The sequence below is a fragment of the Salarias fasciatus genome, chromosome 9 (assembly GCF_902148845.1).
Source record: "Salarias fasciatus chromosome 9, fSalaFa1.1, whole genome shotgun sequence".
NCBI lineage: Eukaryota > Metazoa > Chordata > Actinopteri > Blenniiformes > Blenniidae > Salarias > Salarias fasciatus.
Window position 1 is genome coordinate 2035822 of NC_043753.1, and position 144179 is coordinate 2180000.

At 43.7% G+C, this 144179-nt stretch overlaps 1 protein-coding gene across 1 annotated transcript; it reads left to right on the forward strand.

The window, feature by feature from the left end:
- Positions 1 to 3481: 3481 nt before the first annotated feature.
- On the forward strand, positions 3482 to 103537 carry vstm2a (V-set and transmembrane domain containing 2A). Its single transcript, XM_030099513.1, has 5 exons — positions 3482 to 3801; positions 4841 to 5007; positions 76406 to 76456; positions 79866 to 80199; positions 103349 to 103537. The coding sequence occupies exons 1-5, from the start codon at positions 3723 to 3725 to the stop codon at positions 103423 to 103425; spliced, it is 708 nt and encodes a 235-aa protein (XP_029955373.1). The 5' UTR covers positions 3482 to 3722; the 3' UTR covers positions 103426 to 103537.
- Positions 103538 to 144179: the final 40642 nt, after the last annotated feature.

A 144179-nucleotide genomic window follows, 5' to 3' on the forward strand; every position in this document is an offset into this window, starting at 1 on the left:
AATTAAGTAAACAGCGCAACTCACCTTTGGAGGCTCATAACTGATCACAGACGATCCATAATCCAGATAATCCAGCAAAAACTGCCACAGTACAAGCGTATGCATCCAGGCAAAGCTAGAAAGTATAGCCTTTTGTCCAAAACATGTCTTGAAATAAGCAAATAATCCAGAATTAGACGCGCCACCGCGCGTGCACGCGGCGCGTCTCTCCGCGTGCGCGTCCGATAATAATCCATTTTTTTATCAGATAAAAACATCCAGACGTCTCTCCCTCACTCTGAGGATATCCAATATGGCGACTGATCGGTTTCCGTTGCTTATTCGTCATTTTTCAACCAATCAAGTGACTCATCCCTCCCTCCGATGGCTAACCAGCCAACCGCTGCCGAAAATGATGGACCACGTCATCGGTCGTCATCACTCGTAATCAACGTATTCTGAGCCAATCACGTCGGTAGAAACGTTTGACTGACAGGGCTGGTAGCCAATGAGCTTGCTGAATGGCTTGCTGGCCCGCTGGCGGGGTTTTGGGACTTCTCAGACATCTGCTGAGTGATGCACCTGCTGTCTGTCCCTGCTCCTCTCAATCTGAGGGCCTTATCCCACACTGAAGCCTCTCTGAAGTGATTTTTTGAGTACTTTATGAGTTTTTAGAGTGAAAATAATGTAAAAACGGGCCAAAAACCAACATATACCATTGTACAGAGGGCATCCAGGGGGTATACAGAGGATGTCCAAAATTGACCCCGCCGGGGCATAGCAGTACAAATACATGTGTGAAACACTCATTTCTTGTATTACTGCTCTGACATTTTGACCTGAACTATGTAAGACCCCAGGCTTTAGCAAAATTGTGTTTTCAAGCTCGCACAGTGCTTCCAGACTTATTTCCAGGTGTTTTAAGAGGGAAAAAATTCAGGCGAGAATGAAATTCATCCTAATTCAGTGTGCTGCAACATAAATAAATCTGTGGCAGTAGCACCTAGAGTAATTCTGACTGCACTGGGTGAAAATACAGGTTGTCAGCTTTCAAATGAGACCCCAACCATGCATGTACTCCAAACAGTTCAAGAACAGCATTCAGTTTACTTTGGGTATGTCTTTAGTTGAACTTTTAGGCGAAAATGGCCCCGAGCTTAAAGGGTTAAAAAACTGTTTGTAAAAAGTGTTTTATAATAAAGAGACACATGATTTTAACATTTAACAGTGTTCCGTTTCTGTGAAGCTCTGACTTCTTCAGCGACGCGGCTCTGAACGACGATCGCTTCATATTTATGCATTTTCAAGGCTGCCTGGCTCATTTCTCCTCATGCGCTGCTTTCCGGTCGCTTCAAACTGTGGTTTCCTGCGAAACAGAAAATCCAATAAAGTCATAACATCTCAGGATGATTCGATCTTTTTATCTCATCAGAGATAAATAATCCTTTCAGACCCAAATATCCTGGGTTATTAGGTTTATTTAAGGCAGCAGGTCTGGAGTCGTGTGAATGAGGTGTTCGGTGGAGTCGGAGCTGAAGAGGAAGGAGTGAGAGAAGTGTGCTTCTCCTGTGGAGTGTTTGCTTCTGAGCCCAGTGTGAGTGTGAAGCTCACTTCCTCAATCTGGAGGCTGGCTTTCACAAAACTCTGCTTTTCTCTTCAAATCCGACTCTTCCGGCTCACGAACAGCAGCTCCTGTTGACGGATTGATGCTAATTTCCAGGTTTTCCCTTCTGACAAACGTTTAAGCCCATAGTGTCAAACATGAGGCCCATGGGCCAAAACTGGACCGCAAGAGGCTTCAATCTGGTCCATCAAACGTGAACGTTTTCTGAAACGGCAATGCAGAGGCGACACGTTTTCACTTCAGACTTGGTGTAAACAAAGCCTCAGACAAAAAGTAAAGAAACAGGAAAGTAAAGTCAGCTTTCATCATGTGTCTTTATCAAAGTGAGCCGAGTATTAATGGATAAAAGTGAAGAATTGTCTTTTAATTAACACAAACACAAAGTTAGGAGAAAATAGACGTGACTCCATGTTTACCACTGAAGACTGTCGATGAAAGAACTTGAATTCTGTCTCAGTTTAATCTTTAAATATGATGAGGATAAACTCTTGCAAAGGTAAATTATCTGATGTAATAAAAAGATAAGCCGATTATAGAAAATGTTTACTTTCATTATCATTCAACTCAAAGTATTCTCATTAGAATTATGTGCATTAACACTCACTTTGTTTGGTTTACATTTTGCTCTTTCATATTGATCACATTTTGGATGTTTCAGATTGATTCATTAAATCTTATGAGTTTTTCCTATTATTAATATTAGAAGTAGCACATAACATTACTACTAGTAGTTTTTAGTAGTTTTAGTGGTATGCTGAAAACTGTTTAGGACTGAAACCACACGTGTACAGTTTACACCCATATTTACAGTTTTCTGTGTATTTACACAGAAAAGGGAGAAACACTAAATGATTCAGTCAGCATGCCAGACCACTAGTGGGCGCTGTTGTTAGTTTTTGTAATGACATCACACACACATGCTGCAGAGAACGACACACTCTAAACAAAGGGAGGAAACTTGTGTTTTCCTCCGTTTTCATGGAAATGGAATTGGAGCTTTTTGAAAAAGTTGCATTTTCTGGCTCCACGCTGTTATTCTGTAAATGCACGTGAGAGAGGCCTGGAAATTCTCCTCTCTGATTGGCTTGTGATCCAATTAAGTACAAACCAGCAGGATTTGTCCCCCTTTGCCTGAAGAGATCAGGGTTCTGTCTGGAGAAACTAAGTCTAATGATCTAATGATCCCATCCAGCAGGATCTCTCCTGGTTTAATGACTCGGAACGCGCTGCGCGGCCCCTGCACTCTCCGGTCGCCTCTCTCTCTCTCTCTCTCTCTCTCTCTCTCTCTCTCTCTCTCTCTCTCTCTCTCTCTCTCTCTCTCTCTCTCTCTCTGATTGTTTTGTGGACTCTCGGCTGCACTCGCGGACGCGCCACCACTCCGGAGTCTGACACACCCACGCCTCACGCGTGCGCATCAATTTTAATAACTTTTCCTCTTTCTTTTTTCAAATATATATTTATTTAATATTTGAAATTTAAAAAAAGGACTAAAGCAACAAAGGAAACTCCAGCACAGACATTTCAAAATAAACCCCCTCCTCATTAGGAAGCTGTTTTTTTTTGGCTCCGGCGCGCGCGGACGCAGCGAGGACGCAGCCTCTTTCTCCGTCTGTCGTCTTCCTTTTCTTCTTTTTCTTGAAATCAAGCGGTCAAGGTGACAGCGGCGGGTCGGATGAGCAGTGGATTTGCAGAGCTGCGGCGTGCGTGCGGATGCCACAGTGATCCAGCGGACTGACGTGTCTCCGGTTTAGCGCAGAAGAGGAAGACCGCAGCCCGGTGATCGCACTGACTCCAGCAGAGCCAAGCCAGTCGACACTTTCTCCCGCAGAGAGAGAGAGAGAGGGAGAGCGAGAGAGCGAGAGAGAGAGAGACACACACACACACACACGCAGAAAATAACTTCAGCATACGACGACGCTGTAGTTTTTCTTTCCCCAGCATGTTCAACCTTTGGAAATCTCCGTTTCAACGCCCAGCAACTGTTTGATTTCTTGCTGGTGTGTGCGCGCGCGCGTGTGTATATGGGATTTTTTTTCGTGGTTTTCTTTCGGGAAGATCTGTCTGTGTTTCTGCTTCGGCGGATGTAAAACATAAAAAAGCAACCCTCTCTAATCCTGGAATGATGTGGACCTCTCATGATACTGTGGGATTTGTTTTCTTAGCTGGATTTTGCGTCCAATTTGGATTCTCCTTTGAAGGTAAGCATCTCTTTCTTTCTTTTTTTTCCTCCCCCTTTCCGATGCCCTGTTCGGTCGGAGAAAGTGTTAAAAGTGCGCAACCCTTCCTGGAGCTGGATGAAAAGGCGAAATGGGGGGATGTTTTAAGTGATCTGGGTGATAATGAGGAAGGAGAAAAGGAGAGAAACGTTGCGTTTTCTTCTTCTTTCCCTCCAATACTGGAGACAAAACGCAACTGGTGATTGTTGAGAGATGAAGCGGCTTCACCTCCGTTTTGTGCAGAATGAGGTCGCTCTGCAAACACGGCGAACACGCAGGAGCGCAACTTGCTCTGCGTGAAAAGTGGAGCGTTGTTGCTGATTTTTTTGGGTGTTTTTTTGTGCTTTCAGCACCGCGGACAGCTCCGTGCCCGCGCCTCTCTGCTGCATGCGGCGCGGGTCTCTGTCCGCGGTGCTGGAGGGAAGCAGAGCGCAGCTCCGCACCCCCCCCGTCTGCTCCCAGACCTCCTCTTCCCCCAACATCTGCACCCACGCTCCCACACTCCCCAGTAGAGTTTCTTTTATGAATGCAAATCAGGAACTTTCCCATCCCAGACACTCTCTCGGGTCATTTCTATCCTAGAATCTTTCCATTTCCAAATGTGCTTGTTGCAGCGTAGTTTATTTGGAGGGTACGGACATCTGACAGAACCCGAGAAGGGTAAAAGGAGAGAAAAGCTCTCGCGAAGTGTCTGGAATAACGTGGTCACGGCGCGGCCGTGCGTTATGTAAATTCCTGATGAAGACGCGTCAGTATCCGTGACACCGGGGAAAGGGGGAGGAAGAAGAGAAGGAGGTGGAGAGGACGATGGAGTGGTGTTGGGGGTGTTTTTGGAGGGAGGCGGGGGTATCTTCTTCATTTACAATGAGCGCACATCTTCATCAAATCGTGTCGCAACTGCGCGTTTTTTATTTCTGGCACGCGCTTCTTTTCCTTGTTGCGCGTCAAAATGACACCAAACTGCCCCCCTCCTCCCTGATTGCCCCCTGTATCCCCCCCCCCCCTTTCCTCTCGTCTCCAGGTCGCTTCACGGACCTGCCCTCCAACATGACGGTTAAAGAGGGACAGAACATAGAAATGGCGTGCGCCTTTCAGAGCGGGACCGTGTCCGTGTATCTGGAGATCCAGTGGTGGTTCGTGAAAGCACCGGAGCCCACTGACAGTGACGAGGACGTGGACCCCCAAGAGGTACAAGAGAGTCCCCCCCAAACTCACTCTCGTTTTAATTCACCCTCATCATCACCATCATCATCATCATCATCATCATCATCATCATCATTGGCAGGTGCCAATTAAGTTCAAAGCGTCCAATGTGAATCCGCACTATTACGCACAGAGCTTCATGTCTTTGACGTCGCGCCCTGTGCAGCAGCTGCCTCCTCTGCTGGGCAGAGAGGAAGCAACTTGGGGAGTTGCAACTTTTTTTTTCTTCTTATTTAGTGACCCATTTTCTGACAAGGAACAGCATGTTGACCTTCATACATCTGCAGCCTCCTGCCTTCAGTCAGCCCCCCCCCCCCCCCCCATAATAAAACTCTATGCAGCGGAACTCCTCTTTAAAGGTTACGCGAGCTAAAGCAACTCTGTGGATCCAGATCTTCAAGTTTTTCTTTAAATCTTTCAGTTAGAAAGTCAGTCTCATCAAGAGAGGAAAAAAAATACATAAGAGCATTAATCACTGGTGAAAGGAGAAAAAATGTGCCTGTTCTGGGTATTAATTACATGAAAAATGAAGTAAATGAGTCTGGTTATTCATGAATGGGCAGAAAATAAAAATGGATCAATACAGCCAAAGCATACAGTACATCCCTGCATATTGCCTCATTAAACCGAGCGCTGGAAGACATTTTTTGTTATGTATTCGCTGCTGCATCGCTGCCCATCCTGACAGCTCCCACCCCCTCACTATCCACCCCCCCCCTTCATATAATGATGGCCTGCTTCAGTTGCTTAGTGGATGAGAAATGTCTAAAATGCTGTTTGCTGTGGCTCTGAAAGGGGGGCGGGACTCTGTGGGGGCAGGTATACAGCCGGGCACGTCAAAGATTTGGAGAGAGGCTGCTGTATTGTCATGACAGACATCAAACGATGCTCTTTCTATTCCTGTGACAAAAGGAGACCACAGAGATGTGTGTGTGTGTGTGTGTGTGAGCGAGTGTGTGTCAGCCGATATCCATGCAGCTTTAATTATTGTTCCATTGTTGCCCGGCTCTCACTTTGATGTGGGTTTGATCCCACGTGACTCCCGGTTGTTGGGTTGAAGTGCTCTATTGATGCAAGACGTCACATTGTCACCCATATTTCTTATCAGAGCTGTTTGAAATGAAAGCCGCCGCTTTTCCTTTCTTTCTGTTCCCCTTTCTGCTGCATGTGTTTGTCCTGCAGTGTTGCAGTGTGCATGGAGTCAAGGCTGTGTGTGTGTGTGTGTGTGTGTGTGTGTGTGAGGCTGCATGAAAAAGCAGCTGGAATTTCTTTTCTTTTCCAGAAGAAATGTCTAAAGATGCGAATGCCTCACAGCGTGAGGTGTGGGACGTTTGACACGGGGGTGGCGTGCGACGAGGTGGGGTCTCAGGAAAAGTTCGGGGCAGGGTGGACGGACGGAGACCTCCAGACGACCCGGGTTCACTCCGCAGCTCTGCACAAACACAGCGTGTCCCTGGAATATACATCTAGATCATTCTGGAGCGCTGCATGCGCCACACAAAAAGCCGCTCTTCGCTTTGCTGCATGTGCACAGAGGAAAAAAACAAGAGAAGGCTCGTCCCACACAGTCACTGTAATTGCTGCTTACATTGCAGTGGAAGGAAGAATCTGAATGCAGAGAGGAAATATTGAGAACAGTCACGAGCAGGTCCACATCAGCAAAATCAGATTTTATTACCTATTTTCTCATGTAGTGGTTTCGAACCACATGATCCACATAAACAGATTAAATTCTCTATTTTATTCTCCAGTTTTCTCAATATAAACCATCACCTTATGTCTGCAGCCTCTTCATCACACAGAAACTCTCAAGATTACAGCATTTTTTAAATTTGTGATAAATATTATGACACATCTCATGATTTTGAGACATTTTACGTATATTTTTGATATCTGTGACTCATGAGGCAAAACAAATTCATTTCTTTAGCACCATTCAGATGCAAGGCTTTACACAGAACTACATTAAAATAAGACCATTAAGAAATACATAAAAAAGGGAATAATGAAATGGGATGGCGTGAAATGTAAAATTATGGAGAAAATAAACTTTTCAGACAACATTATATTCCTTTACATTCATACATTTACTGTTGTGTTGAGACTTGGCGTATTTCTCGCTGTTGAACATTTGACACGGGTGTTGTCTCTTCCTGTATTCAAGAAATAATTTAAACACAAATTTGTCATTCCAAAGGGTTTAAATTAATCTGAAAAACCTTTTTGGTAGCCAAGAAGCATCATCAAAACCAAAATGTCTGGTGATATTTAGATGCTGCACACAGGAAGTGAAAATAAGTGGACAGAGGATCTCATCAAAAAACGAATCAGCATGTTTATCGTCGTCTCTCTGAGTTCAACTGTAGTTCATGAACAGTTCTGGTGAAACCAGATCCAATCCCTAAAATGTAACCTTACACTGAAAATTGAGTTTTTGATAAAAAGTTTCCCAGCGAGGCCACGGGAGGAAGGAGGTGGTGGATCTCGGTTGCGATTACCTGCAGTTCCAGTATTTCGTTCATCATCTTTTTAATGTCGCCCTTATCTGATCGGCGAAGCCTCGCCGCAGCCCTGATCTCTGAAAGAATGAGCGGAACAATCAGAGCGGGGCTCGGCAGAATACACTACCACCATTTATTCAACCAGTTCAAGGTCACAGAGTCCCCGTCTCTGTCCATTCTTTCAGAAATATGATATTTATGGATCTGATCTGACAGCTATTGATGAACTGGTTTGCTTGAGGGAGTGTTGATCATTTCGCACATTGATTATTGAACATTATGCATCCAACGCTGGATGGATTTTCCTTACATTCGGACAGATGGTGGATGCTGGTGGTGGATGCTGTGAGGATTCGAGAGTTCAGAACCGTCTCTAACTGTAATGCTTTGTGAAGAAATCTTACATAAATTCAGCTGCATCGTAATGCCAACTGCATGAATGCCAGCATGTGTCAAAACATCCATTGTCTGGATTTGATACTCTGACATTTATACAAACGTCGACTTCGAAATAAAACTGAAAAATAGAACAAAGTCAGTTTACAGGAATCACTATGCCGAGTAAAGGCGACTTGTTTCTGTGTTGTATGCATGAATAGTTGTTGCAACCCAGGAGTTGATTACATACAAACGTATAATAAAGAGCTTGATATCACACTTGAGTTGAGAAAAGAAACACATTCCACCATCTTTCGTTCAGGATCAATAGCTGCTCATTTTGTTTTGTTTTCTATCTCAGTTTACATCCTTCCACTTCATGTTGTGCTACAAGCACGGCTTCAGTTGATTTTTTTTCCTCCACATAAAGATCCAGTTCAGAATTAGATCAGATTTACAATCAGTTTGAGCTTCGGATCAGGAATACATTTCCTCAGGAGGAGGTCAATGGATGAGTTCAAGCAAAGGTTAAATCTAAGATTACCTGATAATTCGGGTCACTGATTCAGCCCAGAAAGAAGTGCAGGTTAGTGGTTGAGTTACGTTTTGTTGATTATAGCGCGACTCAAACTCATCACATCACGCTGCCCAGCATGCAGCAGAAACAAAGAACAAAGTAATATGATTTTAACATGTTTTTCCTTCTATATTTCTTGTTGTTACTCTCCATAGTCCAAACATTTCCATCATTTCTGTTGAATTCTGGATCGATCACGTCCTCATACGGTTCTTTAAAATGTTTCTGCCCTAAAAGTTGAATGGCTTCTGCAAAGAGACTTGTTACTTGGCACCTTTATTACTGCTAAATTTTGTAGACGATGTTTTACCTGTAGAATATCTCTCCACTAATCACATTGTGTCAGCACTTGAATGTGATGAACTCCAACTGATTGATTTGTTTGTCCGACAAAGAATCAAAACAGTATAAAAGAATAAAGTAACTCGCATGAGAATGGAGACCAGAACTGAGACAGAGGGAATGTCTTTCTGTGTCAACGCCAAGAAATGAAACATTAAATCAACACAAACTCTGTTAGTCATCAATCCGTAATCAGCGATCTTTGAAAATACATTTTTCTCTTGAAGAAATCCAATAAAGAAGCCCTGTTCAGAGAAAATATCTTAACCTCTCGAATGTCGAAGCGCTGGCCTTGACTCTGCGTACATGAAGCAGAAAACGCAGGATCCATTCAGACAGCAGCACCTGATGGAACTCAGATTTTCTCAAGTGTCGTTCAGGAAATGGTTCCATGTATCTCAGAAACAAGGGTTCCTACGTACTTCTGGTCTTCACCTCTTGTGTTACGCAACAAAGGTCACACCCTGGAATGGACTCGTCTCTCCAAGGGTTTGGCCTAAGCAGGACACTGAGGCTTCAGGACCGCTGGACTGGCTTTATGGGATTTAAAAAGTCCTGGCATCGGTCCTTGGTAGCTGAAGGTTCGTACTCGTCCTCTAAAAACGCGTTATCGGTGCCTGCCTTGCTACAAATGCACGTCCTTGCCGTTTCTTCGCCCCCACGTCCTGAAGCGTGACATCTGTTTTGCTGCAGTTTGAGAGCTCAGCCACAATCATTCCGCATTGAAACTTTGTCAAAACACTGGTGATCAACGTGTCCTTGAACTGCTCTTGAGTAGGTGGAGGATCCTTCTCCTGCGGCTCTGCTGAATTTACTGCTCAGAAAGACACGGAGACTCACAACAGACTTTCCATTCATCCAGCCAAAGCATCTTAATGAATGCTTAAAGATAAACTGTTTCTTTCAGATTGCTGTAACGTTGATTTCTACCCGTCCTGGATCTGCATGTCATGGATGAACTGCTCCTCTGCAGACGTTCCATTATGGCTGTCATTGCAGCTGTATTAAAGTATTCCTGTATTTTTGTGATGATGCAACGCGGAGCCATCCAAAAGCTTGGTCACAGTTGTTTCAGAGGAATAATAGCACGTTTATGAACCCCATCCAGCTCCGGGGTCCCTGCACCCTGATCAGGCTGTATCTGTTGTTAAAAGGCCACCTGCTGCCATTTTTCTTACTAGGTTGCTACGCGAGGCACATCCACTGAAAAGGCCACCTGGTGCCGCAGTGACTAACACTAGATGCAGCCCTTTGTTGCATGAGATCTGGTGGAGAATTTTCCGAGCAGGTTCAATAACATTAGTGTCAGTGAGTCACTGTAGCGAGGTCGTGATGCTCTCTAATTTAGTGTTTAGGTGGGAAAATGCTCCTCAGATCTCTCTCTGGCCTTTTCCTCCGGGGCCACGATTGCTCATTTCGGCCAGACAATTGTGGAACTGCAGACTGAATTTAGGGATGTTTATTTTTCTTTTCTGTTTTCCCCCAGCTGACATTTGAGTTGAAAACTACGGGGGCTACTGAGACTAGAATGCGTGTTAAATAAATTATAAAAGAGGCCTTTGGTGTTGATCACACGCCAAAATGCAGAACTTCACATGTCTGAAAGAGGAGAATTAACACTTATAGTCCACATGATGGCTTTTGTGATTTCACCATTACATGGTCTGACAACTCACTTTTATATTGAACTCACACAACCCACGCAGTGTTCCATTTCAGAAAGCAAGAATTGCAGCCCTCAGCACAACACATTGCTTCTGGTGTTGACAGACACCCTCCCTGTCCTCCCAGCGCGCCTCTGTCCGGGTCAGTCCGATCTTTCTCCAGACTCAGCAAATGATACACATCAGATAAATGTACAAGGACTTCATATGACAGACGGCCAAGTCGGACTGGGAGGTCGTGACACTCGTGAGGAAAACATTGTTCTACTGAGACGTGCAGAAGAACTAATTACTGCCTCCGTGATGTGAAGCAGCAGCGTTTCAGGAAAGTTGCATTTTCTGCTGTTTCCATGGCGACACATTTGGAGGGATTTCACAAAGTTGCGTTTTGACGGGCTTCCACAGAGATGGAGTATTTTCGAAAAGTTGTACCTTTGGAGCCGTTTTTCAAAACTTGTGCTTTCAGAAGCTTTTGCACCGCTGTCGGTCAAACAGACCCCCGAACTGCAAAGAACGCTTTGCTTTTTCTCTTGGAAATGTTGGGGATGGAGCTTTGATCCACAGTTTTTTTCATCTCGATCTGCAGCTGCTAGCTAAACACACATGGATCTGTTTTTAAAACGATCATTACGGCCTTGTCCCGTTGAGTCGCTTATCCTGTGTTGGACTGAACATGTTGCCTCTTTCGTTGGCTCTTCTGGTTTCTGGAAGCTAAGCGAAGCAGCGTCTTGTAGAACAGAAGACAAATGGGCGGACTGAGGCCTTAAACAAACCTGTGGGAAGCTGTATACCACAATAAAGATTGTAGGATTGCTGTAATTACAGTATACTCTGGAGTCTGCGGTGACACATCCCAGGAACAATAGGGTGGGAACACCCACTCCTTATTTCTGACACAAATTGCACCCGGGAGATCGGTGGACACTTCCTAATCTTTTTCTGTGAAGATGATAACAAACCCGGCTATTCAAGTATTACAAAGACAGCCCCAGTTCAACAGTTTGGCTCAGCCTCATTATATTTTGAAAAATTTCAGATATTTGCGTCCCTTCAGACCTTCATGGAGAATATCTGCAATACTCTGGATTACTCCTGTCTGCAGTGATTATTTAAAAAAAACTTCTACGTTGTCAGTGAGAGGGTGGCAGGATCATAATCCAAATTTATGTCTGAGCTGCAAGAATAAAGAGGAATGTATTAGATATTAATGTATAAATCATCCATACTCGCAGCCCCCTGTCCCTTCTATAATAAGAAGGCGCTGAACTGCATCAAATATTAACCCCTGGAAGCAGGTCGGAGGCTGCAGAGCCGTGTGTTCGCGGGAACCGTGTGACGGCACGGCGCACGCCCTGTCACAGCTCGTTACACAAACTCTGCATACACACAGGGGCTTAGATAACGGCGGCGACACCGGCGGCGTCCACGCTGGATTTAAAACATCTCCCAACGCCCACGCCGCGCATTTAAGGCTCGCAGCGCTGCGTGGCAGCGCGGACCCGGCACCCATCTACATACCGGCGTGGATATACATTACCTGCTGCGTCTTATGTAACCCTGTTTGTCTGCACAGTCTGCGGAAAGCAACAAGCACATCAAACCAACAGGAGACGGTTACACAATCAGTCCTGCAGACATCTTTTTTTAATGTCGATTCGGGGATCTTCAATCTTTTACTCTGTTGAGGTAATTTCCAGGAGTCGTTTCCAACAGCTGCATTGTTGTTTATGGGGAAACAGCAAGACACACACATGTTAAAATATACACACAGATCGACAGAGAGATGCTTGATTTGTCTCCTAGAGGGGAAACTGAAGATTTCCAGCAGCTCACAATATTATAATCATAATAAAAATTAACAACTGAATAATGACAATAAATGAATCCTTATCCCAAAATTTAAAATTTCAGTTTCATTTTCAATGTCTCTGAGCACCGTTGTCATGGAAACAGACACCCTAAATAAAGCGGAAGTTTTTCGTTTTCACATGAACAAATTGTTGTGTAAACAGGAAACTTAATCCAGGTTTACTTCCTGTCTCCTTCAATGATTGGCTGACAGGCCACCTAGTGGCCAAAACGGAAAGTTTTCTTGATGAAGGCAGTTTTTCTTGTTTTAATTGATTAAACTATGATACTATTGAATCAAAATAATAAAGTGGTGCTGTTGCTGTTAGTATTACTCCCGAAATTCACCAACTACACTGCAGCATAAGAAAATTTGGAGACATATTCAGCTGTATTGGCAATAATATTAATAATAATAACAGTAGGAATCATAACACAATGGAAGTTTTTGCACTTAATTGACACGTTTTTGAGAATAATTAAGGTTTAGATCAAATGAACTTCAGATAGTTTCATCTTTCACAGCCATTGTCTTTCTTCTTCTAGCGTTTTCCCGATGTAAAATGCATTCACAGCCACTCGCAATGAAATATCTTTTTGATTAAATATAGAAATTGCAAAGCGCTGCACATCGTCAGAACAACTGGTTAATTAGCTCCCATTTAAACTTTCTATCCTGATTCTGCGTGTCTTCACGGTCGGCCGAGGTTTGGTAAAGATCATTAAGTGTTTTTAGCTAAATGTCGGGAAACGCTGCAGTTGAGATAAAGGAGTCTGGTGTTGTCTATCGGATGGAAACGGGAGGAAATGGCGCATTTGATGAGGCCTATTTACAGCTGTTAATCTACATTTACTGCTCCACAGAGTGTTTCCGTCCTTATACGTCGATGACCTTAAGTTTTCTTTCTTAAAGATTTCAGCTCGGCGATGCAGAAAGAAAATGTCTTTCCTCTCTTCTCACTGACTTCTGTGTTGAAGGAGAGTAAATGTTCACAACGCGCTCATTTCCTGAGCCTCCACGAGTCCGACCTGCACGCAGATGAGAGAAAAGAGGGGAAGCAAACAAACACGTCGATACACAACAAGTGGCAAACGATTCTCCTCTCCGATTGCAGGCGACACGCCGCCGAATTGGTAATTATGCACAAACACAGGCAGACGGAAGCGGAACGTTCACACCTCTGTGACAAAGAGGAGTCACGCCGCTGACGGGATTTGCTACACTTGCGATGCTGTTGATTCAAGTCGCGGGGCTAAGAAGGTACACAGAGGGAAGGAGAGCGATGGCGGCGCCGGGGTGTGAGCTAAACATTTGCTGTTACAGAACGCGAGCAGATTGCAGCAGAAACGCAGGGTCATCAGTCTGTGTGGCATCTTGGCTGCGGCTTTTCCAACTGCACAGCGAGGCTGCGTGGGCTGCAGCAGACCCTGTGCTGTGCAGCATCGCTCAATCCGGCCTGATTACAATCTGGAGAGTCTGGGACTTCATGCACGCTTCTGTGCATTTTCTTAAAAACGAAGTAACTGGGAGAAGACGCAGCGCAGGATTCGGGGAGTGGTGCATCATCCAGTCTGTGGGTGAGCAGGTCAAGTGCGCAGTGCACAAGGTTATATAGAAAGATAAGGTAAACCTTACTGAGCCAACACCGGGAAAATTTACATTTCAGAGCAGTTCAAGCTGTACAGACAGAAAAATGAGCAAATAAATACATACAGCAGTGAATTCTGCAGAATTTAGATTGTTAAAGAGACATATGCAATTTATACTTCATGCACATATCAGGGGTGTCAAACGTTTTCTAGTTTCACATTCTGTACAAATTCATCTTGAGTGGGCTGAAAACATTCTGCCATTAAAGGTGCATTAAGGAGTTTTACAACCTTAAAAATACTTATTTTCCACCATAAATATGTTACACATTTTTAATGATGTGTACAATGTGCCCTGACATATTCATTACCAGTACCTCTAACAGCGCTAAACTGTCACTTGAAATTCACAGTGCCGGTCAGGCTCCAGAATTTTTTTGGGGGAGAATTTGAAAGGAATGACGTAATGCGCGCTCCGGCTGGATGGGTTTCGTTTTGTCCGCCATTACTCCGCCAGATGCTTAGTGAGCAACAACTGAGCAGGAGCTTCCAGAAAGTAAGAACAGACTGGCTTCTAGCACTGCCACAGCTCCACACAGACTCCACCAGGTGAAAGAAACTTACATTTTACTGGAGCGCTTCTAAAAGAGCGAGGAAGGAGTTCCCCTCTTCCGTGCACGTAAGCCACAGCCACGAGTGTTTCACTAAGCTGCATTACGCCCAAGGCCTGCAGGGGGCGCTGTTTCGCATAAAACGTTCAAACTCCTTAATGCGCCTTTAAATTTCAACTTTAAAGTTTTCTTTTACGCAGAAAATAAAATGTCTACAGTTTCACAAAACCAAGGAATTAAGACTGACTAATGACTACAATCTCAAGATAAAGCAAATTTTAATGACACATAATACAATGGAATGTAAAAAAAAAAAAAAAAAAAAACCTCTCCAGTCGATGTTGTGTTATGCCGGTTTTTACTGACTCTGAGGATCAAATTAGCTTTCATGGTGAACTCTCAGCTCGGGCCTCAGTGGTGTGTCTGTTGCTCTGGATTGTTACGCTGGATTGGAGAATCTTGCAGGCCGGTTTTAAATTTGACTCCACTGATCTCCTTGACCAGACACCGATAGCTGCATCGCTTCATTCCCTCTTCTATTCTTGTGAATTTATTGTGTCTGTTGTGGCTGTAGATACTGATCACTATGAAATTGTTAACAGCGGCATGTTTTCGCTGATGTTTTCGCTTTTCTTTTGCTGCATGTGTGAATGGTTGGGGAGCTGCAGAGCTTCAGCTGCTATCTTTCTAAACTCCTGTTCTCTGGATGTAGAGCGTTTCATTAATCCCAGACTAAATCAGTGTTTCTGACAACTGTCCCTTCGGAAGAGCTGCGTTGCAAACTACAATATTTTTTGTTGTCATGGAAACAGGCACCCAAAAAACTGAAAATTTCCCGCCAGAAATGCTATTTTTATTCTAAGATTCAATTTAGTTTGCATTGCATTTTATATTAATTCATTAGAATCTCCTAATTTTTGTATTGATATTACAAACTTTATTATTAATAGTCAAATGTTCAATTTTGAATACAGTTGAACTTGCACACAGTTATTTACATCCTAATTGACAGAATAATAGTCTTGGTAGCAGCTCCAGTGTGTACTCAGCGACTGAGTGGAATAACCTCAGGCTTCATTTGCATCTTCCAACATGTTTTCCCGTTGTTGCTGGCTGACAGTGTTACTCATCTCTTTCACAGGCCCACATATCAGTGCAGACCCCTCCGCAAACAAGAGAACAACAAGGTCCGCTTCTTTCACACTCTAATAATGTAACACTACAAAGCAGGGGGGAATAGCAGCCTGAAGAGCAGCAAACAGAAAATGTGGCGATAACAACCCCGAGCTGCACTTCATCACTGCGTTCTCCTGCTTTTTGCACAACAAAACAGGAAGTGATGTGCGCCTCTCACTTTCATGTGCGGCGTACTGCAGCGGTCGCGATCGACTGCGAAAGCCACGCTCCACGCTTTGATTAAAGGGACGAGCGAAGAACCTCTGCGACCGTGAAGTGAGGAGTCGGAGAGTCGTCAGAAGCGGTTTAGCTGGAGCGACAGGTAGCGTGGGAGGCAGCTCGTGACCCATGACCCTCCTGAACCCGAGGCGCGCTTCACACCAGTCTGCCTTAATACTCAGACCGCTCCAGTTTAAAGTGACGACATTTGAACCAAAGTCTGAGAGCATTCAGATATTTTCACGTCACGTTGCACTCAGCGCTGATGTTGCTCCCGTAACTGCTGTAAGTTGTGTGTGAAACAGCCTCAGAGCTGCAGAGCTGTCGCTCTGCTACCAGGGCTACTATTTCACCAAACTGCTGTTTACTGGAGAAAGACTGCATCATGACCTTGAGTGAACACAGGCCCTGTTTACACGACAGAGTTTCAAATGAAAACACATCATTTTTGTGTTTTTTGCTTCAGAAAATTTAAGAACTGTAAGAAAGGCTGTAAACGACAGAGGCCAGGAGACGAGTCCACCAAGCTGTATTGTTTCTTACGGTGACTGTCAACTTTAAAACTACCAGGACCAGGAGAATCTGGACTGGGAGTCGCGACACTCTGGAGGGAAACACTGTTCTTATTCTGCACCTGACCAGTACCAGTGTTTCAAAAAGCATTTAAAAAAAAAAAAAAAAGCATTTTTTTTACCCATGTACTCAGAAACAGTCGGAGCATTTCAGAAGGTTGTGCACTGCAAAAACTGCAAAAACTCAAAATATAGTCAAGTTCAAAAGTCTTGTTTTCAGTCAGAAAGTCTCATCTCACTTGATCCAAGATATATTTAAGATACAGAGACTTATTTATTGATTTGATATTCTTATATCACGATCTCTTTTGAAGTAAAATTCACTTGCTGCATGGACAGACAATTTCTCTAGTTTTAAGAGTAATTTTCTTTAATTTAGTGTTGATATCTTGTATTTAGGTTATCCTTTTTTGCAGTGTGTTTTCAGTGTGTCAGAGTGCCGTTGTTGTTTAAACAGACCCCCAATAGGCGAGCAAAGTTTTCCTTTTTCACCTGAGTTCTGTCTGCAGGCTGAACGGTTATCTGATTTTACTGCAGCTCGTTCTCGTTGTCATCAGTTCAACGGTACGAAGAATTTAAGACGATGACTAAAAATTCTTTTCCTCTTCAGCGACTCTCACTGAAACTATCAAAGTGTAATAATGACTGCTTAATGAAAACCAAAGGCACCAACATGTCCTGCATAGGGTCCGTTTGGTTCACAGCAGTCGGAACGTTAGCCCGTGTACGCCAACATTCAGATCATGAAGCATTTCCCCCTCTGCAGCTTATCAAGTAAACATTTCTGGTCAAACTTAGCAGACTGGCTTCACATTGCAGGGATCCGAGCTGCTTCCGCCCAGTCGCCACTGTCATGTGTCTGAGCTTCTTTCCAGGCTGGAGGTAATAAATGCAGCAACAGTAAAGAAGTATATCCCGAGGTTGTGGCTTTTTCTGCTCTGCTGCTTTGACCTCCTACTACATTAAGGAGAGCTCAGAGAGATGAGAGCCTCCTGGGCTTTAGCGGTAAGACCTGCAGGGTATGTCACAGTGTGGCGGACGGCGCCTCATTTCCATCTATTTCACTCGGAGGAGACATTAGTGAATTTCCCTTTTGGTTTTAGAGCCTAAATCCCTCTCAGCCTGAAGAGGTGGATTGGAATCTTCTCGGGGTTTGATCTCTCTCTCTCTTTTGTATCCGGATAATCCGGCCGCTGTTGTTTGCCATAAGATCAATTTATTGAGCAAATCTTCCCCACTCTGTCCACTGGTAATTCTATTTGGCGTGGGATTATGTCTGGATTGGGAAAATAAAAAGGAAATGGAGGGGACGGAGAGCGGCTGGGATTTATCTGTGGACATAACTGTTGTGATCCAAGTTTTAAGGACTTGTTAGCCTTGCAGAAATACACTTTTTTTAAAAAAAGAATACAGCTTGGGATCGATTTAATCTTTTCTGCTAGCGGGGGAGGAAGAAAAAAAATCTTTGCATAACAGGAATATCTGAAAGAATACACCTTGACAGTGTGAGTTTTAAAGATGGATGAAACTGAGGCACAAATAATCAGGGATGAGTCTGCGGCAGCTAAAAATTCATCTCTTTCCTCAAATACGGGAGTGGTGGAGAGACCTGGGTTTACCCGACCTGGGAGGCTTTTTAAAGAGGTGCCGTGTTGCGTTTGAGAGGGAAAACAAAGGGGGAGGCGGGCGCAGCGCACGGACGCCGTCGGCCAGGCGCCGCCAGAGAAAATCGGGATCATCCAGCGGGAGGCCCGCGGTCAGACGTTACATAAAACACCGGCACTGTCACGGGACGGCGCTGCGGCCGCGGCCGGCTTTACCTCTTAACAGGCGAGTTCATAAATCCACTGGGTGCAGCGGCACGGAAGCAGGAAATCCATGGGCGGTCCCCGGATCCTGCGTGACCTCGCCGTCTGCCCGTCCGCCCTGAGCCCTCCCCCAGCTGCCGCACGCACCGGCACGTCCGCCCGTCCCTAATGATCTCTGATGGCTGCCGAGCGACTCGTTCGGCCGACGCGGGCTCTCAGTGGGGGGTCGCCGCTGACGTAGCGAGCGTGCGGCGGTTCATGAAACGAGCCCGCGGCTTTCTTTTCCCCGAGGTGGACTGTGGAGAGCGGACTTCCTGTCAGGCTCCACGAAGCAGCCAGACAGGGAAGGAAGGCTGCTGCTTTTTACCTGCAGGCTGGATGCCGGTGGTGCACCAGCTAAACCGGGATCAGCTCAGAAAGCAGAAGAGTCGAAAAATACTTTATTCATCTCCCAGAGGGGGAAAAATTCAAGATGTCCAGCAGCTCGAGAGTGCAGCGCTCGAAATTCAGTCATCCACTCGTTTTAACGGGTAAAATCTCCCCCAGGACGAGCTGAAAGCTGCCACTCCTCACCCAAGATAGAAGCAGTGTCTAAACTTCAGCTAAAACCGAAAACAACCGAGATGAACAGAGATTCATCCGAGGTTCACGGAGGCGGCCATTTTGAATCATGTCATGATTCTCGGTTCCTTACTTTGGAGCGTTATATGGTGCAAATTGACTTTGATTATATATATATATATGTATATATATATATATATATATATATATATATATATATATATATATATATATGTATATATACATATATTATAAAATTTTAAATTCATGAAAAACATTCTCTTTTGCAATGACATGAACCTACAGAACAAAAAATGTCCAACTGTTGCCTGATAACTGCAGAAAAATTTAAAGTAAAAGCTACTTGCAGGCTTTTACGTTTGGATGATTGATGATTGAATAATTGAACAATTAAAATCTCATCATACCAGTATCGGCTTTGTTTAAGAGCTGGTTAGTTCACAAGAAACAGGACTGCAAAAATCCAGGAAAAACCAGGAAGGCGTTTGGTGTTTTTTCTTAAATTGTCCTTTTTTTTTTTTTTTTTTTTGGCAGGGTGAAAAAATAAATGTGCTGACAGCGCTTCCTCTACTGGGACTTCAGTCTTTGTTTGATTTTCAATTTTTGAGAGTTAGAAATTAAAGGTTTTGACGGGACGGTGTTAATGGTTCGTGGTCAGAACTAGTCAAGATGAAATTGTGTTGTAATATTTCAGTAAGTCACACATTCGCTCGCGTTGGAACACAGGAAATCTATTAAAAGTTGAAAACCACAGCATAAAAGCCCAACTTCAAGTATTAAAAAGTTGAACTAGCATCAGACTAGCGCTTTTTCTTTCCTTTTTTTTTGAAGCCTAAACAGCCATTTGCAAAAATATGTAATTATTTAAAAGCTCTATAATAAGATGCAAACTGGGAAATGTAACTTTTCTCGCCTCACATGCTCACTGCTCCCGTAGTAAATGGTTGTTCTGCTCATGGTCAGTAGATGGACGATGCTATTGTTAATGTTTACAGCGTATTGTTCTTTACGTGTGGGAAGATTAATTACAAAACACAGCTACCAGCATCGTTTTCTGAATTTCTGCCATTTCCATGTAAACGGGCATTGTTTCCAAATCGTTGCAGTGTATAAAAAAACGGAAGTTAGTTAAACGTTAGCAGATTCCAGAAGTAATGGAAACCCTCAGCTACGAAAGGATCCAAACCAAAAAACATGTGCCTCTCTCCAGCTCTTAAATGTTCTCAGTGACAGCTCTTCTCTTCTGACAATCAAATAGCCTTTTATTTATTTTAATGACTGAAAGCGAGAAAAAAAAAGAGATCGGAAACAAAAGATCGATCAAAAACTCTCCTGTTTGACTGACAGATACCGGAGGAGTGACAGGACTGCTTAAAATACAATAGAAGCTGGGAACAAATAAACACCTGAACAGGTAATTAACGTCACCGCCGACGATCGGATGTAACAAACTCACATGTTCCCGCATGCGTTGAGTAATTTAGCTCAATTAGAAGAGAAGTGAGTGGGCTGTGGTTTAAACACTGTGACTCTTGTTAAGAAGCACACTGGTGTGATTGTCAGTCAGAGCACAGAACATTACGGAACCTCGGCTATATAAAGATCTTAATGAGCTGCCTCCCCGGTACATGCATGACACGCTGTCAGCGCGCTCTCCTTATAGTCGCCTCGGGTCACAGTTTGCCTCCTCCAGCAGCAGCCAGAGCAGCTCGGGACGTATAGATGTCGTGTTTTATTTTTTCCTTCTAACAAACATATTTATAGGGTGAAACATTTCTACATCAAGGCATGCGAGCTTTGAACACAGCTGGTTTTATGAATTACGATCAGTATGCATGCAGAAAAACAAACATTTAAAAGCCACACTGGTGTTTGTTTTTCATGTCACTGTTCAGTCCTGGTCCATCAGCTGCTGTTCAAGAACCTTCTGTGAATTCGTTCCTCAGCTCTGGCCGTGCATTTCGCCCACGGTTAGCTTCGGAAGTTCCACTGTAGCAGCATTCAGTCACCATATAGTGACATCTAGTGGTCACGGATGGTATTTATTTACTTTTACTCTGTTTTACATATATACAGTAAGTCTAACAAAATTCACATGACCAACCAAACTACTGCAATGGGTGTGACTTACACTGAGAATTTTAAGTGAATGTAGCATGAATTCCCCTCGTGTTGTAAAGGTACGGCAGTATTTCCCAGAATATAAGGTGCATGTGTCCAAAAACGTCTCATGCAGAGGAAACTATGTTAAACACATTTTTTTTTGTGAAAGTTGACAATCGTGTTCCAACAGCTTCTCTGAATTTGTTCCTCTGCTTTTAGCCCATCATTACATTTCTTTGCCGTCTTCATCACTGTGACGGTTTGCTCAGTGTTCTCCAGTTCCTCACACTCTGGACTCTTGCTGAAGCTGTTTCTGCTCTCGCATTTCTCTTGCTTTGCCAGTCAAACACAGTCGTCATGGAGGGTTTTCTGTGGTGCTATAGCAGCATTCTCTCTTCAAACAGTGAAATCTGGCGGTTTCAGGTCAAAAAGATCAACATTTTGAAATCATATTGTAATAAATCTAACTTCAGAAGATGAGTCTCATGAGCAGCGAAACAACGTAAAACAGTATGTCACTGTCCTAACGGAATCAGTTTTATATTAATTAAAGAAAATGAACTCATTGAATGATTGAGTTCATTTTAGAAGCCAAATACAAACATTTAACTGGGTGACTTCAGTTAATTGTTGAGATTTGCTCAGAGGAGGAGTCGAATTGCCAAAAACTTCCACGAGGAAGGAGCTGTTTTTATTTCAGAAACGGGAAACCAAAAAGTCCAAAACTTCAAAAAGCCAAAGTCCAGATCACGGGAGAGTTCAGCACATGAAACACAGAGTGAACGACGAGCAGAGGACAGGGACGACGCCCAGTATGAACCAGAGCCGCCAGGTGAAGACAATCACACAACCAGAGACACCGGTGAAACACATCAGGACAATCAGGCACGAGGAGGCGGAGCCAAGGAGCCCGAAACCAGAGGCAGTCACAGCCTCACTAAAGACAATGTCATCGTCTTTCCAGAGTAAATAAATAGAGCCAAAAAGGAAAACCTTCCCTTAAAAGTAAATAATTAATGAAGATTCTTTTAAGTAAACAAAAAAGAAATAAGCAAATAATCAGTAAAAGTAAATAAATAAATACTACAAACCCAGAATAAATCATTTAAACAAATTAAAAAGCTAATAATTAAAAGTAGCAGACAGGAACCTGACCCCCCTGTTTTTTGTAATAAAATTGGAAAGAATAAATAGGGACCATTACCTGGAACAGAAATGAATGAATGTGTGTCTCTAAATACATAAATAAGCCAACAAAAATAATAAAAATACATACATGCATACGTACAACAAATCTGAATGAAGCCATTTTGGAAATTAATCAGCAAACTAATTAGTGGACTAAGTTTTTTCAATAAAATAGAAAAAATCAGAAAAGCACATTAATAAATATTGCTGACAAACATAAATACATATATATATGACTAAAAGGAAATTTTTTAAAATGAATTGAGAAGAAAGTAATATCTGCTGGCTACCTAACCAAAAACAACTGGACAAAAGACGGAAAAAAAAAAGATACACATCGGTCAACGAAAGAAAAAAAAATAATTTCCCCATAAAACTGCTAATTGTTGTAGATTTTGTGTAATCTTTCTTGAACAGGAGGAAATCGTTTCGAAGTGGTCTGGGCCCGTTTCCAGGGCTGAATTCATCCTCATTTGTTTCCGCAGTGGCGTTTTTCAGGCTCGCCGAGGTGTTTTTTCTCTTGTTTTTTGAAACAGTGGAGCCCGGCGGCACAGAGGAATAAGCAACATCAGGCTCTGATACACACACTGCGCTTGTTAGTGGGGAACTATAATGGTGAACGAGTGCGAGATGAGACTCATCCTTTAAAATATGGATGAACCGACTGGTTAAAAGCACATAATTCCTGAGTAAACGGTGAGCGCAGTGCAGCAGCGCGGGGAGGCTCCGCCAAGTTCCTCCCAGTTAGCGGGCACTGATTCTTTCATGATGGCACCGGAGCGAGCGTTATGGAATATGATTGACTGTCGTGGTGTCGCGGAGACGGAGAGGAGCGGCTCTGTAATATCTCAAGAAAAGCCGAAGACGCCGGGGCACTCCCCCTCCTCCGGATTGATAAATCAGAGTCTGATGCCTGTCTGCTTTTCTCCTCCCGGAGAATCAAAGGGCTGGAGTGACTCATTGGGACTGTCACGCAATACAAGCATAATGTGTTTTGAAATTTCAAGGTCACACGGAAGATTTTCTTTTCTTTCTCCCTCTCTCTCTTTGAAAAGGGGTGTTTAACTGCGCTCGGATTTTCACATTTTTTAATGTGGTCTGCCTTTCATGGTATTATGATGCTGCGATTTTCCCCATTCCCTCTCCTCTGCTTATGCTTCCCGACTGTCAGATAGGTATATGAAAAGCACACAGGCCCGCATTCAAAACAGTAAATAAGGTTAATAGAAAAAGGCACTCTCTCTTTTTTTTTTTTCAGTTTTTCGTTTGTGTCACTCTCCGTGGTTGAATCCTGCCCTCCAACGTGCCAGGAAAACCCTGATGCGGAACTTTAAATGGCCCTGTTGTTCGAGCCAGGGCGGCCTCGGCCATGTCGACTCCATTCATGTGCCGCAGAGGAAAGGGGACGACGGAGAGAGAGAGAGGGGGATGAAAGAAAAAAAAAAGAGAAAAGGGCAGGCAGATGGATAAAACATATGGGAGGCGTGATGCAATAAGGATACACAAAGCCTCCGGGGAAATATGTGGAAGGGGTTCATACGTGCATGCAAAACCGAATCCTGGTCTGCCGTGCCGGTCCCGGGTGGATCCGGAAGACTCAGAGCGCCGGCGAGTCGCGGAGCGTGCGATCAAAGCGGCGAGCTGTCGATGAGGGTAGAGGAGCGAACGGAGCCCCGTTCGCCAGCGTGGCTCGTTAGAAACACGGAGCGAGGAGTGTAAACCGGCCCGCGCATCAGTCGACCGACAACAGACCGCGGCGTGCTGACGAGCAGCGATCATTTGCAGGCGGTCTGTGATCCCGTTTGCTCCCGTCTCACAGTTCTCTCAGTCAGAGACACGCAAACGGGAGAATCGGTGCAATTTTCAGTTGGAATCAAACCGAATGGTTACTTCGCAATGAATGTCGCACAAATTTCCAGCAGTTCAAAAGTCAAAGTCAAATGACTCTCTTCAGACTTCAAGTTTACACATTTTTTTGCCTCTTCCAACACAAATGCACAAATATCCTTCAACTGTGGAAACAAAATTGACAATTCGTGACCGTATAAACGCGGGTTTCTCCCCAGTCCAGCAATCATTTTGTCATCAGGCGTCAAGAAAAACGGAAGGCACAGAAGAAGAGAATCTGTTGGGTGACACGCTCAGGGCTGTTTTCTCATTTCCTGCTCTTTCAGAGTTGTTGAAAACAAATTTAGACACTTTTGAGAAATCGGCAAGGACTTGACATTTTTAGAGGGAAATTACGACCCTCCTTGGAATTTTCTGAGCTGTTTTTTTTTTTTTTTTTTGGTTGGTTCGGAGCGAGATGTTAAGGCCCTGTTCACTTGACGTTTTCAGATGGAAACTCCACACTTCTGTTGCATTTTGTGAGTTCGTGTACATGGTGACAGTTTTTGAAAACGCTGTTTTCACTTGAAACGTTGCCGTGTAAAACGCTGTATTAGTGAGGAGACGATTCTGTCTTGGTTTGAAGCTGCTTTGGCTCCGTGGTCCATCTCCATCTTTATGAGCCACCCTCCTGCCCTGAACAGACTCGCTCTTTTTAAAAATAAAGGGGTTCATCATGCTCACATCTCAAAAACAGTCCATTTAAATCATTCACGTTGCTCCTCATCCATCACGGCGGCGTCTGATCAGCCATTCCTCAGCCTGACAGTGACTTCCAGCCGGAGTCTTGGGGAGCTATCTTTAGCTCGGAGCCTGGATCTCCACAGCGAGGCGTCAGTCTGACGGTCCGTGATGAGGCAGCGGACACAGAACCGGGTCTCCGAAGTGCTTCAAACAACCGTCGGGGAAAACAACTCGATCCCATTTACACTTTATATAGAGACGGACCTGGAATGTTCACTGCTTCTCGTGTGAATTTAGGCTTGAGAATATCAAAGCCCGGTGTGTTTCCCACCTGTTGGTGTAAATGTTGGAGTAGCACTTCTGTCAATGAGTCCAAACAGTGAGTTCTGGGCTTTAATGCCCCCCTTTGGACAAGTTTTTCAAGTGTAACAGAAGCAATACCGTGCAGATTGCACCATTTGAGTTTTTATTTCCACCCTCTCTGGCTGCTGATGTGAAACGTACCTGTGTGAGCATTGCAGACATGAGTGTGAATATCCTGAGATTAGATCAGGGGTGTCAAACACACCTCAGTCCATTTCCCACATACGGTCCAATTCCATCTCGAATGGGCCGGACCAGTAAAATACTGCCATAATAAAAGATTTACACTTTGGAGATTATCTTGGTTTTGCAGCAGAGCATACGTCATGAAGATGTTTACATTTTCCGAATCTGAACACTGAGTAAAAAAAAAAAAAAGACTGCAATGTCAACATAATTTTATTGATGCAAAATACAGTGAAATGTCCAAAAACCGTCAATACTTGTTTTTTACAAACTCCCTGTGACAGCATGGCTTTGAGGCTGGTTTGATAGCAGCAAGGCAGCTAACGTTCATGGTCTCGGTGCTGTGTTGTGTCTGCAACTCTCTGGGGAAAAAACAAAAAGTCCTTGTGTTCTTTTTGCGATTTACTTGGTGGTTTTGGTGGACTGCACTGAAGCCTCTTGTGGGCCAGTTTTTGCATCAGGGGTCTTATGTTTGACACCCCTAATCCAGCCCGGACGGACTCTGCTGTTTGAGGCTTCATTATCAAAGTCGATCTGATGAGATGTTTCAGTTTGATGGAAGTCGCGGAGATTTCTGTGCCAATTGTTCCTGTCCTGCTCCACTTCTTCCGAGCGCCTCGATGCAGTTTCTGAAAAAAAATAGACCGCCTGAAAAACAGCTTTAAGGGCAAAAGTGAGGCTGCTGTTTCATCAATCACACAGAGATCCGCGTGGACAGGTTTATCCTAAACATTTAAAGTTCAGCCTCCCCTTTGCCTTTCGGAGGAATCGGTTCCACCTCATGCTATCGATTCAGAAACGCCGTCCAAACTCAGCGGCGCTCACGTCAATCAGCGCCAGGATACTGTTATTTACTAACAGCCTCCCCTTAATCCACCATATTCCTTTTGGTGCTTTAATCAGTGGCAGATAATGACCAGTGATGGCAGGGAAAAAAAAGGGCTTAGGCACATCACAGTGGGGCAGGAAATTAAACAGGGATTAGGGAGATGGTTTATCCTCGCTGTTTGATAGCACGGGCAGATTATAAAACATGGGTAATGATGGAGGTGTTAAGGTTGGCTGTGGAAATCAGCTTATACACACTGACTATTTTCTATCACACACACGCGCTCGGTACTATATCGCTCGGTGCTGATACGGCAGCGAGGATTACATTGAAAATAGGACCTGCTGCTGCAGCGGCTGCCTCATCTGTTGCCCGCATTCCTTCAGAATATCAATTCTTCTCTTATTTTTGTTTGGGAATTTGGGATAATCTGTGAAAGTCCACCTTCATCAGCAGTAACAGTGATCGTCTGAAAGGACAAAAACAGAAACGGCTTCATGGTGAAGGAACTCTGAGCATCCGCAGCTGCATTTGTTTAGTTGAGTTTTTTTCGTTTTTATGGCTCTGACACGGACCTGTTATTTTCCATCTGAAGAGCGACATTACGTTTGTTGTTATCATACACAGGGGTGGCGGATCCACTGTTGCAGATACACAGTCGTAAACAGCAAACTGGCTTTATTGCTTTTGGTGTCGGGGGGAGAGGAGGAGGAGGAGGAGGAGGAGGAGGAGGAGGAGGAGGAGGAGGAGGGCTGGAAGCGCCTTTTTCTCACAGCCGTCTGCGGATAATTCAATCAGCCGATCCTTTGCTGTCACTGGTCTGCTTGACCCCTCTGTTACACTGTCACCAAAAGAAAACCGAATCCATTTGGTGTCCAAACAGCTGTTGTCAGACGCCAAGAAGTACTTTTTTAAATTAAATCCGACATTTCTCTAAATGCCCTCAGACGACATCTCTGATGTCTGCTCTGCTGGAAAGCTCTTTTCTTACCCAGATGTAGTCTTGTTTTACACGTCTGTTTTCACAGGTTTTTTTTTTTTCTTCTTTTCTCTTCCATCTTTGAAGCGCTACAGTGGGAAGGTAAAGTTCATTAAATCACTGTTTTATTTAAACTGACAGTCTTTTGTGGAAAACTCTGCCGCCGCGCTTCTTCCGGAGGAGGCGTTCTGCTGTTCCAGGATTGAAGAAGATCAGACAGATAGTGGGGAGGGACTCAGACACTGGTTGGGGTCGGGGGGGGTAGAGATTCTGTCTGAACACACTGTTGGGAAGCTGGAAATTATTAGTGAAAATGGTGAAACCGATAGTGTTTGACCGAAACGGCAATAATCTGAAAATATGAGGGAAGTCACAGTGCAGGTCATTTAATAAAACATACAGTCTCGATCACAAGTGGGAACTGAAAACATGCCGCTTTGCAAATTCGAAGTGTTCCTGATTGATCATCCACCTCAACCGTCTCCCCATGTGCTGCAGTCAGAACTCGCCGGCTCCGCCACATGGCCCAGTGTTTGACTTCTGCAGTACGTCGGATTCAAACAGAGACGTTAGAAAGGACGAACTTCTTTAGCATTTCTGCTGGCAGCCAAACAGCAGTGGCCTCACGTGCTGACGGCAACGTTTTCAGTGTTTCTGCCGTTTTCCACACGGTGACGAGCCTCGGATGAAGAACGTGAATAGCTGCCACCGCGCTGTCTTCTCCGCCCTCAGAATGTGATCTGAATACGCAAATTCAAGGAGAACGTCACCGCCGCCGATGTGACTGAGACACAATCGGATGTGATCCCGCTCACAGACTCGGGAGTTCATGCGATTTGAGTTTCCTTCATTATATTTCGAGGATTTATTCAGAAAATATCCCGAGAACGATGTCTGCTGTCAGCGAGCGTTCCAGCAGGTACCTCTCACTGTCAGCCGGCGCCGTCGCCTCCCCTAAATTAGTCATGAGGTTTTCTGATGCCGCCGGCGTGTTCGACGACGGCGCTTCACGTCGCGCCGCCTCGCAGACGCCATGCAGATCTCAGGAAGCGGCGCCGAGGCTGGACAGGTTGCTCGCTGACAGAGAGAGAGAGAGAGAGAGAGAGAGAGAGAGATCATTCCGATTATGTCGTCGATGTCAAACACGAGGCCGCCTCCTCTCTGCTTTGTCTTTCCCAAAACAGAAATTCTCACGCAGGACACGTCCTCGTGGCCGTGATTGTCTCTTGGCTGCAGATTAAAACTCCGGAGCGATTGGCGCTCGTGGCCACGCCTCACTTGGCACTGTAAATAACCGGCGTGGCTAACGACTGAGCGGCGCTGGTGGCTGTTTTCACAAATGTCACAACGTAATGGGTCTGAAATGCTCCTCCGGAACGAGCGCCGATCCAGGAGTCCGTTAGTCTCCGCTCTGATCACACCCAGGAGGTCGTCTTCAAGGTCGGCGGCCGTCCCTCGTTTGCCAACCAGCTTACATGTGTGCATTTAATAAGACCTTTCCTGATGTCGTCATCGACGTCAGAAAACGAGACGAATGAATGAGATTCTTCACAGTTAACAGACTCCTGATATGCGTCTGGATTAGGATGTAATCCATCAGAATGAATGTTCATTTTCATAATTATCACTGCGTGCTTAGGCGTTGCTGCGTTTTCAAAGCAAGTCTGAAAAAAAAAAAAAAAGACTTCCGCGACGTGATACTGAAAACTTAATGTTTGATGTGATAATTACACAAGTGGGGAATGTTCAGAGGCTGCTAATCGGCTGGAATGAATCAGCACTGAGTGTATTTCTTGTTTTATTTTGTTTTATTGAGGCTGAAATCTGCACGTGTCTCGCATGTGGCGGATATTATCTCTCCAGCTGGAAAGACGCTCATGTTCAGCTGATCTGCATCACTGTGATGTGGTTTTCAAGAGAAATCGGAGAGCTGGTTAGTTGAAAAAGTCCCTGGATGTTTGTTTTAGCTGCAACGAGATTCTGTATTTGTTCCAAAACCAGAATCTTGACTGGGTTCATCACATGAGGCTGAAGAAGGTGCAGCAGTGTGAGTCTGGAGATGTTGAGCTGGACGACTTTTTGACTTCATTTATCAGGGGTGTCAAACATGAGGCCCGTGGGCTGAAAGTGGCCCACCAGAGTGTGCTTTACCTAAAAATGGGAAACCCACACATTTCTCCTTGCCAGCATTCAGTTCATTCCCAAAGTTTTGGAAAGTGGACGTTTGGAAGCTGAGCAGACAAAGACCTCCTGCGACCACTGATTTTAGTTTTCTTTTTTTTGTTCCCATCAGTGGCAGCTCGTAGCCAGAGGACGAGCGGTGGATGATTTGTTTCATCTTCCAGGACTCATGGCCCGTAATGCCTTCCCTGAGGAGCTTAGATCTAACATAGTGGACTTTTATTGGCCATCATGATTAATTTCTCTAATGGCCGCGGGTCTTCTTATTCACCCACCTTCACTGAAATATAGATAATTACAAGCCAGCTGCCAGACTTGAGATTTTCCTCCGTATTGTTCATTATTTAGTAGCAAAATAATTGCTTTTAACCATTTGTGGGCAATCCATATTGTGGAATGCAGTGAGGCAGAAGCGCTGCGTCTGCTGAATCACGGTGGAAACAGACATAAACAAGGCCCTGGCAGGGAAGGTAACGGCTTCTGGAGGGAGGTTTGAATTCTCTGTCCAACTCAAACAAAAATCTACCTAATTATCTTTGTCTTGAGACGCTGCGGAGCCAAAGACGAGAAATGAAACGGTTCCAACATCAAAGCAGCGATTTTCCCTCCTCTCCAGATATCTTGAGGTGACTCGGTGGAACCCGGAGAGACGCCAAGAATAGTGCGCAGTCATTTTCAATAATTAACAGCGGTGGAGCGGGATTAACCCGCTCGGAGGGGGGCGGGGCCGCCGGCCCCTGCTGACCAGCAGGTCTCTGCCCCTCTGTGTGAATCGCACAGCTGGAACTCAACAGGAAGGCATTAGTGAGATAATGTGCCCTCGACGCTTTTCTGAATGTCTGCATTTAGATTTTATTTTCCAGTTCCTCCCCACTTCCCAAAGTCGGAGGGAAGGACGGAGATGTTAACACTGCTCGCTCCGCCAGCCACAGGAACGCAGCCTCGCATTTACTGAGCACACAGTGCAGCGAAGCGCTCTCCTGCACACTCGCGTCAGTTGACTTTTCACAAGTAAACACAGAACTCATGTCTCACACATGTTCAGCAGAGTTCAGACGTGAGGCATATTTACGTCTAAAGGCTAACGGCGCTCGCCTCGCTGCTCGATACGCCTGGAAACCTCCAAGCATTGCTTCTCTTTCTCGAAAACAGTGAAAAGTTAGTGAAAATCTAAGCTCCGGCGAGAACATACGGGAGGATATGTGATGAAAATGTCAAGATTTTGGCAAAAACCAGACAATTACTATGGAAAATGATTACAATCTTAAAATGAAGCCAATTTTAATGGAACCTTCTGGTGCAAAATACAGTGAAATATCCAGAAAAATTCTGCTCCAGCTGTTGCACCGTGCAGGATTTATTTTTATTTATTTATTTTTATTTTTTACAAACGTCCCCTGACAGCATGGTTTTGAGGCTAATGCTAGTTAGCTGGCTTTCACGGCAGCGTGACTGATGTCTCAGCTCAGGTCTCAGTGTTGTGTTGTGTCCTCTACTCGTTGTCCTTAAAAATGACTGTTTTGCTTCGTGGCTTGGCGGGCCAGATCAGAGCATCTTGCCGGCCTTTTTTTTGGCCCACCAGCCTTATGTTAGATACACCTGGTCTGGAGAACAGCTACTGCCAGAAAACAGCAGTCACTGAACTGAGCAGAACTGAGGTTGACATGTTGAGGCCTTTTAAATGCGACTCAGTCCGAGCAGAACAGTAATTGAAAAGAGGGACTGAATTTGATCACTTCAGGTCTTTTTTTAGCAAAGCATGAACTATCGCACAATTACGGCCTTGGGCTGAAACATTCAATTTCCAAGCGCTTTATTTAGGGTTAAACTAGAAGGCTGGAAAAAAAAAAAAGGATAACAAACTAACAAACAAAAAAAACTTGTGTGCTGCTGTTGAATTGCTTTATGTTAAAATAACACAGACAATATGTTTTTTTCTAAATTAGACAATACAGCCGAGACTTCCTCTTATTTCCACACTTTAAACAGCCTCCTTTTATTACCGCGTCCGCTCCTTAAAGGAAACGAAAATGCAATATCCCCCCGTGTGCCGTGGCAGTGTGTTTTCTCCCCTGCCGAGGCTGTCCACTTCGATTACCGCTGCTGATTCCTCACACAGCCACACACAACGTTCTCACCAACGCCGAGAGTCCCCGCGCTAATTAGTCATTTTGCTTCTGTTGAGTTGAAGAACAAACACATTTCTGAGGCGAGTATCAGGGAGGCACTGACACCACGTTCTACAGAACAAGTAGGAGTGCTGACCTTTAGCTGCTCGCTGACAGAGCGCAGATACGAGTATTTATTAAATCCATAAAGCCTAATTTATACGCATGTGATATGTGAAGGCTGTGCATTGCTCTGAACAACCTCCAGCCTTAAAGTCATCAGTACGCATGGAACTGTAGATCATTATTCGAGTGATTTTTAGCATGTATTTTTAGCATGTTTTTAACTCTTTAGCATGTAGCATGTAGCATGGCTCAGAGTAAAATCCTGCTGGACCCACTGAGCAGTCAAACTAATGAGCAACGTCTAAATGTCTCTGCAGGTTACGTTTCTGGTGTTTCTCCAACCACCTTTCTCGTGACAGAACATAATTTACAATCTGTCTCACTTTGTTCATCCTCATTAATATTAAAGAATCTCCAAACAGCAGAAGTATCTGGTCCTCTCTCGTCTACCTGTTGCTGACGTTGTTGGCGCAAGACATGATGTGATGCTCACCGTGTTGCGTCGGGGGTGATGCAGTATGGAATCTGATGCCCGACACTGGTGTCAGTATCGGTGTAACCCGAATAGCTTCCGTACATCACATGAAACCTTTCAGATCGCAAAGAGGTCACAGAACCAAAAAAACGGAAGTGTTTAGATAATTTACCATTTTTATCATACTCCTCCGGTGCTATCATCATCCGGTGGTGAGAAGCTACAAAAAGCGAGTGAAACTGAGTGGAGCGTCTCGAGCGCTGCCAGGCAGGCTGTCTGAACCGCCGCCATCTTGGACACGACATCAACAGCGAGAACAGACTCGTGAAAATACAGCCCCACAGCACAGAGAGGAAAGAAGCATTAATTTAGCTCATCTCAGACTGTTCTCCGGTAGCTGAGGATTTTTTAGGTAAAAGAAGAGTTTTTGAGCGTGATCGTATAATTATCCTGTGACGGAGGTTAGTTTGTAATCATTGGGTTATGGTCTGGTTTCATAGTGTGTAGATTCAGTTTTAAAGAAAAATAAGTCTTTGCATATTTGACTTGTGACGCCTTACTGGTGTCACTTTTGGTCACCTTATTAGTTGAAGGACTTCTGTCACCATGGAAACTGTGCTAATGTGACTTTTAGGGCGGATTTCTTAGCTTTGGATTGACGGCGCGGTGGAAGGGCGGAATGCCCAGCCAATTATTTCCTGTCACACCCTTCACATGTGTGACTGCAGCCTGAAGGTGGCACCGGTACAACGGCCGACGGCCAAAATAAGCCATTGTGTTTAAAAAAAAAAAAAAAAAAAAGCAACAACAGTGACTTTGATTCCCTAATCATGGCCGTGAAAAGTTCATTGCCACATGAAGGCAACAAAACTCCGCTCGGCGAGGCTGACCTTGTAGACTGATGCTTTATTTACATGGCCGTCTTCACACAGGCCCACCTGCTCTGGACTCTTTTTCACTGTCTGGACGGTCTTGTCACGTGGCAACGGCAGTTTTTCCAGAGCAACGTCTGGAGTTTAACATTTTCAAATTGCATCTGCGGCTCCATATCTGTGTAAACAGCTTTACTTTCTTCTGCGTTCATTTCCAATGAAGGATGCATTTACTCCACTCTACTGCAGCAGCATCTGTGTATGTGGAGACATATTTCCAGTATAAGTCAGTGGGATTACTGAAGCAAAGACATCTACATTGTTATTGTTGACTCCATTCATGGACATATAAGGAAACAAAGAAATAAATAGAAACGACTAAAACACATCTCCATTCACTGGTCTTAATATTTCTTTGACATACATGGCATTCAGATGTCTTGCTTTCCCATTTTTAGTCATTTTGATGAGATTTAAATTTGTTTCCGTTGATTAAAAAACATTTTTGCAGACAAAATGCCAACGTAGAAACTTCTAAAAGTGCGTAGATATCAGAGTGGCACAGGAAGAAGCTCTGCCCTCAGCATTTAAATGCTTTCCTAACAGAAACATACTAATCAGGGATCAACAGCTGAACAAACAACAATGTTTTTTAATTGTGGCAGGAAGTTACACACGATCACAGAGAATAAATAAATACATTCTTGGATGCACCATGCAAAATAACCAAGTTTATGTTTGCAGATAAACTCTGAAAATGAATCTGCTAAACTCAAGACCCATGCTGGACTGAAGGATTATATTACCTGCTCACTCGTTTCACATAAGGTAACACGTTGACACCCCGCCAGCTTTGTTTGAGAGCTGTTAAAAAGCAGCAGTCACTGCTGAGGTGCCATTAAACACCGATTCACTGGGATGTTCAGGAACAAGGCTATTGTTTCTCAAAGGTAATTAGAATATGCCTTTAAGATTAGCCTTAAATCTCTGCCAAACTTCATGGCAAACCATCAATCACTTGGATTAAAGCTGCAAACTGACCCAATGTTGTCTTCTTTCCCGCAGCAAGGATAAACTGAATCCTCTCCACTTGACTTTTCATTCTGGCCCGAAGTGATAAATTAGACCAATTATAAACTGCCAAGAACATACTGTCGGATGAGGCTGTGCTCTCCGCACACATTTCAGTACACGCTCAGGAGATTATAACTGAAGTGTGTCTCACGTTTGTCAAGTTTAGAACAGCAGGAGGAATAAAACAAATTGGTCCTTGGAGAGCACATCAGCAGAACCATCAGAGTGGTAAACACTTCCACCGGCGCTGCGGATCTATCAAAAGTTTCCTCCCGCTGAAGTGCTCGGCGTTTAATGAAGACAGGATGCAATCACGCTGTCAGCGCGGCCGCCCCGAACGCCGCCAATGCGGAGAAGGACGCCAGCGGAGTGTTCATTAGGGATGCTTGTTAGGTGACGGAGCTCACGTGCGCGGTGGCGCCGCCGGACGCGTCACGCCTCGCTGGAGCACTGAGAGGAAGTGACGAAAAAACAGGCGGCGTCTTGGCCGAGCACTCATCTGTCCGCCCACCCGTCACGTTTTGACTGAACGGCGGGACGAGGAGGCCGACTTGACTTGCCGTTGAGATTTTTTAATTTTTTTTTCCTCTGAGAAGAACCGAATTTATGGATATCTTGAGACAGCAGCTGACGGGAGAGTGGATCTCCTCTCGTTTTAATGAATACACAGAGTCCGATTCATGCAGGGATTTGTACGGATTTCCTGACATCATTCACAAGGAATACTTCGTGGAAAAGATGTGACAGAAGACAGGAGAGGACTCAGGTTTTACACCACGATGTTTCATGTGAAAACGCATCGTTTTTCAGAACAGTTTCATGTTTACGTGACTGAAAACGATGCAAAACGACGAAAAACGTGTGTTTCCACAGCAACACTGAAAACTATGTACTTACCACGTCACACCATGAGTTGTGCTCTTGGGTGTTTCCTTTTTTTTTTTCTCAGAAAAAAAAAAAACACCAACAACAACACACACCCATGCAGTAAATATTACACAGTAAACACACGTTTGTATGAACAGATGACCAGGCTGGATTGTTATTCCAATTTTCGGAAAAGTTCCGCCTTGGGAGTCGGACACTCAAAAAGCAATGAAACTGTTGCGTTTTTTACTAGAAAATGTTGCATAAACAGAGCCTCAGTAAGGTAGCTGTGTTCAGGGGGGAAGTAGGTCTGTGTGGACAATATGTCCGGGCGCTGGTGGACCGTTGTTGAGCATCTGTGGCTAATTAGCGCCTTTAGCTCTGGCTGTGTGTTTGGCATTGTCTGCTGGCTTTAGGCACTCCTCATCAGCGGCCATTTAGGCAACCCATCATGTCGGATCAGCGGCACAGGCAGCTGTCTGACGGCCTGAAAATAAAAGGGAAGCATCAGAACATCTTTCCTGTTAGGTTTGTCGATCAACAGTTTTTTTTTGTTGTTGTTTGTTTCAAGTATAGGTGAATATTTTAGACAGTAAGCAGATCATGGAAGGCCGAGATCAGAGGTGTGAAACATCTTAGTTGAGGGGCGACATTCAGCTCAGTTTCATTTTGAGTGGACTGGAATGGTAAAAAAATTACCAGAATAACTTGAAATTCAAATTCTAAACTTTTTCTTTGTTGCCACGCAGAGTTTTCACTAGATATTGGAAGTAGACGAACTCTGAAATTAAGCTCAGAAGTACAAACTCATTTCACATTTTGGACTCTTCTACTGCCATGAAATTAAAAAATCCAGCCAATTTAATAATAAGAGGGTTAATTTCTGGCTTGATAATTGGTGTAAAAACGCATCCCAACCTTCCGCGCTAACTCATGCATCATCCATTCTCCCACCAGCACTGAGCATTAGTGTCCCTCTTGTTGGACACGTTGTGAAAACTGCATGAACGTCCTCACCGAGTTGCTCACATTAGACTCTGATCCCTGTGACTTCCGGTGCGACGATGACCTTCACTACGGCGTTGTGATATATACTGGAGACTGGCTGTTGTCAACCACCGCCGGCCGCAAACAGACCACCCAAGGCCTTTCATTACCTGCTGTATGTGGCCCAGATTAAAGCGGGAGATGTAGGCCAGAACTGGACAAGAATAATTTAGCTGTCTGGGGAGGAATGTCCGCGGGTATTTCTTTCACGCCCAGCTGCCCTCGACAATAAGGTCAGGCAGACTGGATGTCGCCTCGGAGGCAAACAGAAAGTCGTTGCCTTTAGGGACCATAGATTGGTGAATAAACGTTTATCAGCCTATATCTTGACCATTTTGGCTGGACAGACTCACTTCGGCAAGGAAATTAACTCCAAGGCAGCATGAGAACACTGCGCTGCACACAGATGTTGGAAGGTGGGATTTATGGTGACCTCCAGTCGCCTCACGAATTATGACGACAGCAATGTGGGGCAGGGGTGAGCAACTAATTTCCCAAAGAGCCACATGAAAAATTAGTGCTGCTGCTGAGGCCTGAGACAAAAGTTAACTCGAGCTTTGCTCAAGAAGAAATATCTCTTGATTAAAAACTGCTTTTTTAAACCCAATTTTCATGAGCTACTATTGCTCTGCATCACTTTTCAGAGTCCTTTCCAGCTTTCACTGGTAATCATGATTATATTTTTCTACACTTTGAATTCAGTAAATAAATTAAAACTGTGTTTTCTTATTGACCTTAATTTTTTCAACTGTAAAAAAAATTGCAAACCTCTCTGCTAGCCAAGGTGCTAGACATAAAGAATACTGTAACGACGGCCAATAATGTGGACAATGTGACATTTTTTTGGTGCAGTTAAACCACTGCAGTAATTTTAAATCGAGCTAAAGGACCACGATATGGTCCCTGGACCTGATGAATGCCCGGGTCTGACGCAGGGTGACACTTTGTTCTGATGGTGCAGAGCGACTAGTTTGTCCAGCTGTATTAGCAGTGTTTTCACCACCGACACTGATTTCCCTCCTGTTTCTGTGGAGACAGGGTCCGGATGTGCTCTAAAAGTTGTATTTTTGATGTCTTCGAGCACCGGCGTCATGTAAACAGACATTTGAAACGGGTGCATTCATCCCAGTAATTGAAAGTTTGTCTGCTCTCTTCATGTTATTGACCTCTAATATCATAATAACCTATTCAGCCAGCTTGTAACATGGAGGTTTTACTGAAATTTAAAACACCCAAGGGATTCGAAATAAATATTTGAGACTGATATTTAACAGAACACACAGAGTTAGAAATGAAGCCTCCGTTATTTGCCTTTAGGGCCAAAGCTTGGAATGTAAAGATACCAGATTCATAATTTAAATTCCGAGTTGTGAGCATTTAAATATTAACTCAGTGACAGTCTCTAAAGCATCTGATTGTACATGCAACACTCCACTTAATTTGAAGAAAATCTTAATGAAATGCAATATTTCCAAACTATTTCTAGTCCTTGTCCATGCACTGCTTGATAACCTTCAACAAGTTGCTTGAGTGTAGCTTTTGGAATCAGTATAATGTGTGTTAAAATGTATAAATACTGTCTCTCCACATCACTGCCTCCTCCCCAGATTTCCCTGGCAGAATGACCTGAATGTCCTAAACGGTGTTTAGCTCCTCGCTCGCTCGGCTTGCTGTGTCAGGGCGCCAAGCGCTGCAGCGCAGCCAGGAAAAAAACTGGGAGAATGCAATTTTTGAAAGATTTATTTGGGATAATTTTAATCTCACTGTAGCTACACTGGCCAATGAAGCAAAGTATTACGTGTCAAAATGAACAAATGCAGCCTGAAATCATTTCACCTGCGGTACCTGAGAGGCCCGGAATGGAGCCCGAGCACATTAAAGAGCGCGGGCAGATGAAAGCGCTGTCGGGCCTGATGCACGGCTGACAGTGACGGGCTGGATTTCAGCGGCGGAAGACTGATGCTGACAGACAGGGAGACAGAACGGGGAAAGGCAGGTAATGAAGGGAAAAAAAAAAAAAAAAAAACCTAGGAAAATACGAGAGGGGATTATTTCTGACTGCCGGAATGCTCCAGGAGGGAGGAGAACGGCGGGAAACGGAAAAGGTCGGCGCGCGATACTTACTCCACTGCAGATAGTTAAGGATGGATATGAGAGAATGTGTGTGAAGCATGAGGAGGAGAGGAGCGGGGCTCCGGTGGGCCTCGCAGATCCAGGGATAATAGAGCTGTCACAGTGTTTTGACTCAGGGCATTGATTCAGCCTTTAATTGCTTCAGGCCTCCGCCGGCCGGCCGCCCGGTCCGAGGATATTAAAAGCAATGCATTGCTGCAGCGGAGCAGTTATGACACTGATCACACACTGATATGTACTCATGTGTTGTCGGTGTCAATAATCCTTTTATCGATCGCGAGATGAGAGGAGGGGGAGGGGGAGGGGGAGGGGAGGGGAGGGGGGCTCCGAACAATTACAGTGATTGTTTGAGGGCATAACTCAGACGGAGTGGCACTCGGTTTCTATCCAGCACGGCTATTTTTATCGAGCCAGACTAATGATTTCCCACGTCCCTGCCCTCCTCTCGTTTCAATATGATGTGGGCTTTTCTTTTTTTTTTTTTTTTTTTCTTCCCTCCACATCGATTTTTGAAGAAAGAAGAGTGAAGTTCATCTTCAGTCATAAGTCACTATCAGATGCCAGTGGGGCTCAAAACTCACACTTCTTTCAAGTTTCACACCTATATTTGTTGTTTTCTTGCTGAATCCGTTGGTACATGCACTAAATCAAGACTGAAAGCTCAAAACCAAGTCCCTCATAGAACTGGATCAGATCTGTTCAGAAGGATTCAACAGACTGAAGAGTCATTACATACATCCGTGCACACTGTGGAAGGCGCGCTTGACAACACGCAACACTGCTGCTGAATCGGACGTGACGGCCAGAGAAGCTCGCTGAAGCAGCTGCCGCATGCGTCAATACGCCAGAGCAAGAAAGTTGCAGAGTCACAAAGGGTAAAACAAAGCTTCTGCTGCCACAGCATCACAACTCCACACTCTACGTCAGACTCCCACAAAACTAACCTCCATAACAATCTGTGAATTTGCCTGCTGGTGCCTGTATTTTGTGTGTCTTTGCATCATTTTCTGTTTTCTGTAGCGGTTTGTGATGAGCTGCATGACGTAGGGAGTTGGCCATCCTGGAATTTATGATACAGTGCTCTTTTTTTTTTTTTTTTTTTTAAACTAAATTGGACACTTGTTTTAGAAACGATGTCAAAATGAGAAACTTTGGGGGGAATTTTAGTTGACAACTGATCCATAATAACTGAAATTGTGGCATCTTGAAAGCGAGTCTGATGTCTGATTATTAGTATGAGTCAAACAGGAAGTCAGATATTACTGAAGGTTCCTGCAACATTCAAAATGTCTTTGATTCAGGACCATGACCAGTTGTTAGTGTGGGTCAGCCAGCTGTTACCAGGAAGACGCGATGAGGCAGTTGATAAGCTTATGGGAAAATACTTTTTTTTTTAGCTCTGATTTGACAGTGACAAATCCTTCAAACGGGGCTGCAGTCTCAGACCCGCTCACCTAACGTGTCACTTTTTCGTTTCAGAAAACTGTCCCGTTTACACATGTCCATTTACATGGGGACGGCAGGATGTCGTTAGCACACCAGGCCACTAGAGGGCAGTATTGGTTGTTTTCATTATAAAAGCACACACACATGCATGTAGAGAACAACATTAACAATGGGAGTACACGGACACTTGAATTTAATTCCATTTGTTTCCTCCCGTAACCATGGAGACGGAACATTTTCGAAAAGTTGTGTGAACAGGGCCGAAGAACTGCTGAAAGCATATTTCACCATTTCAACTTGCTGGGAAAACCCGGGTGTTGACCTCGGTGACTGAACTTGGCAGCTGCACTGGCTGCAGGAGAAAAGCCACATGCAGTGGCGGCACCAGCTGCTCTTTCCAGCAGCACCTCAAATTAAAGCGCCTCAATGAAAGGGCTCCGAAAATTTCAACAACTTTCCTCTCCGATTCCGGCGCTGTGCATCCGCAGTGTGAGATGAAAACGATATCGACCCTCTCATTTGACTCTGGCTAAGATGGCAATCAATGTGTATTTCCCCAAATGTCAGACTGTTGATTTTGAAGCCCGCGCTGTATCGGCGTCTCACTCCGCCGGTCCCAGATGACAGCAGGAGATAGCAGCTGCTGCTTCAGAAGTTTTGATAGATTTTATTGCCCGAAGCCGCCGTGAGGTTATGAAATGTTTTTATTTTGCATCCAGTGCCAACACTCGGCGCTGGAGTTTCCATATTCATGATGAAGTTATTGTGCCGCTCGCCGGTGGGTTAGGACACTCCAAGTTTTAATGCCGTTGGCCCCTTGCTCTCTTTTAGTGGAGTGTGCTTCACCACTAAAATTAAGAGCTAAATGTTATTTGTTGAATTGCAAATGGCTCCTTGTTGACAGTGTTTGTTGCTTTGAACCGAAGGTTCTTGAGTGGCTCTCATCAATCAGCTAATTAGCGTCATTACCACGGCTGTTGGTCTCTTTAAACTTGGTTGTTTGCTTGAATTTTTGAACTTTCGTCCCTGAAACTTTAAACATCTTTAATGAAGGAAATCCACAAAACTCGCCTGTCTGTCGACAAGTGGAATAAAAATCCCTTCCCAGCTGTAATTGCTCACTCCTGAAACAGCGACTGTTGTACAGTTGCAGTCACGCTACAGTGGATATTATGGAGCTCATGATTGTGTTAAACACTAATTGCAGATTGTAGTGGGTTGATGTAGGTTAATGTAGGTTTCTAATTAATGCTTGATATCGGCTTTTGTAAACATTGCTTACTATTTCTTTAAAGGAAAAGGAGAGGAATACAAAGAAGCTGAACAGAAAGCTCTTTTTTTTTTTAGCAAAGCTAATATAGATCCCTTTATTTTAGCCAAGTTTTCACCACGTATACATTCTTTACATTGAAATTTCACTCGTCTCCAGTACAACTGTATTGTGCTGAGCAAGAAGAGGACATTCTTAATTGAAATGTATAGGTACAGTACAATAAAATGACACTGCAATTCTAAAAATACAAGGTTGGAGATTAAAATGTATTTGCCAATAGCTACAAATGCAGGATGAAAAACAAGAATTCTACATGAGCAAGTGGAGGAGATAGAAAGGAAACACTCCTTTTACACCGGGAGAAACCTGCAGAACCAGACTCAGTGTTTCTGAGTCTTGTCTTGATAAATCATATATAGAAGCAGAAAAAAAAATCTTTAAATAAAACTTCCCGTTTCTCTGAATCTTCCATGTATACAGTCCTCCTCATTAACCTCAAACATTCGCCCTCTTGCCTGTTTGTACCGGCGTATGTCCGTCGCATTAGTCGGGTTGATTTGATGTAGTGGAGTCACCAGGGGTCACCGGCACATCAGCTGCTCGCTGCATCTTGAAAAATCGCCCCAGTCCGGATGTTTTCCCACACGAGGACGGCCCGCTCTGTCTGCTGTTTGATAATGAGCAGTATGCTGGAGCATGTTCGGGTTCATTTTTTGTCCGGAAACAGCTGCCTGCTGCAGCAATAAATGAGGTTCACAAGAGCAGAGAGACTGCCGAAAGTGAGCCGGAGTTCAGGGTTATAAAACTCAAACTGCTTTGTGAAAGATATGTTGTTTAGAGACACTTTTTTACCCTATGAGTGAGTGTTTCTGGATTCAACGCTATCGTAAAATATACACAATATTGTAGCCTTCTGTAAACAATTCTTAGTGTGGGATGTATTTATTTACCTCACCAATCAAATCCGGCATCCTGCATTTCAAACACATTCGTCTTTCTCTCTGAAGCAGTTTTTATAGAGTGACTTTTTCCTTTGTTACTGACTCACTTTTTGAATATGAAGTTAGAGTTTATGTTGGCACGAAACCCGAGACAATGGGCTTAAATTGGCTGTAGTCTACATAGAGCTGCAGGGCTGGCTGTTAATTTCCCCTGGGAAATAACAGCCGAGGCACCAGAAGGCACCGGTGGCCAAAGCAGCAGCGCTTTCACAGTTAATGGTAATGTCACAAATGTAATGAAATGAAGCTTAAATGTCAGACTGAAGCAAAAGTGTAACTTCATTTCGAGAAAACTGAATTTTAACGAAAAATCAGGGCAGAGGTGGACGATTGGTTAGAGAGGCTGATGTGAAATTGACAGTTCGAAGGTTTGAATCTGCTGACAGGGTTCCTGGGCATGACCTTTGACCTCCATTAGCTCCCTGTGCATCGCAACATGGCAGTCCACGATTCCTTGCATGTATAGTCAAGTTTAAAAAGATTGGGTAAAAGCAGAGAAATAATTTCACCAAGAATATGAGTTAGTATACTTTCCTCTTACATAAAACCTGTCTTTAATTTTATTTTAATGTTTTTCAGTTTCAGGTTTTGCAGGACTGGGTTCTCAGTTAAACAGCTGATAACATCCTGCCAGGAAAAAAGCAACAGATCTCTTTAGGACAGTATTTTCAGGTGAAAATGGAAAAATGTCATTTCGTTATTGGCATAACGGTGCTCGCAAATCTTTGGAAATGTCATTCATCGAAACGACCATTAATATATTTTCCATTGTTAATATTTAAAACCTCGCTCTCTTCACCACATCGATGATTAGTCTTAAATCAGTGTTTTCAATTCAAAACTCTTTTGAAACTGAAATGTAAAAATGCAAAAATGCTGCGTTCTCACTTGAAACGTCGTGTAAACCGGATCTGAGAAAACAGCCGTTAAGTTTACTACATCCTGAAGTTTACAGGCTCATTTCCAGGGAGTCACAGCTTCAATGAACACTTTAGCCTCTGGTTCCGTCGCTGCAGTCGTCGCTTTACAACGCGGACTTTTGAAAACTGATTTAGAAGGACTGGTATCCATGAATTAGTTGCTGTCGCTGCTCCATGGGACTGAATCTTCCTGCGCCGTTATCTTCCCACACCACTGACAGCTCGGGGCTGAGTATTTCCTCTCAGTACCGGTTTTATCGTGGCTGCTGAATCATTTTACGGCTCCATTTTATGAGCTGGTTGTTGGCTCCACCTTCTTTCGTACAAGTTTTCACCTTCCAAAGGCAGCGACGAGTGGCTTCCCTCAGTTGGTTTTTAACATTCAAATTTTAACTGGATGGTTGAAGACTGAGAAGCTTGAAACAGAGACACCAATTAGCCACAACATTATGACCACAGACAGGTCTCTGCAGCTGAAAGTGGGTGGGATGGGAGGGCAGTAAGTAAACGTCTGCCTTGGACAAGCGGAGACAAATCAGTGACTTTGAGGAGGCATTTCACAGTTTTTCACATTCACACATGTACTCACACATCAGTGGAGGCAGCTGCCATCCGCTGGGGCCAGTGTGAGGTTCAGTGTCTTGCTCAAGGACACTGGAATGTGTGCATGGAGAAAATAGGTAATCAAACCTGCAAAGTTCCAAGTGAGAGACGAACACTCTACCGACCGAGCCACCTGTGTTCTGTCCACCCTCATGCACCAATCCAACCAAACTACCACCCTCTTCTCCATCACCAGTCAGGGCCTATGTTTTCTAAGATACGGTCCAGACAACCGCAGGCTGTAGGCTGTTTTACTACCTCTGTCTCTTCAGGTTCAGTATCACTAACATGAGCCAGCAATCTAAAGACTGAGGCGTCAACAGCATGATGGGAAGAGGATCCGTCTCGGATTCATCCTTTTGAACTCATTAGACACTCATTCGGTTGAAAGTGATGCACCAGCTGCATCGCTCAGACTCCAGACTGAACCGTGTATTTCTGTCCATCTTCTGAGGGTGAAAGAGCAGGAGGATTGCGAGTATGACGCCAGAGTCATTAACACATCTGTCCTATGTCAACATCTCAAGACTTCTGAGTAACTGACTCTACAGACGTGAAGCCAAATCATAATCTGGCCAACGTCTGTTGTTCTCCAGAGATTCTCGTACCTTCACCGGTTGTACAAATATTTCTGCATCTAGGAATTGTTGTTGCTCAGGGCTGTATTCTGTTGAATTATATTTTTAACTCTCCACCTTGCTTGTCTCGCCAGCTGAAGAGATGAATGTCTGTTCTGCATCTGCAGAGATTGTGCCTGAGCAAACTGAAGACAGAACACGTTCAGGAAGAGATGGACGCCTCTCTGGCAAAGTTTTCTATCAAGTCTTTTGACTTTTTTTTTTTTTTTTTTTTGGTGCTATAAATAAGTCCATATTTTGACCTAAAACTTCATTCGTGGTTTACACTTTTCAGCACTTTGCAGCTTTTTAAAACCTTTTGGCTGATGACTGTCTTTTATGCATGTTTGGGTTCAGGTGTTCTTTGTGTTTATCTTATCAAATAAAAGGTGTTTATTGGCAATATTAGCTCATAATGTTATGGCAGACAAGAGACATTAAAACTAAACACATTCATATCTGAGAGGGTCAGCCAGAGATCTGTTTTCCATCACCCGTCAGTCCTCATTTTTGGTTTTTCGTTCCAGCGAGCCCGGATGAGCTCATTTAAAACCTGCTCCCCATCACCTGAGACTTCACACTCATTCCACTCTAACTCTTTGCACTCAATTCACACGGCCACTTAAATCTCCTCCTGTGAGTTTTCATTTGAATTACTTTCGGTGTCTGATTTTTCCGTCTTTTTTTGTGTGGAGAAACAATGCAGATGGAGGAGCTACTGTAGCAACTAGTACAAGCAGCGGAAGATTGTTGTGGGTGCACACAGGGGTAAAGCTGAGCTGCTGCGAGCTTGTTGGGTTAACATTTAGGCAATTTTCCACATGGCGCTTGAGATGATGAAGCAACTGCACATTTTGCATTAAGGGCAAAGAAAATTAGAATCGCACAGGCGCCTTACTTGAGAATTATCTGTGGTTGCTTGCTGAACCCTCTGATGAGATGGCCCAGCACTGACGGGAGCTGTCAAGGCACCATCTGGAAAAATGGTTGGTTGTGGTTGTGAAATAGACAAAATGCATGACATTGTTTTCAGTGTCTACATAGAGACAATTGAAGGAATAATTCAATGCAACGAGGTGAGATAATACAATCGTGTCCTCCAGACTGTGTTTACTGAGAATGAATGAGTCTTGGTTGCCTTATAGAAACAGAATCCTCTCACAGAATAGATATCAGTCTCAGGTCAATGACACTCTGAAGGTCAGAGTACAGTTTGAAATCACAAAAGCCGAGATGGTCTTTAGGTCCTAAATTGTGTGTTTGAGGATGTGTGGAAAAAGGTGCATAGGGAAAGACAGATTCAATATCCCCAGGTGGACAGCGACGGAAAGCACTTTGGGTGAGTAAAGAAAGTCATTTCGAGCTGTCAATCAAGGAGAACCGCTGACATCTGCCTCAAGATGGAGGTATCAATCACAGCGAGTGCGCTGGCGTTCCATACTGGTAATGCAGTGACATTAGACTCAAAGTGAGAGCCGCTTACTGGAGATCACACTCTGGTCTGTGCATACGGTTTGCCAGCTGACGGAGATCTGCCGCAGTCTGAGGAGATCCCCTCCAAACGGAATTTCAAAATCAATCACTGAACGTCTTCCAACTACGTCAAGAAAGAAACTATAAAGCATGAACCATCCGTCCACAAACTTTACATCTAAATCCCCTCAAGGTGTTGTCAGAAAATACAGGCCTGCTCTGGCCTTTTAGATTTCACTGTGAAAATTAAATGTAGGAAAACTGGAAAGGGAACGGGCACTTCCATGTGGAAACCGTTATCTCATCCTTCTTGATCCATTCAAAAGAGATGGTTGGATGCAGTCAGGCACAATCTCTATTGTGGATCTATTCTTTTGAGAAAATGAACATGAAAAGCAAATGTCGAAGAGACAAGTTCCTAAGTTGCATGACATGCATCATAATGTCTATTTCAAAGGTGTCGTTCAGAAATGTCATTAAAATCATTGAAATTCATCCATCCTGACTGAATAAGGTTTAGTGAAATCTGCACTGTTAAACAGCGAACACGGGCTTGCCTGAGCTGTCAGGCTATTGTGTTACAACACTGCAAATAATCAATACCTCATTACAATACCCAATGATTTCCTTCATCAATTAACTCTTCAGAGAGAATTCTGTCTGAAAATAGCTGCGACAGTGTAGCAGAGTTTAGCGTCAGGTCTCTCAGCCACTGGGCCGTTCCATGATAATGCAGGATTGTGCTTTATTCAAGCTAATTACCAAACAAATTTGCAAGTAATCAAATTAGCAAAGAGCAACCGGCACATAGCGAGCCAGTGGGACTTGTTCCTGATCGCCGCTCCGTGCAGAATCTCTGCTGATTGGCTCCTCACCGAGCTGCGAGCCAAAGTCAGGAGGAGAAAACAAACACAGTGTGTTTGTTTCCAGAGAAGGGACCGAACCATTCTGTCGTGATGTTTTGGACTGAGTGTCTCATGTTGGTTGCACCAGAGAAATGATCCTGAAAAACTAACTCAATCTCTCTCTAGTTAGCTAATTTTATCTGTGCGTACGGCAGAATGCAACGATGTCAAACAGAACATCTTCAGAAAATACAAAAGTGTGAGGATGGGAACTCAAAAGTTTGGATTTTTCAAGCTTGGGTCTGAGGTCTGTGGATAAGACATCTAAATTCATGTCCTGTTAATGTAGGCAGTTGATGGTTCAGTTGAAGAAAGCATGCAGGGTTTTCTTGTAGTGAGTTGTGTCTTTGTACTAGTTGACTGTCAGCTGGTCTTTTTACTGGTCTTCTTCTCATCTACGCCCTCAACACACATAATTTAAGTCTAATTACTGGCACCAAGTGTCCAAGCAATGCAACAAACTATCAATGTAAACTAAATAACCTGCCAACAGTCGGTATAAATGGCTCTGGTGAGGTTTGCGAGTGAATTGAATGAATTTGTGGACTGTATTCTCTCAGGCGACACAGCTCTGTGTGTGGTATGAATATAAGAAAGCAGAGATTGTATTTTCTGTTCATAAAGTGTACTTGGAGCCCAGCTCCTTAACTTTTTGACCAACCTCAGTTTTCTTTGATTCCCACAATTGTTCGACACCACATTCGTAAATCCCATCAGTAAGTGACAGATCCCACTTTAAAATTCTGGTTAACAATCTGAACTTTGCTTATATTTGAATAGAATTCAAGGATTTCCACAATATCAGGACAAATAGTGAATATGAATCACCTCCCCTGTCAATTACGATCCAATTCAGAGAGAGAGCGCGTGATTTAGACACAATGTTGATATCGTATTTTCTTTTTTTGCCGTCAGTTGTGTGATGTAATTCAATTCTATTTTCAATGACAGAGTTAAACTGAAGTTCTCTAGTTGGGGAATTGACCAAACGCTTCAAGAAACCTTCTCGGTTTGCAAAGCCAAAGCAGGAAGTAATAGTCCCAGGCAAAAAGATTACTTCTCCTGCTGTGTCATTCCTTTAAAAGGTTAATTATTTGTTACTATAAAACTGAAAGTTATTTGTTGTGACTAAATCAAGGTCACAGCAAGGTAATCCTAACAAAGCAGGGGCAGCTTTGTTCGGGGAGGAACATGGTCCAGTGCCCAGCGAGCGGCCAGCTCCGTGACGTGAGCTATTAAGACTTTATTGCAAACGGTACAAGCGGCGCTCAGACAGTTAGACAGCCTCCTGACCTTGAACGCAGCCTCTGCTCTGCCGGGGAACAAACTGCTACGTTTAGGTGAGCGTCGGAGGGAATCTGGCCGGAAACTGTGGCGCGCGCTGGTTTTCTGTGCTCGTGAAAATGCTCTGCTCTCATTCCGAACTTTTCTGAAACAAAAACTCAACTACGGTACATTACTGCGCGTGAACAGCCTCTTTCTCCTCCTTAGAGGCGTTTTTTTTTTTCCTTCTTGAATGCTCACACAGTGAATGCGCCCAAGACCTTCTGCTTTGCACTTTTTTTTTTTTGGCCTGGGACTCTTCCATCAGAAGAGAGCCCTCACCCCCTGATCATGCAAACTAACTGGCAGCCTCTCGCTTGCCTATTATTTGCATAAAATTAAACCTTTTAAGCTTCCACAGGTCGTGTAGCCAGGCCAATTTTAGTCGCACTAGGCGGTACCCAAATTATACTTCAAGGTTTGCCTCAGTGTTTGAGCGCTGATTCGGTGGGGTGGCTGCAAATTTAAAGTCGCTTTGTGTTGCATTAGGAGACACGCAGGCCGGCAAAATTAAAGCAGACGTTTCCTCCAGCAGAGTGAATGTGTTTGAAAGTTATGCTCTGCCTCCGGGGCGGTGCGAGAACTCCAAGACACCGCAATGGAAAGAAAAGATTATTGCTTTTTATGATCAACAGGGGAATTTTGTATCGAAGTGCATTGCAGGAGTGAAAGCAGCTCAGCGTGGCATGACAAGATGAAATTTCTCATTACAACATCAAAGGTTTGACATTATAACATGATGGGACAATACCACCATGTTTTGTGACAGTATCGCGCTTCCAGAATGCTAATTTAATGTCTGCAGCAGAGAAAAAAGTTCTTGTTGTCAACAAAATTCCTGGATTTCTACATAGAGGAACACGAAGGTGGAATGTGGAGATCATCTTTTTACGCTTAGCTGTGCTTTGGTTTCCGTGTCCTGTGTGGATTGCACCAGTTTGTTGAAAACACTTTTGAAATTGTCTCCATCTGTTGAATAGGGATCAGTCTTCCAACAGTTCCAACAGTTGCATCTCACCGAAAGACGAGCATGTCAGCTGTAAAACTGGTTCAGTCGACGTCAACGGGGGCCTCCCGGTTGTGTTGTGGATGGGCGGTTCATACGCTACATGGCTAACATAAATACAAATTGTCATGTAAAGTCTTTGTTGTGGTGCCGAGTATACACTTTGAAAATGTTCATATTCTCCTAAAAACCAAACACTACACTACATAATGACTACAGTGTCAACCAAAAGCCAAGCGAAGCGAAATGTCCAAAATCCATGTTGCCTGGTTTTGTTGGGCCAGATTGGAGTCTCCTGAGAGCCAGTTTTGAGCCACCGGTCTTATGTTTATACCCGTAATGTCTGCAGCGTGGATTTCACTCACATGTTTAACAGCGGCTTAAATGGCTTTTTCTTTTGTGGACTAAATAATTAGCCGGCAATGTCAGACACTAATACCTGCAGTGGCCGCAGCCCGGCCATGGCGCAGTTGTTCTATATTACCTGCAGCATTAAAATTCCTGATCATAACCACCAACATATGTGGCACAGTTCTTTCTTCTTTTTTTTTTTTCGAAATGCATTTTTCTCCATCTGTCTCTCTCTGTGCACGTAGCTGCCGTCTCTCTGTTGACTGCTGAGATCGTTTACCTCGTAAAATTGATTAAGATACTAATGCCTGCCGGCGAGAGAGATGAAAATGTTGTCCAAGGTTGATCCTCAGAGTGAAGCCTTATCCATTATCCACAAGCAACATGCAGTTAAACTTTACAGACAGAATGGCCGTCTGTCGGGTTGATGGCTGCGTGATTTGTGGATCCAGGCTGAGACAGTTAGAGCAAACGGAAGCTTTACTACCTGCAGTATACCAGCGCCCGCTCTGATTTATGAAAATGTTTCAGGAATGTTTTAATTACGTAATATAAGTTAATTCTTGCATGTAATGCAAATTCAGTCTTAGTAGTTGCCCAGTCTGGTGGGGAAAAAAACCCCTGACATCTCTGTACCATCGCTCTGCCTTTCCCATTGCTTTCATTTCTCCTCTTTTAACTTTTGGGAAATTTTGTGATAACTATTTCATTACTTTCCAAAGCCTGCATCTAAACTTCAAAGCCGATATGGATTCGTGGCAAACTATTCTGAAGAGACTCCAGCTCGCAAACTTTTTTATCTGCTTTAAGAGTTCCACCGCGCTGTGGAATCAAAGCAGTGGCGAAGCGGCAATGCAGCACACTCTCACCTCACTGGGAGGGAAGTGAGACGGTTCAACTCCCCGATCCAAGGAATTATTGAACAGTAATGATTTGCAGCACATTCGCTTGTTTCCCCTTTGATAGGAAAGGGTTGCTTTATCACTGCTGCTACACAAAACTTCCCCGCCCGAACTCGGCTGCACCAACAAGCCCCAGCATCGCCTTTTGTCTGTTCCATGATGAAATTCCATCATGGCTGATTCTAATCAATCTTTTCATTGGATAAAACATTCATCAATACCGACATAGAAACCATAAAAAAAAAGAAAAAAATATATCAACGTGTGATGGATGTGCCAATTAATTTCAATGGAATAAGATAATGTCTTACACTGTTATTATACTCAGCATAAGTTATAGCTATCGCATAATTATAGCGATTACTCATTCCTGATGTGACAGAATCTTTTAATGGTTACCCAGCCATGATACGCTGAAATTTTTAAAAGGTGAAGTGTCTCTAAACAACAGGCAGTTCGCCCAATATCCAACACACTGAGGCCCTGTGGACACAACAAGTGAAAATGCATCATTTATACATTTTCTTCATTTGGGAAAAGTTTCACCTTTACATGGCGGCTAGTCGGTTCAACGGTCTGGATGTTAGTGGAGGAAGATGCTCAAGTTCACCCAAAATGCAATGAAAGTTACGCATTTCAGGCCGTTGCCACGGAAACACACCCTTGATGGCCACCAGGTTTAGGATTTGATGAGGACAGCAACGTTTAACATATTCACGAGTCACTGTTGGCAGTCTTTGTCTAAAAATGTCCGCTCAATGAAGACAACTGCAAATGCAAAGAATAACAGAAGAGTTGCTGAATGAGGTTTGCTGATCCATCATCGTCGATTTGCGTCATTGAGACGATACCCTCCGACGTCTCAAGTCACTTTGAATCTAAAGACACATCATTTATGCCCATTCGCTGGAGTTTGACCCTCACAAGGAGACCAATCCTTGGTAGAAATTGCGGTGATTGAATGCAAAGGGCTTGTAAGTGCCTTAATTTCCTCCACAAGCTGCGTGTTAGAATCACCGCTGCCACCAACTGCTGACAGCATTGGAGGGCGACCAAGTCAGTGGGCCAAAAATACCATCTCCCAAATATGCGCACTAGAGTTTTCTGCATGATGAGAAAACAAACAGCTCAAAGCGGAGGGGTCTGCTGCTGTCAGCCATTTCCGCCCTCTCAACTAGAACTAAGACCAGAGCTGTGCACTGACGACAGTCGAGTCACACAATATCACTGTCAGTCGGAGGAAGCAGTTCATGTTCAACAATGTACTGCAGTTGTCTAATTCCAGATGCTGAAACATGAAGGGGAGTTTTGCAGAATTTTTTTTTTCTCAAACATCTGACATCAATGATCTTACCTACTGCCCCTCAGCAAGCCAGACGAAATCAGCTCCCTTGGCGGTGTTCAGGAAAATTAACTAATAAACTTCTTCAGAAAAGTCAGCCGACAGGAAATGGCGTTCAGCGAAGCTCCCAGCATGATGCAGCTTTCCTTTTCCTCAGTGCTCATAATGCAGAGAACTTTACTACAACAAACTTGGAAAATTTAAACTCCATTTAGACAATGTTTCCAGGTGAAAATGCAAAACTTTCCTCACGCTCGAAGCCACTGAAAGGCAACTTTTTGAAAACACTCCCAACTGCCTCGGTGTGTAAACGGAATGTTTTGCAGACACCAGGACTGTGCATGCAGACCACACCCACAGTGAACAGTTCTTCATGTGTGTAGTTTATTGTAAGAGCTGCGGAACAGTGGTTGAATAAATATCTCTTCTGGCCAAAAGGAGAAATGTTTGTTGCATTCAGGAGCGCCTGGGACATTCCAGCTTCAAATGTGAACTTTAAGTTTAATGTTTTTTCTTTCTCATTAAAGTGCAAAGTTTGTTTTTTGTTACTAGAATTAAACAAAAAGTAATACTTATTTAAGATGCTGATAAAGTCTAAGTTAAAAATTCACTTAAAAGAAACCGTAAGAGCATTGTTGAGAGGAAAAATTGTTTCTTTAATTATTTGCTACTTCTGTTTAAACTGTTTGTTTTTTTTTAAATCTATCTTTGTTAAAATTACTTGTTTCTTTGTGGCCAAATCATTATTAGTATTTTGTAAAAAGACTTAAATACCACACGTAGGATTACTTGAGCTATATTTTGTGTTTTCTAAAGGTTTTTCACCTAAGGACCTGCTAGCAGTGAACAACTAAGAGCTGAAGACGAAGAAACTAATGAAGAGCCTGAAGAAACTACGAACCCGCTAAAGGGTTTTAAGATTTCAAAAGAAAACTAAAGGAACCTAAAGGAACCAAAGATTTGTTGACAATAAAATAATTTGATAAAGAACACCTGGACTTCTTTGAGTGGAATCCTGTGTGACATCCGTGCAGAGTCCGGAGCAGCACATAAATTCAGAGGACTTGACAACGAGTCTTGTTTTTAGGGATGACACAGTGGTGTTTTAAAGAGGGGGGGCTGCCAAATGAATGAATGAATCAATTAGTGATGCCGCTGTATTTTTTTTTTTCTGTTTTATATCTCATTAGCCTGCTGACTGGCTGCCATAAGTTACACAAAAAAATAAATAAAAATAATAAAACGTTCTAACAAATTCACCTTTTTCCCTTCATTGGGGGGCCGACCGCAATTCACCACATGACCAGACCAGGCCAGAACAAAACCGCTTTAACAGCATTAAATCATGGTCTTTTTAAGCGCTGTCCTTGGTGCTGAAACTGCAAAAACAACCAAATGGGTCTGAACTTCAAAAATCACTCCTTGTTTTTTCTTTTGTATTTTTAGGGTTTTTGTAAATGTACAGTCAGTGCTAAATGTTGGGTGCTGCAGCCTGCAGCCGCCACTGGTGGGGCAGTTGTCTGCAAATGTCTTTTTTGAAGAAAGTAGCGTTGCTCCATATTAAGAAGTCTGATCATCAAATTAAGTTGGAAGGCCTTGTTAGCACTCTGGGCTGAAAGAAATTAATATCCATATTGGAGAATCCTTACACTGCTATGAACTCGAAGTTAAAAATGATTGTTTTTGTAACAGCAGCAGGACAAAAGTTAGTCAGAAAGATTCTGGCTGAAGATTGCCTTTTAATCCTTTACAAGAGGAGACTGATGTTTCCTGTCGTAACTAAAGAAAAAGAAAGAGGAAACCTAATTTGAAAGGGACTGAACAGTGAAAGCCAGATGGAATATTTGTCATCATGATTAATAGAGTAAAAAATGTTTGCTGCACCCTCAAACAGCTGGCGTTAAGCTTATAGTTTGGTCCTGCAGCTTCTTGGAGTGAGGAATATTTACTTCTTTTTCAGGTGAGTTGAGCTCTTTGCCCTGAAATGCAGCTTTCCCAGCACCAGATTGCATAACATATGGTAAAAATCATTCTTGTGTTTCAGATTATTTACTGTTAACTGGCTGTCTGTGAAAGTCAGCGATCATGTGCTGTTGTAAGAGCACATCATCAGCGTGTGAAGCCGACCTGTCTCACCAGCTCACGACCCATATAGGTGGAATCTGGCCCATCCCATAGTTTAATGATACTGAGTTTAAAGACTCCTTAAATAGACTGAAGAAATTGGGTTCAGTTATTTTTGATTAAAACATTTCTTAGGGGGTAAAATGGTACTTTCAAAATAAGGCCTCAGAAACAGCTGAAAAATGGCTCCCATTGGACTTCATGTTAAACTGAGACACTTTGAACCTTCTGTTCTAACTGCAGAGGGTCAAAATCTTTCTTGATGCATTCTTGTAATATGACACCTAGACTTTCAAAATTAAGATGCCTTTCCGTGGAAAACATGACGTGTTTATTTCTACAACTGACAATGTAATGCCATGTTTATGGCAAAACCACTGCAGGCAGGAAAGAAATCACTGGCTTGATCATAAGAATCAAAAACCATTAAAACCACTGCAACTTTATTTAAATGCAAACCAGATGAAGAAGCAGTTTTATTGCTGAACAAAGGAGTGATTGGATAGAGGTGTCATTATGCTACTTCATAATCTCAGTCTTATACTAAATATATTCAACATGGCATCCAAAATGGAAGCCAAATGTGGTTTCTTTCCATAATTTGATTAGTAAACAATAAATATATTTTATGTTTTATCATCTTAGTTTATGGATTTCAGAACCAAGCAAGATTTGAATTCAGCACTGTTAAATTAGACAACGTCAGTCAGAATATGGCACTTCTCTGCTCATGTGCCAAGATTTCTCCCGTGTGATCCTTGGGGGTAATTTTCACTCGTGTCATTGTTTGATCCCTTAATAATTCAAAATAAATGGCCCAAATGAAATGTAATTTATACTTTTCACATCACTGATGACATAATGTAACACAACTGGTCATAAAGCGCTATTAAATGATCAATCAGTGCGTAATTGTAGCCTCTGTCTGATTTTCGCAGAGAATAATTTCAATGGCCTGTTTTGACATTAAACATTGGGTGTTCCTATAGATAGTCTACTGCTGCTATTACCAAAATTAAAGCGGTGAATCCAGACTCAACAAAGCCTCATTTTTCACGATACTGGCACCATATATCAAGCTGGAAGTCTCTGATAGCAGAACAGCACAACAGATGTCACTACATCCCTCATTTGAGTCCAAGAGCGATGCCGTCCGTCACACTCAGTCACCCAGAGGCCTCGGCCGGGTCCCAGACAGCGCCAGCTGGAGGTGAAGCAGGTGCCGTTTCAGTCTTCCCCTGTGTCAGAAGCCATGCAGCAGCACAAGGCTTTCCACATCGTGTCGTTTCAGGGCCAGGCTACAGCTCACTCAGGAATGACCTTGAAACGTTGCTGCTGATTCATTAAATTTGCCCGAGTTGACCGGTGTGGCAGCAGCCGAGCTCTCACAGCACACCTTATAAAAACTGGGTTGCTTTTTTATTTAAATGATCGGTAGATATAGATTACAGACTCATTATTGCCAGTGGCTTCAAAACTTTGCTTATTGGAACAGTAGTATCCATTGTCAGAGAAGATTACCTGTGCTGACTGGCAAACAGCGGTCCAAACGCTGACATGAGGTTTTGTAAACTGCAGTGGCAATGCGTGACACTCCACACATGACAAATGGAACCAAATAAAACGTGAGGCGCGGTTATATCCGCTCAAGCACACGTCGTTGGAAATGACAACTGCCAGAAATCCTCTGCGGAGAATACCAAGTATTGAAACTACACGTTTTACTAGCACAACAGAAAAATGCAATATGCCAGGCTACCTCAGAGGCAGAACCGTCCAAGAGTTATTTGTGAGAAATGATGGATGCTCTGGCTCTTTCTCCCCCCTCTGGTATCCTTTTGCTAAGGAGCACAACGCATCGGTCGGCCTGGTGAATGCGCTGCGTTTGTGGTCTACTGCAGTATTAAGCGATCAATAGAGGAATACTCACCCATTTTGAGTGCTTAGCCTGCCTAATGCAGTTTAAGCTGCCAAGTCGTAAGTTAATATACAACAGAGGCTTGCAGTGAAGGGTTCAGCCTTTTAGAAAAGACAAAAATATTCAGGCGAGCTCATGCCCGCTGTTCCCCATCCATTCTCTCCAGTGATTGTCAAACAGCAGATGTTTTATCAGACATGTTGACCCTGGAGGCGCACTGCTTACTGAATAGTGACTCTGAAGACGAGGCTTGGCTTGTGTTAAACTGAGAGCTTTGATTCTGGGTTTCAAAAGTTACACAGAAGAGAAACATCTCATTAGACAGAAATTGTCTGCGGGTGATGTGTCAGGCAGTGTTTATAGAAGTCAAAAGTCACATATATTGAACTGATAAAGCGTTCCGTCTTTGACAGAGACCGGAAACGATTGGATTGCCGCGATCACGGTTCGGGGAAGCAGAATATGGAGGATTTTTTTGCAGCCATGATGGTTTCATTGGTCGACGGCAGTAGGTCTTTTTTTTGGTTAAAAATGCTGTATTCAGGACTACTCTGACTTCACAGCATGAAGGCATGAGTTGATATAGGATGTAGAGAGGAGAAGTGTGAGGCTTTCGGTGTTCTCAGTGTGCCTGTGTCGGGTTTCTGAAAGCAGACTTGCTTCTTCCTGTGGGTCAAAAGCATGATTGTTGGGACCATTTTAGACTCTGAACTGCCTGTTCGAATGTGTGTCTCTGCCTGCCTCCCCATTCGCCTCGTATACGCTCGGATCCCCCGTGACTGTAGTGTGGAGAAAACCAGGGTAGACAATATACAAATATACTGCATCCATATCAATCATTTGAACAATGCAAGATTCTCCTCGGAAGCAGTAAGCAACAAAAGGGCAACCCTTAGAGTATATCATAGTGTAGTGTTCAGAAAATAGCATAGAGTACCTACTAGGTTCACTAACCGATCAATCGGAAAACAAATCAAGTGATCACATGAATATCTTTACTGTGGCTACTCACCATTCTGAGGAATCAGGATGACACATTTAGCTGATTTAATATTACATAAATGGTGGTGAGAATGAAAAAGTCTCCCTTACAACGGGAAGAAACCTGCAGAACCAGACTCAGAGGTGGAGTCTTCTTGCTGTTTCGGTTTGGGCTGGAGGGTTGAAGAGAGGCAGATTGTGGAGAGGAGTTCAGACTTCGGTTCGGGAGGCAGTTGGGATTCTAACTATAAATTGGGTCGGAGTAGGGCTTGATGGGAGGGGCCGACACCCCGTGTCTGCTAGATGAATGGTTTTAGCTGACCCCTGAAATGCCAAAGTGAGTAGCTTTGCTGCCTGAATTTGGCTAAATGTGACACTAAGTCATTTTTAAATATCAGATGTGTAAATTGCAAGTTCTTGTTGCAATATGAGCAGAGAGCCAGAAGTTTGGATCTGGATCTTTTGTTACGTTTGATCAAATGGCAATAAAAACTTGAGATATATGTCCATCTGAACTAATTTGCCATTAATCTCACGCTGGTGTGTGCAACTGTAACTGGACCTCGTGACCTATTTCACAGCTTTTTGAGCGCTGTTTACAGACATTTTCAGTTGGTTATGGTGTAAATGAAGCAGCCGATCGGTTGAGCAGCAGTGAGCTTTAGCCCTCTGCTGCATCCCGACCCTTCCCACTGCCTCCGACACCACAACAAACACGCCAATCCTCCAGCTACTGCAGACCACACGATGCCTCGACTTGTCTGGCATCGACTGATCAAAAGAAAGTGTCAACTCCTGAAATCATGGCGAGGAAGCCTGTTTCTGGCCTGTCATTTGCTCCTCGCACTGGGTGATAACTGCTCAGGCAAAGGGAGCTGTTAGCCATGATGTTGGACATTCCATTTATCCATTTCTGGTAATGACAAAAATCACAGTTGGCTGTTCACAAAAACAAAAAAAAAAAAAATCAAAACAAACAGAGAACAGAAATTATTCTAGTTTCCCCTCTAATGACAGGATTCGTTTGCCACCGCTGTTTCTGTTTGCGACTAACTGTGAGCAAGTTGCTTTCCTGGACTGTCTCTTGGGATTTCTCCTGCAAGCAAATCTCCAGGGTAAACATGTTTTTTTTCCCCCCTTAAAATTCCAACTAAAGTAGAACAACCATCTGTCCGTGTTGGAAAAGAAAAAAAAAAAACAACATTCCTGGACCAGTTTTCTGGTAATGCATAACTTACAGATCAGGACGAACTTGAGGAATCATCAGGTTTTCTGTGCTAACAGATCATCAGGAAACCTTAAGAAGACATTTTCTAGACTGAACCAGAGAAACTGCCCTTTGCTTAGTAAGGGTCCAAAGTATAGCCCTCTACGCTTAAGGTCTGGCATGCAATCTACATCATTTTCAATGTTTTTGGTGTTTTTGTGTAAATGGACATCATTTTCAGAAACTTTTCTGAAACAAAAATGAGGAAATTATACGAAAGGTTTTTAAAAAAGGCCTCAATCTGGATGTACTCCAAAAGACGCTGCCAGCCACTGGTCTGTGTAACCATTTTGTCATTTATCTACCTTAGAAAATACATCTTGCTCTCATGATTGTCACTCAACTTGGTACAACTCACTTGTGGCGCTGCACTCGTAATTCTGATCCAGTTATTTCAAAGCCGTTTTTCATGTGCTGCTTCCATTATCGGACCACCTGCTGGCACGTTTTAAAAGTCCCACCATTACTGTAAGCGCTCTACAATCATCTGTAGTTTTCTTTGAACGCTCTCCGAAGAAAGTCTTGTGGGGCGTGCTTCCAATACGTGCAAGTATTTTGTGTGAACTCATTAGGAATGTACCCCGCACACCTCCATGTGTCAGGACCATATTGTGCTAAGATCATCAGTAAGTGGGTCTGAAGTAAAAAGTGATCTCATTAGTTTTTAAACGGGGACTGCTGACATATTATAATGCATCGGGCAAAGAGGAAAAGAAAGGTTGATTGGATTCCTCACATTCCCAGGAGCAGGGCTGATTGGGAAGTTTCAAAGGCTTGACATCAAGCTGTAATAGGCTAAACACTGATGTGTTGGGACTGGAAGAGAAAAGGGCTTTCCTTTCATTTAGCCTCTGCAGTTTCAGCCTTTTGTCCAAATTAAATGTGATTCACTGTGGTGTCACTGATGGAAAAGTCTGACTGGAGGAGGGAGGAGAAATCTCCCATTCTCCCATGGTGTCCCTGGAACGGTAAAAAAGCAGCGCAGAACGCCTTTCGAGCAGTTGTTAGCACAGCTGTCGATGTACAAAAAAGCTCAGCTGAGCTTTAAAAAACTCGACTCAAGCTGTCACAATTTAAAGTTGTCCTCAAATGTCACCTCTTGGCTCTCATTAGGCATTCTCATTGCGGGTAGTGAGCACTTTGTCATTCCGCCGGCCGTCGACTTGAATTGGCATTTCACTCAGTGTCTCTCATTCCGTTCAGTATTCTCCGGAGACCGCCTTCGCCTCTGTCCCCTTCATTCCCAACCCTGCTGTTTCACCTCTTTTTGTCTCTCTGGAAATGGATTAACCAGCCTGGACAAAAATTAAACTGCCAAATCAATTAGGGCTCCTCAAAGGTGCGGAATCATTTTCATGCTTGTTCATCACGCCTTGTTTTTTGCTCTTGTCTGTTTCCATCCTCTGGATCGTTGGTTGCTCTGTGTCGGCCCACAAAAGGGAAGACATTTAGGAGATAGAGCAACGCTCAATATGAGCAGATGACTTTCTTCTGAGGGAAGCACTTCATTACATTCACGAACTCTCACATTCACGCAGAGTTACAATGGATTGTAGAAATTGACATTTGAGGCGAAACTCAAGTAGATAATTCACTGCCCGTTTGGGGAAAACGACATTGACAAACAGACGTATTTTTCAGGAGGATGAAAAGATGGACTGTGTGTGGATGTGATTATTGAGCAGCGTGGCTCCCGGGATGAAAATGTCCTTTTGCTGCACGGAAATCTCTCAACAACTGGACGTACTGCTGAGAAATGTGTGAAGATAGTTAGTAAAACACCACTGACTTAATTACCAGAGACATTTGGACTTTTTCTCATCCTTTAAATATGTGGTATCGGTGCTTCCTTAGTTTAAAGCATTGTCTGATCCAACACTTTATCATGGCCGACCGGCCGATATGTTAAATTTTCAGTCAGCAACTGGATGCAACGAAGACCAGTTCCGAAGCCCTCTCCCGGCTCCGATGAGAATTACTAACAAACATTGATTACTTCCCTTCTGGCACTTCCTTGAGGTTCATGTCGAGCGTTTCTAAAACTAGCAAAGGACACATTTTTTGCATGGCCTCATCAGCCGCTGATTGTGTCACACAGAAAGTCCTTGATTTGGGCCGGGAGTCCAGCGCGCTCACCAGCGGGAGTTTGCAATCACCTGGAACGGATTCTCCCTCGGATGCAGTGAGACCTCAGACTCAACTCTCTGTGTGAAGGGTCCGAGCGGGACTGAGATGGGTGGACAACTTTTCCTTATGATATTTACGATCATGACCTTTTTCCATCTGTTTCCATGCTCACATATACAGTATAAAACTTGAGTCAGAGCAACTCATTGAGAGATTTCATGTGAATAGAGAAGCTGTATGTTGGAGCAGTTCTTATCACCATTAGATTTTTGTCAGAAGGTGAACGAGTCTTCAGGATGAGAGGCTGCACAATGCCTCACAGATTTATTGTCATTTTGCCAACATTCACTCTCTGAATACCACAAAAGACTGACTGAACTGCAATAAATTCTATTTTTTTAATGATCTGTGCATCCAAGACCTGCATGTCCACATATTCAGCCCATCAAATGGATTCCCACTAAAATACCAATTACAGAGTGTATCTCAATATCCTGGAGGCAACGAGTCTGAAGAACATAAATCGCATTACTAAAAACAACTGCTGCATAAAATAACAGTCAGAAAACCACGGCACAGTTGTGTCTGATTAAATTTGGGTCCAAGAAGAGAAAGAGCACTGTTTTTTGGAAGCACAAATCTATATCATAGACTTAAGTGTGTTTATTTATCACAAGGTATTTTTTAGAATTGAAACCCTTCACGTTATCATGAATCACCTCTTGAACAAAAATCATGCCGCCCTGTTCAGGAGTAGAAACTGTGAAGAGTTCCAGTAAATGAGTCAAACTCAAGAGGCAGATGAAGAGAAACAAATGCTAGGAAAAGCTAAGTGGCCCTCGGAGCGTGATCAGTCAGAAGAAACCCCAGAACAAAGCTTTGTTTCTGCTCTTATTGTAATATTTCATGTTGCTGAAATTAAAACCAAGCGACCTGAGAGGGGAAATATTTACAGCAGATTAAATGTCAGGCCGGGTGAAGGACTGTCTTTCCATGCGTTTGGTAATATGTGTGCAGCCTCTGAGTTCAGCTGGATGTATTTTTAAGGTATTTTTTATTTGGGCTATTTGTAACAGCTTTGGGAGACGGGAGGACGAACAACATGTTTGTGTTGCCGTTTGCTTTATTACTTTATTTTCCCTCTCCTGGCACTCCTTCATGACACTTTTATGACTGACTATTAATACGGGACGTCAGACTTGGCTTCTTCCTCTTTTGGGACCTGCTGATTCGCCTTTCCTGCTTTTTTTTTTCTTTTACTTTGTATTTATTTTCAGTAGAATTGGCTCGCCCTTGACAGCGGAGAGGCAACATCACGCGAGCACCAGATGTTGGATTTAACCACCACCGGGACGCTTCTGCGAATCACTGCGTTGACTCAGTAACCCGGAGTTACCAGGATGACCTCAGTGTCCTGTGTCCATTATGTCTGATCATTCTTCCCCCAGTGCGAGATCCGAGGAGTCGGTGAGGCAGAAGACGCTCCAACAGCTTCAACAAATTGGCCAACAGAGGAGTTTTTTTTTTTTTTTTTAATCTCTTTTTCCAGGCACTTGATGCTGAAACGATGACACATGTATGAGATAGAAACGTTATCGATCTGACTGCAGCGATTTGGCTGATCTGTGGAATTGCGGCCAGAGGAGCTGAAAGCACCGTAACGTCTCTGTGCGTTCGGCTCGCTGGGTTTGTAGTCGGTCCATGGTAATGCTGCGGGGATGCGTTGCTGGCAGTGTTGTTACGATGAAGGGCCAGCTTACTGAGTGGAAATGGACATTTTTTTGTTGTGTTTTGGGTTTTAGAGTCACTGAAACCACAAGTTTTTTGAGAACGATGACCACAGTGGAATGTTGTGTTATAGTAGATGGACAACAAGAAGGACGTTCTCCTCTGGAGTCCAGCTTGTCTTGCCATGCAAATGTCCGTGTCCTCCTATTGTTAATGTTTAATGTGTGTGTTTCCATTACAAAAAACAGCACTCTAAACTACACCCTTCAGTGTTTCTTAACGGACATCATTTTCATAAAGTTGCCGTGTGAATGAGACGTTCTGTAAACGAGTTCCAAAATCTCTGGAAAATCAACATCCATGAAGTGGTTTTGGGAAGTGAAAGTGTCCGTCCCCAGTGTGCAAAGGGGAAAAGTCCAAGGCTGTCTAAGTTTCAGAAATGCAGTGGAATGTTCACTTCGGTCCGTGAAGTCGTCGTCAGAACTTTCCCCCGTTTCACAGTTCTGTGAAAGCGTTCCTTTGGTCTTTAATTCCTGTAACGCCGCCTTGTCAAGCGGTCATTTCCCCTTCACTGAATAAAGTAATGGAGTAATTGCACACAATTCCAGCACTTTCATGTTTTCTGCACGCACAATTGCAGGCTTTACATGTGATTAACATGGCCCTCGTCATAAACCAATGGACTGTGAAGGGGATTAGTGTTTGCATGTGAATGGGACCCTTGTCAGCTGTGGGATGTAATTAGCGCTAACGACTAAGCTTAGACCCCAAGTCGGTGAGTATTGTAATTAGGAGAGCACTTTATGGGGTGCGCCGCTGTGCGTTATGTATCGTACACTCACTCACCACCTCTTAGGTGTCGGCTGGAGGAGAGATTGGATTTGAAATGCTCGCAACATTCAGAAGTCATTATTGGCTATGATTAAGTTGTCCGGCTGGTAATGGATCTGGAAAACGCATCCATCATGATTGGAGATCTGTCGCTGGGTATCAATACGCTGTCGGCTCGCCGCTCCCTCGTGCACACAGCCGCCCCGAGGGCTTTACGATACACGAGGTCAATGATCTCCTGATAAAGCGAAGAAGGAGCAACACAGTTTCAGTTCCTCTCTACTTTTATTGTTGTGGGAGCTGAAAAAAAAAAAAAAACAACTCAGGATTTATTTTTTTTTAGATATTTTGAAGAGAGGAAAACTTCACCAAGGCGGAGGGATTTCTTAATTGTATTTGTCTCCTGAAATGCTTTAAACCTTTTCAAAGAGTTAGAGATGATCTCTAAAAGGTTTCTAAAAGACAATCTGAACATAAAAACTCTGATAAATCAACAATTCTGCAGTGAAAAACACGTTTTTGGTTGAAAACTGAGTCATTTCAAGATATATTCGAGAAATGCAGAATTTTAAACAACTTTTCCTGAGACTTGTTTAAGCCTTTCACTTCCAAAAAACATCTATAACATGTAGAAACAAATGAAAGAGACAGAAAACAAGATAGGTGCAGCAGGAGGGCAAACATATGAAAACATATGAAAGTCATGAAATATATGACGTCGGATCAGAAGCAAAGAAGACTTGAATGAAGAAAGTAAAAATTTGAAATTGAAAATGAGGACTGGCGAAGAAAAGCCATGTCAGATTTATTCGCAATGTTTTCAGTTGCTTCTTTTTCCCAGTAAAATAAGACAAACTGTGCAATAAACTGATTTCATGGCAGAATTTTGCTGAGACCAATCAATTACTTCTCAAAAGTTCTATGATAATTGATTCAAAGCTCTACTTACTTCATAAGTTGTCACCACAGAACTCAAAAGCATTAAAAGAAGAAAAAACAAACAAAAACAATACATGTCCCTCTTCTGAAACGCTGTTGGTGGAAGCTGTGGATGCGCATTTGATGGGAAAAAAAGAATAGTTTTCAAAAACAAATAAAAAAACCCAGCTGGTTATAAGTTTTGGGCAGAGAAAGAGCTTTGTTATTTAACACTGTCATCAAGTCTCCGAGCACAAATACATTTTCATCTGCTTCTGTTTGTGTTTAATGCAAATTGTTTTGTTATCACAAAGCTCAACATTTTTAATTTAGTTTCTCTGGCAACAATTATAACACAGTCATTTCAAGGCACTTTTACTGAGGAGAATCAACAATTCCACATGAGCAAGTGGAAGAGATGGGAGAGAGGAAGAACTCGGTCTGAACTGGGAGAACCCTGCAGAACCAGAGTCAGAGGCGCAGACTTTCTTTCAAAAGGTCCTCAGTTGTAATTTTCTTCCAAACTAGAAGCTGGCAAACCCTCAGGGACCCTGCTGAGACGTCTGGTTCCGTCGGCCCAAATGTGTTTTAAATGCATGGTTTCGAACCATCGGCAAAAACTGATACGACATCTACATCTGGTAAAAGAGGACGGCTTGACGTCATGAAAATGTCAAACCACCAGAGCTGAATTTAAAGGAAAAAAAAAAAAAATAATAACAATAATAATTTTTAGCAGAATCTGTGGGGACTTTCATATCATTTTCATGTTCTTTTAATAGAATTACAAGCCTGAAACTTCCAGGCGCTGCTGCACTCATAAAGCACAAACCCCCTCCCTGCTGTATTATTTTTATCCCGTCACATCAAGTGAGTGTGTTTCAGAATCTATAAGTGTAACAACGACTGCCAAGTCTCACACGTCGGAAGCAAAAATCATGCGATTATACTCTAATTTGCCGTGTCACGCCACGACAGCTTGGTCTCACACTAAGTGGTAATTTTTGTTTGACTTTATAATGAGTTCCACGTGAAAATACATTATTGCTAATGACCGTTGCGGCGCTTAAACAATCAAACGTACAAGTCAATGTTAATGTGATTCAAGGCTTTCTGTAAAAGGCAGCTCCATACATCCGCCACTGTGCTTTACTCAGTTAGATTCAATCAGAATCCCAGGCTCTGTGTGCACGGCAGCATTGCAAGAGAAAAAGGCACTGCTTCTGTTTCAGCAAAGTTTTGAAAGTTACGTTTGTCTACAAGGAAACAGCAGGAAACACTGAAAATGCTGGAATTAGCCGTGAGATGGTAATGCTTTGGTATTATAATGAAAGCACGACCAAGTTGGATTGTTTTAATGGTGACTGCCAATGCTAAAACTACAGAGTCTGGACTGAGACCAGGACCAGGAGAGTCTGGACTGGGAATCCTGACTCTCCGGAGGAGAGCTTTGTTCTTAGTGTCCATCTACTGATGTGCAGAAGAAGCGTTTACTACGGCCGTGGTGAGCATGCGCGGTCTCCAGATGGTGACACGAGGGTCTAATCTAAGAGAAAGATGACGCTCGGATCCCGCTTGATTCATTTCTCTGCTGCTGCCGCTGCTTGTCGTCGGTCGCCGTCTCTGCAGAGGTGCAATAGAAAGGAGATCATTCGGTTTTATCCTCTCGTGCGACAGCTGTCCCTTCTTTATGGCGTTCATCAAAATCACACCGCCGCAGACGTGCACTCCCCGCAAGACACTCCTGCATTGTTAAACATCATGAATTTGTGCTGTTTGATGCACGGGAGCGTGCTGCCTCGGCGCCACGCGCCACAAAGAGCCCACGACAGCCGGCTCCTCCCAGCGGCACGCTGCGTGGAAGGGGCGTGTAAGTAGCGGCAGAGTGGGGAAGATTCAGCCGGCGAGTTATATTCGACCAACGCAAAACATATCATCACGCCGCCGGTCTATTCTGCTGGAGCTGTTATCTCATCCCGTCTTCCATGATGGATTTCTGCCTCTGTCATTACCGAGCACCGCCACAAAGGACGGCTCCACAAAGACCCGGGTTCGGAGACACGGGGATGTGGCATTTTCTCATGGCGGAGACGTTTTCTGCGGCTGTCAGGAGGCCGAAGCGTCCTGACACGCTGCGTACGGGGTCAGTCAGGCCGCAACGGACTCACCGCCGAGATAATAACACAAACAGAGCGAGGTGTGCTTGGAGATGGATGGATGGCTGTACAAGTCTGAGAGTAGCTTTCTGTGCTGGAAACCTCAGGAAGAATCATTTCATCTGCATTTTTAACAGTCCCAAATATATTTAGAAGACATGAAAAATGTTGTCTTGGTTAGTTTTACACTTGCTCATAAGATTATGTTCTATATTTATAACTATGAAGGTTATAAAACTTTTAATGACGGGTTCAGAACAACAGGAGAAAAGTGGATCAGCTGAAGTAGCACAACGTTTAGATCGAGAATCAGAATAAAGATTAAATATAAATGATTAAAGCATTAAAAAGAATGCAAGAATAAATCTAAATTTAATACGCTTAAAAAATTTAAGCTGCTTTTTTCCAAAAATGACTCAAAAAATCTTATTGTTCACTCCTAAATGTAAGAACCTCCACCGCAGTTCTCATTTATTTTCTGTGTATAAAACGTAAATGCCCTCAAAAAGTCAACAAATTCTGATTCCATTGCCATAATTTTCCCAGAACACTGAATCATGGAAGAAGGAAAAAGCAGAGCAGAAGCCCGGCTGGCGTCCTGCATGGCGTCGGACGACTTTGCGTCCGGGAGCTTCCTGAAGTTTGGCCCTCTTCAGAAGGTTGCAGGAAGGACAGGATGTCCAACCGCTAATGAGCCTAATGACTTCAATCAAACATGAAATGAGCTGGCCGAGCGCGAGCCGCGCTGCCGTCCCTCGATGTGGAGAAGAAACGCTGCCAACGATAATGAAATCATCAGGAAGACTTCCGGTTACAGCTCGCTAACGACGACCACCGCTCTCCTTTGAAAGGAAAAAAGAGAAGATGGTTTTACTTTGCGTTATTATGGATTTCAGTAGTTTTAGCAAACCATGTTAAGTTCTATTATAAAGATTTCTGAGCATGTAAACCAAACACCAGGTGACGTTTGGATTTATATTTCTTTGAATCAGTACTATCAGCCTAACAATGTGTTACAAACAGTTTAAACTGGGGCTGTGGAACACTTTTTTATTCAGCCCAATTCCGTCTTTCGTGGCACAAACTGGTAAAATAGCCATAATAATGATGTTGTGGCATCAAGCATAAGTTCTGTAAAAGACTAACTTGTTCTCCGTCTCCGTCATAATTCTGCAGCAGCCTTGTGGAGACCCATGGTGACCTTTCAGTGGATTGGTGGGCGATGTCAGTAACACGTCGCCCTGGCGTCGCCTCGGTGAGAGCACAAGCCAGATTTTGTCCCCCAAATTGCCCGAGTCGGCGGCGTCTCCAGATCGGCCCTCAAGCACTGAAAATCAGTAAATTCTCAACATAAAGCCAATTTTAATCAGACTTTCTGCTGTAAAACACAGTGAAATGTAGCAGAAAACACCCCTCTTGTTGCATTTTGCAGCCTTTTGCATGGATGTCTCTGCAAACTCACCTTGACAGCATGAAGCTAGCGCTAGTGAGCTAGCAGTGAGGTGGCTTTGCGTGGCTCTCAGTGTGACACAGTGTTAACAGGCAGGGCTTCCACTGCAGGGTTCGGTCATTTTCTGGGACAGATTTCAGCCTCTTGCAGTCTGACTTTGACTCATGGGCCTTACGCTTGCTACACACACACACACACACACACACACACACACGGGCAGTTTCGAGGCCTTTTCATGTGTATTTCAATGCTCTTTTGAAGCTGGCGCTCTGATATGCTGAGAGATGAAGGGGAGCTTTACCCTGCAGGGTGTAATGACACATTCTGCTCCACCGTCACTGTTTAAGATTACAGGCTTTAACGTGTCGTGTGAAGTCCACGACCGGACTTTAACCTCCTCTGAGTGTTTGTGTTGGTGGAGCCGATGATAAACTCATTAAAAATGTGTGTTTTCCGCCGGTTGCAGATCCGTGGCTGACGGGGCGGTGGGGTTCTCGCGGAGCCAGCAGCAGGGTGGTCTCAGCTTCAGCTGATGGCCGCTTTCCCTTCATGTGACATTCATTTAGCCGCAGCAGCCCAGCGAAGCCTTTTTGATGCCCAATAATTGGCGAGCGCATTTTACAAGAAGTCAATTTGGAGATTTGCATGAAGAGTGGCGCCGTGTCATGGCGGGAAGAGTTTGGCAATAAAGAGACAAGCGATTGGAATGGAGATAGTCGCGGGCGGCCGAGGCGGCGGCTCAGAGGCCACTCGAGCGGCAAAAATGAAATCCAAATGGGAAAATAATGGAGGTTTACTCTGGCTTCAGAACTTTTCCATCGCTGCCAAACTCGCTTCAGTTTGTTCAGGTAGACGTTCAGATAAGAAAAAGACCTTGACGAGGTGGGAGAGTTAAAGGCCACACAAGTGCTGGCTCTCTCTGGCGGCGTTCTTTTCTCGACGCGAGGCAGCATCTGAGTCGTCTATTCACCGCGGGTGATAAATGCCGGCGTTCTGAATTGATATTGGACGTTCATTATGTCACAATTACCTTAATTGCACTTGTCCGGTGCTGGGTGACTAATGGGTTCACACTTGTAAAATACAGACTCTCCTTTTATTTCTGTGAACTCACTGAATCAGTTTGGATGAAAAAATATTTTTTTTTTTTATGTTTGAAAGCTCGAGATGTGGATTTATTCTCAATATGTAAACAGAGGCGGTGCAGTGGTTGACCTGCAGTCAGGGCAGAAAGAGACTGTCACAAAAAACAATTCCTCTTCTCGCCACCGACACACTGGATGAGAGCTCTTTAAAGCGAGCTGCGTGTGTGTCGAGCGTGTGTGTTCCACACTGTGCATTACATCAACCATCTGTCCAAACAGGTTTGAAAAATACACCTTCAGAGGAGCAGCGTGTCAAATTTAGGAAATGCTACTTGTACATTAATGTAGTACAAAGGTCTATGGACGACCCAATCTGAATTTTTCACGTCCGATCTGAAGCTATACGACCTGCAAAGTGGTTTTATGGTATATAGAATAGATGTTCTTCTTCATAAGCTCTTTCACAGTATTAACCCTCATACTGCTCAATGTGGAATTAAAGCAAAGCTCGCTACTGGCTTTGATCTTGCGTGTTGCCATGTACGTTGTTGTAGACGTCCGATCGAAACTGTGCAAAAATGCATTTATCTTGCAAATAAAATGCCTCAATCACCTGAGAGAAAGGCTTCCAAGATGGACACTAGCTCGGGAGCGATATATTAGATAAGTGTCAGAAGAACTGCATGAAAATTGAAGCGCAATTAGATGGAAACTGCGAGCTAAAAAAAATTGAGGCTCATCATTTTTTTTTCCTCCGACGGACATTTTTATGCGGGCGGCGACCTTCAGTTCCTCTTACTCCATATTAAAGACAGTCGGATTACAAAACTGTAGTAAATTTAATGAAATGTCAAACGGCGGCGTGATTCGCCACGGTGGCAGGCTCGTGCTGGACGACTCGGACACTTCATCACCGCTGATTATGACAGCTGGTGCAGCAAAGTGAGGTGATTTATACACGAGCAGCGGTCGGGGAACAGGGATGTTTTAAAACAGGTGAAAAGAATTCTAACTGAAACAGAAAAACGTGACTGTTGCAATAATTGATAATTGTCCCATGTTGTTAGAGCATTGATTTAAATACATTGGCTTGATACAAAATAATTGCTTTTCGTCCATAACTTTTCTTTTGTAATTGAAAGCATCTAAGGTGACTGTTATTACTGCACTCATAATGTGTGTATAGAAAGCTGCTCTGGCTGATTTCTCTCATCAATGACTGAATGAAAATTTGATGAAAGGACTAAGTGACCAGTCTAAAAACAGAAAAATGTGAAGAAAATTGCCAAAACCTTGGACAGTTTACTCATATTTGTTTCAGCCATTGTCCACAGTGTGGATAATGTGTGCATCAAGTCATTGTTGTCACAGATTTCTAAATTAAAAGCTGAAGGTGATGTAGTTGGCATATTGGGCCACGAGCGAGCACTACTGGTTGCTGGATTAAAACCACACACGCACACACACACACACACACACACACGCGCGCCCCAGAGAACAATACACTCAGGAGTCATGACACTCAGGAGGAAAATGTTGTTCGGGTGGAGCGTCTACTGAGCACGTGCAGAATCACTGGTTACGGCGGCTTTGGGTTTGGAAACGTTTCTTCTCCATCGCTTACACGGGGACAAAGTTGTTGCATTTTCAAAAAGTTGCACTTTTTCCTGTTTATACGAAGGAGTGTTGTCAGAAGTTGCTCCGAGGCCCGTTGTCGTGTAAACGGACACCTAAAGCTAAATAACGGTTTTACATATTCACTGAAAAATGTAAGTGGGGCCAAAGCAGCTTGGTTCAGGGTGTTACTGAAAGGCTTGGGTTGAAGTTCTTGTGCTTTGTTCCAGTGAAGTTATTATATTCTAGTTTCAACTTGCTTCATCTTCGTTCGTTAGCAAGAGCACCACCATGTGGAGGAAGACGATTCCAACTCCAGGCTAGTGAATGTATGGCAGTTAAGAGGCATCTTATAGATCAATTAAATACAAAATTACTCATATTTCTGATCCTGAGAATCAAGCATGGGGATATTTACCCATTTAACCGGTCGGCCATGCACATCCTGAACCCCCACAGACAGTCGTGTCACTCGGGTTTCTTGACTGACATGTTACTTTCTGCTTTTCATGTCAATAAAACAGCTGTGCAAACCTGAGTCAACTCAAACCTAAACTAGAATGAGAGGAGAATTATGGCCCACTGAAGACTATAATTTGATTCTCGCCAATATAAATAACCATTAGTGCTTCACAGCATCTGCTGTAATGACACAGACTGTCAGCTTGTGCACATTTTCAGATAACCGCATCATGAACGTGACACATTTCATCCATTTTCTCATTTAAAACTCTCAGGCCAACTTTGAGACTTCTAATTTTTACTCTTTTCCCATTTGTTTGGATGGAAAGTAGCCTGTACATGACGTATTGGTTTGAAGTCATGAGAGAATGGTGTTTGGTTAATCAGTCTTTGGTTTCGTCAGTCCCTTTGGTCTTTAAGGCTGGCGAAAATGGCTTGCATACCAGAGATATTGAGGATTTTCTGTTCATAAACTCACCGCCCCGATGCCCTTGATTACAGATTTGTCACTTACATCTGGTTGGTCATTCAGGTACGCTCCCAAATGATGAAAGCCAACCGAAAAGCAATTATCGCATATAAAGAATACCGCTTACAAATTTAGAGCCAATTAAATATAGCCTTAGCAGGTCAAATTAAGTTGATTAAAATGATTATAATACTAAAGTTAATTACAATTTCCATATTGCCACTTCAGCTTCATAGATATTAGAGGATTGTAATAAATGCGTGAACTCATGGAAAGACCTCTCTTTAACCGTGTGAAATGGTACGTTGCTAAAAATAACAGTGGCCTTTCCCTTTTATAAGTCTGACTGGTATCGTGACTCATTTTCACTTGCGCAACTATTAAAAAGTCATTTGCCTTTTATGTCTTCATACAGAGGGTTGAGCTGCTCGGCCCTTTCTTCAATAGACGCAGTGTCTCCGCTGATCGAGCCGCTTCGCACCATACGTAATCCAACAATTGAATTTAAAGTAGAAATGAGTGTATAGGTACATTAAAGCAAAGTTCGTGAGCGCTCATGTGATTTTAAGAGGCCTGCTTACTGTAATGCCTTAATTTTTTGACAAAGCTTCAGCTTTTTACATATATATTGGTTTTTTTTTTTTTCTTTCTAGAGTGAAATGACTGGAGGTCAGGATATAGTGATAGGTACGACCCCTTCGTGGCTATCTAATCATCTCTGTAGTGAAATGTGTTCGTGGTAACACTGGTTGTAGTCATACGGTTATTTTTGTTGATGACTGAAAATTAAAACTCGTAAAACCACATATTGGTCTTGCTATATTGGACATTTATTAATTGTAGTCATGCGTCTTATATCAGCGCTGCATATGCGTGCTTACACTTCAAGAACATTTACTGTAATAATCTCGAGTAATGTATTTTTCTCCTTTTTTTTTAAAACCAAATATGCAGTTTCCACGAGTCGTGTTTTCAGAAGCAGAACAATTTTACTCTTCTAGTTATTTCTCCACGATTTTTATGCTTCTGACTTTTTGCCCTGTGGCCACCAGATGCAAAATGAATTTAAAATAAGTTATTGGCAGAACTTACGTGAATTAGTTGCAAATGTTTCTTTTGCCATTTCAATTTGAATTTGCTGAACTTGAATCCCTCCCTGTGCACGGAGACGTACTTTATCCCACTTCCATCAGGCTGTTTTTGAAAAGTTAGTCTTGTGTGTATATATATATATACATATATATATGTGTGTGTGTGTGTGTGTTTCTACAATTGAATCTACAAAATATGCAGATTCATCCGATGGAATCATGGAAGACATTAGCTAAAAAAGCACATCGCTCTGAGAACAAGCGCTAACTTTGCTTGGAGTCTTGAACACAAATGAGTGCGACGGGCCTGGAGGCTTCCAAACGGTCTCCAGAGTCATTTAGTTTCTTTTTTTTTTTTTCTTCCTGGCGTTGGGGCTGCAGCTCAGAAAGCCAGCGAGCGCCGTCTGAGCGCTGGCATCGGCAGCAGCCGAGCGGAGCGGAGCGGCGTGCGCAGGTTTGTGGCGGCGAACGGCCGGCGCACGCTGAGCCGGGAGCGCCGGGCGCCCACTGCGCTTCTTAACCTCCACCTCTGCCGCGCGGCGCTGAGTGGGTTTGCTCTTCCATTAGCGGTTTAAGTGTGCAGGAGAAGGTGAAACCCTCGGCGCGGGCCCGGCGACGGCGCCAGCGTACGGCCGCCCGCCGCAGGCGGACTGTACCACGCCGTTTGTATCGAACCATCAGAAATAACATTAGAAAAGATCCAGTGGAACTCATTGTGAGCCAGCGCTACACGAAGCGGAGCACTTTAGAACAACACGCTCGTATGATGTCGAGTGAACAGAACCGTCTCTGTCGCTGGCCGACTGAATTTCTTATCACAAAAGGCTGACTGAACTACAATGGATAACAGTGGATGTAATGTTCTCGTCACGTCTGCATATTTTGCCAAGCAGATGGAGCCATAGTTTAATTAAGTTCACTTTTGCTTTTTTCAGTTTGTTCAGAAGTATTTTTGCTTTTGTCTCTTCAGGCCTTTTTGCAGCATCGCTTTGAGACGTTTCAGTGACGGGTTCCAGAGATATTTTCAACCAAAAAAAAAAGGGAAACCTTTGTGCTTTGAGCGGCTGCCATGTTCGTGTAAACTGACTTTACGCTTAAACACGGCACTTTTCTGATTCAAAAATTTGCAAACAATCACTTTTGATATGTAGCCTATAGACAGGGCCCGAGTGCTGCGTCATAGTGGTTTACAGTGTAATGTAATGATACTATATCATGTTTAAATGTCATCATTCTGCTTTTCTAATCTTTATATCGGTTCAGGGAGAGAAAAAAAAAAGCCTCCTTGATGAGATATGAGCTCAATGCCTGCTTTCAAATGGATGTGCAGCAATTACACTGGATGGGATGGAAATAACATTATATAATCATATATAATCCGTCACTGAATCCTCAATTCTCCGCTTTAATTCATTGATGTGCACACACTGAGGTATCTGCAACGTGCTGTTTGAAGAAGAAAATCAGTGTGTTCATGTTGTGTGTTGAGCAACGCACAGCAAGCGGACCTGTAACAACGACCGGCGGGGTCAAGCCGTGAACGCTGTAGGAAGTTCAAATCACTCTGGAATGAAAGAGGAAGCGAGTCCAGCCCGTGACGTCTCTCTGCTGGTGAATGTGCGGCGAGGGGGCTGATTTGGAGGGCGTGCTGCGGCTGAAACAGGCACAAATAGCCAAGATGGCAGGAGATTAAGCCGCTGCTGGCGCCAACAATGGCAGCGTTACTCCAGTGAAACAACCCCTTTTCATTCTAATCACTAACATGAACACGAGGTGCTTTTCCAGCCAGTTCCTAGACAAAGCAGCGGAAAGTACAATTCAATAACAAACACAGAAAAACCAAAAGGTCAGAGCAGAAGACAGTTTTTATCTCGAGCTTAGAATGATAAAAACGATGAGCAGTAAAATGCTCCCAGACAGAACTGAATTATTTCCAGTCACACGTTTTGTTGTTCTTTGTTTTTTTGAAAGCTTTAATCAAAACACGGCAGATGATGGCACTGAATGGAGTCGAGTAGATATATTCAACATGTTTAGTATCCTCGATGGCTATTCAGCTAAGAGTAAGACGCCTGAAACTTCAGTCATTACAACGTGACCCTCCTGGACGTGGTGGTCTTGGAGTTGTGGTGTCTTCTTCTGCTGGAGAACCGCTAAGCGCCTCACGCCAGGCCCCTGATCTGCGACTGATCCGGAGAAAAGTGTCGTCTCCGCCGCAGAAGACAGCCCCGCTGACACCGCCGGGCTGATTACCCCGTCGGCTGATTAGACCGGTGTGAGTGTGTTCAGGGTTCACACGAGGCCGCGGAGCGTGGACCCCAGCGCAGAACCTCCGACGCTTCCCGTCTGACTTTATTTAAAGGAATCGGAAAGCCTGGAGCAGAACAGGTACGGCATGGCGAGAAAGCAGCAACATCTGAAACATTAATGAAGCAACAATCTGCCAGACAACAGACTGGGGAGAGGCGGATGGCGTGCATCTGTGGGATGATGGGGGAGTGGATAACAGGTGACTCACAGCTTTTCAAGCACTTTCGTCTCCAGATTTTCACCCATTACTGTCCTAATAATAATAATAATAATAATGATAATCAAATGCAATCAATCTAAAGTCAAGGTTCGAGTGCAAACACACAACCTCTTGTGGCCATATTTTGTTCCCAGCAAACCATTATTGAGTAGAATTTTCAAAACTTGAGCTGTTTGTTTTGCAGCTGGTGGTAGAGTGATGGTCCTTCCAAACATCTGAACCCAGTATGAATTTAAAATTTAAATCCATTGTGCTAAAGCTGATGAACAAGGCCATAAGGTGCCAATACATATTACCCTATTGTCCAAATAAAAGCATCTCTCAGGTGCACTAACTGTAAGGAGAAAGGGAGGTTTGTTGGCAAATGGCAAAAAAAATCAGTATTTATTTGAGTGTAAGAAAAGTTTCCTGCAGAAGTTTTGTCATTATTCACACCAACTGCGTGACGGATTGAGGCATCCGACTCAATGAACTTAAAATTAGAGACATATGAAGAATACATTTCCTTCAATTATGTTAGCGAGGTCTCTCACAAAGCCTCATAAATCTTAAAGCCTCCAGAAGAGAAACAACAGCAACTTTTGAAAGCATGTGCGAACTTCCACAAAAGTGGACTTTCTGTGCACGAGCTCTAATCGCAGTAACTTCACAGCTAAGACCAGTAAAGTACTTCTTGTGATCTCTGGTGCTGCCCAAGGGCGTCCCACACTTCTGGTTTTGAACCATCTTTACAGGTTTAGCTCACGTAGGAAAACCCTGGAAGGCAGGGAAAGAGTTTGGAGATTACAGATTGACAAAAAGACTGTTTGAGTGTGACTCGTTTCCCGTTCGCTCAGAGAGAAATAAGCAGCGGATTTCAAGCAAAACAAAACAAAATGACAACAGTTCATTCCATTTTACAAGAAACTGTGTTAATGGATTAGTTGCTGGAAGCTGCAGAAGAACAGTTCAGCTGTGTTGTGATAAAAAGACATTTTAATAGCCCCATAGAATTCTCCATAATGAAATGTTTGAGAAGCAATTAAACAGCGTTTGAGTCTTCGGGTTTTGTTTTCCCGAGCGCAGCACCGGCCCTCCGCTTGATCCTCCACAGGTGACATATATAGACTGCGCAGCCCAGCCCATATAACTTCTGTTATAGTGGTTTGTAAAGAAAGAGGAGGCTGAAATTGATGGCTTGAAGCGGTCCCAAAGCCAGGACCGGGGGCAATTAATTCTGCCAGGCCGTTAAAGACGTCTCCCCGATACAGCGGCGGATGCCAGCTCCGTCTGCGGCGTCACGATGTAGAAGTCCTGCATACATGCAGACGGGAGAAAAGCTACGGCTCCTAATTCCGCTCATTAATCACCTGTCTGCCCGACGTCCTCCTGAGGAACGGCGGCCCGCTTCCTCTGAGGTAATTACAGCACTTGAAGGCGCGCTTGCTGCAGCAAGTGGTCCTGGGTAGCAGCCTTACCCCTTCTCCCCCTCCCGCTCCGGGGCCGGTCGCCTCCACGGCCTCTGGAGGATCTTCCTCCTGCACTGCTCTTCAGCTTTGCAGTCAGCGGACTTTTCTTTTCACTCGGCGTGCGACGTGGGAGAAATAACTCACAGCCTTGAAGATCAATGGCCGCGCCGTGATTCAGGCTGTAGGCCTCGTGTTTGAGGAAAGTCGGAGCTTTGCTGCTGTTTAGTTTTTGATTAGACTTCTGAGAAGTTACGTCTGAGTAGTTCCCATTGAGAATGCAAGTTTTTGAAAATGGCAACCAAGGTGGAACTTTTTCAGACTCCGTCTCCATGGAAACGGAACTTTTCTGAATTGTCACTGCAGTGCGTGCTCTCCATGGCTGGAGTAAATAGTTCCTGTGCTCACTTCTTGAGTTGACAGTCACTGTTATAACTATTGATGATATTGCCTACTTACTTTTTGTTTTTAAAACATTCCCATGCAAACGTGAAACTTTTCTGAAATGAAATTGCAAAAAATGCCACATTTTCACTTCCAACATTCTGCAAATGGGGCATCAGTTGCTAAATGCGTCGTTGTTACATGACGGTGGACCTTGGCTTGTGTAACACTGCTGTGTGGACCATGGTGTCTCTCAGAGCTGTCCCGGTGGTCCCTCAGCATCCCGGTTTGAACCGGGTGTTTACCCTCTCACACCCGCCGAAATTCCGGATGCCATCCTAAATTTCTCCACAGAAGCACTAAAAGAATCTAAAAATAAATCAGGGAACAGTGGCGAGAGTGGCGCTGGCTTTAAAAGGGAGGAACAGCAGCGCTGCAGTCGCTCAGCCCGTAAACTGTGTGTTGATGTTTCCCTGAAAGATTTATGACCCTCGGTGGACAGACGATGCCTTTTCTCTTGAGTTGTTGCGGTAATCTCGAAGTTGCTTTCCGTGAGTCCGACACTAGACTTGCATTATCTTTGGCTGCGAACGTGTCCTCGGAGTCGCGCTTCACACGGCAGGCGACGATTGCCATGCTAACGCTCTTCCTCTGTCTCTTTCTTCTGCCAGATGGAGATGATACCGGAGCCCGATCCCGATGACGAGGGGACGAAAATAAGTGTAAGTCGAAACGAGCGCCGGCCGCGCGCCATCACGCTCCCAGCGAGCAGCATCTCCCTCGGAGCCAGTACAACAGCAGCTGATTTCCACGAATAATACACCTTCAAGCAGACAAAGGAGCTAATCAGTGAAATCAGTGGCAGCGTGTTATTACTGTCAGAGCGGCTCCATTCCTGCACTCATGCCCCGGCAGCCATTCCGCCCCCTTTTCTTCCCCTCCGCCACTCTGAATGTGCCCAGTGTGCCACACAGCCCTCCAATCATTGACCTCACACATGCGTGCAATTGGAAGTGACAGATCTGAGATTAAGTTAAAAATTGTAAATGCTGCTGTATTACGAGCTGGGCCATTGTTCCTCGGCGGCTCTGGTTGTGTCATTTTGACGTTTCCGTCATTATGAAGCTGTTTTTTAAATTTTTTTCTGAATTACAACCATTAATGAAAGCAGTGTTTGAGTTTTAGTTTTAGTTTTTACGATAACTCAGACAACCAGACACTGCAGAAGTTTTAGGTTTGTTTTTGGAGAACCAAACTGCAAAAGTGGTTTAAAAAGAAAGAAACAAGCTTGTTTTTCGATTTGTACTTTTTCTCATCAAAGAAAAAAATCAAATGTGATTCAGCAAAGAAAGAGAAAAAGTATTTTCTTGGACACTTCTTGAAGGAACCTGCCCAGGTTTTGAACAGTTGACAGGAAGACGAGACAAAAGAAAAAAAAAAAAAAAAACATGAGGATAAAGTGAAATTGATAACCAGTCCTGAAGTACTTTACTTGGCTCTTCTTCCCCGTGGCTCACAGTGCGTGGTTTTGTTTGGACACTCACAGGTAATTAGGGTTCCCTTGCTTGGACGTGGATGCTGATTTTCAGTCTTTTTGTTCGGCATTCAAAGAGTGCATTAGGGCATTATCATGCAGGTTTACGTGTCATTCTCAATTCAAGGCTGTTTTCAATGACTGTACTTGATGGAAATTACAGCCAGAGCCTTTCATCTCTTCCACCGCCGCATTATCCTGAAGTTTTCTGCCCTCGTGTGTCACACCGTGACAATTAGTGTCCGCTGAGTGTCCGAGGTGTCCAGCGTTCGCTCTCTGCTCTCTGACTGATGGGCACAGCATGCACACGCTCCCCGAGCGGCTCGTCTGATTATCTACATTCAGTCTGACACTTCTGCACTCTAAGTACAATTCTTATCATTATTCAGGTCATTTTATACAAGAGAGGGGTGACTGTCTGCCAAGGAGGAGTTGCTTGTGTGAAACACTTCGAAATTCCCAGCTTTTCATTGAGGCCCTGTTTACAGCAACGCAACTTTTTGAAAATGCTGCTGCCTGAATGCAGCATTTGTGTGTCTTGTTTCTGCTCCATCAGAGTAGATATTTTTTCCTCCCCAGTTGGTGTCAGATGCTGATTGTAATGTGTTCATTTCTCAGACGTACAGCTCTTTGCTGGTGATGGGAACAGTGAGGCTCATTGTGTCTCTAAATTCTCCCAGGTGTCTCTTATCCAAAGAGCCCAAGGTTGTTCATTTTTGGCATCCGAGTCATAAGTTTTTACTGATTGAATTTGGAGATTTTTCTTACCAGCTGGAAATTAGAAAAACAGCCCCGGGTTAAGCATGATTGGAATAAAAGACACTTTTCACAGAGTCACAGCACACAGCTTGTAACGGGCTTTGCAAAAATGCACATTTTTTCAGACTAGTAAACGAAAAGGCACTGTTAACTTTTTTAAATGTCATTTTAGTTTACTTGTGGCCATAGGGAGGTCCAAACTGAACTCATACAAAGTTTATGATAAACTATTGTCTTTTTTTCACTAGATTTGACAGACATTGTGTTATTTTTTGAGCTGTGGAGAGAACTTATACTGCCAGACACTAAAGGGCAAAACTGAAAAAATCCAAATGTCCACAACCGGTGAGCCTCAGCCACCATGTGTCGACAGTCACACACTCAGGCACAGGTGAAAGACATCAGGGCAGCGAGCAGCAGCCAGACGCGAAGAAAGGAAACCAAGGAGCCTGAAACCAGAGACGGAGTCAGAGTCGTTCAAAAAACACGAGACAAAGCCTAAACCGCGACACATGGAGTCATGAAAACTCAAAAATGTAATCAGCGTCATAAGGAGAAACGTACAGACTAAATTAAAATTAAAAGATTAAAGAGATTAAAAGATTAAAAAAAACTGTGTTTTCAGTTTCTCCAGGCACTGTGGTCATGACGACAAACACCCGAAACACAAGGAAAACTGTACGTTTTCACTTGAGCGTCATGAAAACAAGGCTTTAGTGGGTCACGCTCTTGACATAAAGCTGCTGTGATGGTCGATTGTGAGTTTTTTTCAGAATAACAGCCATGAAGTTCCGTCCTCTTAGGTCAAAGTGAGGAACGTACCTGATCCCGCTGCAGAAGGGGATTCAGTTTCTCACTGATCTAATATCACCACACTCCCCCAAAACCAGAAACCTTTCAAATTGAAATTATCATGAAAAATCCCTGAATTTGCTTCACATCAACTTTGAATCAATTTCACCTGAAAAAAAATAACATTAATAAAAGGATTTGGCCTTAACTCCTTTGTGTCTTCAACCATGTTAAAAGTTCATAATGAATAAACTAGAAGTTGCTTTTCTCAGGTGATAGAAGTGGAAATCAGTCGGACCTCACCACATGGAGCTGAAGCAGACATGAGATTTTCAGTATCCTAATATTAAATGAAGGATTATTGGGTCATTTTTCCCGGCGGTCCAGAGTGTTTTCCCGCAGGACTGTGTGAGGCCACAGCGCTCTCGCTGGGCCGCTCTGGAGTGTGTGAAAATGGTCCCTCAGAGGAAGACTGTGTGTTTTAAAATGAAAGGCATTAATCTATTGCTCCGGCGCTCAGACTCAGAGTAAAAGATTATTTCTGACTCACTTTCTCAAGGTTGAAGTGAGTCCGTATACGACGCGACTATGGAAATTTGTCCCTCATCAAACATTATTCTTTATTGCCTCGATTAAGCTCTCATTTGTTTTTCAGCCGTTGCGAGCGGCGTTGCGAATCAACGATCAGGACGACTTTCCAGCAATATTAGATTTACAAAATCGCTGTGTCACCGTGATTGAGCATCCTAATTTTGAGAAGTGACAAAAAACATACACTGTAAGTTTATCTTCCAACAACTTTTCCCTCAGTTCACTCTCCAGAAAATTAACTTTTATCCTGAAATTGGTTTATAAAATAACTCGAGCAGTGATCGGAGGTCGGCTCAGATTCTGTGCTCACACCATTGAGTAGAAGATATCGGCTCGGGTTTTTGAAAATGTCGCACTAAGAGACGGGCGTCCGTTCATGAGTCATGAGACCTTGTGGTATTTTATCGAGCCTGCCGCTGTTGTGACAATGCGCTCTTCTTTAATTACTCCAACAGACAGTGAAAGTCCAGGGAAACGACATTTCGCACAAGCTGCAGATCTCCAGAGTCAGCAAGAGCGACGAAGGATTGTACGAGTGCCGCGTGACACGGGCCAACTACGACGAGATCGTGGAGTACAAAGCCCAGGCCTGGCTGAAGGTCAACGCCACGGCCCGGCCCCGGCGACCGCCGCCGCCCCCGAAGAAGAGCTCCCCGCTGCACCTGACGGACAAGAAGCCACGGAAATCCAACTCCATGGGTCAGGACAACATGAGCTCAGACCAGAGAGTGGCCTCCACCTCCACCTCGCACACATCCTCCAACACAGCCAAACACAACCCCGGCTCAGGTGAGTGCCCTCCGGGAGCGTTACGTAACGGAGGCTAAAAAAGCTCCTCTGCGGCAGGACTTTCCACTGCGGGGACAAATCCTTCTCTGATGCATTTGTGAGTCGACAACTTTGGTTAAAAGCGTAGTTTGGTTTCGATTCAGGGAAACCAACAATAGACTCCATGATGGCGTTACACAATGCGGGTGTAAAGTGGTGCCTTTCGGAAGCAAACTGCTCATTGATGGAAAACGCAACGTCAGGGAGACGGATCAGGACCGCTGTGTCTTGTTCGAGGACTGTCATAAATCAGAGCGTTGACTTTGTTTACAGCTGGCGTTCTCAAGGTCCACTTGTGGGGAGGCTTAGAGTGGTGCAGCTTGTCAAAAATAGATTTACAACTCAAGGCAGCACAACACAACACAACACAACACAACACAACACAACACAGCACAGCACAGCACAGCACAACACTACACTACACAATACAACACAATGCAACACAGCACAATGAAAGCTACAAAGCAACACTGTTGTGAAAATGCAAACTGGGCTCTAAGCCATGCTGTCAGGGTCAGTTTGTAAAAGCTTGCAGATTTTTTTTTTATTTTGCACCAAGAGTTTTGAGTTGTTTTTTTTTAACTGCCCTCATGTTGAGATTTTAATCTTTTTTTTTCTTTTGTCTAAGTAATCATTTGGTTTTTTGAAAATATTTTCATCACATATGCTCTGCACCACAACTGAGAAAGACTTTAAAGTTTGAATTTGAAGGTTATCACAGCTCTATTTTACCGGTCCGGGGCCCTCAGGATGAAATTGGATTGGATGTGACCTCTGAAATATATTGTTTTTGACATCGCTGCTCTGGAGTTGAGAGCAGAACAAGGAATCTGTGCATTTCTTTTGTTTTAAGAGCGCTGGACAGACTGACTGTCAACTCTAAAACTACCAAGTCCGGGAGAATCTGGACTGCGAGTCAGGACTCTGGAGGAAAACATTATTCTTATCGTTCATCCGAAGAACCTGAAAGATCTCATCATGCCTCCTCAACAGAGGAATCAGTTAATGACATGCATGATAAACCCTTTCAAACGTTTCTTGTGAACCGCTGGAAAGCTTTCCAGAGAGACAGACGTTTTAAATCTGTCAAAGGGAATGAAAGAGCAGCCGACGCCGAATCCGCCGATGACTGGATTTCTAATTTGAAGAGGTTCTGGGTTTGTCCACTACTTAATTTGTTATTGCTCATGGGTGTGAACGGCGCCGTAAACCGCTGATTGGAATGCTCTCATGCCCACATGTCAATGATACCAAATCTGTGCGAGCTGTCCGGAGGAACTATCCATTATGATAATTACTATAATAGCAACTCATTACCAAATAATGAAGGTGGTGGAGTCGGACGGTCTTCGGCCGAGGACTGCAGCTTCAGTCGACACAGATACAGATTGGCATGAATAAACAGCACGTCCTGGTGAGACTCCATTACAAAACATCAACTTGATTATTGGGTTTGTAATAAATGCAAATAAGCACTTTTCAATTTGATTAAACTCTTTGATAGGAGAAGCATTAAATGGACGTCCAGATGTTCATACAGCTACACTTTAACAGTTGTGTGCTGTTAACGCACCACGAGGAGCTTCAGCAGTCTGTGCTCACAGCAACATGTTTCACACTGAGAAGATAGAAAAGGCCTGAACTGTTGTAGAAATGCTTCCTTGTTCCGAACTGTTCAGCATTGCAGATGAAAGACGGATAAGAGTAAAGTAACGGTTACTGTCAGCCAACAACGCAACGCGTCGAGACATTTCCAAGTGAAAACTGTTGCAAAAGAGGAAAAATCTCATGAAAACATGAAAGTTTGTTGAATGCTTTCATGAATATGGAAAACTTTTATGAACATTTTCTAAAAACCTTCGACAATACAAGATACCTTCATGAAAATGGAAACTTTTGTGAAAATAGAATAGAAAAAGCCTTTTATTGTCATTGTTACTCAGGGTACAATGAAACTGGAGCGCAAACTCCCTTTGGTGCAATTTACTGCAGCATAAGAAACTAATAAAAGTTCAAGTAAAAACAATAATTAATAGAAATCGCAGCGTGAATCAGTGCAGATGCAGTTGAGATTTTAGACATAAAGTAAACCAGTTGATAAACCAGGTTATTCCTTAGAGAGATTACTTATTTACTCCACATGATCAGTTTGATCGCTATGTGTCTAACTCCGGGGAACCGGTTCCCTTGGTTTTGACACTATCGATTGCAGAGCTCGCTCTCAGAAAGAAGCTGTCCCTGAGTCTGTTAGTCCTGGTTTTGTGTGACCTGTAACGTCGGCCCGGGAGTTTCCGGGGTGGGTGGAGTCCTTGACGGCGCTGCCAGCTCTGCTGAGGGACGGAGAGATGGAAAACGCTCTAGAAAACGTTGGGAGAACCGTGGTGACACTTTTTGTCTCTTCTTCAAACCTGACTGGTCTCTCTCCACTCTAGAGACGCTTGACTCACTGAAGAATACCAGAATGCCGTCGTTTTTGTCTGCCGGCGGAACTGGTAGTCCTGATTTTGCTCACAGTGGGACTGTTTGGTGGGAGCTCCCGTTCTCGTCCTTAACAGCCACTTTACTCCGGCACCACGCTCCGTAGTCACGCAGGGCTGCTCGCTCTGGAACACGAACGCTACTTCTGTCCTTCGCGGAGCGCGGCGAGGCCGAGATTCAATCCGACAACGTGTGCTGTGTCATGCCGCCCAGCTGTCGGCGCCGACGTGCGCATCAGGCTAATGGAGAGTAATGATGTTGAGGTCAGCCGCGTTCCCGCCGGATCATTTGGACCAATGCGGGCGAAAATTAAGCGTAATGTGAGAGAGAGCGCCAAACACACAGAGCGGAACGCCGAGATGAGCTCATGGGCCGATGGAGGAGAGGGACGTCCTTTTTACTAGTGACTAAACAGTCATTCTGTTCATCAGTTCCTTAGTTATGCTGAATAATACGGACACGTTTCTCCCAAATTCTGTACTGCTGTAGAAATGATCTGCTCTCCTTTCCAGAAGTTGGACGCAACAGAGAGATATCACATTTTTGTCAAAGCAGGCAAAATATTTTCACATTTATTAAAATTTTTGTGATTTTATATCAAGTCCATTCAGTTTTATCTCTATAGTGCCAAATTCATGACCGTTCTGCTTGGGGTTGGGAGATAGAAACAGAGGAAAGGATAAGAACGGACACATTGTTGGGATTAAAACTCATTTTATTCAGATTTTTTTATTAACCTTTTTGATTCTCTGTCCGGTAGAAGAGAATGTTTTCACATCAGACTGGATTCTTCACTGACGATGTATAAAAAGGTCATAATCAAGTAATACTGAAACCTCCTTTCACGTATCTGAATCAGTGAGAGGCATCAGCAGCAACAACAGAGCATTAATTGTGTTAATTGAAGGCCTTTAACACTCAATAATTATGAAATGAAAAAAAAAGCACTGTAATGTAATCAAAAACAACAAAATTAACTGAGCCTGAAGTGGCCATATAAACCGATGAGTCAGAACTAATTCGTTGTGATTTGATTATGACTCCTTTCTAAGAAAATAAGATGATTTTGGTATCTCACAGTTTTCCCTGTTATTACTGCTTTGATCAGTGCCGAGTCCGTGACTAATGAGGAGCTGAAATATGCAGAATCCCATGGTCAGTTTGTTTTGTCTCATAGTGTCCACAATTTCATTTTATGACATTAATTTTCTGAAAACTGTCTCAGTATATAGTGTTGGGCGAGTAGATGAGAGTGAATTTTGAGTGTATTTGACTACAAGTCCACATTTTTAATATTTATATTACTACTGTTCTTTTGCTTCTCTTTTATTAATGTCCAGTTGCTGCGGCAGCGATGCTACTTCATTTTATCTTATCTTATCTCATCTTATCGTATCATGTCATATCTAATGTGGAGAAATGATACAAAAGTGAATCTAGTTTAGTTTTGATGTGATATATACATTTTTTTTATTTAAAAACAAGTGAAACATTCTGCTGGCAGCTGTTTCAACTATTGGTATTGAGTGGAAAATTTACCTGGGCTTAAAAAAATTCCTCAGAAACCCTTTTTTCCCCCCCCTGCAGTGAAACACCTGCAAGTAGTTTTTATTATCGTCAGTATTAAAGCGTCCGAGTCCAAAATTTCAAAGGCTCTGTGCAAATGTGACCTGGATAAAGCACCAAAATGTGTTGCGTATTTTTAAACATTCCCAATTATCTTGCATTTTAGTCACACACGGAGACAATCGCAAACATTCACACCGGTGAGACTCGCCGTCTCACCTTTTTTGGACTGCAGGAGTAAACTGTGGAGAAGTCCAAACTCTACAGTACACCCGCAGGTAGCTTTTTAGCCGTGACTGATAGAATATGTGTGTGTGTGTGTGTGTGTGTGTGTGTGTGTGTGTGTGTTTGTGATATTGCACAGATTTGATTTGGATGAGGGCCGTGAAGGAAAAACAGCTTGCTGCGTAACAATGTCAAAGTTTACAGAGTTCATTCTCTGTGGACTTATTAAAACTCTTTGCCGACTCTCTGCGGAACGTATATGAAAAAAAAAAAAAAAAAAAAAAATCACATCTGGCCGGTTTCTGCATAATGTAAAGTAATGGATCCGCCCTGTTCGTATTCAGCTGAGGACCTGCTCTGAATATTGAACGCAATTAGCTGAAATTCACGGGATCGCTCTCCATTCGGGCCCTGTGGACGGGTTTTTATTCCTCGTACGGCGAACATAGCTGAGCCATTCCCGATTCCCTCTTATCTTCCCCGCTGCAGCTCTCGCAGACGGCAGTCATCCTGCATCATTAGCAGCAGGCGTTCCGCCGAGCGGCCTGCATCTCGGCCTCAGGTGGCTCTGCAGAAATTCCCGCTCATCACTCTGTGCGACCGGCGGACCGCGGTGAATCTGCGGCGCTCCTCCTCCTCACCCAGAAGGTCGCCGGACTCTCCGCTGTTGAGACGAGTGAAAAGACAAAATGCCCCCCCCCCCCCCGGCCCAGATAGCATCACCTGAGGAAACACACACACACACACACACACACACCAGATAGTAGCTCTCAGTGACGGGAGGTAAAAAGTTGAATAATCCCCAGGGCTGCCGAGTCGGAGATTATGAGGGAGCCACATTATGCTGACGACACCACTGTGTTGCGGTGAGTCCTGAGCGGTGTGTGTGTGTGTGTGTCTGACACTGATAAATGCCCGTGCACGGCTGCCTGAGCGGCGGCGAGGCGTTACGGCTGAGGGCGACGGCGTTCTGCCGCCGACAGGTCGCAGGCGCACGAGCCACAATGGGGAAACGGTCCAGGATGGAACTGAACCTCAGAGAGTGCAGATGTTTTCCTTCCCCGCATCGCTGCGTCTGTAAACAACGAGGCACGCTCCGTATGTGGCGAGGGGGGCGAGGGGGGCCAGGGCTCTTCACAGCCGGGCTGTCGGCCGCCATTAGACCTCGGCCGGGCCGCCGTCGAGGTGACCAAGGCTGAGTGTGTGAGGGGAGGAGCTGGGCTGCAATAAAAACCCCCGCCCTCTCCAGCTCGTCCTTTCACCCCAAGGCCAGACAGCCTGCTTCCCAAAAGGGAGAAAACCAACACGGACTTGGCTTGATTGCATAACCACTGAGCCATACGAGAAAGAAAGAAAAAAAAAAAAACCGAAAACCTTCTGACCTTGTTTTTAAGCGTGGCCATATTTCCTCAGACCGCCTCGACGGCGCAGCAGCAGTGAGTCATCTGTCCAGGAGGTGGCGGCGAGCGGCTCTGCCGGGTCACTTCAGGGTCGGCGGGTCTGGACCGACTCATATGTTCCTCCTTTTGCCTCATCGAAACAGAGGGGAGGAATATGGCTCGATCTTTCTATTGGGCTGTTATAGCGGATTTTACAATGATCAGCCGCAACATTATGACCATGTGCATAACGTCGAGGCCCAAGCGGGACGACGTGCCACTGAATCTCTTTTCAAACGCTTCAGAAGCTCAAACAAACTCTCATCGTAGTTCAGTTACGTTCATTTTGGCTTTAGTTCATTGATAAGTGTCCAGGCAGGTGTTCCGGAGGCGTGACCAGCCAGTCAGACAACAAGGAAAGCCTCACAGGAAAAGCCTAAAACCAGCCGTATCAGAACAGTGCGAAAGGTAAAACCTCCACGAGAAGAAAAGAGAACACTCAGAAACTCAAATCTCTTCCTCATTCTTCTGCTTCTGGACCGAATATCCACTTCTGCCTAATATCTGGCAGCCAGTAAGAGGCGCCGTGACAAACAGATAATCAGTTTTATTAATATCATCTGTCAGCGGTCAGGGTTTTCCGGCTGAAAGGTGCACTGTTGTACTATAATTTCACAGTTTTGCTCTAATAACTGCCTCACCGTGAAGTGGACCAGTGGGAATAATTAAACACTGTTGATATTTGAGCAAAGCTCGATGCTTTGTGCTCCCGGTTCGTCACACAGACGAAGATGTTTCAGGGCTGAAGAATGTTTGGACATGTGAAACTTCAGCTCTGTCACTGCGATGCCAGAAGAAAGAAACAACAACATGGAGAAACTAAGCAGAATTTGAATGTCAAAGATTTCAGAATAGACCGGGGCCCAAACAAGATTTGTCTTGTCTTTTTATCAGAAGGTGAAACAACCCAAAACAAACGACATATCTTTGGTTATCCAACCAATTTCGCAGCTAACAGGCCTCTTCCAGGTGGAGTATCTTTCATTCATTTGTTTTAGAAACAGCGTTTGTCTTTTGTTTGTTTTTGCTGGAGCGTTGCATCTGGGAAATTTATTTTTAATTACTTCAAAAACAGTCAGAAATTCACTTTACTCTTGCTAAACCAGTTCAGCTTGATTCCAGCCTCACTTTTCAAGATGCAAAAGAAATGTCGGGATGGGAGTGACGGGGATGTTTTCATGCATGTTTCTTTTCTCTGGATGTTTTTCTGTTAACTTTTACTGAACAATATGACAGAAAAGGAGGAAATTAAATGTAATATTTCTTGTTTAAATATTCATTTTTAGAATCTAATTTAATGCAAGTATCATACAAAATGTAACAGAAACTGTGGGGAACATTTAATAAACTTTATCGTTACAATCTTCATGGATAAATTGAAGGAAAACATCTGTAGTGTATTGCTCAAAGTCACAACTGTTCATTTCGAGACTGATAATTAGTTTCATGACATTGTTCCTAAAATGAGTAATTCTTAACATTTTGAAATCTTATTCTTTGTAACTACCAACGCTTTTAAAACAGCGCTTTCCCCAGGTGCCTGGACAGGGATTTGGGCATTTTTAAAAAGGTGATTTTTCCGCCGTTTCTACCAAGACTGAGTTGGAACATTTTTTGAAAAGAGCTGTTTTCCAAAGGTTTTGTTTTCAGTGGGTTCGAGCGACGCCGTCACGCTGAAAGTTTTCAGTTTTCACTTGAAAATGTTGTTGGTTGAAAGAAAACCACTTAATTTTCACATTTGACAAACTGAACTGAACTTATCTTTCTTGAAAACATTTTTTCTAACCTCTCTCTTTCCCCATCTCGCTCCTCTGTTTATCAAAATCTTTGATCTGTTTGAAACGAAACGCCGTTGCCGTCAGATAACAGCGAAAGCGTGAAACAGATCAAATCTCGTCCTGTATACTGAAACATTTCCCACAATTTATATTTCTGCAGAGAACAGAAACAGTAATACTTGCAGATGAACGAGGAAACGGAGCGGCTGCCGCTGGCTGAGGCCCGAATCAGCTGTTTGTTGGTCCTGTCAGTTCCGGTTGTGTGCTTTGGAAAATGGCGGCTGTAATGTGGACTAAAACACACCGAACTGCCAGGGAGTGCCGTTCAAATGTGCCGGATGGAAATTTCGGGGGCTTTTGCGTTGCTCACTAGACTGTGTTATCACATTTACCCTCGCTCACAGCCGAACAGTCAGGCTGCACGGTAATGACAGCCACTTGTGTTTGAGCAGCCAGTCGGGCACAAACCCGAGCCGACCGGCGAATCAGACGGCAAGTTCTCCAACGGAGCCACCGGGCAAATAAGAGAGCGAGTCAGAGAGGCAGTCAGTCACCCGGCCGGCCGGGGATCAGCGGCAGGAGATGGAACTGGCGCTAAGCCAGCCTGAGCTCCCTGCGGAGCCGCGGCGGTGATTCACCTCCCCGCCTCGCTGAACCCGGCTGCCTCGCTTGGCCTGGAATCGATATTCCGCGTCGCCATCTCGCCCGGCCAAAAACATTTTGGCAAAAACGTGCGGTGTTGTGTTAGGTTAAGTGGGACAAAATGAAAAGTATTCATCGTGGGTCTGCTGCACCGAGAAAGACGCCACCCCCCCCCCTAAAAAAGGTCTGTGAGCATAGACGGACGCTCTGGCTCGTTACGCCTCCAAACAGTAAACTCTGCAGCTTCTTCTTCAAAAATCAAGCTTTGCAGCTCAGAGAGTTCAACTGTGAAATGACTCGTGAGGACAAGTCGACCCTGGAGACGCCGGAACCGAAGAAACGCTCCACAGTGGGACAGTTTGCATTGTTCTCTTTTTGCTTGACTAATAAAATGCAAAAGAGACGATTATTCACAAACGTTCTTTCTTTGTTGTTTGCTAAAAATAGCACCGGGCGCCGTCTTTGAAATAGTTTTACATTTGGTGCATCGGCTCAGGTAGTTGGAAAAACAAAAACCAATGTAGAACCTGTGAGTATTAAAATGGAAGGAAACGTTGTGACAGACCAGGTCAGCTCAGCTCATTACACCTTCAGTTTGAAGTATTTTCTCTTCTCTTCATGCTAGCAGGGTTTAGCGGCGGACCTTTGACATGTTTCCACTGGATTCTCATCAGAAAGGTCATCTGGTGGCGTTGGACGCGTCACCGACTGATGAGAGACACGCCATCCACCTCCAGATGACTTTTCTGGTGAGAGAATCCAGTGGAAACATGTCGGAGGTGTGTAGCAAAACCCTTCTAGCACGAAGAGAAGAAAAACAAGATGTACGAGGGTTGAATTGATTTCTTTACATCCACTGAGAAGACGCAGCTCAAATCTATCTAAACATGTGTGAATGTGTCGTGTCAGCTTGGATTGAATGACTGTCAGTAATAATCTCCAGCCACTGAAACAAGATGATTCAATATTCATGTGTAATAAAGATGTGATTTTCTGAGAAGGGAAACTTCAAAATGTAATACGTCTATTGAGGGCCAAGATTTGGGCTGACTTCAGTTTTCCTCAAGAACTATGTCTTGATTAAAACAGGTTTTTTGTTTGCTTTCTTTTGGTTTTTATTAACCCCAGTTTTTTGAGCTCCTGTTATTCTTTGTCACTTTTGCCCAGTCTCTGCCTGGAAATCAAGATTTCATTTTTCTACATTTCCGACTGAATTATAAATCAAAATATATTTTTTTTCATTAATCATCTTTTTTCCGCTGTGAAACACCAAACGTTGGGGGTGAAAAATGCTCGCTCTTCTAATCACGACACTGGACACAACCAGTAACGGGACAGAATGGGAGAAATGGGAAAAACCCAATAATGACAGAAAAGTTGATATTTCCCAGCGATACATCGAGTCCTGGTGGAGCAGAGGTCAAGGGCCACACATGAGCCTCCAAGTCCCTCATGGTGCTGATGTAGACCTGATGTAGACCAAACGAATAAACTGGACTTCGTTTTAAAGTCTCCTATCTTGTCCTTCAGGGTTTGGCTTCAATGTCATTTTTTGGGAGATCAGTAAAGGACTACATAGTCTTTTTTTTTTGACTAAAATAAGTTGGATCAGTGGTTTTAGATCAGCGATTAAAAACCCTTTTCTTGAGGATTTAGACAACCCCACCCCCTCTACACCACTGGAGAAAAAAAAAAAAAAAAAGTTGAGGGAACCTCATAAACAAACTACGAGGGGGGACCCAAAAGTTTCCGGACTGATTCTATTAATAAAAAAATACAATGAATTTCCGACTTTGGCCGCTAGATGTCGCTACAGGATAGCCTCATGCATAACTGTGCCAGGTTTGGTCTTCCCCCGTGATGCGGTCAGCTGACAGTCACTGTTTGTGTTGACAGAGTGACACCCCGCTCTTCGATTTTTCAAGATGGCGGATATCCACGGATTTGCGCTCTGTCAAAACATTTTGTTTTTTATTGGGAAAACAGCGGCAGAAACACTCACCATGTTGCAGACATTCTTTAAGAAGGATTCTTAGGGTGTCTGAGTGGTTTGGGCCCTTTAAGAGTAATCAGATTACATCACGAAGACCAGGCACGCAGAGGACAACAATCCACTTCCAGAACAGAGGAAAACGTCACAAAAACTGAAGAAGACGTCCTGGTAGATCCACGCAGGACTTTTGATGACATTGCAGAACTGATGGGAGTATTGTAGAGATCCAGACAGATGATCCTCAGGCGGTTATTAGAAGCAGTGAGACGAAGGCACCCGGAAATGGCCGCATCATAACAGACAGCAGACCACAGGACGCCCCGTTACGCACAGAAATAGCACCAAATGTTGTGCGTAAAGCATATTTTTGGACTAAAACCGTGACCAGCCAGCCTCCCCACCGCCATATTCACCTGATCTGGCCCCAGACGACTGCTTTTTGTTGTCAAAGATGAAACTGGAGCGGCAGCGGAAAGGTAAGACAGGCATACAGGCGGGGGAGGGAAAATCAAAGTTCTATCTTTCCGGCACAGTTACGCACGGTCATGGCGACTCTTCTGAACAGTGAAAATCTCGGGTGCAGCGTTGTATTCAAGCCAAAGGAGAGGATTTTGAAGGTGACAGTTTCAAATAATTGCGAAGATTAAAAAATAAAAAGTTATAACTACAGTCCGGGAACTTTTGGGTCCACCCTCGTATTTGTGAAACACAGTGTCAAAGCACACTGAAGGAAAGTCAAAGCGTGAACGCCGTTCAGAGGCCGCGAGGAGCAGACAGCCTGAAAAAGACTCGTGACACTGGAGGAGGTTCCCAAGGACTACGTGGAGAAGCAGAGCGGCTCTGTGGTTGTGTGTAGACGCAGTGGAACAGATGGACTCGGTCTGACACCAGATGGGTGCAAAAGAACCGTCGGCTTATGTAAGCATGGCAGAGTCGCACTGTACGCCTGTGCCGCTGGTACAAGGGGGAGATCTGCGCGACTGTCATCCCGAAGAGCAAGAAGTCATCTGAGGGGATCGTCACACTTGAATGCACTTTTTTTTTTTGCAGTTTAATGAACACTAAAAAAAAACAAAAAAAAAAACACTCGGACTCTTGTGAGAAGAAGTCAGAGCACTTCCTCCGCCCCCACCTCCTTCAGGTGGTGTGTTTGTGCTTCACTTAATTTGTGCTCTGTGCACACAAAGCGCTCCAGGTTTGCTGAGCATACTGTCATTATACTCCGCTCTACAGTCTTCTCTTCACTCGCATAAAAATAGATACAGTGGCTTCAAAACAAGAAGATAATGAGAGCGCAGCGCGTGAGCCGATACCACACGGTTTTACACCAGAAATCTCTGCAGCCGAGATCAATAAACATGAGCCCAGAGCCAGAATTACACAGAGTTAACTAATAGCTTGTTAGTTTATTGATAAGCCTCATCTGGGTTTTTACAATGCATCAGATCATTGAGATATTTGTTTTTGCCCATCGAGACATTGATTAGTTGGTATTCCGGCATCTACAGTCATGTTTCTTGGTTGTACTTCATTGTTTTACATTTTTCTTGATCTTTTAAAATGACCAACAGTCATATATTATCGTCTTCACTGTCTGGTGGATTTTATTTTAGTCTTATGTCCCCAGTGAATGCAACAACCCAAAGCACTGCAAGTCTCAGAGCTTCAGAACAAACTTGAGTGGGAACAGAAAATGGATTGGAACCTCATGCTTCTGGTCCAAATGGAGGCAGTAAACAAAGGGAAAACAGAAGTTCGCCTCCATTGGCTAACTGTCTGAGTAACTACTGCTTACATTTCTTTAAAATAACATCCTTGTGTCAGAAATGTGTTCATTACTGTTCATTCACTCGCTTTCTCCTTAGGTTGCAGACAGCCACACCCCAAACATGTCACGACACACAGCACAAGTTGTTTGCTTTAGAATTGGTTTATTTTTCTTAGTCTTCCACTGTTTAAATGGCGTGCACACGTTTATACATTAAGAGACGCCGACCATTACATCTTCTGTTTGTGTTCATTGTGTTTTCTCTTGAGTCACCCTGCTGGTGGGAGGTTCCCTGTTGAGGACTCTTTAAGCCAGGGACCACCTGCTGAGCTGAACCATGTGCTGCCATGCCGGGGGGGGGTTGGCTGGAGTTCATTATCCCCACCATTCGCCATGGACTGGACTATTTCTTGTTTCCCCCTCGTCTTTAGTTTGGTTTAGCCCGGCCCTGTACATACTCCCTCACAGCTCATTCTGTTTGGCCAGCTTGTCTCTCTATTATATGTTTCTTTATTACTTAAGAACTTATGTTTGTATTTTGTTGAAGTTTTCTTGTAAAAAAAAAAAAAGATTTTTTTTTTCCAACAAACCTTAGTTTTCCTGTTTGTCCTCACTGCTGGACTGTTTGGCCTATGATGAAGGCACTGAAGTGTTTTTCTCTCATTTAATTACACTTTTCAGTTCCCCTTTCCAAAATCTGTCGTCCATAGTTGAACCAGGGTTTGAATTCCTCCTCGCACTTTCACTGTCTTACATTGTCTTGTTGTGCAGACGGACTCCACCTCGGAGTCCGGTTCTGCAGGTCTCTTTCTGAGTCTTTCTTTTCTGCCATCTCCTCCACTTTCTCATGTGAAATTCTTGGTTTATCTTGTGCCTTGAAATGACTTCTGTTTGTTGCAGTGTAAAAATACAGTTGAATTGAACATATTTATAAGAAACTGATGAGTGAATCACGGAGAATCAAAGTGATGAGTATAAAGGAAGAAAAAGTGACGTTAGTCGTTGCAGATCGACTGATAAAATGGACAAGTCCAGCTGGAATGACCTCCCCTTCTCGTCTCTCCTGCTTCCACTGAATTCACCTACTTCCTGTTGCCAAATGCTCACCTGTGCAGGTGTGTCGCGTCGACACTGACCGGTCAGACGTCAGTCATACCAGCAGGGTCATTTTTGGATGACAGACATGGATTCTGGTCTCTTTCAGTCGTAGCTGTGTGGGTCCGTTCAGTGAGGACCATCTGCATAATTGTATTGCATCTGTTTGGCGAGCGATACCCACAATGCAATCTGAGGCCCTCGGCACAGCACGTGCTGGGCGTTCGGGGGGGTTAATCCTGTTTATACCAGTCAGGGTAATCCAAGTAGCAATTCATCTTTGAAATGAACTGACAGTGTAATCACACTGGGTATTGGATGTCTCCTTCTGTTGGGTTTTTATAGACAATAATGTGAAAATGTCATCAGTCCTGGCCAAAAAGACACGATGTCCAACCATCTGAAAGGCATAATCAAGGCTGCAAGAATTAAAGCGTTCATTTCTCTTAACTGAAGCAACCCTGGTCTTCAGAAACCGTCCATTTTATCGCCAGCTTTCATCAGACATGAAGGCATTCTGGATAGATGTGATGAGAACACAGAGGCGAGAAAAGTCTGTGACCCCTCAGAAAGGTCTGAATCTTCTGAATGCAGCAGCTGATAAGATCTGCATAACACCGAGGAGGAATTTCAGCTCATTCCTCCTCAGAGAGCCGACACATTCTTTCAAAGTCGGCTGTGAAAAGCTCTTTGAGCTCATAAAAAAAACCCATCCTTGTTGGTTTTAGGTATGAACTCTGACTTTGTTGCTCCAAAACTTTGACTGAAATGTGTTTACCCTCGTTGTGCTTCTGCATCAGCCAACTCCCACTGAGCTTCAGCTGCTCTGACATTCCCCCGTAGGATACTGATAAACTTGGGAATTCATTTTCCTTCTCTGATAGAAAGCAATCCGGGCCATGAGGCAGCAGAGGAGCACAAAATTGTGATGCTCCCTTCAGGATGCCGCACTTTTCTTGGTATGTGGTGCCCAATTTGCATTTTGCTGCATTATCTTTTTTTCAACAATTTGACCCGAGTAAATGCTTCCGACGGTTTTTGTACCTTCAGCTATGAGCGTTGGCTCCTTTATCGCCTCTCCTGAGACCATTCTGCACTGGACCTTGAGGGTCCGCTTCCACTGAGAGCAACCACAGAAATTAAAGGTAAATATGCAAAGGTCATTGAGATGGGTGTTTTTTTTTTTAACTCTTTCTATTCCAGTGAAAAGTCATCGTCCTCAGTTTAATACACTAAATAGACAAATAACACCAATCATTTCTTTTTTTCAGTCACTTCTATTTCAATTTACAGCTGCATAAAACATGCTGTTTGTTCATAATAGCAAACTAAATCATATTGGATCACCAGTTCTGACATAATAGGAATACATTTCAAGTTTTGTCAGTTTATTGTAATGTAGGCAGATATTTTATAGGCGTTACTATGAGGAAAAGTCTCTTTATAACACTTTGTATTACCTCCCAATCTCTGATACAAAACCATGTACATATAGATGGGTTGTGTAAGCTATTAGGCTTTTAATTTTTCATTTGAAAAATAGTTTGAAGTCTCCCCAGAATTTAGATTGGCGAAAAGGTTTTGGCTTCTGATGTTCACCCCTTCTGAAAATCTCATTATTTAAATGATGTTTTCTCGTACGCTCCAACAGAGAACGTTCCTCAGAGCTTCCGTGAAAGTTGTTTTCTGTTCCTGATGGACCCAATCGCGTTGCAACTAAACAGTAATATTCAGTACGGCCCTGTTTACACAACAACCTTCAGATGACAACGTTTTGCATTTTCATTTCAGAAAAGTTTCATGTTTCCTCAGCAATCGATGCCTATTAACCTGAAAATGTAGTTTTCATGCCAGGCCACCAGTGGGTGCTGTTGGTTTTTGCTGTAGCTGTGTTTTCCTCTGTTTTCATCCAGACGCAGTCAGAGACTTTTCAAAAAGTTCCATTTTGGAAACTGTTTTAAAAAAGTTTAGTTTCTAGTCTTCCCAAGACATTGATTTGGCGAAGATGAAATGAAAATGCCGCACGCCAATTTAAAATAAGACGTAAGTGCTCCTTTGGGTGGTCAGCAACTTTCTGTTTTTCAAAGTGTTGGCTAGAGAGACGGCAAGACATTTTGTAGAAAGATTCTTCTAAAACAAAACACATCAACAGAGTGACGATGCTTTGATACCAATAAAGAAATCGGATTCTGCCAAAAAAGCATTTGCACATTTTTCAACTCAGTTTTTCAGCGAAAGCTCCTTTTATTTTCGGCCGCCTTTTTGCCTGATAAAGTGCTCTTCTCGGTACATGCTTTCTTTCATTTTGCAAATAGGAGACTAAACAATAGAAACCACTACAACAGCAAATCAATAATGTATGAGCAACAGTCTCCCTGCTGTTCTGTACAAGTGCAGCTTCATCGCCACATTCTGGAGGGACCCGAGCACCATTTCCACTTGGTTCAGCGGATTTTAAGAGAGCGACACTAAAGACATGATCCGGCACAGCTGTGCTGAGAGATGTGACCCATCACGTTGGGTTATACCCAAAAGGAGGTCATTACGCTCTGGCACCGCCGGCCCTGCTCCACTCTCACTGCTGATTATGCTTTTGGTCAATCAATTCCCGATGACAGACAGGAAAGACAGACTTTGTGTCTTGAGGGTTTTCATCTTGAAATCTCTCTTATTTGAACATTCAGGAATTGGTTTTGTGACACTTCCTTTAGATACGGATCGTCCTCCATATTGCCCTGAACACCCAGTGATTTCACTGTCTGTGGTGGTCCGGTCCGGTCAGGGGTCTGCCGCTGCCGACCCACAAGCCTCAGCTTGTGTTCTCTGAACTCGCTCCCGCTGGGTTTTTATTTTCTTTTTTAGGTGCGATTCTGCTGGTCATTGAAAATTCGACCTCCCCTCAGTTTCACCTTTCTCGACTGACAGAAACTTGCTGTAATATTGTGGAATCGACTTTTCTTTTGATTTCTAGAAAACAAGGGACAAGAAGAGTATCACAGTAAATGAGGAAGATGCAAGTTTTTGAAAAGCTACTGTTTGTGTGCGGTAGAGTTGTAGGAAACAGTTGCTCTGCACATGCTGAGTAGAGGGACAATAAGAATGTTTTCGTCTAAAGTGTCTGGACTCCCAGGCCAGATTCTCCCGGGCCTGACGGCTTTAGAGTTTTTAATGTTTATTGTGTATTATTCTCTTTGTTCTCTGCAGCGTGTGTGTGGTTCTATTGCAAAAACATAACACAGCACCCACTACTGGCCCAAGATTGAAATGGACATTTTCAGTGTTTCTCTTGGTTTCATTCACCGTTTTGACACTGAAACCATGTAAATGTGAGACTTTTCTGAAACAAAAACACAAAAACAATTTTATTTATTTTTTGAACATAATCCTAATCCTGTCGAGGAAGAGCTCATCGGGTGAAGAACAATAAAGGCAAAAGTGCTTTTATTGCTTTACACATATGATTCTACATCAGATCTCCACAGAAATGAACTATAATAGATGTGTTTCTGAAGTGTAACTGCATTTTCAGTCCACTGTTGAGTCAACACCCACTACATGATAAATAACCATCCACTGTAGTGTGCAACAGTATATTCTTAAGTGTTTAGCTAAGGTCAAAATAAAACAGGCCTATAAAGTTACTTGGCTCGGCTACATTCCTGTATGGATTATATGTATAAACATATACCTACTTTTATATCTCACAACATGGATCAATCGTCTAAAAGCCTCATAATGTTCAGATAATCCACATATATGCATGTTTTGCAGCAATGCCTACCGTCAACATTTGTTCCCAGTGTGTAGCTGTAAACATCAGCTAAAATCATCGAGCGTTTATTTACGTCCTGCAGCTAAATCACCATTTCATGTTTGACGTGGGTTGAGCTTGAAGGGTCGGTCCACCAGCTCCCCCGCCCGACGGCGCCATTAATCAAGCTTATCATTAACTTGAGGCCAAAGCAGCAGATGTCCGCCTGTGTCAGGTTTCCTCCTCGTTCCACTTGCACATATATCTTGTTTATGCATCAGCGCAGCGCTCCAGAGACTCCTCCAGAGCGGTTAGCTAGCTCAACCTTCCTGCTGTGTGGAAGGTCCTATCACTCTGGTCTCAGTTGTTCTATTTAGGCTACGTTTAGTGCTTCGGTCTGGTGAATATTTTGTCTGCGATAGCATCAAAATGAACAGTGTTTGTTAGTTTTGGGCTAATATTCATCCCGTATGGTCTAAAGAAAGGACGTATCTTGCATTTTGCAATCCCTCCATACGTTGCTGCATGCAAAGCAAAGCTAAAGCAGAGAAACTGCAACGTAGCGCCAGCTCTCCTCGAGATTTCCCCCTGCAGCTATCAGTGTACAGCGATGCTCGAACCCAAACGCAGCCTTCCCAACTGAGCCGCTCGAATCGTGCTCAAACCGGCGAGTGAGGACGAATGTGGATTTTTACGCGCACGCCGGCAGACACTCGGAAAACATTTGCTCACCGGTGGCTTAGCAAACCAATTTGCTGAATGACGAAATGCGGTCTCGTTCCGACGACGCAGAGCGTAAAGAGGAGCGGTTTGCCTCCAGTTCGTCTCCCTGATGCAATCCGCAAACACACTGACCCAACCAGGAGCTCCATTAGCACTGCTGAAGTACTGCTTCATCAACAGGGCTAAACAGGAAACATCAGTGTTGTCAACAACTGAGGATAAATAAAAGCTCCCTCTGGTTGTTGATCACTGATCTGTTTGACACGATCGTCCCATGATTATGGTAAAGAAATGAATTTGGTGAATATTTTGTTGGTTTCTGAAGCAGAACTGTCTCGGCCCTCGGCAGCAGTGCTGATTTTTCATTTGGCCCCTTTGGGGCTCCTTTGGGGCCCCTTTCGTCGTCCGGCCCTGATGTGGATGTTACTCCCACAGATTCTGGCAGGTCGGAACGCATTTGTGTTCTTCAATTGAGACATTGGAGTGGAGTAAATACAGTAATTGTTCCTGCGGGCGCCCAGCCTCAGCGAGAGCCGTCTCGTCAGTTTCACTTTTACGGTCCAGTTCTTCCATGTTATTGGCTTATTGATGTATACTGGATCATTATTCCACATTACAGTGGCAGCGACATGGATGAAAAAACTCAATTTCTCCAGTTGTAACGTCTTCTGAGTTCTGCCGTCTTCATTCTTGAACTCCTCAGTGGTGAACTCGCCTCTTCTGTTCCGCTGTGACATTTAGCCTCCCAACATCCAAGGATTATGAGGGATGGCGTTCTGTAAAGACTGCAAAGAAACATGAATATTTAATAAATATGGAAATTAGATCATTTTTCCAGAAACAACTGTCTTTATCCAAACAGATAAAAGAAGGCGACTTGCTGTGGAGAAAGGCTCTGTGATTAGCCGTTAGAAGAGGAAGGAAGCAGATATATAGTGAAAAAATAGAATTCTCATCTGCTGTGGAGTAGATGTACAGTATTTAAATTAATGAAGTATTATGTGGAGACATAACGATGAGTGTAAGCTGCTCTCCTCTGCGTCTTGAGACGAAGTGAGGTGGTTTTAATTGGCATCAGGAGACAGCTGGGAACTTGAGCACGGTGTCATTTTGTTGGGAAGCGGTGGATGAAGAAACAGACTCGGGATCAAGAGTTTGCAAGTTCGAATCCCACAGCTGACTGGAAAAGAGGGCTTTCCCCACAGGGGTAAATGAAGTAGGATTAGTTCAGTTTATATGAAAAGCAGCGAGAATCATCCCGTCACATAAGTGTAGTAATAATTTTTATAAAGGGTCTTATTTCAGGTTGGAGTGAAAATGTAAAACTTTTTTTGCATTTTGGGCATTTGGTTACGTGACAATGGTTCCCTTAACCACTGAAAGCACAACTTTATGAAATCGATCCATGGAAACGGTGGAAATTGAGCAGTTGGCTTATTGTCAGGGTTCTAATATCATAGAAAATAAATCACAAAAAGATGCATGCGATCTGAACGTGGCCATAGCTTCATTATCCCAGGGGGAAACAAACATCCAGCATCGACCTCCACCCCGGCAGCCTGTTCACCGTGCATTAACGACTGGCGACTGGAAAGACATCCCGGCGCCACGGAGGCTTCCAGCTGCTCTTCAGAGACCTGGAACACTTAGCATGGCGGGCTTAATGTGACAGCTCTGCGCCGTTCGGACATACGTGACTTTTACATTAATGTTCCTGGAGGCTCCGTTCGGGCGTTAACGCCACATTCATGGAGAGGGTTGGCGCAGTCTGCCAGGCACTTAGCAGCCTGGAATGTCACAGCCCTGCAGCTCCTGACATTACCAAACCCTCCGGAAAAACCTGCGTGGTGTCATGTTTGTCGAGCACAGAGCAGGAGCAAATAGGAGGAGAAGGAGGACGCATCCTTCATCCTGAGATAATTAAATGCTTTGTTTTCGGGGCTTTTTCTCCTAATGAAGTCGTACGTGTTGTGAGGAGCTTATATTACTGGATTAGTGTATGTTTTTCATCTCATTTTCTGTCCCATCTCTCCGTGTCTGTAGTGTTTTTTTCTTTTTTTTCCTTTCCTGGTCTCTTTGCTGGAGGCTGATTAATTATTCTCTGTGTGAAGGATGTTTTGGCCCCGAGCGATTGCTGCTCCTCTGTGGCACTCCTGTTCTCGAGATCACCGCGAGCCAAATGAGATGTGGTGGGGAGGGATGAAGGGTCAGAGCCCTCCATCTCTGCACCCTCCGCCAGCACCTCGCTTTATCCCCCAACCCCCAGCAGCCCCGGCAATCCAGAGCTGAACCACGAGGAGGGAGGCGTCCCCCCGGACGCTCCCTCTCAGAACCACCGGAATCCAGTAAATGTCAATATGATTTAGTGAATATTTTATTCTCCATTTCCCCGGCCCTGCCTTGTTTTGCAGTCTTATATTTTTGTGTTTCTCTTGTGTCTCACTCCGCACTCCTTCAAACCTTTTTCTTTTTTCCCTCAGATCCTGTTTTGCTTGTTATCTAAGCATTCGCTCGGTCTTTCTGTTTTTCTCTGCAGAGAGCTGTCCTGCAGGAGATTATCTAGTTCACGTTCTCACTCATCAGTTCAGGTCTGATGTCTGCAAGATGGAGGGGAATCAAACCGGAGGCCGAGGAGGCAGTTGTTAGTCATGTCAGATGCTCGGTAAACAGTGGCGGCCGCCCGCAGAGGCGATCGCAGCTTGGCGGCGCCGACGAGAATCTGCTCACGGAGAAGCCGTTCAGAGCAGAGGCTGTTTAACCGAGAATACCTGACGACTTTGTTGTACTTTTGGTAAAAAAAATGTAGCATGGAAAGTATGGAACAGCCAGTCATTCGGGAGATATTGTGGCTGTGGGGTTTTCTTTCATCACTTTTCATCCACTTTTTGAGGTCGGTCTGTTTCAGTTCGGCTTCCAAAACATCGTCACGTCTGTCTTTTCATTTATTTGTGGTATATTTAGGTAGAAAGTCATATTTCTATGGCTGTCGTGTTTCTCAGACAGATTTTGTCATTTCTTGGTCATTTGGTATCTATAGAATGCTTCACTTTCCTTCTTATCATTTTGTGTTTTATCTCAGTTCTGATTGCTGATAAGTTTTTCATTCTGTATTTTTGAGACAACTGAGTCTTTTACGCGATGATGTCAGGAAAAATGTGTTGTCGTTGTGTTTTCGCCGATGTTTGAAGATCCCAGTCTTCTCACTCTGCTGATAGCTTGGTCATGTGATGCTGCCATGGGTGTATTCATGTTGTGCTTCCAGTATCAACAGTCTTCTACGCTTTGTGGGATTTCTTGGTTCTTTCAGCATCCATGCCGTCAGATTGTATTGTGTTGTGTGGTGTTTTGTCTTGTTTGCTGTTTTGATTTTTGGTGTTGACACATCCTGGCCTTGTCAGTTTGGGCTCTTTTTTTGGTTGATTTTCAACATTTAGTTTTGTTTTTTTTTGTGTTTGTTTTGACAGAAACTCCATTAAGATCTGTGTTACTGTCTTCTTTATTGGATTTCTCTTTTTTGCTTTGTATACATTTTGGAACATTGATATCGTCGTTTTGTGTCTTGCTGAAAGCAATAATCACAAAGATTCAAAACAATAAATGCCTGAACGACATCAGCCGTAGATCCGACTGGCCTTTCAGGTGACACTTTGGACTTTTCCTCCAAACCCTGCTCTGTCTTTTGAATGCAAGCCTATTTGTGTCATAGTTTGATAAAATGGAGGTGTACACCTGTCACTGAGACTTATTTCACACACATTCGAGACAAAGCGAGTACAGACGGCCACAAATACGGACATGAATGTGACTGATCACCTGTTTGCTTACAGCGGGGAAAAAGAACATCCTCCTGAAAAACAGCAAATGAACGGAATCTGTGTTTGAATTCAGGCTTGTGAAACATGCTGTACAGTTTATAGGTGGCTGCGGCTGTACGGGCTGCTCTGAATGGAGCCATATGGCATGAAAATTGAAATGCAGAGGAGGGTGAAACGCGAACAGGCAGCCATGTGTTAGATGAAATAACAATAAGAAGAGGAAGATGAGACGATGCTGTATGTTCATGTCGAGAAGCTATTTACTGAGGTGAGCGAGCGAGAGGCTGGGAAGGCTCGGTGTGAGCCCGGCCAGCATGTGTTTGGCGTGCGCTAAAGCAAGAACTGGGGATTTCAAGGTTAGGCGCTCTCTCTGTGATTTTTGTAGAATGAGGTGTTTCTGGGTCAGTGTGTTTCGGATCTCCAAGTTTCAATCAGAACTCTCCCTATATGGGAATATTGCAGATTGAAAGAGGAAGAAAACTGACTTAAGGCTGTCATGTGTGCAGTTTTCATGCTTCCAGGTCTCCATGTGCTTCCCGATGGTTTCCTGCCATCATCCAAAGATAGTCGTATGGAAAATTGCCCGAGGGTGTTGGTTTTATGACTGATCTGTGTGCATTCTGCATTTTGATGAAGGTTTGCTGTGATAGTTTTCAAACTCTGTTACCTTAATGTGGACAGAAATATATATATATGTCTGGATCTCACTCATAGCTGCACCATGTCTCCAGGCTCTCTGCTTTTCTTTCCACGCTCATTAAAGCTGTTACTCCCAAACCATAAATTTCTCTCTAAGAAAGGTTAAAATTTCTGATGTCCAATTCACCAAAATACCAATCTGTCCATTTTCTGTGTGGCTTCGCTCTGCTCAGGGTGCTGGAGCCGATCCCAGCTGTCTGTGGGAAACGCTCGGGTTCACCCAAAGTGGCATTTGAATAATTTTTTACATGGAATTTACATAAGAATGGAGCTCAGACACACTGAAAATGCAGCTTTTAGAAAATGGCTGCAAAGGTGGAAGTTTCCCAAAATGCTTCAGTTCCATCTGGAATAGATGGACAGTAAGAACAATGTCTTCCCCCAGAGTGTCATGACTTCCAGTCCAGATTCCCCTGGTCCTGCTCCTGGTCCTGGTCCTGCTCCTGGTCCTGGTCCCAGTCCAGAGTCTCCTGGACTCAGTAGTTTTACAGTTGACAGTAATCATAATCACAACTCATCTTGGTGGTCTGTCCATAATGTCTGTGCTTTCGTCGTTAATTTAGTTTAATTTAGTATATTGTACATTGTAGTCTTCACACAAGTCTGTGTGTGTCATTAAATTTCTGATCCACTGGTGCACCGCTCATCCCCCGACCACAACGAGGTCCTGAGACCCCAGGTTGGAAACCTCCAGAGATTCATCAGAGTTCCACTTCACATATTGGCGCAAAAAGGAGATGGAAACTTTGGAAAACGTCTTACCCATAAAACCTTCAGTGGGGTTGCTTGTGTACCTGCCATCATAACATGCACGTCGTAGACACTATTTAACTGAATAAAAATCAGAACAAAGCTTTCAGTTTGCGGTAAAGCTTCATTTATTGGAATTGGACTCACAACCCTTCCAGTAATCCTGTCCTTACTTCATTGTAAAGAGTATATGCAGCAAACCACAGGGCAAGTTGTTAGTCTGACTTGTAATTGTCCAGATTGTGTGTGTGTGTGTGTGTGTGTGTGTGTTTTTTTTTCTTCTCTTTGCAGAGTTTGTCTGGTCTGACTGACAAAGAGGAGGAAATGCTAAACGGCGAAAGGAAATGGAACGGGGGCATTTCTAATCCTCTCTTTCTTGTCTTCGCAGGTACAAGAATATCATCCAGCTGTGGACTGGCTGTCCTCCTCCTGGCGTGTGCTTTGGTGAGGGATGCCTTGTTATAAATTTGAAGAACTGACATGGTTTGTGCCCAGATTTCTCGCTCTTTCTCTGTCTGTATCTCTCTTCTTTCTCTCTTGCTCTCCGTTTGCATTCAACGCGAACGAGGGGGGGGAAAAAAAAATTGCCTGATTTGCTCCCCTGAAACCCTCCGACTCCCTCCACCGGGCTCTCCACCAAACCCGTCCTCCACCACCTCGCGGACTGCACAGTTGCCCCCCTCCTCGCTCATTTCCCCTCCAGCCACGACCGCTCTGGCCTCCCGGCACATCGTCATCAGCTGCCAGTAATACACCCGTCCTACGAAGCAAGTTGGATTAACCCTTTTGTACAGACGCCGACTCCACGCCGCTCGGGACGCCTCCCGGACACGCGATCCTCTCCGACGACTGTCACAAAGGAATAACTTTCTTATGGTTTCGCCGTTCCAAGTCCACACGTTCATTGCTCAAAAGTGAACAAGAAAAAAGAAGAATCTATATTTGTGTAATATATATGATTCTAGATATATATATATCTGTTTTCTTTGAAGCACCTAGACTTTACTGTATGTGCTGTATGCATTAGCTGCCACTTGTCATACTGGCCAATGAAACTTCATTGTGAATAGGCACTCGAGCCCACTCCAAGAGATAAATGAAATTCAAGTACGTGTTAATTTAGACTGTTAACATTACCCATCGGAACGAACAGAAGGTTAAATTATCCATTTTTTTTTTCTTTTCCTTTCTGCTGCATTGGCCATCCAAATTTCCAGTGTGCATATTTTTACATCTTGTTAGTGCTACATATGCAGATGTGCATGCTTACTGATCTGAAGGCTTGAAAACGAGAGGAAAATATTTAAAGTACATGAGTCAAAAGTTTGGAGTTCAGTGTTACAATATGTTGACTTTAGCTTTATTTCATGTGCTAGCTTTGGTGTGGAAACAGTAAAAGAAATTGTCCCTTTGTCACTTTGATTTGTATTGCATCCTCAGTAGGAATAAAAAGGATGTCACCGTTTATGACTCATTCAAAATTGTGATATACGGATGATGTTGGACGATGGCCTCCAGCTGGTATTCGGCATGCTTTCAGTCCAGGGGTATGGCATCATTACAAACGGAGATTGCTTTTTACACACATTCAAGTACAATAATTCTGATTCTGCCTTCCTGCATACACTGGTGAGTTTGACCAGCATGGCGGCGACACAAGGTTCAGTGAGACTTCTGTCGATGGAGGCGATTCCACTTTTTTCCCCACAGCTGTATATCTTAAGCTTTATTTTCCGACGATATATCAGAGATTTATAATTCACGCAGAGCATTTATAAGCAAGACGCTTCGACAATCCCACACAAATGCCGGCAGAGGACCTTCTAGGTTTCACAGTGCGACTTATTTTCCTAGTTTTTCCAAAATATTTTCAAGAGAGAGATTCTTTTTATCATTGTTAGCTTTTTGAGCCAAGTAGAAAATTGTGCTCTGTACATTAGAAATGCAGTCGATCTGAAACTGAAATGAATGACTGACAAGAACAAGACAGTGCCCAGAAGTAGGATTCACCCCTCCTTTGCTTTTATGAATGGAATCGTAGTCAGGATGGGATTGGGTTTGCGGGAGATCGAGGTCAACTGGAAGAGGTTTCTTCTGAATGGGGCTTTCTGACGCTGAGGCCAGTCGCTGTCTGAATGCATGACTGCAAAAATATGAAGCACAGTGGTGGCTGGATGGCTTCTCCACAGCAGGAAATGGAGCATTTTAGGAAGTAGATGGTAAAATGAAGCTCAATCACTTCAAGAAACAAAACCATGAAAAATTCTGAAGTGAGCAAGATTCTGGATTGTACAGCAGTCCTGGGAAGGTTCCCAGTGCTTTTCCTTTAGGAAAGAGGTTCTGCCCGGCTTGTGTTTGGCTTCACTGTGATGTAAAAACAGTCATGGGGTGACTGTTTCTGCAGCCATTTACTTTCTGTCATACGTTGTTCCTAAAGTGGCGTCACTTTGGTTGAAAAAAGAGCGAATCTATTGACCACGACTGCGTTTATAAAAGCAATAGGAGGGGAGAACACCCAAAGGGCGAGGCACCTGAAACAGGCACTGTTTGTAAGTGAATGTAATCCACCACGAATACCACGCTGCCAGAGCGCTGCAAGGAGATCGATATTTTTATTTTGGCTTACTCAGTTGAAGGTCAGACTGGAAAGCAGTCAAACATATATAAAAAGAAAAAGAAAAAAGGAAGCATGAGTACCTTTCTCCTCATTCGTCGTGATGGTATATTCCAACACTCACATGCAATTTGCAATAATTAGAAGTGCTTCGTTTTGTGGGGGAGGGACTTTGTTCACATGGAGGATTTCATTAGAAGTGAATTCGCCCCTCCTCCCGTAGCCCCAACCCCCCCTCCTCCCTCCACTTCCTGTGTAGTTGAATTCCCAACGAGACATGGGAAGGAAAACAGGAAAACTGTTGGACACTGAAAGTTTCGAAGGCTATTCGAAGGTATTGATGACCAGAGAGATGTCGACAGACGGGCAACGGCAGGAGTGGATCACCAGTCGGGGGTTATGAGACAGGATAGGGTAATGACCCCCACCACTCACCCACCCACTCCACCCGAATCCCTCCAGCTCCGGATGACTGCAGGGTGAATCTGGAGGGTTTAAACTCACTTTAGCGTCGTGCGTTTTCCCACTCTGCTGTGACGGGGGACTGATTGTTCTCGAAACGCGATGTAATGGGATTTTTTTTTTTTTAATCAGCAGGAAAAAAAAGGACAGAAAGAGAAAAAAAAAAGAGAAAAGCTTATTTTGAAGAATAGTTTTTTTTTGGACGTGGATGGTAGTGAAGGTGTGCTCCCGGCATGCACAGCCCGAGCGGACAGTTCGTCCAACCCTCATGTAAAAAGCTATAGATCTGTACAACTTGTAAATGAAATAATCAGCATGTTAACATTGTTTCTTTATTTTTACTTTATTGTCTTTTCTGTTTTGTTTTTTTTTTTTGTTTATTTTTTTTTTTTAAAGATCCATCTAAAGAGGCAGAGGCCAGTGATGTTCTGTACTTGTAACAATGGTGTCATGTACTCACATTCAAGTGTTAACAAGTCCAAAGTGGGTTTTCATCTCTTCAAAACGAACTTGGATAAAATGTATTTGACAAAAAAAAAGCTATATCTATCTATATATATATGAATATTAGAAACATCTCCTGTATTAAGTTTTCCATTTGAATTAAGGGGGCTCGCTTGATGGCGGGTTCCTGCGACTCACTGAGTAACGAAGAAAGGTTTGATTGGAACGATCGTCAGTTTGCGTTGCAATGGAAACGAGAGGAAAATCGATGCGTAGTTTGGGTTCGGATGGAGGCCGGCTCGCCACCGAGCAGGGAGGTCTCCGTTACCAAAGAGGAAGAAGAGCTGACAGCGACAGCTTTGAGCGGCGGGTTCCTTCATCCAGGGATGTTATTCCAGAAACATCACGCCACCAGTTTTCCGTTGGGTTTTCTACGCCTCACCACCCACTCACCCTAGATGTATTTGTTTCTTCTAATGTAATTTTCATTTCAATGCAGTCCTGTCTGTTTGTTGAGCTGTCAAAAATTCTGATGAATTATGATTCTCTCTTTTCTTTGGTATTGTGTGAGGCTTCTGTACTGGAACATTGCAACAGTTTGTATTATAATGACGATATCAGAATAATATTTAAATAAACCATTTTCACAGATGAAATTCAAATACTGAGGGATTCCATCTGTTTGCTTGGCTTTTGTATCAGGTGAACTTACAAGCGGAACAAACAGGTCTTCCTCGCCAACTCGGAAGACTTCGCAGAAGGCTTTGATTCGTTTGATTTGTTGGGTAGCGACCAACCTTTTGTATGCATGACCAAAAGATGGAGAGGAGGGAAGACTTAGCTGGATGAAAGGGATGCAGTGCTGGAGAAGTTCTGAGGATGTTTAGCTGTTGTTCCCAACCGTGGGTCTGAGCAACAGATCCTACACTGATGTTATTGCCGTCATGGTAGCAGGGTGTGCTGGAGCCAGTCTCAGCTATGGGCAACATCTGCACAGATCACCAGGGTTTAACTCAACAGGTTCAACACAGAGATACACTGGCACACACTCACATTCACACGAAGGGGCAATTCAGGGTCACCGATTAACCCCACATGGATGCTTTTGGACGGTTTGTGAAACACTGCGCTCACCACTGCACTACAAACTTTCAAACATGTATTTCTTGATTTGGAGTTCAGAATTAATGAATGGGTTTTGCTTCCAGTGCCTGCCGGTTGTCAATCCTGGTTTACTTAGATACTGCTGGTGGAGTAGCTTTGATCAGGAGGGTCGGGTGAAAAAACGTTGACTCTCCCTCGCAGTGAAAATAATTCATCAGTTCACCCATGCAGAGTGAATCTCTGCCGTCATCTTCAGGCAGTCACAGCCCGGATGCATGTTCAGTCTCTGTAGATCAATCAGTCGCGCCTTTTCAGATTTTTCCAAATGTCAAGCAAAACTTCTTGTATTTTTTTGATGGTTGCAAAACAACGTATTAGTCCAGTAACACCAGTAGTAACGAGAGCTTTGTGAAAACTGAAGGTGGCAGCAGAGCAGGGATCGAGAAACAAGCTCTTTGCAGGAAATTAAACATATTATTGATTTTGAATAGGCTGTAGATTAAAATGTAATGAAATTAATAACTTACATGGCTTTCTTCAAGATAAGAAAATGCTAACATGTGGATGCTGGTTCAGATAGGAGACACATTATCTATCCTTATTTTTGAATGGTTTGCCATAATTGTCATAAATCCATGAGGAAGATGTATTTTGTCACAACCTCTCATGACATGATTATGAGCACTCCCATGTTAATGGACGTCGCGTTCACGATATTACTGTGTGAATGCAACATTTTACTGAAGCAAAAACGATGCGTTTCAACATGAAATGTCATTGTGGAAACGGGGCCTCCGGCCTTGATCAGATACCAATAAAACCGTTGATGAAATGTCTTATAAAGTGAAACGAAGCAGAAAAGGTCCCATTATTATTGCTGGTTTACGTAGAAAGTCCACAGAAAACTCCACAGTTTGCTGTACAGCTGCCAAACAGTACCGTATCTGCCTCGAGAATCTCCGAACTGGATCACAACACAACAGAAGAAGGTGGGCTGGTCTGACGAGTCATGTTTTGAGGACACAATGCACCATGGGAAGTGGCTAAGAAGGTAGAATCAGTGTTGTATAATGGCCAATGTTCTACTGGGAAACTTTAAGTCCTGCCATTCATTTGAATGCAATTTAGACATGTAACGCATTTTAGAGTACTGTTCATATCTATGCATTTGTCACTAACACTTTCATTCCAGCACTTTCAAAGGTCTAGAGGATTATATACCATCTTACATAATGGCTGTTCTGGCAGCAGAAAAGCATCTGTACAACATTAGTGGGTTATATTGATATGGCTAACACTAAATCCTGAGGAGTCAATGCTTTGATGGCAGAGTGAAGGCGGCTGAAGATTACGGCTCCCCAGTGGTGTCACGAACTGGACCTGCTCTGGATCCTCCGGTTTTGGCAGAGTTGTTTCCTGCTGCCTTCGGAGCTACAAAAGCATCTTTCCTTTTGGTTAAGAAATCTTATCAACCATTCATCTGTTTGAAAGACGAGATCGAGGAAGGAAAAACGAAGAGAGAAAATCCTCTTTGGAACCAGGGAGTGAATTTGGCGAGGGTGGCTTGGCTAATCAGGTTTACTTAATCAGTGAATTCAAGATGCAAAGCAGGCAGAGCTGGGGAAAAAAACCAAGGGAATGGTGAGCAAAGGAAGGAGATATGGACAAGTCATGAGCGACAAAACAAAATTAACCCGTGTTTGTTCACTTGACAAGCAGTGACACATTTTAAAAAGAGAGCGAACCACCAGCCGAGCCTTTGGCAATCCAATCAGAGCGCTGAGCCCTATCGCTGCATAAAGAAATAGGAGAACTGGAAATAACTGTATGACTAACCCTGTCTAAATCTTGCATATTCAAATATGTTTCTTACTCTCAGGGCTGATGAATCACAGATGGAGAAAATCTGTTCATCTTTTAATGCGCTTCCATCGAGGAAAAAGGACGGGGAAGAAAAAAAAAAAACGATCGAGAGGCAGTTTACATTTTCATACGCTCATGAAATATACATGCATACATTGTTGAGACAAGATCCACACTGAGGCAGGAAACGGCCTGCGAGTCCTGCCTTAATGCCGTGCAAAGCAAGGATGCGTGCTGCCGGCTGTCTTTTCAAGCTGTGAGGATGACACTGTGCAGGAGATAGAGTGGCGAAGATGGAGTCATAAACACTGCGGGGATGCCACGGCCTAAAGGTTAGACATGTGGATTATCGCTGATGTACCGAGGCAACAAAACAGGTTCCCGTCTTTCCCGAATGACGCAGCAGTCAGGAATTCATTCCAGCTAAAGGATGCAGAAACAAACAAACAGGACGGCGTCACACGGTTCCTGCTGATTTGTCTTGTTGCACGTCAGGAATGCAAATTCCCCTGGAAAGGCCGTCAATGTATCAGCAGATCAGAGAAGTTGAGACGTGATCTGCTGGAAGCCATGAGAAGACGGTTCAGTGAGTTCCAAAGGGACGGACATGGACATATTCAAGTCGGCCGCGGGGTTCAAACCCTCACGGCCCAGAAGTGGCACATGGATTTCACTTATATTGCATTTTTCCACCATCTGAGTGATCCTCAAAGTGAACACTTAGCGGGCATCACCACTGTTTGGCCAAGCTAACAGCTGACTGACGCCTGTGGCTAAGCTAACAGCTCACCGATGCCAGTGATGAAGGACGCCGTCTGTTTTCCTCCCTGCAGCTCGCCGTCTGTAGCAGGAACGATTGGGTGAAGGAGTTAACGGACGTGATGGCCAGTGAGTCACCAGTCGGTGAAGTGGCTCAGGGTTTTGAGCAGTTCACTGTTCGTAATGGCAGCACTGAGCGCCACTGTGGCTCTTTTTTAAAGTAGTGTTGAATCAGTTGCGTAATATGTCCCGTATGATTGTTCTTTCCTGTCATCTTTTTGTGCTCTTCAAACATTCTGACCTTTGACCCCTGAAATGGCCACACATACAGTATCACAGAAAGTCTTTCCTGACTGCTGGACACAGTCTCTTCGATGAGAAATAACATCTACCTGTGTATACTCCTCTTTTTATGTGTAGTAATATAAATATCCATAACTTACGTATTGTTACGAGTTCGTGTTTGTCTCTTTGAGGATGTGAGAGAGTTTGTAAGGTGCTAAAGCAAAGCTCTTCCCTCTAAAGGATCAATAAAGGGCCGTTATATTTTATTCCAGCAATTTTGGAAACTATACAGGTTGTGTGTAAAAATCGCAGCAGTATGGTCGTTCAGGCAAACACTGCTTCAGTTGTTCCTGTCAACATGGCCACTGGTTTCTTATAAATCTATCGAAATTTGTATCCAAATTGGGGTCACTTCAGTTTTTATATGACAACACTATAAAAAAAAAAAACAGGATTCATGTAGCATCTCAACCCTGCAGAGTTAAATCTGGGTCACCCTGGACCAACCGGTGAAAACTGACACAAGCACAGTGAAAATATCCAAACAAAGGCCCAAATAACCTGCAGTTTAAATTCAGACTGTTTTCACTCTGAGGGTTGTGTGCGAACTCCCGCACCGCCTTAATACCCGGGCGGGACTTTGGCTTTGCTCCTGACAGCGGCGCTTTTGAAAGGGCTGCTGGCCGACAATTTAATGAGGAAATTTCCCATTTTAGAAATGTTTCCTTGTGTTTTCGTTTGCACAAGCAGCTCCAGGGCAAATAGTTAATTTCAGATTGTAACAAAGCTAATTTAGGATTGCCTTTCAGATTAACATTTTAAGATTTTGGAAATTCGGGTAATTTTGTGAAATATTTAGAGCTGAATAAAACTTCTCTTTTGAGGACACAGAGGATTTGTAGAAAATGAATATTTAAAAAAGAGAAGAAGAACGAAACAGTGAAATATGGTGTAAGTGCAGTTTGTCAGTGAGACAGTATCACTGTTAGTAAAAACACCAACAAATGACCCATTTGAGTCTGAAACCACCTGAAATGTCATATTTGTAGGAGAAGGAGGCTTCAATGAATTGGATCAGCATGAAACTCACTGTCCTAACTTATCGGACATCATTCGACATGTCTGGGAGTCTGGGACATATGGACAGGATGCATTGTCAGTTTTCGTTGTTGACGAGGTTTTGCACCAACAATCTCAGATAAATTATTTAAAATGTTCCCTTCTTTTTCACTAGCTGCTCTGTACCCATCGCCATTACAGTGAAGGTCCAGCAGGCTGGCTGCTGATTAAAATGCACGGTTCAGCGCATCTCCAGGCAGCAGAACCAGAATGTGCTGTTTCATGAACTTGACCAAAACAAGCTCTAAATCCACGGCCCAGATACGGAGAAATCTCTCCCGACGCTGCTGAGATGTGCCACAGATTAACTTGTAAAGCCCTGACCCCAGTGGAGCAAAAACTCTTAATTGCATCGGTGAGCTCTCAGGTGTGAATGTGTCTTTCTTTATTATGTTGCACTTTCCTGAAGACGAAGCACAAAGCCGAAAAAAAAGAAAAAAACAACAGAAAGAAAAAAAGAAAACCTTACCTCAAGCAACAGAAAATCTATGCTCTGCCCTCGGCAATGCTTGAAAAGGTTGAGCTAATTTGGATATCCCAGAAATGAATACAAATGTCCCGCTTGCTTTCACAAATGCTGACCGGTGCCCCGGACTTAACGAGACGAAGGGCCTCCTGACGCCGCCTTGTTGGGATCCGGCGGCTGGCAAAGTGCTAACGAGCAATTCTGCTCAAAGACGTTCCAGCAAAGCTGAAGCAATTGAAGGGCATTAAACTTTGCTAAAGTTTCCATTGCCTGCCTGTGTGTGTGTGTGTGTGTGTGTGTGTGTGTGTGTGTGTGTGTGTGTGTGTGTGTGTGTGTGTGTGTGTGTGTGTGTGTGTAAGGTCTTGCATTATTTATCTGTACTCATTAAAAGTAATCAATTGAAAGTGGCATTGATTAAAGGGTCTTTATTGGGCTTTCAGGAATCCGTCACTGTAATGTACCGTGTGACTTTCTCACCCTGCTGGATTGTTTTCTCCCACAAATCGCCCGTAGGAAGGGAAATGTGTTGGTGAGCACCCATCAGCGTTAAGCATCCCTCCATGCTGAGGGGATTTAGCAACCCCGAAGGCTCTGGAGGAAAACCATATCGGCACATGAGCCGGAAATACACTGCGTCTGTCGACGGAGGAAAACGACGGCAGCGGCAACGACGAGGAAACGAACCTCGTGTTCCGCCGAACGCGGGAGAAGGAAGACGCAGCACAGTGGCAGTGATGGAAATACGAAGCACTGGTGTAAGCTGAGGAGGCGTGTTCATTTACAGCGAACCCAGGAGAACAGAGTGATGAATTTGAGTTGACAGATTATGAAGTCTTCCTCATTAAAGTGAAGAACCGAGAATGATCCGGTCCTCCTCTCCTCAGCGCGCCCCTCACATGTTAATAAACAGATTACTTCCAATCGGAGCGGCTGAAGAATGAGTGTGCATTTGAATATGTAGTGGATTTCTTTCCTTTGTGCAGAGAGCGAAGCAGCGCCGCCGTTTCAGCCTAAACGTCTTGCTTTTGGAAGTGCCTTCCAGCAAAATGCCGCATCCTGCTTTAAAACCTCGCAGGTTGCCGTAGGGCCGCCGAGTGATGGAGATGAGCCGCGCACGCAGGAGGGCGTGTGACTGACACCCACCGCTGTCAAACACATTCAAGATTGTTTTCGGGGCATCTCAAGTACTGGAAACAAATCGGTGAGAAGAGAGTGAAAGCAGGAGACGGGAGTCTCACCTTCACTCCGCCTGTTGGTCCGGCCGGCCTGGAAACATCCTGATCAGTGAAACCTCTCACGGCTTTATTACCAGGAAAGTGCTCATTCAAGAAAGAAGACTGCAGGCTTTTGTACCAGGAATAAATTTAAAAAAAAATGAAATAGGAGCATTTATGTCTCTTTTGTTGGCTTTCACTGGTTAGTTGATGAAGGGAAGCCAGTAAAGCCAATTCAAAGTACAGGAGCTGCTTCTCACCTGTATATTCCATCAAAATGAAAAACAAGAACAACGAGATCTACCGTCCTTACTTTCCAAGTTTTTTTCTCAAATCCTGAAACACAACCAGACTTTATCTTTCTTATTATTCTTTTGAAGCTTCTGTTCTAAAATTCTCTCGCTTACAACGACTGCTTTGGTAATTTCACACCAGCCTCATCCTCAGGGTCTGCAGTGGAAATGTCATGGATTAACCAGACATCTCACTCACTCAGCATTTGATCGGACTCAGCAACGATCTGACAGTGATCTGACGGTCCATCAGTTTGAAACCAGCCTCATCATGCCATTGTGAAAAGCTGCCATCTGTCCATTCAAACCTTGCGCGAAACTTTCCTCTGTGGAAGAGAAGTCCGAAAACTACTGGAAGTAGAACTCAGGCATCAGTTTTATGGTTTTGCTTGAGAAGCGATTAAAATAATGTTGTGCTGTTGTATTGAGTGTCAAAACCAGCAAAAATGGCACCAACAGAAATGTTTCTCCAATTGAATTATTGGTCGATTAGCGTCTAAACTTTCTGCAAAACACATAATGAATTGAAAAGATCTCATATTTGACCATGAGAATGTGAATAAAATCCTCTGTGTTTACATAAAAACCTGAGCCACCTGACGTGCTCATCCAGTGTCTGATCCGATCAAGATGAAGTTTTGAGGCAGGAAACATTTTTCAGGCTGTTTGAAATCCTCATCAAGACGTTTTGTAACAGAAGCAATTTCTGTCTATTTTTACACATCGTTGTTGTGCTCACAGTCCACTTCCAAAGTTATATATATGTATATATAAGTAAGGCACCTGCTTTTCATCTTTTTTTCACTCATCAGTGATTTTTCTTTCCTGAGAGGCAGCAAAGCCACTTTCAAGAGGCCATTAGAAAGTCCAGCAGGTGACACTGACACACTGACACACTGAGACGACCTCTGGCTTTACACACACTTTCAGGAGGGAGTGGATTTGTGTTCGCTGACAAAACTAAAGCTACAAGCAAACTGTGAGGCATCTTCCAGAGACGGCACGTTGAAAGACAGACTCTAAGTGAAAATGCATCATTTTTGTGTTTTCATTTGGGAAAAGTTGAGTTTCACACAGAAAAATGTACACAGAAATGGCAGAAATGCTTAAAAGGATCCCGCTCTCATGTTTGACCAGGAGCTGGTTCTGTTGTTTGTTTTTGTAATGAAACCTCACACACGTGTGCAACTTTCCAAAAGTGCTCCATATCTGGAGACGCAGAGGAAAATGCAACTCCTCTGAAGTGATGGTACTGCTCTTGTGAACCACGGCCGGAGGAAATAGTTCTTCTTCACATGCTCAGTGGAGTTTTCCTCCAGACTGTCATGACTTCCAGATCAGATTCTCCTGGGATTTTAGAGCCGACAGTCACAGTAATAACAGTCCAGCTTGGAGGTCTGTCCATACCGACGTTTGTCTTCTTCCATTAGAGTCCTGCTCTCTGCAGCATTGCGTTACAAAAGCAGGCAACACTGCCAACCAGTGGTCTGGAGTACTAAATACATCATGCTTCTGCCCTTGGCTTGAAGGACGATTTGTTGTGCAGCAGTTACACCAATGTAAAAATAAAATACACAAAAAATGGACATCGTTTTCAGAACGTTGCTGTGTAAATATTTCCACGGCAAACACGAGTGTCGATCATCGAACCGTTAATGCATTTCATTCCCCTCTATCAGCTCGTGAGCCTCCTGTTCCAGAGCCTGGTTCCCCGGCTCACGTCATCTGAAGGGAGGTCGGTTAGCAGCGACCTTCCGGCGGCTCGGAAGCAGCTTGTTGTCTCTGGGCGAGCGTCTGGCGGGCTGGACGGCGTTTAAAACATTCACCCACGTCTTGAATCAGCTGAGCAATTTCCTCCGAGGTTCACACGTGAGCACACCTCTCTCACACCACGGCGGAGATCAATTAAAGGCGTAATTCACTCTGTAAGTACATTACATGTGGTTAATCTGTTGTTTTTTCACTGCGAGCACGAGTCATTCATCAACACACTCCGAGTCCCGCTGTATTAAATTAGTATTGACTTTTACTGGCGTACTTTATAGTTGCAGCTTAATAGGAAATTATATAAAAGATACACACATCGTTCTTAAGGAAATATATGCCAATGTTTGTGATGAATTATATATTAGCATTCTAGCCTTCAGCAAGCAAAAAAAAAAAAAAATCGGTTGCAATGATGTTCTTGTGATTATTAGTGTCTGCATTTATTTATATAAGTCATAATTCCATTATCTGATCTGCCTTTAAAACAAATATTGGAGTTCTGGTCCACATCCCTGCTGCTGCAGTGATTAAGTGGCTCTCATCTAACAATCTGAGAAGTGACAGAGAAATCGAATGTGTTTACAGCCAAAGTCCCAGACGCCGGCGAGCAACGACAACAGATAAAATATTCTAAATATAGTCCGCAGGCTGATTAGATTGTTATACAGGCGAGCGGCCACAATGATGAACAGTCGTGACAGAAATAGTCCATAATAAAAATGTAACTTAAAACCCAGCCTGGGGCGCCGAGTAATTTACCTCCTGTGCGTGAGTGACGGCGAGCCAAGGTGGCGCTTGAAAGGAAAATAAGAGAAAAGATAATGAAAAGGAGCCTTTGCAGAGGAAGTGCTGCAAATACATGATTTAAAGAATCCAAGGCTCCGCTCTTAGCACACAGCTAGTCCTTTAGAACGCAGCAAGAAGAAGAAGGAAAAAAAAAACCCCACTCAGAATAACCTGCGCAAATTGATGTGTTTATGTATGAGCTGGTGCCACAGGCTGCCCGTCCATAAAGCTATTTCATTATAAATCTGTGCAAATGAAGCAATAAATCAGTTCACACTGCGGAGAAATGCTGGTAAGCGACAGAGTTGAATTAGGACTTCGGAAAAGCTTAGCTGGGAATGGATACTGCGTCCGGTTACCGTGCACAGGGTGGAGCGGTGTGGCGGACGATGGATGGATGGATGGATGGATGGATGGATGTTTTATCCTTCTCCATCAGGTTTGACATGAACTTCTGTCACATCAATGTGAAAATCAACCGTATAAATGTTCCACTGCGATCGTCAAATCAGACCAAGACGCATGAGGATTGTGTCAGATGGAAAATGACGTCACTGAAAATTCGTTTGGACGGACGACCAAATAAGATCGTCATTACGGTGACAGGAGAATCTGGACCAGGACCGGGACCAGGAGAATCTGGACTGGAATTGTCCAAAATGCAATGGAAGTTTTCTGTTTCCACCTCATAGTTTATTGCTGTGGTATTTATCTTCCCAAAAATATTTCTAAGTGCTTTACAAGTGAAAAACAATCCCCTGTTCCCCCGACCACCCGTACGCCACAGAAACCCCTTCATTCTCCCTCCACACACACTCTGAAAAGAAGGAAAGTTAAACAGAACAACGAATGATCAACGACAAACATGAACACGAGGTTGAGTACAGGTGAAGCTGAGGAGGAAAACACCATCAGGTGGCAATAAAATAAACAAATTGGCTTAAAAACAAGAATAAAAACGCGGATCTTGAGCTTGTTTTTTAAAACCTGAGCATCCTCTGCGACCCTGAGGTCCTCCAGCAGAAGGTTCCAGAGCCGAGGGTCGTAATCCCGGAAAGACGCCTCGCCATGGAGCGTGTTCTGCATTCAGGAATCAGTGGCAGTCCAGGAGCAGCTGAATAAACAGGGCTTTACTGTAGAGCAGTGTGTGTGTGTGTGTGTGTGTGTGTGTGTGTGTGTGTGTGTGTGTGTGTGTGTGGAGACCAGAAAGCAGGGGAGTGAAGAAATTAATACCACTGGAAATATTTATCACTTTATATATCAGTATCATTAACATCTGCTTCACTCAGACTCCAGTCAACACATCAGTGCCACAACATGTTGTTTATGTCGAATTATAATTCCAACACACACACACACACACACACACACACACACACACACACATCAGGCCGCTCAGAGAACATTTTCCAGACATCTCAGTCGTATAACGCTGTTCTAATCATCTGGAATACTCCACCTTCATGTTCATGATCAGTTACTTAATTTACTCATGTAGAGACAGCAGGTATACAGCTGAATCTTTTAGCCTCGGCTCCAATCGTGGATTTTATATGAAAATATATTTCCAAATATATAACTTTACAGATTGCAAAATCTAAGTTTCCTCTCTGGAGGAGTTATTCTTTCGGGATAGAGAGAGAAAGCCGGTGGAGAGGCAGGAAAGGAGATGGATTCTCCTCCTCTTCCTTATGGTGCGCAGTGTGTTGATGTTCTCTTTGGGAATCAAACATCACAGTGTTTCCAAAGACTTTAGGCAAAATCCGAATGAATGGCCATATTTAACAAATAAAAAAAGAAGAAAAAAAAAGAAAGAAAGAAATATCTGTAAGGTTTTCAGCAGGTGTTTTTAGAGGTAGTTCATCCGTGACCAGGTCGCTCCAACTTTGCGAAGAGGCACAGCTGGAGTTTGTCACTCTGGCCATAATCCTGGCTCATCAGAGTCAGCGGTGGCTGAAGACAGACCGGACCACTGTCGGTTGTATCATGGTGGCCAATGGTTGTAGTTCCTTCCATACAATTTCTTTAAAGATGTCAGTTATTTTCTCTCTCCCCTCTCAAACGTTAGCCCCTTCTCTTCCGTGTCCTTTTTCCTATTTTTTTCTCAGCCTTTGCAGGGCAGTAAATGTAATGACTACCTTGAGCGAAGCCTTTCAGAGTAAGTGTCAAATGGGGAATAAATACACGGAAATCATTTTAGTGAAAACCTCAAGGATCCATGCAAAACATTTTCATGAGTAATGGGAAAATAAAATTTCCGCTCCACTGGGTGCCTTTTCCCACCACTTGAAAGTGAGGCTCCACCTTTACTGGGGGCTCCGTTATTGTCATCAAAGGAGATAGAATTGCCCTCTGGATGAAGACCGGCGCTGTAAACCTAAACGTCTACGAAATTGAGGTTTTGGTATTCTGGGAGGATAAAGCTTTGCAAATCAAACCTCCATTTAAGGCCACGGGTTACCACAGTCGGTAATTTATTTTTTCCACCTCAGTCCTGCCGAACAGGAACACAGAACACCTCCAGCTTCCTTCAAGACCCTCTGAACTGCAGCGAGGCTGAAATTCAGTCATGATTCCACCAACAGTGTCGAAACAGAGTCTTTGAAAAGTCACAATAAAAGTTGTGTCTCCGCTCAGTCATTCGCTTTTGTCAGAAACCCGATGTTCTTATTAGAAGGTGACAGATTGAGCAAGTTGGGATTAACCTGTAATGAGACACTGATATGAACAGTAGAATAATATATCGGTGCACTGCTATTATTTTTGGGATTAATGCAACAACTATTGTGTAAAATTAGTCACATATTTAGAAGACTTCTTACTTGTTCTCTGTGTTTTACATGAAAACATTTGTAGACCTGCAGAACGTTTGAACTCACACTTCCACTGTTAGCATCAGCATTAACCTCAGCTGTTATCTTAGGATCCATTTGCATGACAATGTTTTCTAACTGAAAATGGAAAACATTGGTTGCGTTTTGGGTGTCTGTTTGCAGCAGCAATGCTCGGAGCCAACGAATCAAAAAACGTAACATTGATGCACTTTCACTCAAGAGGTTGTCCTGTAAAAATCTTTTACAGTCAGTCCTGAACCAACTCAGCAACATGGCAGATGTCCCACCGCGGCATCATTAGCACTGGTATGTACCGACAGTACAGCTGCTGCGTTAACAGCCTCATTCGCTTCCACTTGCAGTAATGCTTTATAGCTTCTGCATCATGGTGGTTTACCTCAGCTGCTTTCTGGGGATTATTCTCAGATCATGATGATGTTTCTTTAATAAAGAGCTAACATACAGATTATAAAGCCTTCAAATAAAGCCAAATGTATTCTCCATACACCGTGAACCATCTCCACAGACTCCTGCCCCTCCAGCTGCCTCTCTTTACTCATTTGACACCGTGCTAAGAAACTCCACATGTGGTCCAGATGACAGTGCAGGAAATGCACCTTTTAATGCTTCTATCTGAAGCTAACGTCCCAATTACTCACTATAACTGGAAAATAAACACTAGGAACAAGTGTCATGTGGTTTGGGAACCACTCCATCTACACTGGCAGGCATTAGAGTTTGACACTACTTTGTAGATCTTCCATGGGTGTGAGGACTGCATAGAGGCCTACCTGACGGTTACTCCAGACACTCTGTATGGATTAACATGTATGTGCTGAAGAGATTTGTGTCACAGAAATTTTGCAAAATCAAAACTGTTTGGCGTAAATAAAGAAGGCTAACAGAAGTAATGCCAGAGTGACTTTCGGTTCTCTTATCTCTTCCATATGTTGGAGAAATAAATGAAATAAAACTAATGGGGTAGGAACAGAGCTCAGTAAACTCCCCATTCAGAGCGACAGCCGCGTGCACTGCCTGTACAACCACTGAACATGGCACAAGTGTACACAAGTTCTTCAGAAAGCCCACCCAACAGTATTTGAAACCGTCTTTTCGAGTGAGCAAGTTAATTTGTGAAAGAGAGATTCTGAAAATTCTGCTTAAGGACTGACCCAAAGACTGAGCCGTTCCCATGTGTACGATTTATCACTACAGCACGACAAAGACGCCGCAGACGGGTTTTTTTCCCCGCGAGCTCAGATTTGACACCTCTATTCTCGCTGCATATACATATAGAGAAAGACCTTGCGGCTAATATGTGAGGACATGTTCATAGAGGATGATTATGCATTTGTCAGGATGAAAGTCGAGCAATTTGTGAGTGTCAGAAAATTCTATAGAGTTGATGGAAATTACACGAGCCAGAAGGAAGATGATGGCGACGGCGAAGAGCTCCATGAATCAAATGAATGTATTTGAAGCACCAAGCAGAGAGCTGGGCCATATTATTTCATATCTACAATCTGTAAAAGAAAAGGAACTAATACAGATCTAAATCAGTGCATGTGGCCCTCCATTCACAGTCATATTACCATTTTGTCTATTGTCTGCAACCATGACGACCACAAGAGCAGCTTTTACCAAGTTTTTAAACAGTTTGTCTTCTGATGAAAATCATCCAACTTTTACAATGAAGATAACACAGACACAATAACCATTCATTTACAATTTTGCTGTATTTCTCAAACGTCAGCCACTCCAGTTATAATTCATGCTTTATTTTGAATTGATTTTTTTTTTCTTTTTTGGCCATTTGACGTTATTTTTTTTAACCACATACTAAAAAATTGCAGTAACATTGTCTGCACAATGAATGTGGGCATGTTAAGATAGCTATATAAATCAGAATTTTGGAGAAAAAGCAGAGGATAGAGGGCTTCCATCCAGCAAGCAGTTTGTAAATGTGTTAAATAGTACAGACCATTCAGATTCATTCGTCTGTAATATAGACCAATCAACCAAAGAAAGCTTCCCATCTCATCCCATCATCACCCAAATCCCTCCCCGACAACCTCTAACCAGCGTCACACTCTCGCTCACTCAGCCTCTTCATCCCATCGGGGACATCAGTCCTCAGTAATACCTGTCCACCCAACCCTGTCCTGAGCTTTGGTTCACTCCGTGATCGAACCGTCTCTTCCAGCTCCTTCTTCACAGTCCTCCACCAGGTGGTTTTCAGTCTGCCGCCTCCTTCCAGTTTCCAAGTTTCCAAGTCCACCTCATGGAGGCTTTGGGTGTCATGTTGGGTGTCATGTTATTGGTCACCCTTTGGAAGCCATTATATCCCACCATTCTTCATTTCACAAGACTCATGCTGTCTGTCTTCTCGCATTGTTCCTCATTTGTGATCTGTTTGGACCAGTAGATATTGCAGATCTTGCTGAGGTGGCTGTTGTGAAAGACATTCCCATGTCTCCTGCACCCTGATCTTTGTTTTGAGGCCGTATTGTTTGGATTTCCAGATGTTATGGAGTCGACTGAAGGCACTGGGGGCTTTGCTCAGGCAGACATTCACGTCTTTATGGCCAACACTGTCGCTACTTATGAGGCTTCTGAGGAATATTCACCTTCACAGACGTTACAATATTACTTCCACTGATGGGGGTTCCGGTTAAACAATTGTCCAGTGGAAGGAGTGATTTGACCAAAAAGAATCCCATGAGAACAAACTTGTCCCACTCAGAAACTGAAAAACCTCGATCACATTTAAGCAAATATGAAGAGTAATTCCAATCCTTTTTGAATGTTATTGCAGAATGCTCAGTATTCACAGCATCCCGGATAGCACATAAACGTTTTGGAATCCAAGCCACTAACCTAACATGATGTGTGATGATTGTTCCTTGCTCTTCTGCTGAGTGGCTTCGGCAGATGCAGGCAGCTAACTGGTAATCGGGCGCCGTTATCTTGCGCTCTGGCTGCAGATGACTGCTGGAAGCACTCCCTCTCGTTTACAGGCCTCCCGTCTGTCGCCTCGAGTGTGGCCTCTTGCTCCCCGTCTTTATTCCTTTTAATCATTGACTTCATTTCCAGGATAGGAGAGCTGACATTGGGAGAACCTTTCACCCACCGTTTTTTGAATCTCATTGTCTGGTATTGTAATGAATGTCGTCAGGCAGGATGGAGGACGGCCTGAATGGCTCTGACTGAAAAGGTCCAGTTTTATATTTCTGTCCCTGTAAAATCAGGCTGAGGGATGGTGAGTATTGTGGAGTCATAGGAAATGACACTCCGTTTCATATCCACAAACGTTTTAAATTTGAATTCGAATTTCATAGAAATTCATCCCAATATAGGAACAATTGAATCTCAGAATCCTGTGAACAAATTCTGACCTCCGAAACAAGTCAAAGTATATGTATGTATATATAGTAACAAGTATTGATTACATGAATGAATAATTTCAGTGATTGTGTGTCTGAATGAATGCAGGAAATTAGAAGGCAAATATGAAAAGCACAGGTTTTTTTTTTTGTCTTCACAAAAAGTTTATTTGACAGATTGTTATACTATAAGACTATGAGGAAACACACAACTTAGGTTTCCATTAAATATTAATTTATGTATGTACTTAAAGTGTCATGTGAAACCTACTAGAAATACAAGTGTGTATGTCAGGTGAGGAGTGTGTTTGTATATATGAGGGGTGGGACGAGACGAGATGTCTCACAAGACTGTGTCCACGAGACGAGACGAGATTTTAATGTTTACACGATCAGCGAGATCCCCATTCAAACCTCGGCGCACAGACGACGCCATGTGCCATACTTGCACTTCATGCCACGAGGTGTGCTGTTTGCATCTTCAACCTTATTTTACACAGACACCACAGAAGAAGAAAGGCGCTGCCGGCTCTCTCTGCACGTTGTTAGAAAAAGAGTGTGAGCCGGCAAGGCGTGGTGATATGTTCAATGAGGCGATGCATCGTTTTGTCAGTAAAAGAGAAGAACTGAACCATCGTTTCCACACATTATATTTACGTCGTACCTATTAAACTGTATCACAAGTACTTTGTGGACTCAAAAGACCAAGATTCCGTGCGGATAGAACATGTGCAGACCAGTATTTCATGTCCCTTTCGACCGGGTTTTTAAATATGAATATGAGCATATTTGGGGTTTTGCACGTGTTTACATGACAGTGCGCCATGTAATGTATTACTCTGTCAACATTCCAGTTAAGAAGGGGTTATTGCCTGCAATGAAAACGTGCTCAATATCTTTCAATGCATGGACGAGAAATCTCGCGGCATTTCGATCTCGTGAGATCTCGTGACACAAGATCCCGTCCCTAGTATGTATATTATATGCAATTTATTGTGTGCAGACGGTAGAAAACCTCTATTTTAATGATGTTTTTAAAAAGCATGTGTACAAGGGGTTTAAAGAGATGTGTGTGCCTTCCAACAACAATAACGAGAGACGGTAAGCAGAAGAGAAGATCAGATTTTCTCTCAGTGTTTCCAAAAAAACAAGAACGAATGTTGCCAAGAACGACAAAGGTAAAAACAGCAGTGCTGCAGCACCTGAAGCTGAAGTTCTGCCGCCTCAGGTAGTGAGGTTCGGAGTATAGACCCATCTGATTGTTCAGCACCAAGGACAGCGCTTCTAATGACGACGATTCCACGCTGTTAAAAGGGTTTTGTTCTCTTCTGCTCTTGTCATATGGTGAATCGATGTCAGCCCCTTTATCGAGAAAAAAATGTCGTAAAATGTGAATTTGTTAGAACTTCTTCATGTTTTATTTGTGTGTAGCTTGTGGCAGCCAGTCAGCAGCCCAATAAGCAGCGATGCCCCGCACAGCAAAGAAAAAGAAAAGAAAAAAAACAAAAAACCACACAGTGATGCCACTCATTCATTCATTCAGTTGGCAGCGCCCCCCCCTACTTAAAACATCTTCCCACGCGCCTGGGTAAACACAACAAACAAAACAAATCCTTCCACAAATTAGAAGGAGAAAAGCAGCCATAGATGATTGGGATCTTCACTTCAGTCCAATAATTGGAGCTCTTCTCCTGCCAGGTTTAAACTCGGGGAAAGTAGTCCTGATAAAGCAAACTCCACTCCGCTGGCTTGTGGAGTGGAGTCTGTCTGTTCTCCACACTGAGTATGAGGATTGCATGTCATTAAATCCTTTAATTTAGTCACTATGCCTCTGCTTTGATTGCCTGTTCTCCCTTTACTTTCTCCACATATTCCCTTCTTTCCAAATGGAAAAACATACTGCATTTTACAGACCATAAGTCTCACTTGTCTCAGTCATATTGGTTAAAAAAAAATGGAAAATGCAGCGCACATAATTTTACTGTTGTCCCAGACAAATACACCATCTCCTCTGTGTTGTCGTGTGAACAGCTGGTGACGTGTTTCCTTGCGCAGTGAAGTTCTTGCAGCTTGCTGTGTGTCGAACCACTGCACAGTCCACACAGAGGCATGAGATTACAATTCTTTGTTTCTCTGCTTTACAGCAGACCGTCACAAGTTTCCCAGACTCTTGGAACTCTTTCAGTTTCCTTCTGCTTTTTTAGTTATGTTTAAACAGTTTTGTTTTTTTCTCTCTCTTTTGAGTGGCATTTTGATTGTGCTGTCAGTCAAATATAGTGGTAATGGAGGCTTCTCCTGCCGCTGTAGCAGCGGCCTGTTGTCCTACAGTCACATCGACTGTTCCCACTTGTGTTGCTCCCTGATCTGAGTCACATGATGAGGTCAAGTTTGATTTAATAGAGCAGATTTCTATGGTGAATTTATTGTTGGCAGCATGATTGTGTCTTGCATACAAATTATGGAATATGTGAACCAATACTTTTCACTGACTGACTCACATTTTTTTTTTTCTCAGTTATGCAAATACTACTTTTTTCCCCCAAAAAAGTAATTTTTCAGGTGTGCACTCTCCTCTACAGCACTTTCCTTTTTTGCATTTATGCATCGTATTTCTAGGAAATGCTGGCCACATTCAGGACCTGATGAGGGTCAAGGGTTCTGCTCAGGAACTCACATTTGTGACCCTTGGGATCCGAATCTGCAAACGTCCAGTCTCCAGTTCCCGTCTGGATCCTGCTCTGGATTCAGGGTCTGTTCACTGCTGCACACACATTTCTATGCATAATAAAGGTCCAAACACTTTCCCCAGCAACACTCACAGTAAATTACTCTGCGTAAACATAAATTCAAGGGAAACAAGATTAGAACGTTGCACATTTGTAAATGACACCGCCTCTATGCTGCAGAGCTGCTCCCGGTGCAAATATGATAAATGACGGGCCATTCATCAGGCCGGATGGTGCGCCCACTTCACGCAATTATCATACCTTTTGATTCCAAAAAATTGGATTGCAATGTTCTTTTCCATCAATTAAATTACCATTCTCAACCCCACCAAGAAAATTCGCTGCTCCTGCTTCACTGCACCATTCTGTCTGACAAATATGAGAAGACTTCAAAGCCTTCTCCCTGCTGTTTCATGACATTTCTGATGTCCAAGGGAGGTCAGACAGAGTGCCCTGCCAGGAAAAAGAAAGGCGCACCGTGACTCGCAGTCTGGCTACAGGAATACTCTAATTAACATTTTAATTAATACAAAATATTGCTAACTCGGGGCCATCCTCGGAGCCACGTCTGGAACAGGCTCATTACATTCCAGCGTTCGCCTCGATGCGGCTGCTCTGCGACACGCTACCTGGGAAAATGTCATCTGGCAGAAGAACGGAGAGGTTCTCCGGGATTAAACTCCCCCTCGGTGTATAAATGTTTTAACCGGTCTGCAGCAGTCTATTGTTAACATCCGGGGAGGACCGCTTTATGTCCATTAAAGAAGCCCGGTATATGAGAGTGTATAGGCTAACAGAATATGTTCTTTCAAGCCGCTCTTCCCGAATGAGCACTTGATTGACGAGAGATGACAGACGGCCGGAAGGGTGACAGGCCTGACAAAACTCGACTCACGACTGCTATTTTTATTTGCCCAAAGAAGAAGAGGAGGACAAAAAAATGGATTTGACAATAAACATTTTAAAGCCGACAGACGGTGATGAGAGGAAATACTTGAAGAAATGCGTTTGGAAAGGAGCAAAACAAGCTCCTTATGCGTTCATGCTTGAATTCTGCTGCTTGATCTGTAAATCCTTAACATTAGCTGGAGTGAAAGAAATGCGCAGTTCAGCTCAAAACACAGGAAAACAGTTTATGCATTAACCCATAAACCACTGCAGTCGATGACCAAGCGCTGGGCGAGTTCACTGCATGAGCATTTGTTTTGGCTGCCCTAATGACTCAATAATTAATGCGCCATCAATCATTCATCATGTCCTCACAGACGGGGATAATCCGCCCACGAGCACCTGCTCATCCCGCGCCCGACCTGGACCAGGTCGCCCAGCCTGCCACTCAGCCCGGGCCCGGAGGCTGACGATCAATCACGTCCACGCTCACGCCCGCTGGCGGTTTGCAGCATGTCGTGACCTGTGTGCTTCTGGACAGACGGGAGGGAAGCGGAGTCCGAGGTCCGTCCTGTACATGTCTGAACATTCACCTACTGCCACTTCCTGGAGCTGGAGGTCCGACTGGGTCACTCTGGTCCGTTCCAGGCTTATCACAGCACCAACTGAATCATACGTCCTCTGTGTGGTAATTGTGGTATCAAAATAAAAGAACATTGATGTTTTTTAATAATTTGGTGTTGAAATCCTATGTTAAATATTGTGTAACATAAACATGTGCTATTCACAATACAGTGGGGAGATCAGGCTTTCTGGTGAAATTTATTGAAAACATTAGAAGTTCATATTCGTTGATATTACATCATGAAAATATATATAGCATCTATTATTCATTAGAACTGATGTTGGTACTCTGTACTTTATCACCTGTATTTTAAGGCATGTTAAATCTGTAAATATCACACCAACCATATCGGCCAAGAATTGCTTCGACTTCTCCAAAGCGAAATTCTATAAAGAAGAAACTTTCAAAAATTTTAGTTCTTCCAAAAAAAGGATCCAAGCCAATCCACCTGATACTGCCAACTCAAAACTTGATCTTAAACACCGCTTGAAATGTGCCATTAACCTCCCCTCCAGGGAGGATTCAATCAGTAAAATGGAAGTGTAAATGGACATTTTAACTTCATTACTCCCACTGCCTCTCATTACATCACTTCTAGAAACTTAACAGTCGATTAACTAACAAACTCCAGCGCTTCCCCCTCCCTCCGTAATCCTGCCCGCCTCGTGGAACCGGCAGCGCCTGGCCCGCGGTGCCGGTTGAGGTGCAGTAAGGTGAGATTTCGCTCGGGCAAAAACAGATGTAGGGAAGACGATGGGCATAATTTCATGCCTAAGGCGCTACATGTTAATTAATGAGACACTTGCATTGGTAGCGGTCCAACGAGCTGCCCGCAAAGTTGGAAATGAAAATGTCTTCTGGCCAAGCACCATTTCAATTCCACGGATCGAAGGAGAATATCTCCTGAACCGGAGGTCGAGCAGCCGGAGTCAGGCATGTGAACGCTGCTCTTTGCATCCCAGCTGGTCAAATTTGCATTTAGGTGTGTCAAAGGTGAGCAAAGTCAGGAATGCAATTTGTCACATTTGTCATCCTCGACTCATAGAAGGAAGCACATGTCTAGTGGTGCATGAAGCGGAGGCTGCAGCATGTTGTTGTACTTCAGTATCTGACCTTTATATTCAGTCAGGCTCTGCTATCTGCTGGAAATCTCTGCAGACAAAAGAGCTGCAACATGACAGTATGCTACGCGAAGTAGTACAGGAGCACAAAACCGGCTCCCAAACCACCCAGCAAGTGATAAAAATTTCAAAGAAAACATTCATTTTTTAATAAATTTCTTCAGAGCAGTGGACACAACACAACGCCGAGAGCCGAGCTGAGCGATGGGTGACGGCGAGCTGCCTCCTTCCTGTCAAGCTAGCCTCAGGGCCGTGCTGTCAGGGTGGGTTTGTAAAATCATACAAAATCGAACAGCTGATTGTTTTTTCAAAAAATTTTCATCAGATATACCCTGCAGCACAAGTTTACATTCAAAGATTATAACGGTATTAATTTATCAGACTCACTGTAGGTGAATCCAGGCTGAATATGGATCTCAACTCAAATTTCACACCAAGGAAAACTACGACAATATTCTTTAAAAACATTGTAAAGCAGAAGTCACAGAACTCTTTCCTGCCATTTTATCAAATACATTTTTTCTCACATTATCACTAAAAGCACAATTTCATAAGTGTAGCTTTATGCTGATGATTTAAGTGTTTATTCTGATTTCATTCACATAAAAAAACACGAACAAAAGTTAGTATTAAGTTGGAACCAAAAAATTAAACTTGTTCAGAAACCCAATATATGTCTTTAATATAAATAATTCCTCCCATTTTCAGTCAGGAAAAGCTAGGTCGAGGTCAAAGCCTAAATGGTTTCTTAAACAAAGCAACTTAAACGTTGAAGTGAAATAAATTGCAGAGCTCATCCACGGATTCTTCCTCCATATTGCTTTTTCTGAATTAAAGCTTTGAAGTTGATCCTAACTGACGACACAGCGGCCTGTCCATCAATCCAAAGATTGCGTTCAGAGTTTGGTGGGTCCATTTTAACTTTATATTCAGTGATTCAAAACACAATTTCAGCCTGATTTGCACAAAATGATGGGATATTGTAACACTTAAGAATAATGAAAGGACAATTACTGACAAGGCGCGGAGAATGAGATAACACTCAAAATGATTAGTGACTTTCTGAAGGAGATAGATTAACAGGTTTGAAGGAGACAGACGACGTGCGGAACAGGCTGGAATCTGTTTCAGCACCTGATCGAGACGAGACCTCGGCTGATCATCACCGCCGGGAAGAAACAGGAATAACTGCTGAAAATTCAAAAAGGAAGGAGACAAGGAAGTCAGTGAAGGAAGCAAACTAAGGGAAGAGGCAAGTACATGAATGAAATGAAAACTGGGCGGTGAAAGGCGTGAGTGACTTTAAATTCTTTTTTTGAGAGTTGGAGATATTTGAGGGTGAACATTGTTTTTGGATTATGAAGTAAATAATCTCTGTCCAAATGGAGATTAAAGAAGTTATTCTAGTAACTTATTGTCCAATGATGATTCTGAACAAGAGTGTTTTATTTTTGTTTTTTTGTTTTTTTGTTTTTTTAAGGATTCCAGACATTTTTATCTAAAGACTGCTGATAAAACTGTCTGAAGGGTACAAAAGTCACAAGTAATGGTTTAATATTTACTGATCCCTTCTACAGCTTCAGTGTGTGGCTTATTGTCTTTAAGACAAGCCTCTAATTTGACAAATTGATCAGAGATAAATAGATTTGTGTATCATCTGCATAACACCAGGGGGGTATTGCACAAAAGTCGGATAAATACATCCAGGATAAATGAAAATGCGCGGCTTGAGTCAGCCTAGTCGGTGTTTTCTCGGATTAATCGGTTGCACGTTTGCCGAGCCAGGATGAAAAGACGCAGCTTACTCAAGCCAGGTGTGGAGCATCAGGATAAGTGCGCGTTCACGGTGTTCTTCAGAAGACCACGACATCGATCACAGAATCACAGATTGAAAATGGAACAAGGACGAGCATCTTACTTCACACGGGATGAGCAGCAGTGTGCGGACTCTACCGCGGCTGTCGGGGGGGCTCACTTAAAAAGGGGGGTGCCCCAGAGCAAGGACTTTACACAAAACACGTCCATTAATTTCACTCCATATATTCCAGCCTGAACGTCTGCTTTAAGTGACGTTTAAGGCACAGCGCCCCCACGCTTCAATGGTAGGGACAAGTACTGCATGCAGGCCGCAGCTTTATTAAGGTGAAACAGTGACGCTCAGATCAGACACTAAAAATGACCTAATTCTGCACAGGATCCATGATTATGATCATACAAAAATAATAATAATAAAATACAGGAAATACACGGGGGAAACAGCATTTTGCCAATATTTAGGATATTTATTCAAGAATATTTCAACTCTGTGTCGTGTTCTCTATTGAATCAATTGTCCTCATGCTGTGTTCTGTTTCATCCCTCATCTGTCATGAAGAACAAACCTGTCGGCCAGAAAAGAACCTGCAGCAGGTGAAAACCAAACATAAAAATATTCTGCAGTCTGGTAAGTTACTTAAGTGTAACCCAAAGAGCAATTATCAAATGAAGTGATAAATTAGTTGTCTTCTGAGAATGAATTTCTGTCTGATTTTAGCCGTTAAAAAAGTGGAGTCAGAATGATGTGGGACCTAAAGGTGGAGTCCTGAAATAGGATGATTTTCCAATTTTCAGGAGACAATTAAGACAAAATGATGCTGTCTGTTATATTGTAGTCCATTTCAGTGGTGTGAGACATTTATTTTTCCTTTGTTTCTCATTTTACTCATTGTGTAGCTTCAGGGTTGTTTTATTTTATTTCTTATTCTTTATTTTTTACATCAGTGTGGTTTAGTACCAATTTCATCAAGGTTTTTTTTTCCATTGTCTTTACAATAATTGTGAACCTTTTATTGTAGGACTTGTATTAATAAAGAAAGGATTCTGAAACGTCTGTGTTGAAACTTATGTTGGTCTTCATATAATCTGTGCAACAAAATAATACTAAAGTCAACCAGACCCTGTAAATGCAATGACTACAGTAATAAGTTTTGACTGCAGGATCATTAAATGATGTAATGTGTAGAAAAATCCAGGAAATGCTGTAAACCACGCCCATTTCTCACATTGTTGACAGCAGTTTAATCTTATCCTGGGTAGTTAGCCTGCTGTGGAGCAGGTTAGCTGCAGAGAATAAATCGCCATGGTGACTTGTCAGGGATAAACTTGGCCAGCTTTTGTGCAATCGACTTGAGGATAACTTTGTCCAGGATAACCACAAGATCGCCACAGGATAACAACAGTTTGCCGGCTTAATCCCTTAACCCCGTTTTGTGCAACACCCCCCAGATATAAAAGGAGTGTTTTCTAATCACATATCCTGACCAGAAGCATGTTTAACGTGAAAAGTGTCGGCCCTGAGCAGCTCTCAGCAGGCCCCCCTCCTCTTGTGTTTAACTGTCATCAGCTGTGAAAAGGATCTGACAGGCTGCTGCGGCCGTGCCAGAACGTGATTGGCTGAAAGAGGAAAGCCGCTTGCTTTACAGCCAGGCAGCGATTGGTGGAGCCATGGCGCCCGGTGGCAGCTGATCAGCATTGGACTGATTGACGGCCTTCTTTAACCCCTGGAAGCCTGGAGGAGCAGAGTGCTGCTGGTTGAACGTGTGAGTGGCTGGACTTCAGAGATTTGTTCTGCATGTTAACCACACATAAAGAGCTCAGAGTGTGTCTGTGTGTGACCCCCCCCCCCCCCCCTTCACCATTTGTTTGCTCCTGATTGCTGATTATTTATTGGTAATTGTGTCCCTTTTTCTTTTTGTCTCTGTGAAATTACATTTTCTTTAGTTCATTTATTTTTCGTCTTTACACTGAGCCGTATAAGCTGGACACTTGATTGTTTGGTTCTTTTTGAGGCAGTTAATTGTTCTGGAAATGCAGAAAACGGATAACTTTGCCCAGTTTTACATTTTTTTAGTTCGTGTTGCATCCTTTTGTTCCACCTTGAGCCAGGGTCGTCACAGTACCCATGGTGAACTTTAGTCCTGTTTAGAAATGGTAAAATACAGATAAATGGAATGTGTACTCCAGTACATCAATGTATTATGTGTACTCCAGTACATCAATGAAATAGAAATACACTGTTACTTGCCATCAACAATCGAGGGCTGGAATCAGCCCCCACCATGACTTTTTCATTAAAACGTTACGCAAGATGAATGAATGAACGTTTGGTTTAATGACGTTCGATGCAGCCCGACTTCCAACCTTCAGCGAACAAGTGAACTGTATAAGTCACAAATACTATACAGTGACGAGCCACTGCACAAGATTAGAATAAATTGAAAGAAAAGTATGTAATTGGTTGTTCAAAAGGCTCATCAAAACACGCAATTAAAAGATAATGTTATCATGACTCTTTATTGTTGCTTTTCTGAGTGGAAGCCCTTCCTCATCGAATCATCTGTGTTCTGCCTCTATGGCTGGACTGTCTTCATTATTGACTTTCTGATGTTAATTATCTCCACCTGACACCGTTTCCTTGTTGAAAGGAGGCCGGACAGTCTCTGGAATCCATCCACCGACATTCGGAATGAGGAGGAACGTGAAAGACCTGCTCAGCGTTTGTCCTTGAAAATTAGTCGCCCAAAACATTTTATATGACGAAGTAAAAGATAATGGACCAAACAGAATAATATAGCTGTTCAGAGGACATTGGGCTTTAAATAGCTTAACTGACCCGACCGGCTGGAAATGAATCGAGCAGGATGTGGAAAATGAGCCGCCAGTGTCCAAACACAAGGAAACTTACAAACAGGAGATGAGCCGAAATGTCATCTGCGGGTGAAAAACAGGACGGCTGTGTGTGAACACCTCATCACCACAGATGTGAAATGTCAAGTCTGTGGATATAGAATCGAGTAGAAATGTCACCGCCACGGTTCGAACCATTATCGCCTCCCATCGCCGCCGCTGTTTATTCAGGTCAGTCTGGACAGTCGAGTGGAGAAAAGACGGCTCTTCACATGTGGCGGCGGCGGCGGCGGCGGCGGCGGTCCGGGGGAGCCGGGAGGACGGCCGGAGGATGAATAATTCCTGATCTTGGCTTTGGTTCAAGCAGCGGTCAGCCGGAGCCACTCGGCGGAGAGCAGGTTCACAGCAGCGGCAGATAGCGCAGAACAAACAGTGAAAATACAGCCAGAACCTCGGATAACAAGTCGAGGGAGTCCATAAGCTCAGTGCGCCACACTGCACATTGGTAATTAAACTGGAATATGAATTATATCCTCTTTGGTGATTTCGTGCAAAGCTTCCCATTTTTCTGAAAACAGTAAAAAAGAAAAGGAGCCATTTCTGGACATAATTATAAAACTGTTAAGTTTCCAGGCTGTAGGTGGGCAGTGAGATGAGGACTACAAAGCTTGAATAAATGTATTTTCCATGACTTTAGAATCCATTTTCAGCAAGGTCATAATGGCAGAAAAAGAAAAAGAAAAAGCATGGAAGCCTTTAAAGCTGAGGTTTGTCCGTCCAATAATTTCCTAATTTCCACCAGAGTCAACAGTTTTTACACGAGAAATTCATTCAAGTGTTTGCTGATAACTGTTTGTTCATGCTGAAAATGAATTCTGCGTCGCCCGGGGTGCCTTGCTTCGGTGCCAGGCCGGGAGTTGTGGATCCAAGAGTTCCAACCGATCCTGTTGGTGCGTGCAAGGTTAATGGACTCGGCTTCACGCAGCCTGCGCTTCCTGCTCCATCAACAGATTAATGGACAGACGCACTAATGGCTACGGAGACGCCGAGCAAGGTTCACACAATGGACGGGTCAAAGGTCGGCAGACCACCGCCCGTGGGTTTCGTGGACGGCTTATTCTACGCTCGAGGTCGCCGTGAAGCCATGAGTGCAGCGCGGTGCGTTCACTGACTCACACCAGCTCGGAGAGTTGTGATCACATTATGCAGGATCCAGATGAAACGTGGGCGTTTGTTGCATTGCTTATGACAATTCCTTGACATTTTCATTATACTCTTTTTATATTTATATATATTTATTATATATCCAGATTTTCCTCATGAAATAAAAAAAGAAAAAAAATGACGCGTTTTAACTTGAAATGCTTTATTCAGAGTCTAACATGCTACATTCTAATATCTTACACTTCCTCTTTCATGGAAAATAAAGTGAATATTGTTTGAGATGTTTGCCATGACTGTGAAATTCTGTTTTTTTTGGGGGGGAAAGTAAAAGTTTTGAGCTTGTTTTGAAGCCCCTGCTTGACCCAATGTAAATCTGTGTGGATGTTCTGAAAACTCTTTTGATTCTCGATGCACTTCAGCACATTGAGAAAGAGGATTTGAAGGGCTGAGAGCGAGCTGGTATTTGTTCCACAGTGAAGGGTCACTGAGCTCTCTTCGCTCTCACCTTGAGCAGTAATACAGCATTTCTGTGCGCGACTCAAAGGCGCGTCGGCGGATAAGATCACATTGTGCTTTCTGGGAAATCAAAGTCAAACAGGGAAGAAGATGAATCTGCAAAGAGATCCTCCCACGTCTTTCGCTAATGTGAGTTCAGCACGGGTGTTTTGTGAACAAAACATTTATTTTGGAGGTTCATCGGGGGTTCTCACTTCGTTGAGATGCTCAGACGTCAAAAGTTGAGCCAGACTGTCTGTTATGAAAAGTTCCATGAATTTTAATGTATCGTCCACAAATCTTCAACCACAGATTGTTTTCAATCATTTCAATGCATGAAATTGAAATAAATAAAATAGTTTTATTGAAGAAAAAAAAAATCATGGAAAATAATAGGCTTAACCAAATCCTGTGTGGCGTTTGAAGCAGTAAACAAAGCGTCTGTAACACTTCAGTGAGCTGCGAAAACGACCTTTAATGCCCTTTAATGGGAGAAAAAGAAAGGTGTTTATTGACAAAAACACTTTTTTTCATAAAGGGAGCTGCTGGAGAACTGACCTTTCCTTATCAACAGTTGTAAAACAGTTTATCAAGATGTGTGAAAAGACTGTTGTCTCGTCGGGAGAAAAACACTTGAGCTGAATTTATCTGGAATGAGGTGAGACGATAAATAAATCCCATTCAGCGTTCAACCTTCTGCCACCTGCTGCAACGCACCCAGTTCAACTTTTCACTCATTTTTGTTCTTGAATTTAGGAAATAACAACAACTTTCAGTTAAAATGATCTTGGGAAATTGGAAACGGGATTCAGTTTTCCTCTTTTAGCATCAATGTTTACATATTTATGTGAAAGAAAAGGTTTCTTGAAGGTTATCGTCATTCGTTACTGCATCGTCGGTCAGCAGGAGCAGGATCTTCATCTCCAGAGCGGTTTCAGTTCTGGCGGGACACTTTCTGCTCCTCTTCCTCTGCTTGGTGAACATTCCCTTCCCAACGTGCACCTGGCTCTTCAAGGCAACGCCAGATGGCTCCCCGGTTTGTTTGACACGACGCCCAAAGCCTGCCGTGGATTCTGGGAGGCTTAAGAAGCGGCCGCTTCACACATGCACTGTGTGTCGGCAACCGTTTATTTCATCTGCAATTTAAACAAAGTGGACTGAGACTCATCCAGGTGTCGTTTTAAAACGGGGTACCTGCCTCAAAAACCCATCCTGACTGCATCTGCGGTGTGGGGATCAAAACACTATTTGATATTTCAATGGGAAGGCAGAGTAGAAACAAAGTTGGAAGAATTGTCAGAAGTCGGTGAAAGTTTGGTGGAAAAAGATGAAATAATCTTCAAAATAAAGCTTGAATGGCTGGAGAACGGTCCGGGACACATTTACTGTACAAACAGCTGTTGTAGCTTCAAAACTGTAAAATATTTAAATAATAATGATAAAAAAGAGCCTAAACGTGACAGAGAGGCATCTTGTCTTCACGCTTGTTGGGGACAGGGATGTGAGTTCAGACGTCCATCCTGTAAGTGAGACTCCGTTTACATGACTTTTAATGTGAAAACGCTTCGATTACACTTCAAAAAAGTTTCACATTTGCACGGCAACATTTTTGAAAATGACGATTCTGATGCTCAGAACGACGGACGCACACGAGCAGCAGCATCGTTTCTGTCGAGTGCGAGGAGGCGGAGTCCCAGCGTTTTCAAAAAGTGGCGCCGTCCCCTGTTTACATGGAGTCAGAACGGTTTCAGATGGGAGCAGTTTTAAAAAGAGCTGCGCTTTCAGAGGCTCTGATCACCGTAAAAATGACTGCGCTACGAAGAACCCTGCCTGCTGCACATCACTTTAAATATTATTGTGTTATTGTATATCGTCCTCTCCTGTTCTTTCCTTTTTTCCTTTATAAATGTTCATACAGTTGTAAATACTGTAAATATATTAATATACTTGATGCTTTTCTCTGATTCTCCAATATAATATATTCCAGTACTTCTCTCTCTTCTCTTCTATCCTGCTGTTGTTTGTTCTGTATTTTTTTCACCTAGAGAGTGAACAAAAGCCGGAGTCAAATTATTTGCTTGTCATGCCCAAACTTGGCCATTCTGATAAAAAAGGCAAAACAGTTTTGGCTTGAAAACACTTTTCATGTGAAAGCAGCTTCAGTCCAGAGTCACTGCTGAACCACAGCAGCATGATGTTGTGCTGCAGGAACCTGCGAACCGAGAGAGAACAACCTGACGTTTTCACTGTGAGTGTGAATCATTTTGGAACTGACCTGCTGCTAATTATATTCTTAATAAATGCATTTATCAGAATATTGAAAGGAAGCACCCTCCACAGGTTCCATTTCTCCCTCATTCCCAGGACTGTCCTCGTGCAGGAACCTCCTGAATGCCATTTTTCCGCCTGTGCACCGTCGCCGAGCCAGAAAACCACATCCTGTAATCCTCAGTTCATCTGAACACTTTCAGCATCCGTCACTCTGTCTCCTCCCTGCACAACCTGCTCCAGCGCAATCACAACGTCAGCGGATCAATTTAAAGAACTGATCTGAGTTCAGCTACAGGCGGAATTCATTAAACAGTTCGGTTTATTTTGACTTTTTGATTTTCAACAATTTCCTCTTTTTTTTTCTTTTTTTTTTTCATTTTCAAGAGCTCTGTATTTTTATTTATGTTTTCCATTGTCACTACAAAATAGCAAATTGTGGACAATAATAATGTGGCCTGTTGAAAGCCTGAAAACAAAGTAAAACAGACACACACACACACACACACACACACACACACACACACACACACACACACATTCATCAGCCTTCTAAAATCAGAACAAAAGAGATGCTGCTGCTTGGGTCCGCCTTTACAAAGAGCCTGGTCAGATACATTTTTAAAAACTACGTTCCTACCATGGAGCAGCCAATCATTTATTAATGGACATTGATGTAATATCTCCACATAATGCAATAACTTGACAAAATGACTTAAAATATTTCAGACAATAGTTTAAACAAACAGAATTCATTAAAATTACAGTACTGCTGGTTATAAAATTATTTAACTGTTGAAATCTGTGTGAAGTTTAATAAATGCAGCCTAATAATACAGAAACTGGATTCAGACTGTATTCTTTGATGTTTACTTTATTTTGCGCAATCCTTATTTAAAATAGGCATCATGGTCATTTTCCTTTATGCAGATTAAGTCTGAAAATATTTTGCTGTTTTAGATCATTGTAACATTGTTCGTTAAATGTGATGGTTTTTTTCTCATGAAATGTCCAAACACCGTTTTGTGACTGATTTCTTTATTGCAGACATCAGACCAGCCGTCCGAATGTTCGGCGATCCCGAAGTGACGGTCGCAGACACGTGAAGTGAAAACACTGAAACATTCAAGACCATTAAAACCAACAAACACAATGTCCTCCCGGCAGAAAAGGAAAATGACGGACAAGAAGCTGCTGGAGCGCCATGCTGCTTTCCATTTACGCACACACACACACACACACACACACACACACACACACACACACACACACACACCAGCCTTGGTGGAGGCTCCACGTGGCGTTCTATGGCAGCAGAACTAGTGTATTCTGGTCACACCTACAACATGTGTCCCCGTATGGAAAAACCTTTCCGGAGCAAACACACCGACACACACCGGCAGAAAATGGCCCTGTTGTTGTTGTTGTTGTTGTTGTTGTTGTTGTTGTCGTTGTTGTTTTTCTCTCTCTCGCCGCTGCGTTTCGTTTTGCTGATTTAAATACAACAAACTGATTGCAATTCAATTGATCATGGGCTGCTGCAGCTCCAAATCTATTCCTGGCCTTTGTTCAGACAGTTTATTGACGGGGGTGCACATGACATCCTTTGTCTGGTTCTCAGGGGAGAACCTTGGGTTGTTTCTTGGTCCTCACATTTTTAAATACATTTGTTTCCCACGCCGTACAGGAAGAACCAAACAGAGCGATGTGTGGACGATGTTACATAGCTGCTTTAATTTCAACTGAAAATGAAGAGAAGCAGCAACAGACTGTCTGAAATCTTGTAACTTTCGCAAAATGGTGTTTAAAGTTCTGAAAAATAAAAGTGCTCGTACAGCATCTGCTTTTTATCACTTCGACCAGCGGTTTTCAGAGTGTGAGGCGCGCCTCCCTGGCACCAATTACGAACCCACTGAAGTCAATGAAGTCGCAGGCAGAGCGCCCGCTGCCCGGCGAGGGCTGCGTCGAGCGTCCGCCCGCCGTCGTCCTGCGGAGAGCTCTCCGCACAACTTCGGTCCAGGTCTATTTTTGCCGGAGGCGCAGCGGAGCCGGAGTCCATTTCCCATCATGTCAAAGCAGCAACAGGAAACCAGAAGAGTGCAACATGCGTTTTATCAAAACTAATTACTACAGAAGTTGACTTTTTTTTATATTCCTAGGCATATTATTTATATAAATATCTATATAGATTACTACTGAAGCTGTCACACATGTTTTTACATGTAAATAAAAGCGTAAATATACACTTTTATGGATGAGTGTTTTATTTTGAAACCTGAACACGCGTCTGGCGTCGCAAAAGAAAGGAGTAGTGGAAGTTTTTAAACTCGAGAGCAAGCAAGAGAAACTGATCCTGGAAGTACAAGAGCACAAAATCCTCTGACACCAGTCATCCTGCTTATAAAGACACCAGCAGAAGGAGAGCACTCGGGCAACAACGGCTGAAGTTATTGGCGTGAGTGGTGAGTAAATAGTAACGATATAAAGTGTCTGTTCAAACATGTTTTCATGGAGATCGTCATGGAAACACAATCCCACACATGCGCTGAGCTCATGTCTGGTGAAAAGGCGGAGTGCTGTGGCGCAGCCGCACCGCATCAGGTGGGCGCTGTAGTGCAGCTGCGGAACGTCTGCGACCTGCGCGGCGCAGCGGAGCCGTTCCGCAGTATGTTGGCGCTCGGCGTTAAAGCAGTCCGAAGTATTGTGCGCGTCATTTTACTCAACAGCAGAACATCACACCTGAAAAGAAAGCTCTGAGTGAGCACCGTCCCCCCAACCCCCTGGTCTAACGGTACGGGTGAACACTGGCCTGTCCGACACACAGATGCGCACCTTGCTATCCCCAAACCTGCCTGCTACATGTCCTTTAACTGAGCATTTTATGGTGTGTGTGTGTGTGTGTGTGTGTGTGTGTGTGTGTGTGTGTGTGTGTGTGTGTGTGTGTGTGTGTGTGTTCCATTGCTAAAACCTCTGATAAATCGGTCAATACGGTGTTTCAAATGAACTGGTTTCCTTGTTAACTGGTGACTGACTTCCTTTAGCACTTCCTGCTGCTGCTGCTGCTGCTAGTAGCAGCAGATGTTGAAATCAGACTCATTAAAGGGACTTAAGGCAACTTTACAAAATTTACCTCAGTGCTGCCGCGATAGGTGCTGCGGGTAACTGCAGCCACCAGCCAAGGCGGCATGGGAGCGCGCACAAACATTTTACAGAATGTCCGGCTTCACAGCGCAGCACCAGGGATGCTCCTGCTGTTTACTACGTCGCGGTTTACTGCAAGACCATAGTGCATATTATGTGATTTTTGTAAGCATCCATTTTCACTCCCAAATGCAGCTGAAGTTCCCTCCATGAATAGCATATCCAATATTTATTCGGGTGCCTGCCCGGCTTCGGTCATATTTTTATTTATTTATTTTTTTTTTTTTGACTCACGAGATAACGCTGATAATAGGGCTGCGTTAAACGATTGCTTTTGTAATCTATTAATCTAGGAAATAGTTCTTCTATGCATTGATTAATCCAACGATTCATTTTTAAATCCGTCGCGGAGCTCCTCTCCGCCTCTGTGTTTATGCGGCGGGTCCCTGCGCGCTCCGCGGCCGGCACGGAGCGCGTCTCCGCCCGGGAGCGGAGATCCGGAGCTCTCCCGTCAGCCTCCGTGGGGCAGCTCCACTCGGCCCGTGGAGGCCGCCGCCTGCTTCAGGTGCCTCCTTTGAGCAAGCCGCGGCGCGGCAGCTCCGGATCTCCGCTCCCGGGCGGAGACGCGCTCTGTGCCGGCCGCGGAGCGCGCGGGGACCCGCCGCATAACCACGGAGGCGCGTGAAGCAGGCCGCGGCTGCTGGAGCTCTCCCGTCGCCGCTGTGGAGCAGCTCCGGGCCGCGATTCATTTGAAGTGTGGAGGAGTGGTGTGGGTCTCCTCTCTGCTCTGACTGCAGCAGGGAGCGCTGCTGAGACCGCCTGTGAGTGCTTTGGGACGGGGGAGGGGCTCACGCAGCACCGCTGCTTGCTGAGGACAGCGGAGACTTCCTGTCACGTCTCCAGAGCACCAGGAAAAGCCGCTAAATTTGTCGCTAGTTACTTTTGACAAAAAAAGTCGAAAAGAGGCTTTGGAAAGTCACCAGATTTAGCGAGAAAGTCACCAAGTTGGCAACACTGCCCGTCCCTGATCCCAGCAGTGTTTGAGTCCGTGTCCACGGCGGCCATGTTCTTCCTGTTCGGCAGCGTGCATACAGCGTCAATTTACGTCACATCCCCACGACTGCGTGGGAAATTCGGACCCCGAACAGCAACAAATTATTTGGCACACAGCCTGTATAAGGCAACAGACAGATACGTGGATTGGCCTGTTATTTTAGGTTTTTAATGCTTCACGACCCATTAGGATTGAATAAAGTGGAAATGCATGTGTAGTTTTTCACAAATCTTGCCTTAAGTCCCTTTAAAGGTCGGACACGGCTTTTTGTCTGGTTTTTAACATCTATCAGCAACAAGGGACGTGAAAGAAACCCAGTCGCCAGTCAATAGGGAAACCAGTTCTTCCAAAACACCGGCTCCTCTCCGGGTTCTGGACACTTCTCCTCCGCTAGCTAGCTGCTGCGTTCAGGTGACTGGAGCTGCTGCGGAAAACTGAAACTCCGTCATTGACATGAAGGCAGCGGAGACAGCTGGACTCAGGAGACACTCAGGAGACACGTGACGGAAGTGTGGACTATTTGCACAAAGGAACGGCTCTCAGACAGCTGTGAACCGGCTCTCGTCGTTCACTTAAAAGATCCGTTCAAACGAACGGCTCGTTCATTGAACGTCACAGCACGACTTGGTACGCAAATGAGCCTTACAATGTTTCATCAGGTACGCATTTTTTAATTTGGTAGCGCATGCGCACCAGCGTAGCGCTTACGTGCACCTGTTTATTGAAACTTGAGTTAACATTTCCAGTGGCGTCTTTACAGAAAAAAAAGAAAACAAAAATCTCACTACTTCAAAAAAAGCCAACAACTTGTGAAAAAAAACAAAAAACAAAATTCCTTTTAATGCAAAATTATCACATTATCACAATTTTTAAACTAATAATCAAAGGTGAATCAAAGGCTTTTAAAAGATTTTACCGTCCAGAGACTCCTGATGAGGGTGAATCTGATTCACCGTCAACTGAATGTATTTTTATCTTAGAAGGTAAAATACTGCGTCTCACTTATTGACTCAGAGCTTCGGGGTTTCTCATCTCATCTCATCAATCAACAATCAAGGATCAACTCAGGACTGTTGGATGAACTATTCCAGGTGACGACTTCATGAATAAAACACAAACTGTAAATAAAAACTACTAATAATTCATGAATTATGACCAAACAACAAAAACAGCTGTATGAAAATGCTGACAGATTTGAAGATCTGTCTTTAAGACATTGTCTATATTGACTTTTGGGGAATATTAAAGGATTAATTAAAAAACATGTCTCAGAGAAAGGTATAAAACTATCACTGCTTCAGTCCATCTGTCTCCATCTGGCAGCTAGACGACAATAAGCAGGTGAAGCTTTCAGCATGTAAAGCTGAGAAACTTTACTTCTCCAAAGCAAAACTTTTACGTCTAAAAAAATTAAATCATCTCTTCCAAGCAGCTTTATCACCCAAACTGCATAAATTTAACTGGAAGGCTAAAGAACAAGTGATGCTGAAGGGAATATTGTTATTCCTCTAACGTCTTTTATTTAAAACCAAATGGAATCACCTTCATTTGTTTGTCTGTCAGGACGTCTTACCGGTCATCTCATGTTGGTATTTCTGTCCCACGGCCGAGCCGTCGGCGCCGTGTGGGCAGGTGTAACGGCTGATTCACCGTTATTCTGGGCTGAAGTCGCGTCACTCAGCCGGAAGTCGACTGTAATGTGCCCGTTTGAGTCGGTCGGCCCTTTTTATTAACGTCTGGTATTTTTAACCGCTACAGAAGTAAAACGCTCTGATTGGCCGTGCAGAACTCGGCGTAACGCCTGTTCCACAAAGAAACGCATTAATGAAGGAATGACGATGGGAAGAAGCAACAACAGAACAGTGGAGGTGAACTTCCAGACGGCAGACGGAAGATTTGATAGAACTGTTTGTTTCAGGACTGAAAACACCGAGCAGAAACTCTTCTCTGTTCATCAGTGCTCTTGTGCGCTAAAGGCCCGTCAACGTGCCAACATTTCAGAACAGGTCAGAGATTACTCGGCAACCTTTTGAAAACATGTACAAATTTAAAGCATCATGCTGGAAAAACACCAACAAAGAACAGGAACTACAGCCGAGTTCTGAGAAGGAAGTCATCATGAAGTTCACCCCCGCTGTACCCCGGCTGCGGCAGCTATGCCGCTGCATCGCGCCACGACCTCCATCGTGGAGCTTTACCGTTCCAGAGGAGGGACTCATCCCCGGATCACAGGATCTGCGTCATCTCATGACATTTCATCCACCGAGAGAAAGCTCCCGACAAAATACGTTGACATAACGACACAATTGGAAAAACACCGCGTTTCTCAACTTCTAGAATAAAAAGTTTGTCGTCCATGGTTGGAAAAAAAAAAAAGCGCCTGATATGATGGTGATACGACCAGAAGACGAGTTTTATTTTGAAGGACTGACGCCCGCTTTTCCATGGCGTCCCAGATCCTGTCTTTCTTCCTCCAGTCCTTTGCGTGTTTGCTGCGGCGTGCGGAGAAAATAGACTCGCTGCGGCTGTGTGTGAAACTGCACCCCCCCATGGCTACCCGAGGTACTGCAGTGTGTCAGCTTCTACAGTTCATGAGACTGACCTGCACGGAGGAAATGAACACCGCCTGGAGGATGGCTCGGCCACGGGATGAAGAGAGAGGTGTCTCGCACTCTGAATTCTCCATGTTGAATTGGGGAGAACTTGCTCACTGCCTCTCTCACTGCTGGTCGAGTCGTCGTGCGGCTCCTCCTCCAGGTCACATCGGACTATATGCACAACATTCTCCTCTTCCTTTGAGCGAGAAGTGTGTTTCCCTGGGCGAATAATCCATCAGTCGGCTGGATCGGTGTTTACTGGAACAGATTTACAGCTCGACGCTCGCTTCACCGTCTCCCCTCACGGACTTGATGGGCGTCTCTGGCAGGCTCGGGCTGCAATGCTCAAGTCCTCCGGAGGGCTGCTTTCAAAATTGCTTTCTGTTTATGACATCCTTCATGTAGACCTTTTATCAGTACCTGTGAAGACGAATCAGAGAGACGAATGGGCTGAATGATAGAAGCAATTTTTGTGATTGATACTGATCTTCAGTGTATCTGCTGTCTGAAAGTGTTCTCGGGGATTTATTGACCCTTTGGGTTTTTAACTGTTTTCTCCCTGAGTGTACGGCTCCTAATAACCCGACGTTCTGTGTGCGGATGACTGAGCTCCTCGCCCGATGTTTGATCTTCATTCGTGCGGCGGTGTTTACCGCATTCGCGGGATGATGAAATGACGAGATGAGGCTGAACCGGGGGTGCCGGGGAAAAAAAAAGAAGAGAGAAATCGAACGAAAAGAGACGAGATAAGCATCTGCGAGCTGTGAGACAAGCCCTCACTTCCACCGCTGTCAAGAAAAAACAACAACAAGGGTAATTACTGGCGCAGAGAATGCCTAATTATCCTCATCTTCCAGAGCCAGCCTCTTCCCTCTCCTTTCATAAGTTCCCTCTAAAAAGCAGGTCTCTTATGTCTTAAAATAACCCCAACCTGAGAACTAAGCTGTATCTCTCCTCCTAACTTGGACTCCAGCTGCGTTGCTGAAGGGATTAGCATAGAGCGCTAATATAATGCTCAGTGACTGTCAGTACTCCACCTACTGCTTTCACTCCGTCTGAGAAATCAAAGCTTTTCTTTGCAT

What these genes read in the sequence shown, in the direction of transcription:
- vstm2a (XM_030099513.1), top strand. Translation starts at nt 3,723, where the DNA reads ATGATGTGGACCTCTCATGATACTGTGGGATTTGTTTTCTTAGCTGGA. An exon ending in ACGAGGGGACGAAAATAAGT is followed by an intron (nt 76,457 to 79,865) that starts GTAAGTCGAAAC and finishes TTACTCCAACAG; the next exon opens with ACAGTGAAAGTCCAGGGAAA. An exon ending in CAAACACAACCCCGGCTCAG is followed by an intron (nt 80,200 to 103,348) that starts GTGAGTGCCCTC and finishes TTGTCTTCGCAG; the next exon opens with GTACAAGAATATCATCCAGC.